At 40.3% G+C, this 140,211-nt stretch overlaps 15 protein-coding genes and 2 long non-coding RNA genes across 28 annotated transcripts in view; 6 read left to right on the top strand and 11 right to left on the bottom strand.

The window, feature by feature from the left end:
- The window catches only part of LOC128678926 (uncharacterized), a gene marked incomplete at its 3' end in the record, with an annotated part of 987 nt that extends 506 nt beyond the window's left edge, over positions 1-481 (bottom strand). Inside the window, exon 1 of the mRNA XM_064436628.1 lies at positions 56-481. Within this exon, the coding sequence (XP_064292698.1) occupies positions 56-481 (426 nt within the window). The remainder of the gene's footprint in view (positions 1-55) is intronic.
- A 4,844-nt stretch (positions 482-5,325) lies between these two features.
- On the top strand, positions 5,326-10,812 carry LOC128678717 (uncharacterized). Its single transcript, XM_053760464.1, has 3 exons — positions 5,326-5,486; positions 9,842-10,048; positions 10,133-10,812. Exons 2-3 carry the CDS (start codon positions 9,865-9,867, stop codon positions 10,789-10,791), a joined length of 843 nt encoding a protein of 280 aa, XP_053616439.1. The 5' UTR covers positions 5,326-5,486; positions 9,842-9,864; the 3' UTR covers positions 10,792-10,812.
- Positions 10,813-11,376: 564 nt separating this feature from the next.
- LOC128678720 (uncharacterized) lies at positions 11,377-15,545 on the bottom strand. Its single transcript, XR_008405675.2, has 3 exons — positions 14,110-15,545; positions 12,826-13,046; positions 11,377-11,859 (listed from the first exon to the last, which is right to left on the bottom strand). It is a non-coding gene; the product is annotated as an uncharacterized LOC128678720 (long non-coding RNA).
- Positions 15,546-15,559: 14 nt separating this feature from the next.
- On the bottom strand, positions 15,560-19,202 carry LOC128678716 (neuromedin-U receptor 2-like). The gene is made up of 4 exons (XM_053760463.2): positions 17,689-19,202; positions 17,048-17,148; positions 16,086-16,193; positions 15,560-15,784 (listed from the first exon to the last, which is right to left on the bottom strand). The coding sequence occupies exons 1-4, from the start codon at positions 18,425-18,427 to the stop codon at positions 15,725-15,727; spliced, it is 1,008 nt and encodes a 335-aa protein (XP_053616438.1). The 5' UTR covers positions 18,428-19,202; the 3' UTR covers positions 15,560-15,724.
- A 2,135-nt stretch (positions 19,203-21,337) lies between these two features.
- On the bottom strand, positions 21,338-30,855 carry Tsc1. The gene is made up of 11 exons (XM_053760477.2): positions 30,587-30,855; positions 28,164-28,443; positions 27,244-27,762; positions 27,003-27,149; positions 26,514-26,678; positions 25,788-25,976; positions 25,320-25,610; positions 24,693-24,893; positions 24,230-24,445; positions 23,518-23,794; positions 21,338-23,189 (listed from the first exon to the last, which is right to left on the bottom strand). The coding sequence occupies exons 2-11, from the start codon at positions 28,431-28,433 to the stop codon at positions 22,921-22,923; spliced, it is 2,544 nt and encodes an 847-aa protein (XP_053616452.1). The 5' UTR covers positions 28,434-28,443; positions 30,587-30,855; the 3' UTR covers positions 21,338-22,920.
- A 308-nt stretch (positions 30,856-31,163) lies between these two features.
- LOC128678731 (apoptosis-inducing factor 1, mitochondrial-like) lies at positions 31,164-42,559 on the top strand. 3 transcript variants are annotated; one of them, XM_053760482.1, is made up of 12 exons: positions 31,164-31,432; positions 32,103-32,140; positions 32,381-32,410; positions 32,717-32,878; positions 33,760-33,808; positions 34,104-34,249; positions 36,105-36,413; positions 37,878-38,079; positions 38,503-38,735; positions 40,942-41,047; positions 41,712-41,884; positions 42,209-42,559. In XM_053760482.1, the coding sequence occupies exons 1-12, from the start codon at positions 31,345-31,347 to the stop codon at positions 42,530-42,532; spliced, it is 1,860 nt and encodes a 619-aa protein (XP_053616457.1). In that variant the 5' UTR covers positions 31,164-31,344; the 3' UTR covers positions 42,533-42,559. The 3 variants fall into 3 exon arrangements, with proteins under 3 accessions (XP_053616457.1, XP_053616456.1, XP_053616458.1); XM_053760481.1 differs by having other exon boundaries at positions 34,101-34,249; XM_053760483.1 differs by lacking the exon at positions 32,381-32,410 and having other exon boundaries at positions 34,101-34,249.
- Positions 42,560-43,768: 1,209 nt separating this feature from the next.
- Graf (GTPase regulator associated with FAK) lies at positions 43,769-67,507 on the bottom strand. 2 transcript variants are annotated; one of them, XM_053760479.2, is made up of 15 exons: positions 67,101-67,506; positions 62,482-62,639; positions 59,374-59,445; positions 56,965-57,066; positions 55,977-56,192; positions 55,166-55,237; positions 54,587-54,751; positions 54,308-54,388; positions 53,369-53,581; positions 52,823-53,133; positions 52,152-52,328; positions 45,872-45,914; positions 45,232-45,406; positions 44,705-44,873; positions 43,769-44,297 (listed from the first exon to the last, which is right to left on the bottom strand). In XM_053760479.2, the coding sequence occupies exons 1-15, from the start codon at positions 67,258-67,260 to the stop codon at positions 44,126-44,128; spliced, it is 2,286 nt and encodes a 761-aa protein (XP_053616454.1). In that variant the 5' UTR covers positions 67,261-67,506; the 3' UTR covers positions 43,769-44,125. The 2 variants fall into 2 exon arrangements, with proteins under 2 accessions (XP_053616454.1, XP_053616455.1); XM_053760480.2 differs by lacking the exon at positions 55,166-55,237 and having other exon boundaries at positions 67,101-67,507.
- A 679-nt stretch (positions 67,508-68,186) lies between these two features.
- On the bottom strand, positions 68,187-71,950 carry Noa36. 4 transcript variants are annotated; one of them, XM_053760496.1, is made up of 9 exons: positions 71,928-71,950; positions 71,814-71,854; positions 71,513-71,710; positions 71,026-71,176; positions 70,645-70,756; positions 70,341-70,460; positions 69,688-69,855; positions 69,305-69,391; positions 68,187-68,907 (listed from the first exon to the last, which is right to left on the bottom strand). In XM_053760496.1, the coding sequence occupies exons 3-9, from the start codon at positions 71,650-71,652 to the stop codon at positions 68,783-68,785; spliced, it is 903 nt and encodes a 300-aa protein (XP_053616471.1). In that variant the 5' UTR covers positions 71,653-71,710; positions 71,814-71,854; positions 71,928-71,950; the 3' UTR covers positions 68,187-68,782. The 4 variants fall into 4 exon arrangements, with proteins under 4 accessions (XP_053616471.1, XP_053616469.1, XP_053616470.1 ...); XM_053760494.2 differs by having other exon boundaries at positions 71,814-71,878; positions 71,915-71,931; XM_053760495.1 differs by having other exon boundaries at positions 71,814-71,945.
- A 3,819-nt stretch (positions 71,951-75,769) lies between these two features.
- On the bottom strand, positions 75,770-77,168 carry LOC135309929 (uncharacterized). The gene is made up of 2 exons (XR_010370193.1): positions 76,713-77,168; positions 75,770-75,986 (listed from the first exon to the last, which is right to left on the bottom strand). It is a non-coding gene; the product is annotated as an uncharacterized LOC135309929 (long non-coding RNA).
- A 986-nt stretch (positions 77,169-78,154) lies between these two features.
- Positions 78,155-83,344, top strand: LOC128678742 (uncharacterized protein). 2 transcript variants are annotated; one of them, XM_053760505.2, is made up of 5 exons: positions 78,155-78,524; positions 79,566-79,738; positions 79,859-80,109; positions 80,478-80,647; positions 81,631-83,344. In XM_053760505.2, the coding sequence occupies exons 1-5, from the start codon at positions 78,504-78,506 to the stop codon at positions 81,709-81,711; spliced, it is 696 nt and encodes a 231-aa protein (XP_053616480.1). In that variant the 5' UTR covers positions 78,155-78,503; the 3' UTR covers positions 81,712-83,344. The 2 variants fall into 2 exon arrangements, with proteins under 2 accessions (XP_053616480.1, XP_053616481.1); XM_053760506.2 differs by having other exon boundaries at positions 78,157-78,524; positions 79,862-80,109.
- Positions 83,345-83,904: 560 nt separating this feature from the next.
- Vps2 (Vacuolar protein sorting 2) lies at positions 83,905-88,653 on the bottom strand. 3 transcript variants are annotated; one of them, XM_053760509.2, is made up of 6 exons: positions 88,342-88,653; positions 87,430-87,607; positions 86,920-87,132; positions 86,562-86,659; positions 85,745-85,854; positions 83,905-85,210 (listed from the first exon to the last, which is right to left on the bottom strand). In XM_053760509.2, the coding sequence occupies exons 2-6, from the start codon at positions 87,595-87,597 to the stop codon at positions 85,116-85,118; spliced, it is 684 nt and encodes a 227-aa protein (XP_053616484.1). In that variant the 5' UTR covers positions 87,598-87,607; positions 88,342-88,653; the 3' UTR covers positions 83,905-85,115. The 3 variants fall into 3 exon arrangements, with proteins under 3 accessions (XP_053616484.1, XP_053616483.1, XP_053616485.1); XM_053760508.2 differs by having other exon boundaries at positions 88,374-88,653; XM_053760510.2 differs by having other exon boundaries at positions 85,757-85,854; positions 88,374-88,652.
- Positions 88,654-88,799: 146 nt separating this feature from the next.
- On the top strand, positions 88,800-91,150 carry RfC4 (Replication factor C subunit 4). Its single transcript, XM_053760488.2, has 3 exons — positions 88,800-89,551; positions 89,793-90,029; positions 90,626-91,150. The coding sequence occupies exons 1-3, from the start codon at positions 88,958-88,960 to the stop codon at positions 90,863-90,865; spliced, it is 1,071 nt and encodes a 356-aa protein (XP_053616463.1). The 5' UTR covers positions 88,800-88,957; the 3' UTR covers positions 90,866-91,150.
- On the bottom strand, positions 91,140-95,076 carry Oscillin (oscillin). 2 transcript variants are annotated; one of them, XM_053760503.2, is made up of 5 exons: positions 94,915-95,076; positions 93,324-93,562; positions 92,765-93,132; positions 92,455-92,628; positions 91,140-91,879 (listed from the first exon to the last, which is right to left on the bottom strand). In XM_053760503.2, the coding sequence occupies exons 2-5, from the start codon at positions 93,547-93,549 to the stop codon at positions 91,811-91,813; spliced, it is 837 nt and encodes a 278-aa protein (XP_053616478.1). In that variant the 5' UTR covers positions 93,550-93,562; positions 94,915-95,076; the 3' UTR covers positions 91,140-91,810. The 2 variants fall into 2 exon arrangements, with proteins under 2 accessions (XP_053616478.1, XP_053616479.1); XM_053760504.2 differs by having other exon boundaries at positions 91,140-91,277.
- A 396-nt stretch (positions 95,077-95,472) lies between these two features.
- bon (bonus) lies at positions 95,473-113,897 on the bottom strand. The gene is made up of 19 exons (XM_053760475.2): positions 113,405-113,897; positions 111,557-111,791; positions 111,009-111,125; positions 110,655-110,769; positions 110,012-110,129; positions 109,738-109,848; positions 109,203-109,351; positions 108,910-109,074; positions 108,493-108,635; positions 107,942-108,111; positions 106,513-106,636; positions 104,181-104,330; positions 103,511-103,672; positions 101,169-101,311; positions 100,725-100,916; positions 100,319-100,413; positions 99,888-100,083; positions 99,362-99,493; positions 95,473-98,902 (listed from the first exon to the last, which is right to left on the bottom strand). Exons 1-19 carry the CDS (start codon positions 113,552-113,554, stop codon positions 98,771-98,773), a joined length of 2,799 nt encoding a protein of 932 aa, XP_053616450.1. The 5' UTR covers positions 113,555-113,897; the 3' UTR covers positions 95,473-98,770.
- A 198-nt stretch (positions 113,898-114,095) lies between these two features.
- LOC128678735 (uncharacterized protein) lies at positions 114,096-117,568 on the top strand. The gene is made up of 7 exons (XM_053760487.2): positions 114,096-114,628; positions 114,941-114,978; positions 115,138-115,328; positions 115,734-115,928; positions 116,225-116,452; positions 116,692-116,813; positions 117,211-117,568. The coding sequence occupies exons 1-7, from the start codon at positions 114,476-114,478 to the stop codon at positions 117,511-117,513; spliced, it is 1,230 nt and encodes a 409-aa protein (XP_053616462.1). The 5' UTR covers positions 114,096-114,475; the 3' UTR covers positions 117,514-117,568.
- Positions 117,569-117,769: 201 nt separating this feature from the next.
- ArfGAP3 (ADP-ribosylation factor GTPase activating protein 3) lies at positions 117,770-130,622 on the bottom strand. 2 transcript variants are annotated; one of them, XM_053760485.1, is made up of 13 exons: positions 130,478-130,622; positions 130,213-130,404; positions 130,012-130,143; positions 129,421-129,540; positions 126,936-127,055; positions 126,591-126,689; positions 125,308-125,450; positions 124,759-124,869; positions 124,264-124,379; positions 123,760-123,830; positions 123,220-123,345; positions 120,832-120,927; positions 117,770-120,359 (listed from the first exon to the last, which is right to left on the bottom strand). In XM_053760485.1, exons 1-13 carry the CDS (start codon positions 130,550-130,552, stop codon positions 120,258-120,260), a joined length of 1,503 nt encoding a protein of 500 aa, XP_053616460.1. In that variant the 5' UTR covers positions 130,553-130,622; the 3' UTR covers positions 117,770-120,257. The 2 variants fall into 2 exon arrangements, with proteins under 2 accessions (XP_053616460.1, XP_053616461.1); XM_053760486.1 differs by having other exon boundaries at positions 129,490-129,540.
- Positions 130,623-132,007: 1,385 nt separating this feature from the next.
- Positions 132,008-139,341, top strand: sud1 (sudestada1). The gene is made up of 10 exons (XM_053760484.2): positions 132,008-132,381; positions 132,544-132,716; positions 133,099-133,386; positions 133,654-133,845; positions 134,249-134,404; positions 134,640-134,774; positions 134,946-135,099; positions 135,445-135,668; positions 136,171-136,293; positions 136,815-139,341. The coding sequence occupies exons 1-10, from the start codon at positions 132,147-132,149 to the stop codon at positions 136,974-136,976; spliced, it is 1,842 nt and encodes a 613-aa protein (XP_053616459.1). The 5' UTR covers positions 132,008-132,146; the 3' UTR covers positions 136,977-139,341.
- The last annotated feature ends 870 nt before the right edge of the window (positions 139,342-140,211 follow it).

Raw genomic sequence — 140,211 nt, 5'->3', positions numbered from 1 at the left:
GGGCTGTCCCCCTGTTTAGGAGAGACAGCCTCGCGGCCAGCGCCCACTCTTCCACCTTTCGCCCCTTGGGCTCCGTGGCCGGGTTCCCCCACGCCGTTGATTTGGCGTTGAAGTCACCGGCCACGAAGACCTTTAGGGGCGCTAACCGCCTTATTTCCGGCCCCAGGGCATCCAAGAACCGCTCCAGGGCCGGCAAATCCCGGTTCGGGGAGAAGTAAACACCAATTATGGCGTACTCTCCCCGAACCGCCACCACAAAGCCGTTCCCTCTCTTCTTAATCGCGAGGGGAGGGGCGGCACCAGGCCTAGCCACGATGGCCACGAGGCCATCCAGATCCCCCGCCCAGTGAGGCAGGGAGGGAACCGCGTACGGCTCCGCGACCACCGCGACATCCAAATCCCACTCCGCCATGGATTGCAGGAGGAGATCCTGCGCCCTAGCGGAGTGGTTGAGGTTGGCCTGGAGGAAGGTGACCCCCATCACTCCTCCATTTGGCCGACTGGCGCCTCCCCTTGCCTTCCCTCGCGCGGAGGAGGGGACGGCCCTTTCCCTCGGATCGGGGGTGGGTTGCAGGCCCTACCCCCCATCACGTGGCCCGCCGGCTTGCCGGCGTCGCGGCATACCGCGCAGCGGGGCTCCGCTGTGCAGGAGGCGGACAAATGCCCTGCCTCCCCGCACCTATAGCAGAGCCGGCTGCGGTCCGTCTGCGAGGGGCACAGCGATGCGGTGTGCCCCTTCCCCATGCACTTGTAGCAGTGCATGGGGCGCGCCTCCAGGTGCCGGAGCTGCACTCGACTCCAGCCTACCGTGAGGCTGCCCGCCTCGATCAGCTTTTTAGCCGTCGTGACCGGGCAGCGCATCAGGGCAGAGCCAGAGCCCCGCCAGTCTGAGCGGATTTCACCCACCCAGACCTGGTCCTCCGTGCAGCTCCCGGCTTGCGCGACCGCAGCCTTTATCCGCTGCGCCGTTGCCGCATCATTCAGGCCCGTCACGCGGAAGTCCGCGGTTTTGACGGGCCTGGAAACGTCCGCGACGCCGGAAAGGGCCGCCTTCAAGGCCGATGCAAGCGCATCTGCCTTGTCTGAGTTGGAGGGGCCAGAGACCTCGATTAGCCTCGCTCCGGTCGCACTCGGGCGAATCCGAAGCGAGCCGATTCCTAGCCCCTCCAGGCTCACCGCCTGCTCGGCCTTGAGGAGGGCGGAGCTGTATGTGGCCCCTTTTTGCGCTGCCTCTGGCTGTAACTTGAGAATTACAGCCGAGGAGCTAGGGGCCGACAGCTTGGCCGCCCTCGCTGGCGCCGCCCTGGGGGGTGCCTTGGGCGCCGTTGCAGTGGCCTTTGTTGGGGCCGCCGCCGGTCGCTCCGCAGGTTTGGGCTGGGACTTCTTTCCCACGCCCTTCCCCTTCCCCCTCCTCCCCCGGACTTCGACCCAGGGGAGCTCCGGGCATTCGTCGACCACAGCTGTTGAGGTCGACGGCCCGAAGGGCCCCCACTCTGTCGCTCCCCCAGCACCTACCCCCTTACAACCCCGCCTCTCAGAGGCCGGGCGTGCAGGGGCCCGAACCTCCAACTCCACCGGCTGCTCAAGCCGCGGCGCCGGACCCAGGCCGGAGGCCTCCTCAATGGCCGTCCTTGCAGCCCTCGCCACCTCGGAGTTGTCACCCGCCAGAGGTGGACGAGTGGCACTCCGAGGACATCCAGCCAGTCCTAGCGCTGCCAGACGGCCATCAATTAATCTGGCCATCCTCTGCTCCAGCTCATCCTCCACTGGAGCTGCCTGCCGCTGTACCGTCCGCGCAGCCTGAGCAGCCTCACGGCGGGCCTCCTCGAACCCCCGGCGGAGCGCAGCGACCTCAGCCTTCATAATGGCCACCTCCCTTTGGAGGCGACCATTATCGGCCTTAAGGCGTCGAACTTCGTCCGACTCGCTGCGCGCCACCAGGGTGTCCACGATATCCCTGATATCCGAGGAGGCCCGCATAATTTTGGAGTTGAAGCCCCCCTTGAGGGCGGCAGTCTTCCCGACGAGGCTGGTTATAATACCCAGCCTCTCCACCGCAGTGGCCATGAGTCCATCAGCACCCATGGCCCCAAAGTCCCGCGCATCAATGGGGGCCACCACCACATCATCGTCCCCACCATTCAGGGGTCCTCCCCTCCGGAAGGCCCGAGCCCCTAGAGAGGCCGAGAAGGAAGCCTCGGCATCCTCCTCTTGACTCCTCCTCGCTTCAGCCCGGGCCCTCGTCAGGTGCGAGGCACCCCGAGCCTTGCCCCTCTTCGCCACTGATTGTGCCCGTGGCACACCGACCTCAGTGTCGGTGCCGGAACCAGTCGCCACCTCAGAATAGAGGCGCTTGTTGCCCAGCACCGACTCCGACAACGAGGTGATGGAGCCCGCACTTCCCAACAGGCTCCCCATCCTCTCTTGGCCCACAGCGAGGCCACTCCCGTCAGTTTCCTCCCCAGCGGAATGTTCAGACCCTGAACATTCCATTTCCCCCCTTCCCTTTGTTTGGCCCTGAGAAGGGCCTTTTGGGTGGCCCTGAGAAGGGCCTTTTGGGTGGCCCTGAGAAGGGCCTTTTGGGTGGCCCTGAGAAGGGCCTTTTGGGTGGCCCTGAGAAGGGCCTTTTTTCAGGAAACGCCCGCGGGCGTCCCTCATTATTTGGTCATTAGACGACATTCTTCACAGTTCGCAAATTGCTCCTTCTGCACAGTGCACTTTAGCCGTCGGCCTAACCACTCCGTTACGGTGGTTAGGACGCGACGTTGCCCGGGGTTAGGACGCGACGTTGCCCGGGGAACGCGACGTGGACGCAAGCACTGTGGGGTGGTTCCCCAACCTAACCTAACCTAACCTAACCTAACCTAACCTAACCTAACCTAACCAACCAACCAACCAACCAACCAACCAACCAACCAACCAACCAACCAACCAACCAACCAACCAACCAACCAACCAACCAACCAACCAACCAACCAACCAACCAACCAACCAACCAACCAACCAACCAACCAACCAACCAACCAACCAACCAACCAACCAACCAACCAACCAACCAACCAACCAACCAACCAACCAACCAACCAACCAACCAACCAACCAACCAACCAACCAACCAACCAACCAACCAACCAACCAACCAACCAACCAACCAACCAACCAACCAACCAACCAACCAACCAACCAACCAACCAACCAACCAACCAACCAACCAACCAACCAACCAACCAACCAACCAACCAACCAACCAACCAACCAACCAACCAACCAACCAACCAACCAACCAACCAACCAACCAACCAACCAACCAACCAACCAACCAACCAACCAACCAACCAACCAACCAACCAACCAACCAACCAACCAACCAACCAACCAACCAACCAACCAACCAACCAACCAACCAACCAACCAACCAACCAACCAACCAACCAACCAACCAACCAACCAACCAACCAACCAACCAACCAACCAACCAACCAACCAACCAACCAACCAACCAACCAACCAACCAACCAACCAACCAACCAACCAACCAACCAACCAACCAACCAACCAACCAACCAACCAACCAACCAACCAACCAACCAACCAACCAACCAACCAACCAACCAACCAACCAACCAACCAACCAACCAACCAACCAACCAACCAACCAACCAACCAACCAACCAACCAACCAACCAACCAACCAACCAACCAACCAACCAACCAACCAACCAACCAACCAACCAACCAACCAACCAACCAACCAACCAACCAACCAACCAACCAACCAACCAACCAACCAACCAACCAACCAACCAACCAACCAACCAACCAACCAACCAACCAACCAACCAACCAACCAACCAACCAACCAACCAACCAACCAACCAACCAACCAACCAACCAACCAACCAACCAACCAACCAACCAACCAACCAACCAACCAACCAACCAACCAACCAACCAACCAACCAACCAACCAACCAACCAACCAACCAACCAACCAACCAACCAACCAACCAACCAACCAACCAACCAACCAACCAACCAACCAACCAACCAACCAACCAACCAACCAACCAACCAACCAACCAACCAACCAACCAACCAACCAACCAACCAACCAACCAACCAACCAACCAACCAACCAACCAACCAACCAACCAACCAACCAACCAACCAACCAACCAACCAACCAACCAACCAACCAACCAACCAACCAACCAACCAACCAACCAACCAACCAACCAACCAACCAACCAACCAACCAACCAACCAACCAACCAACCAACCAACCAACCAACCAACCAACCAACCAACCAACCAACCAACCAACCAACCAACCAACCAACCAACCAACCAACCAACCAACCAACCAACCAACCAACCAACCAACCAACCAACCAACCAACCAACCAACCAACCAACCAACCATGTTTTTTCTTTTTCATTTCAAAATCACAACAATTTTTTTTTTTTCTCCATTTACTAGGTTGTGCAGTGTCGTTTCTCAGTATGACGGCAGTACGTTAAAACAAGAAAAATATTTTATCCACATTGGATATGCAGGTGTGCTTGCTCTCCATATTTTAAATTGTTCTAATTTAATGTTTGCGGACGTACAACTATTAACGTAGGGCTACGGTTCTCAAACATTGTTCTGCAAAAGCATCTAGTGGAGGTCTATCATCATCAAAGCTCTACGAAGATTACCTAATTATAGTTCCCACCAAATACACTACAAACAAACATGAAAAAGGAGAAAACTTGAAAGAAGATCATTAATAAGAATAAATTATTCTTGCAAAGTCATTTCCAACTATAAAATATGAGCTGTACAAAGTATATAGAAGAAAAGGGTCACCTGTGTCTTCATTACCAGTACATGCGACAAATCTTTATATAAGGCTCCGCAAAATGATTAGGTTTCAGGGTTCCTCTTAATCAATCGGAAAAGATTGAGAAACGTCCTCGTGGGGGATTCCCCGTTTTATATTTTATTCAACAAACTGCTAGCAATAACATGCGACCATGTTATCTGTTCTTTAGATGGCGACGCTAGCTCAGTATTTCTTAAAATATAAACTCATTTTATTTAGAAGTAAGAAATCGAAATTATCTCTCAAAAGTCGCACACTAAAGATGCTACTTAGTTATTTTACTTTTAAAGAGAAACTATATGTATTTTATTCAGCTCAATGTCTTAAATAAATTAGTTTTGTATTTGATTTCATTTTTCTCCGCCGGCACAGTTTGGCGGTATTTACACCGCCAACATTAAATTTAACGTAAACATCACGGCTAAAAATAGAACGAAGTGATTGTGAATCATACCTACGTATTTATATATTTATATGGCATCGCCGCACGCGCAACACGCTCATTCCTACGATATCTCTTATTAGAAGCGCATCGAGGCTCTATTTGGGTTCTTTTAAATTGTCTATATATAATCCTAATTCCTCAAGTACTCAGCCGCGGCATTACTTCTAAGACGTGTAAGTACCTAAAAACACATTTTTCGTTGTAAACATTGCCTTTATTCGGTTTTGAACTTAATTTCAGTGTGAACCGTGTTGTCGACTTGTAGATAGTTATTCTATTTGTACCTATAGTAAAAAAAATGTTGACCTATCTAGGATATAAATAGCTACCGTGTTTTATCCCTTTGAAAGTAGATATTACTGATTTGATGTTGAGACTTTTCTCAATATCTTATTATTACAAATATCTACAAATATATTCACTGAATTATTATTATTATTAATTATTACTTGTATTTTAAAGATTTATGCGCTTTTATTATTTATTTACAATTATTAAATACGGAGCTTTCAATTTGACAATTAGGCTCCATTGTTGCTAGCCGCCAAAAAAAAAAGCTTCGGAACAACAAGTTTCGGAACGAGACACGTACCTAGCTGTAATTGTAGCGGGAAACGGGTAGCTGGACTAAGATGACAAACAGTACGAATTTGAATCATAGTAATAATACTAGTCTTAAAATACACGATAAAATAATAACTACAATTTCACTTCGATTCCTTTTAAGAACTGAAATTCACGCGTGCGAAGCAAAAGCTAGTTAAATTATAACCATATAACCAACCAATAATACATTTTTCTTAACACAAATAAAATTATTTATGAATTCACAATGTTTATTTAGTACGTAGTCCTAAAAGAACTCATTATTCCGTTAGTCAATCAGTTTCAATACTACGTATCAATGTGTGGGAAAGTAAAAAAAATATACTTAGACTAAACCATTCAACTCATATTTCAATAAAGTTTATATTCCTTATTTTTTATACTGTATCTGGATTATACACACATACCTTCTTTATAGTGTAAGTCTTCGGATTTTTTTAAATAAAGAGGCATATTTTAATATCCGTATACAATATTCGATACTTTTCGTATTGAATTGGTATTTCAGTATTTGGCAAGAAATGTTCAGTCATATATGAATATGCATATTCAATAATATTCGTATACCTATACATATTTCTTGCCAAATACTGAAATACCATAATACAAAACCTTTGGCCCAGTTAGTCAGTAGTGTACAGCCGGTATCAGTGGCGTAGCGTGCCTCGGAGGGGTATCCCCTGTATCAAAATTAATTGGGGGGGCCCAAATCAAGGGTACAAATTCTCTTTGACTATAAAAATAAAATAGAACGCGTAAACATTACTCTTCGTGATTTGTCATTTTACATCCGTTTGCGGGAAGTTAGATTTTGAAAATTGCTTCTCTAGGGGAATGATCTACAGATTGAAAAGTATACGAAACTTCATTGTTTTTTTAGATAGAGATATGTTTGATTTACGTTTGTGGTTGATAAATGGGACGTAACACGTCGCGGAAATAGGACGGCTCGCGTTGCGGGAAGCGGAAGTGGGAGACGTAGCGGGAAATGGAACGGAGACACGTAGTGGGAAACGGGCACATTGCGCAAAACGTGTGGGACGATATGCAGGCATTTCGCCCTGCGCTCGCGCTTCGCCCGCGTAATTTTTTTACGGGAACAGTTATTTTTCCGGGATGAAAATGCCAAATGTCCTTCTCCACACTATGAACTACGTCTATTGAAAATTTCAAGAAGATTGGTTGAGTAGATAGAGCGTGAAGAGGTAAGGTATCTAACAGACAAATTACTTTCGCATTTATAATTTTAAGTTCGCACAAGATTTAGCTAACTAGTAGTTTGGAAATAAATTATCCTTACAAATAAAACTTATAAATTAAAAATATCGAAGAATGGCCCCCTGGGTAAGGTGGCCATCACGCAGACAGCAATGCAATAGAAATTCGCTCTGCGCGGAAACTACTTTTATTTCCCCTAGATCCTGCTCCAACGGAGGCAATCCTGTTGTTCTAAAATAGTAAAAGTACGGAATGTACTTTGGGTTTAATGTATAAAATCTCAGTTATGCCGCAAAAGCATTAACATAGCAACCATCACTTGCGGAAATGCATAGTTTTCGTGTGTCTCATTCAATGACCAAAGAAAAATAGCTTTCTCTTCTCTAAGGTCTAATTTGGTTGAGGGTTGACAATTTTTACCTTTCAACGAAACCGAAAGATGCCGCGGCTTCTCCTGTCTAGATAACATCGCCTAGTATTTCACCATTAATTTTTGCTATTTACTTCATGTAGGCGATTACGTACCGCGACTGCCTACGACGCACGCAAAAGATAGTCTAAAACAACTACCTATATGTGGTGTTCCAAGCGTTTACGTACTACTTGGTTGGTGTTGTGTTCAGGCTGTATTCAGATAGTTCAATAGTTGGTTGATCATATGGAATAAAAATACCTACAATTAACTTTATTCACATTTATTACAAAAAAAAAATCCAAAGTTTAGTTAGACTTACAAAAATCAAATTGTTGGGAAACAGACATTGAAAGTTTAAACTGTAATAGCTAGAGTTCTAGTTACTAAACATACCTACAATTGCTATTTTCTCACGTTGTGTACATGATTTAGGGACGTTTGTTGTATGAAAACGTGGCCCTTTGCATGTTGCATTAAAGTCAAATAATATCTATCGCAAAATGCCAACTTTTGCTTGGAACTTCATGTTCATATAACAGACAGAATATAAGAATGTAAAGTCAGAAAAATAATTACTTAGGTAGGTAGGTAAGTACCTACTTTAAAAACATCATCTTTATCTATATAATGTTGAATATAGAGATACAGTTATTAGCTATTGAGTTATACCTACGTCAAAACTCGTAGAACAAACGTTGTTTTTAATGCTGTCAGCTTTTTGCTCTATTGATGTTTTACAAGTAACCAACCCTGTACGATTACCAACTATCTCACATGTGTATCATGCTGTTGAATGGTAGGTATTTTTGATTAAAACAAATGGCAAACAATCGCGGAGAAATGAAAACATAAAATTTTATCTATTATTGAACACAAAATAGATTTTTATAATTTGTAGCATACTATAAAAATGTACATTAATTGGGAATTAAATATCGGAAACGAATTTTAGCCTACTAATAATACAGTTTATTTTTTATTTTTCAGTAACTACAACCCACAAAAAATGTGCAGCCACAACGAGAATTCAGAAACGAGCGATTATACAATTAGAAACATATCGACAGATGAACATCAGACAGTTATTGCATTCAAATCCAACAGCTCATGCGATGAGGACCAAATCCATTCAAATTATAAGAAAATAGTCGGCAGTATACTTCGTGGACGTGATGTGATCGTAGTTACTAAACAAGATCGATTGATAGACCTCATTTCTGACGCTGTTAATACATCTGATCAAAGTTATGTATCAAACAATGCGACTGAAGTGGTGTCGTTCACTCCTCATCCGGAATCAAGCGTAAAACACCATGCTACGTTATTGAAGGAAATGCCACTAGGTGTGGCCGAAGATCTCGCCACTAGCATAGAGTTCGTCTATGGAAATCTATGGTTTCTAATATCTCCCAATGAAATGGACACTAACCGGAGCAAAGAAGACGTGATCGATGATGTTCGTAAACTGACTCCGTCTTCGTTCCGGGAAGTACCAGCCTTACGACACGAGTCCGTCGCGTCGCCAGCTATGTACGACGGGAACCAAATCGTGTGGTTCAAGGCTAACGAAATCATACTTTCTGACCAGTTTGCGTATACATTGTGACTCATATTACTACCTATTAATAGTTTTCTATAATTTTCCACTAAGCTTAAAAATAAAAGTGTGATTACGAGTAAATTTTGGTCTTCTATGAATTTCATTATTTTGTAGTGGAATTTTGTAAGAAACAGATTAAATTATGTTTTATTTCTGTATTAGGTAAGTATCTAAGGAAGCACAAAATAGGTATAATATGTACTTATGCATGTGTAGCAAAAATATATCTTTATGCTTTGGTTTATCATGTTTTATATGTAGGTATACAGCTGGTAGTATGTTCAGAGATGTATACAATAAATTATATATTAAAACACTAAAGGTATCTTTATTTATTGCAATAATAACTACATATAATTTATAAACAATATCCGTCTCTTTATAGTCTTATATAATGAAAGCACGCACTTCCAATTCCGTGTGATTTAGCATTAACATCGACCACACGGTTTACTGCACTCCGAAAACTAAGGTTGGAAATGTCAGCAATAACCATTAAACTTTTGGTCATTTTATCAATCAACAATCAATTTAAAATCAATGAATTGCTGTATCTAATGAACTGTTTTGTAAATAATTAAGTATGTGTGATTATAGATTAATATTTTTTTTATTAAAAATAACATTAAACAGATAAATATTATTTTCATAAAATATGTATACTTACTATATTTCAAATTATATTACAGAACTGGAGCTATAAAATATCAAAATGTCCAAAATCCCTGAAAAAGACGATGATACAGATACGGCCGGGAGAGTTTTTGGCGGAGCTCGTGCCGGGGAATACATGCAAACCAGATTTACAAGAATCCCCAACGCGCATTTGAACAAAGAAACTGTAGCCGGTATTCGAGACATGAATTTGGGCAGAATGAAAAATGGAAAACCTACTGGTAGGTGATGAAATTGGTATTTTAACTGCAAAAAGATAATTATTGACAATTACGTGTATTAATTTCGTAATTAAACGTTTCCAGGTGCTCCAACAATACGTTTCGACACTGGACATAATTCGGGAGCTAATCCCCATATCAATATTGACCCTAAAGGACATCCCAAATCTACTAATCCTCACATTGAAGTTCCTGCAGAAGTTATCCAATATGCCAAAGTCATCAATAAGACTATTAAATATGCAGGCATTACTTTAACAGTAGCCGCCGTAGCGATCGACACTTGGCGCATCGGGTCTGCTGTTAAAGATGATCTCTACGTTAGGGAGCACGCAGACGAGATAATTGAAGAGTTAGAGAGTTCTATTCGTAAATTGAGAAAATCACTTGAAACTGAAACTAAGTCAACAAAAAGAAGTGAAATCAGAACCACGATAGAACATCTTGAGAATGTTTTAAGAGATGTGAAGCGTACGAAGATAGTTTTAGTTAAAACTATCAAGACGGTTTCATCGGTCGGTGGCAGTTGGGGCGGCGGAGCGGCAGGAGGAGCTGCCGGGGCATGGGGCGGGGCGAAGGCGGGGGCTCTGGTCGGCTCAGCGTTCGGGCCTGTGGGCACGGTCGTCGGCGCTCCGGTGGGCGCGATCATTGGCGCCATCGGAGGTGGCGTTCTTGCTGGTATAGGTGGAAGTGCTGTTGGTGAAATGATTGCTGACGAAGCTTTAAAACTTGCAGATGATTAAATAACTTTTTTTGTTGTATTCTTTTACTAGTTTTTACCCTTTGCTTCGCCCGCGCAAATTTCCCACGGAAACATTTTTCCAGAAATGAGTAGTCTAGGTACTATTTTCAAGAAGATTGATTATTACATAAAGCGTGTAGAGCTAACAAACAAACTCACTTTAGCATTTATACATTAATAGCAGCTAGCCCGGCTTTATTCGGCTAAAACCATAAAAAAGTAGCCTATGTTACTACTGAACGTTTGGTCTATTTCTGTGCCATAATTCATCGCATTCGACTTGGGGCAAAAACATATCTTTTGTGTGTATGTATGTAACGCGATAACTTTCGAACCTCTGGTCTGATTTTGATGAAATTTAAAAGGTATGTAGAATTGTAGAATCGGTCAATATAATTTTTAAGTTCGTGGGGCATCAAAATCAGTTCAGTCGTTTTAGAAATATTCACAATTTTGTGAGTGTTCGCGAGGTCTGAGTTCGCGGCCAACAACCAGTTTAAAAAATAGAGAAACAAAGAAGTGTGCAAGCAACAAACAAGTCTTTTAAATGCTTTAAATAAAACCAATATTTTGTTAAAAGGTAATATTCGTTTATTTGATAGTAATATATTTCATAGACCGAGCGAGCGAGGCCTACAAATCAACTTGGTGCAAAAATACATTTTTTGTATGTATGTATGTTTGTTTGTAACTCTATAACTTTCGAACCATTGGTCTGATTTTGATGAAATTTAAAAGATAGGTATGTAGGATCTGTCAATAGAATTTTTAAATTCGTGGGGCAACAAAATCGGTTAAGTCGTTTTTGATGAATCGCGGCGAACAACTAGTATAATTACAGTTCCTGTCGCTACCTCCTATACGGCCCCGGGGGCGTCGTCTTCGCAGGCGGGGGATTTGGTACTAGTCTGCCCTGGAGCCAATTAGAAAATCTGAGAATTTGTTTATAAAAATAGTTATATATATTTGTTATGAAACGCGAAAGATCATTCCCAATATCTCGCTTGTGTCGACTTCGGGACTCTGTGCACCTGAGTGGTGATGGGAAGAAGAGCAAAGCGAGCAACACCTGAAACAATAACCTGAATAAATTTTACATAAATTTAAAAAACACGACTACCGTGTCGTCCTTTTATAGTTTGCCTAGTTTTATTTAATGAATTTTCATTCAGATGTATTGTTAAATTCAAATTCAAATCATTCAGAAATTAGACTTTCACAGGCACTTTTTCAAGTCAATTTTTATATTAAATAGTTATCACAAACTACAAACTACTGGCATTTCAGTCATTAAAGAGTCTTTCTAAACCCGTCATTTTGATTCCCCACTGACTTTATAATCAGTAATATTTATCTTATAAGTAATGAGGTAACATAACCTACGAACATAAAAATAATGCATGTAGGTGATTTGATTATATCAGCCGCCTATCTACGGCTAGCCGAAGTATAGCCGATTAGATCAATCGTCTCATGTCGTGTCATAACCATTCTGAATAAGTTTTAAATGAAGTATATCTCTAAAAGCTTGGCTGACGGTTTCTCACCAGGTACTCCTCCGTGTTTCTAGTATGTATAAAAATACATCAAATTTTAGTTTCTTACATGTAATAGATGGAAGAGGCTCATCACACTGAATAACTTTTGTTAAGGCCACATTTCTCCCATAGTTTAGCCGAGCTCTCATTCCAACTATCTACTTACCAAGCGAGATTAGCAAAATACGCGTGTTGGATCGTGGTAGGTATCACGTACATACTCGCGACACTCTCATCTCAGGGACTCGGTACAGACAGACGGGATAAGGTACTTTTATGATATGTAAGGATGAAATGAAATTAATAGCATAAGTGCATTATATCTTAATAGCATAAGTGCATTATATCTTGATGCAACTTATAACGTTTCGGAAATTAGTAACTATATCTGATTATCTATATAGGGTGATTTCTGAGGAAGTTTTATGGTTTTACCCGAGCAAAGCCGGGATATTACAGTTTCTAGTCGTAAAAACTTAAGTATGTATAAAACGTACCAAGACAACGCACGATTTATATCTTGCCATGATCAGATAAATAGTGGTAAATATATAGATGCCTCCGCTGACTATATGCGCCGAGCCGCCGAAGACCACGGAGGCTATCTCACCAGGCACTTGGAGCACTCGCCCCGTCAGCGCTGCACACTGCAACCCACTGTCGACCGCTCTTCTTCGAGAGTACGTAACTCCTTTGCATTTATTCTTCTTGGTTTAACCTAGTTTAATAAAACAGTTGCAAACAAGGAGGTTCTTAGTCTTTTGTCAAGGGTCGTTCGGCGTCCTGTGTTCGCAGTTGGTTGAGGGGAATCGAGCAGAATCATTTCGGGTTTAACTTATAATTTGTACCATATGTATAGAAATGAAAATTCTCTTTGATCATAAGCCGAAAACGATTCTCTCAGCTGAATCGTAATGAAAACGTACCAGCCCTGCGACAGTGTCCACGCGGCAAAAGGGGGCTGTGGGGCAACGTGGCTCGTCAGCATACTCTCTCGTAACATTGAGTTAAGATTTTGCATACAAATGTTATATAGGTATGAACTTAAAAAATAAGTAAGATAAATTAATAATAAAAAATAAAAATCAAATCATTTATTCAGAAATTAGCCCTTCATTAAAATTATATTTACCAAAGCTACAAACTACTAGCATTTCGGAACGACCACTGCTGAGAAGAAATGTCGAAAGAAACTCGTTCAAACAGTGTTGGTCCCTATCATGCCAGAAGGGCTTACCATATTTTAAATATAAATTTATATATCATTTCTTCACCGAGCGAGCGAAGCGAGAACGAGGTCTACAAGTCAACTTGGGGCAAAAAATTTTTTTTTGTATGTATGTATACCTAAATTTTTTGTATGTTTACCGTAGACTTCGCTCGCTTCGCTCGCTCGGTCAATAATAACATTGCATACGATATGAATATCGTACGCACTCAAGCAATGTTATTTGAACTTAACTTACCTTTTGTTATTTGAACTTAACTTACCCTTAATCCTTAACATTTGTTTATACCCATAATTTAGAACTACGTAGATTCCACTGAATAATTAAATGAGCAAAATAATATATACATACTTATTGATGTATTTTTATTTAATGTTGCTGACGTTTCAATGAGTGCGGAGGCCGTGGTCGCAGCCACGATGGAGTACAGTGTGGTCGTTGTGAATCTGCATTCTCGACAACCACACTACACTCACAATATCCGGACATAACTAACATGATAATTATGTAAATTAAATAAATAAGTCATAAATGATATTTCCATATACTTACCTATATGTAAGAAGGCTCTTCGTAAGTCGCGGGTATTCGGGCAGTAGAAATAGTGGACACGCAGACAGTCTGTTCGTTTGTTATCAGCGAGCTCGCTGACACGACCTCTGGGATCGGTTCAACATTACATATGTATCCTTAATCGTTCTTAGACGAGTTTAAAGAAAGAAGCGATTACTTAAACAAAAACATTTCAAAATGTATATTATTATATCGATTAAATAGCTTGTAGTAGATGCATATTTAAAAAACTTGTTATGAGACTAGGCTAGTTATTTGGAATTAAACAATCATCCCGTACACACGTTCGTTTTCTTTAAAGTGCTATACAAACTTCCGTCGCCCGTGTAGACAAACCACAATATCCTTTATTACTATATATTACTATACAGGGTTACTGGTATCAAATCAAAATCAAAATCAAATCATTTATTCAGAAATTAGGCCTTCACAGGCACTTTTTCACGTCATAATCTAAATTAAATGATGTTTACCAAAGCTACAAACTACTAGCATTTCGGAACGACCACTGCTGAGAAGAAATGCCGAAAGAAACTCATTCAAACAGTGTTGGTCCCTATTATGCCAGAAGGGCTTACCATTTTTTAAATATAAATGTATCTAACGCATAACCTTCCAAAGGCGCATAAGGTACATTACTAACATATAGTAAACCTCCGTACATCTCGGCAGTCAGCCATTAACCGGCAAGCTATTCACATCTTCCGCGTACCTACACTGTTGTGCCCCGATCCGGGCGCTCCCATATCTATCGCGACTTTTATAAATTTAAGGGATTTTTCCGAACCCTTTTGTATTTTGTAACCTCCTGTGTGTGTGACAGACAATACACTTTATATGAGACTACCTCGTTTTCTTACACTCCTGAAACCCTTCTCATAAACATCTTTTGTTCTACGACTTTTGTCTAAATGTAATAAATACAAAAAAAAATCCTTTTTTTAGTTTTAATGTCGTTTCTATAAAACGTTAACTCTATGTTCGATTCCGCTATATACCTTGTGTTGCTTGGCTATTACATAGTTAAGATTTGTAGAATCTGTATTATTTTTAAATGAAAAAGAAACTACGAATCACGAAAAGTTTAGAATAAAAGTTGCATGTTTTGATGTACCTATTAAGTAGTCTTTAGGAGGTTTTGTTACCAGTAACATTGTATATGTATATCAGATATAGCTGATTTCTGAGGAAGCTTTAAGTGTATAATTTATTATAGTTTAACCCGAGCGAAGCTGGACCGAATCGCTAGTTCATACAAAAAATTAACTCGATGGTACATACGAATTTGCGACGCAGATCAGTTCAGAGTGCTTAGTGCGGGTTTGCATTTCACTTCTCACCATCGAATTGATTCGAAATGAGACGCAGCGAACCGTTTATATTACGCCATTGTGACGCAACAACAACCCACTACAATGTGAGTGGCTCAGGAAGTAACAGGGACAACGCTCGTAGTTAACACACTATCATTAACTTGTAGCAGCGAGGCACCAGAAGAGTGATCGTTGACGCGAGTGCCCGCGCTGAGGGTAACATAATTATTATACCTATACCGGTATAGATTCACACTTGTCTGTTCTTGTCCGTCCACGAACTAAACTAATACAGGAACATGGTCTTTATTCCGCCTTAGTAGCGTAGCGTACCACAGAGTCTGAAAATAAATTGAAAAATAACATAAAAGGCGGCACAACGATTATATGGTTCAATAGGTATACCGCATACCGCAGAATATTGTAAGGAGGTATCATTATTTAAAAAGAAATCCAACATACAGAAGTAGACGTGGTCCCTTGACTACACTGTAGAAACACAGTGTCCACAAAACCATATCCAGGTTTCAAAACGTGTCTTCCGGGAGCTAAATATATTTTTTTGCCACCGACACAGACCATTTAGCCTTTAAATGGTCTGTGTTTGCCACTGCGATAAGAAAACACGAATTAGGTGTGTACCTTGAGCGCCCTCTGGAATTTGGTGGACATGAGGCTGAAGATGAGCGGGTTGAGCACGGAGCTGAACCACGCGCTCACAGTGACCACCTCGTAGTACAGCTCCCAGTACTGTGGCCAAACAAACAATACTTTTCACTTCCACTCATCTGTATACAGCAGCTAATGTTCGAACATATTATACAGCACAGATATTGATCTCGATCCATTGCTGTGGTGTTACTTGTAAAACAACCAATGTAACGCCAAATATAGAAACACTAGCTGGCGTTGTGTGTATTTTTAGGTAACACTAAATGCTAATAACAAAACTTTGCAATAAAAATACTATATGGATTTTAAACGATATTTTAATTCAACTATCCAATGCCATTTTAATACGAAGAAAAAAAAAACCGAGGGAATTTAATCGGGTGAAGCCGCGGGTAAATAGCTAGTAGGTATACCTTTGAACAAAAGGCTCCGGTGAAGTTTGTTGCGCTGTTACTTCTTCACGAGCGCTTTGGAAGTCGGCAATAGATTTGTTTCAAACAAATGTTTAATGACAATAAGTGATGTATATAATCATAAGTTGAATAAAAAATTTAAAAACAGACGTACGCATGTGGCATGGGATCCACTTCATATCCTCCCGTGAATGACGAACGAGGCGACTAAGGGATACATAAACTTTGAAATAGCGAACCATCAAAATTTTTATTTTAATTACCGCCGGGCTTCACGTCGTCATAGCCCCGAATGCAATTCAATAGACATACCAGTGTAAGGGCAGGAAAAATCAAATCAACTAAACAGAATCAAATCAAACAAACGACAATAATCAAATCAAGTAAACAGGAAGAAAAAAAAATATTATTTCCATTGTATTGTAATTGATGGTGGAACAGAAAATTCATAGAACAAACGTCACCTACTATTTATGATTTTATTTACTTTCTATACAGTCCTGCGCTTAGATGTGTTACCTGGGCCCAGACGAGCAGCAGCGGCGGGCCGCCGAAGGCCACCAGCAGTCGCAGCGAGAAGTACGGCAGCCAGCACACGAGGAACGACAGTGTCAGCACAACTGAAAATGTAACTTTCTGTACTCTCTCTCCCATCTGACCGTGTTCCCGGTTACGATCTGGGCTATCACGTCTCACAGTCAATGTGGTTTTACGACCGGCCAGATGCCTGACGTCAATCCTCTTTGGAAATATTGTTGTTGCCTTTTCGCTACTAAAGCTTTTTATACCTTATTAGCCTCAAACGACATCCACAGGAGGATATATAGTGGTCATATCCTACTCGGATAGCCGCCAAAGAAAAGGGCAATTTATGACATTTACTATTTATTTTTATAACAATATATGTGTTTATGTGTGTACCAAAAATTTTTTTCATTAAGGCAAAATCATCAGAAAGTCTAGGGCTATTTAGAAACCCTATAATGCTACAAAAGCCAAATCATAGTGGTCTTATAGGAGCGGCAGGCCCGCGTTAGCGTCCAGGCGAGTGCTGCGGTTGGGACTCGACAAGTAGAGCCATTCATTGAAACAGGGTTTGACTAGAGAAGCTGTTGGCTATGTTTTAAAGCTGATTCAACAAAAAAGGATATAATACTCACAAATAAGCTTATTAACTTTCTTGCTATTATTTCTATTATTATTGAACGTGTTATTCCCGTAAGAGTCCTTCTGGCGGGCGTGGACGGTGACAGCGATGGCGATGTAGACGTACATCATGACGGCGAGCGGCAGCAGGAAGGTGACGACGGCCGCCACGGCGTTGACGACGCGCGAGTACTGCGACAGCGTGACAGAGCACACCAGCGCGCGCCGCGTGCGCAGCAGCTTCATGGTGAACACGTCGGGGAGCGTCTCCAGCACCGCAACGCTCCACACCGCCGCCATCACACGCGCCACGCGTCGCTTCACGCACCGCCCCTGCACCGCCAGCGGGTGCACGATCGCAGCGTACCGCTCCACCGCCACCGCAGTCATTATCAAGATCCCATTATTCCACAGCGCGACTACCACGAATCCGTGCACTTTACACATCACATCTCCCCAGGGGTCAGGATAAGGGAAAACGCCGAAATAGAACGTCAACTCTACTAACATGGCCAACAAGACGACTAGGTCAGACACTGCGAGGTTGAACAGGTAGTAGTTGGTGACGGTGTGCATGCTGCGGTCGCGGTAGATCACCCAACACGTCAGCATATTGCCGACCATGCCCGCGCAGAAGATCACGGTCATCGATACAGCGTACACGACGTGGAATGTGTCGCTCTGCTCCACAGTCTGGATATAATGTAACCAATGAGTCTCGTCGAAGTGCTCGAGCAGTTGGCTAGCGTTCATCGTGATACTAAGTGCGATGGCGTCCTCCTAGTGTCGGGTGTGATGCGCGTGTTGGCCGTAATTACAAGGCGACGTTTTCCCGGTGAATAGGACTAGTTAGAGTAATTACGGGCGCGCATGAGGACACAGCGGGAGGCGGGCGGCTGCTGAATGTTCAGTTTGTTTACTTTCTCCGCGTGCTACGAGTGTGCCAGATAATTGGTGATGTAAAGTTTTTTTATAACTGAATACATCAATTTGTTATTTTTTTATAATTTGCATTCAATATTTGAAAAAAAAAAAGAAACTTGAATAAAGCAAGCTAAACCAAATACCTTACATGCCACTTAACTCCGACTTGTGTTTCCTCAATCAAATGTTGTTTAATAATAGTATAGATTTATAAACTTGCTACGATAACGGAGGCTTGTCAACATAAATTAGGTATCTACCTACTCAGTAACTTATTATTTCTTATAAATAAAAACGTAACCTACCCACTTGCTAATGTCCACTTTGCTAATGTTTAATTGGTAAATATACTCTGAAGATTAACGAGCTCGACGAGTACTACATAATATGCCCAATCTTGTAGTGGAGTGTAGCGTCACAAGGAGCGACGTAACGCAATACACACACGCCGTGTAGACACAACGTTACGGATGAATAGTCGAAACAACACGACTTTAATTTACAGTCTCCTAAATAAAACAGCCCTACTAACCGGCCCGTTAACTGTGAAAGCGCGAAAATGGTATCGTTGTACATTAATTGATTGCACATCCAATTTAATAAACTTTATAACTATCTAAGTTAATTTCTTAAAAAGCATTCAGTAATCGAATTTAACTTTGCCATGTTTTGAGATTAAATATACTTAATTAGCAAAGTGAACACACATAGTATACAAGTTTGAAGTGCAACAGTAAAGTGTGAGGCGTGCCGCTCTACAGTATTCTCATCATACACTCTCTATTTTCTTAATATTATTGTCGTTCTTTGCCATGTAGGCCGCATACACTGCTTCATTTACATCGCAAGACGGCGGAATATTCAATAATCTCCTTTTCTGGAAGTCGGTTAAAATTAACCTATACCACCTTTCGGACGAAACCTTTCCTTAAACTTTTTAACATTTTCCCTAGACTTTGAAAATAAATATATTTTTTTAACTTGAAGATGAATTCGAGTGACCAGATGGAGCAGCACATTGAGAGCCAGTGGGTGGAGTACATGCTGACGGTGGAGCAGGTGGGCAGCCACCGCATGATCGGGAATGTGGTCACGTGTGCGGTGATCTACTGCGACCGCACTATGCATACAGACGAACTACTTTTTGATCGATTTAGCAGTGTCGTTTAGTTTTGTCCATGTCCGTAAAAATAATATACAATAGAGGAGAATTGACGTTGTTACGAAGCGATGTGGAAAGTGGGTGGAAGTTTTTCATGGTCGGTTCGTTGTGGAATAACGGGATATAATTGATATATTGATAATGACTGCGGTGGCGGAGGAGCGGCACGCTGCGGCAAACAGCAGTCGCCACTCGCCACAGAGTACATGAGCTCGCATGCAGTCAATAGGTACTAAAGATGGCATGCACTTGATGGCTTGTTTGTGATTGTGTAAAACAGCAATTCAATTTTTATGCTTCGCTTTCATCGTACGTACCGAGGTAACATTACTAAAGAGATGGCAATCAAATTAGCCAAATAATAGGCATGGCATGGCATGGCAAACAATAGACATGGCAATTATTATTTTGATGACTATATTCCAAGGTTCTTGTATTATTCCAAACCAAGGAATTAGTAGGTACTCCGTATAACGTACTTATTAAATCCATGTTCCAAACACCAATTAAAAAATTATGTGATAATAACAATACTTTTAAATATATGGATTTAGTAAATACTTTGAACGTAATATGACAAAAACAAAATCACACATTTTCATTCCTCCCAACGCTCCATACAAAAACGTGACGCACGAACAAGAGTATGAAAAAGCTTTCGTTTGTTCGACAGTTATTGCGTTTATGGTGCTGAATAGCTATTTCAAAATTTTAGTTTATTACTATAATAATAATAAGTGCTCCCAGGGGAGGCCCCTGTTCCTCACCTCCGATCTTCCTTTCCCAAGGTCGGAGTGGAAACCGAGAGGTAACAGAACAGCTACCTCTGGCTTGACCAGCCGGCCAGAATGGAGCCGCGAGAGCTATATGCTCGAAGGGTGGAAGTGTAAAATGTCATAACGCCGGGGGCGTCTGACTGGATCACCATGATTTCGCGCCCCGCAGACTCACCTCTCTACACCCTTAGTCGTCCACGTAAATGTTGCCCCTTTGTCGCCAATCACGGCGATTGACTGATTTGAGGGGCCCATTTTTTACAATAGCCCGTCTTCAATCCATCCAAATTTCATTCTATAGACCAAGACCAATACATCTATCTATAATTCTGCAATAGTTCACACTCCCGCCGAGACCTGCTCATGGGCATATCATTTCATTGGTATATCCGGGAGCGGGTCTTGGCGGGAGACCTACACAACATCAAAATTCTCCAAAGGGCCTCTACGTGTTGGATCCATATCCCCACGCAAGCCTCTCAAAGGACCGGACTATGTGCCGCGAATCCCAAAAGGAGATACCTACAAATAACAATAAAATTTCATTATTCAGACCATAACTCCATTATGATGGTTGAGTTTATTTTGATATATTTTTTAAATTTAAAAAAAAATTGCCAACTTTAAATCTTCATAAAATGATCCAGCAGCATTTATCAGGCTATGAACTATCACAATGATCAAAATATCTATTTTATCTACAGCATACATATTTTATTCCATTTTCTGACCTTGTCATCTACCCTAAATTACTGAGTGATTGATAATAACCAAGAGTAAATATGAAATAAAACGTAAGAGTCACAGTGTAACAAAGTTATTTATTACATATATTATGTACAGTACAGATTAAATTCAACTAAGAAACTGTGTCAATCACGTGATCACGGCGGCTGTCCAGTCCCAGCGCTGGGCAAGACCCTGTGTTACCTCTCCCCACTCGCCACCAGTGATTGACGAATGCAAATTACGCGCAGTTACATTCCATAACACGTACCATGTGTAGTCAAGTCGTTTATTTAACTAAATGCTGATTTTCCACCACAGATGTATGAGGTAGTCGAGAGCTGCGACGCGAGGAGGACAGCGACCAACACTACCCTGCCCACGCACACGAGTCCTGTTCGTCGTCCGCAGTGGAAACACAGCCCGCATTGGTCAGATAACACGAAAACAGTTTCGGAGGTGTCCTCGCATTAGAGCTATCATAGAACAATATATTGTGAGGCCCAGAGAAATAAAACACCTCGCCATGCTGCGTGCAATATCAAGCGTAGATTTAAAATAAGTGAAGCGACATCATGGCACGATATTTTATTTCTGTGGTTGGCACACAGGCATATCTCGTCTAAGTAGAAATCATGTGGTAATTGTGGTGATACCCGTCGTTTGAACTTAAATAAGCAAATGTGTTTTTAATAAACTCACTTTTCGGACAGACACGATAGCAGGCCTAAACAACCAAAACTAATTTTCAATCATTTAACCATTTATACAAACGATATAATACTAGATTATAATAAACACTTAGCTACATTATTTATTTATGAATAGTGCTTACCCTTACATAGTCGGTAATATATACATTTACAAATATCGTATTCGCAATAACACATAGGCGACGAGAAGCTCGCAAGTGAAACAAGCTCGGCCGGGCTCATCATTTGCTGGCTATTTTTTTCTGAACTTAAAACATTGCAAAAATATTAGTGAACTTCCTAATACAAACTAGAGCAACTTTTATGAGCCGCGCACGACGTGCTCGTGCTGTCTCATGCTTTATAACAATTACTTCTAGCGTATGATAATACTTTATGTACCTATATAGTTCTGAAATTGAAAAATATGAATTCAGCAAGTTTAAAGCTATTTTTGCAATGTGTACAGCCGTTCTATTTGTAACGAAGTTTACCAGCAAATGTTAAACCCGGCGTTATTCTATAATATAAAATATGATCAGTCATTAAAATCGTAGCGGTTTACTCTTAATAATAAATGAAAAAATATTTTTTCCTACTCGAAGCTTAAAGCATAATGTACAGCAGCCAGCATCAGTCAAATACAGCCTTTGCGCCGACCGCGGGGGACTCGCGTCTACAGACAACCGCTAAACCAACATCACTTGTAAAATGTCGTTTTACGAAAAAAAAACACATTTTCATGAATTATTTGTTTTAAAACTCTAAACGGCGGAAAAGGTCGAGAGTTAAGCTACATCGTCGAGAATTTGATTTACACCAAAAGGGTCATTTTATTTAAAAACTTAGCACAGAGAAAATGAAATAATTCTATCGGCGTAAATCAGAATCCCAGCGGCACAGGTCGAGGGGAGCGGAACCCAAAGCGTGCGCCGGTCACAAAGGGTCGCCGCCGCACGAAGTAGGTTAGCTCTCGGGCTCGGCCTCGGCGGGCGCGCACACGGGCCCCGCGCGCCGCCGCTCGGCGTCCGCGCGCTGCTGCAGCCGGTGCAGCTCCGCGCCGCGCAGCAGCGCGCGCGCGCCCGCGTACTTGTCGTGCAGCGCGCGCAGCTGCGCGTCGTGCTGGTCGGCCGCCAGCCGCGCGGCGCGCCGCAGCTCCGCCAGCGCCGCGTCGCGCGCGCCCGCCGCCGCCTCCAGCTCCGCCGCGCGCGCCGACGCCTGCTCCGCGCGCAGACCTGCACCGTATCCTAGTTATACCGACTGCTACTATACACTTCGCTATTGATATTTTGAAACGCGACGCAGCGTACCAACGATTACCCCGTAATGCGATTGTCTCGCTGCGTCACACGATATTGAACGCGGAGCCGCTCCACGGTACCCGGTATGGCAGAGCGTGATTTTCTTTTCTCGACAGTAATCGTTCAGAAACACTCGTAAATTCTAACTTCGGAAAAAATATTATCAAATTCAGATTCAGAACATGACCGATCCGTAAAGGTCTAATTCTCAAATACGGCTCGAAATCGAGCGATGTCCGACAGCAAGACGAGCAATACACACCGACAGCTTCGAGCTCGGCCTCGGCGCGGACGAGCGCGGCGCGCAGCTGCTGCGCGGCGGCGGGGTCGGCGGCGGGCCGGCGCGCGGCGCTCAGAGCCGCCGCCAGCCGCCGCTCGCGCTCGGCCAGCAGCAGCAGCTCGCGCCGCAGCCGCCGCGCCGCGTCCGCCCGCTGCTCAGCGCCCCGCGCGCCCCTCAGCAGCGCCCCCAGCTGTCGCGCCGCGTCCTGCTCCAGCGCCCGCGCGCGCTGCAGCTCCGCCGCGTCGCGTGCGCGCGCCGTCTGCGCACACAGACACACTCTGACCGTTACCGTTTCTGTTTCTCGGTTTCTCTTTTTCATTTCTTTTGATTATTACTGTGTTATTCAATTATCCATAATAATATTATTAAGAGTAAGTGTTTGTAAATTTGTGAATTAGTATGCGAGAAAGAATATTAGTTATGTAAAATGTTCCAGAATTTTTTTATTATAATGAATAAACTCAAAAACTTAGACATACGCGAGATAAATGACATAGGCTACTTTTTATTATGGTTTTACCCGAACGATGCCGGAACGAGTCGCTAGTTTTGTACATAAAAGGTTACTTTTTGGAAATAAACTACATAACGCATTCACTTAGCGACATTGAATTTCAACTCTGTACAATAAGCGGAAGTAAATTAAATTAAACTAGCAAAATTTGACCAAAGACGATGAAACTGAGTGTGCGACCTCGCTCTCGTGCAGCGCGGCCTCGGCGCGCATGCGCGCGGCGCGCTCGTCCGCCAGCTGCTGCTCCAGCTCGCGCTCGCGCGCGCCGGGGGACGAGGCGGGCGGGGGAGGGACGGACGGCGACACTGCACGTCGCGCCAGCGCGCTGTCGCGCTCGCGCACGGCCGCGCGCGCGCGCTCCTTCAGCGCGGCGTTCTGCAGCTCCAGGGCGCGCACCTGCAGCGAAACTCACTTGTGATCGCTCGACAAATCAAAATGTGCCCAGACATAACATAAAGAAATACGGCATTTTTTCCGTCCGACATTCTCCGGTTTCCTGCCCGCGTGTCGTCACACATGGTAATAGTTGGTAGTAAATAAAAACGTCATTATTCCGTCGATTGTCGAAAATCGAGAAACAATAGATAAACAATTGTTTGGGCATTAGCACCGGTTCGTAAGGAGCTATCGGGTGAGCACGCACCTGCCGCACTCGGCCGAGCAGCCGGCGGTTCCTCTCCGCGTGCGAGTCGCGGCGCCAGCGCTCGTACATGAGCGCCGCGTGCGCCAGCGACAGCTGCTCCCCCAGCTCCGCGCCCGACGCTCGCAGCCCCGCGTACAGCTGCGACAGGTACAGGTCCAGTCGCTCGCACGGGAACGACGACAACGATTCCTCACCGTTTATCTGGAGCGATCGAACGAACAAAATTACATCGATATGCAACGACTAGGAAATACAACGACAGAAATGGTCGAAAACTATTTTCCGGAACACAAATTAAAAAGAAATTACGCATGCGATTTACTGAGGCATTTAGAGCGATGGCTCTTATTGACTTTGACTGGTGACTAAGAGCTCAGCCGCGCAGTGGGAACAATGGAAATTTCGCCTGACGAAAGTTATTCAGTGTATCGGGCCTCTTCTATCGAGTACATCGAAGATCAGGGGAAGGGAAAAATCGTAAAGAGTCCAGCTAAGTTATTCGAGATATCGACATACTGCCTTCGAAAGTTCATTCCAAGCGGACATGACATGTAAAATACTGCTTTCTGAACACTACTATCTACTACGATATAATTATATATAACATGCATAGATAAAAAAACGCACGTGTGTCCTATAATCCCCGTGCAGGTTCCTGTAGAAGTCCGCGATGATGAACTCGTAGGGCTGCGGCCAGGTGTCGACGGTCTGCACGGCGACGGAGGTGGTGCGGAGCGGCGGCAGGCGGGCGACGCAGGAGGCGGCGCGGCGCGGGGGCGTCCGTGGGGCGCCGGGGGCGCTGGGGGCGCGGGGCGCCGGCTGCGCGCGCGCGCGCCGCGGGTCGCGCACGCGCGGCGGCGGCGCACTCTCCGCCCACGGGTGCTCCGCCACCGCCGCGCGCTCCGTCAGCTCGAACACCTGTGACATGGAACGCTCTCCTTGCACCGCTACATCGAACCAAAAACACATATGGTAAAATGGCTGCAAGATACTATACTATTCCATTTATGAGCTGTACATCGAATGCCATCTCTGAGAGATCGCGGCATGCGCATTTGAAATATAAATTGAATGAAGTTTATCAGGGGGGTATACCTCTTGGTCCTCGGTGGTGTCGAGGTGCGGGCGCTGGTGCTGGGGCTCCGGGCGCGGCGCGGAGGGCGGCGGGGCGCGGCCGAAGGCCACAGGGGAGTCGGCAGCGCGGCGGTCGCGGGCCACGCGCGCCAGCCGCGCCGACAGCGCCTCCGCGCCCGGCGGCGACTCCCGCCGCCCGATCGCGCGCACCTGCACGCGCACACATTTATCTAATTAAATTATACTTAATTTCTTAGCTCTCAAAGTACGTGATTGAGACAAAAATACGAACGGAATAAAAATTATACAAAAATAAATTGAAAAGGGAATAAATTATATCGATGCACTAGATCGAATGCCAAAATTTTGATTTACTTTATAAATATTAAATTATTACTGGTGGTTTTTCTTAAAAGAAATAAAAAAATAACCAACACTAACGCACTCTTGATTTCGCCACTAAAAGTGGTGAATTCAACTCACGTTGGCCCACATTGTATCTTAATGCTATATGAAATCGTATGCAAGTGTTGTAACGAGCATTATCCAGGGTTTCGTCGTCCAGAAGGTTGTACAATACAAATGTGTTTACCCTCGTTAGAATGTGTTATTTTCTTATTTCAACGTACAATATACTATAATATTAAAAAAAAAAACTTTTAATTCTAAAATTCCTATATGGGAGCAGAGAACTAATGTTTGATTAGTATAGAATGAGAGTGGAAATGAAAGGCTTATATTACTGACCGTGGTGGAGTCTGTGGGAAATCTGAAGGCGGCGCGGGCGTCACGTGCGGGCGTGTTCTCGGGCGTAGCCTCCACCGCCGCCTCGGGCTCCGGCTCGGGCTCGGCCGGCAGCGGCGTCGCCGGCGCCGACTCCGCGCCGCAGCGCTCGGCCAACATGAACCAGCCCTGCCAACCAAAAACATTCTATGACCGCAACACCCAGTTTTGTAACGCTTCATTTTAATAATGCGCAAAACTGACAACTGTTGATGTATAAACCTAATTATCACTACTACTGGGGCACTGGTCTTTCTTCTGGAAGGATAAGGAGAATGGGCAATGCGGATTCGTGAGCTTCAACGATTGCAAATACACCCAAAATAAATAAATGCTTGCCAATTAGTATTTAAAAAAGGCTGTTACAACGTCCACTCGATGACTATAAAGTCCTTTATTGCCCGAAATTCACCAGCCTAGTGTATCTATATGTAAATTGTACGCTATACATACCTCTCCTCCTGGTCTGAGCGAGTTGGCCGCTCGCGATTGGTACTCGGTGGATCCTTGCGAGGGCGCGGGGGTGCCGCTCGTGCTCAGCGTCGGCTCCGGCGTGGGGGTTGCCGGCGCCGGGCCCTCCTCCACGCCCGGGGAACATGTCTGTACGGGAAATAAATCACATGAAGCGATACTCAACAACGCTGAAAACACTTAGAAGAATAGAACGAAAGTAAAAATGATAGTATACACTCACATGCACCGAAAGTCTCCTGGCTTCAGCCAGGACGTCATGGGGCTCCACCCGGGCCCAGCGGCCGTGCTCCGCCTCCCGCAGCCGCGAGCCCGTGACGAGCCCCGGGTGCAGCCGCACCGACGACAGCAGCGGCGCCACGTCGCGCTCCCACGCTGCGCGCGCCAGCACCCCGCTCAGCTCGTGGCGCAGCGTCTCCACCAGCGTGCAGGGGTGCGTCGCGTACATGGCGTGGAACAGCGCCAGCTGCGCCAGCTGCAGGTGCGCGCGCGTGGCGCCGGGCGGCGGCGGCTCGAGGGCGCCCGGCCGCAGCAGCGCCTCGGTGATCTCGGGGCACAGCGGCGCCGCCAGGTTGGGCGCGGACGGCAGCAGCGCGGCCAGCGTCAGCAGCGCGTGCAACAGCGGCAGCGGCTCGCGCTCCGCGCGCGCCACGCGCAGCACCTCCTTCAGCACAGCGTGGTTGGTGAGCCGGTGCATCCACGGCGGACGACGCGCCACCAGCGGCGCCAGCAGAGCCAGGGCCTGATAGAAAACTTCTACTTTACAAAGATGCCTGAGATAAATTCATTATTAAATGTATATACCAAACAATAAACTAAGTTTGTTTTTTACCTCTTCATGCTCTATCTACTTAACCAATCTTCTAGAAATTTTGCATACATATAGTTTGATTGAAGCATGGAGAAGGACATAGGGTACCTTTCATCCCGGAAATAAACGCGGGCGAATCCGCGGCCAACGGCTAGTTCACAAATAAATATAGATTATTCTACTAGGGCTCTCTGGTACCATTTACCAATATCAACCAAGTATTAGTACCTCAGCGATGACACCCATATTGGTTACTCCCAGAAGGGCTAAATATTATGATATTTATTTTATTGGTGAAACACAAGAAAATAAGTACGATGAATATGTTTGACCTGGCTGATATTTTGGCGCGGATTGCGCTCAGCTTTGAACATATCATACAGCGCGTCCAACAAATACTTGACGTGCTGGTCGGGCGCTCGTGCTAGCAAGTCTACGACTCGCGCAGAGCCCGTCCGCGCGTGGTACAGGACCAGGGCCTTGGTGAGCCAGGGCTCTCGCACGGCGCCGTACAGCTGCACGAACGCCTCGAACGCGGCTCGCGCATGCGCCACGCCGCCCTCCAGCAGCGCGAACATTTCGCCCGCATCGCCCGCCACCATCTCCCGCCGCCTGACACACAATATTTCTCATGTGAAAATATAGCCTTTCAAATGCAAACCAATGTTTTTTGCAAATAATCTTTGTCTTTATCGAGTGTTCCAGAAGTGCCCTAGGATATAGAACCATTCCATAACTTCCATAGCTGATGGTTTTCTTAATTGTTTACTTTGTTCGTATATAAGCTCTTAAATAAATATTAATGTTCCGGAGTCTACATCTATCAGTCACACGTTGCAACAGAAAAATCCCAAAGTGGTTATTAAACAAATAACTAGTCAGTGTAGCATCTTCATTAGAGCTTAATTTAAGTTGACTTTCAAGTCTTATAGCCTCTTGCCTAATGGAATACTAGAGAATGAGAGGGAGTGTTTCTTAGTTACTAATTTTTACCATTGACTTCTTATCAAAAGCCAGACAAAAATCGACTTTTACACTAACAATTGGATGTGGCTGAGATTTAGTAACAAGCCCATTTATTTTAGAATATATTTACATTATATATGGTTATTTTCTAATATAAACAGATCTATCTTGAAATAAAATTAACATGAATTATTAAAATTGGGTGTAATGTTAGGGAACTTTGTTAGGCTTTGTAAAAAGTGCAAATGAAAATTTTTAAAAACTAAATGTTTGAATATTTATTACCTACCAAATCAATACAAAAATACTATGTACCATCATTACATACATCGTATCGTATCATACATCGTGAAGTGGTAGGTTCATGTCTATATATAAATATCAGCTAGAGACATGAACCTACCCCAGAATAAGCATCCCCATTCAAAATGGCAAAGCTGTAAGCTTTCTGCTACCTCAAGATATGAAAATGATAATGAACTGCAGGAGCTGTCATTTTTGTAAATATATATGTTTATCATTCTTCTTCCTTCTTAGTTGTATTCCTCATGGCTGAGGGTCGTGGTCATTACGTGGAATGAAACACCCACACAACAACTTTCTTGGCATTATTAATGGAGTGGTTTGCCATTGCCTTCTACATTTCACACACAAGTTAATAATAATCAACCAGTGTGCAGGTTTCCTCACGATGTTTTCCTTCACCGAAAGCAAGTGGTGGTCGATGAAAACTACTATATACGAGTCAGATTTGTATACAAACTCATGTGGCATGAGTACGATTCAAATCTGGGACCTTTCGATCCACAGACAGGCGTCCTAACCATTACACCACCACCCCTTCTTTCCTTATCATTCTTACCATTTCTTTAAATAGTTTGTAATTTTTAATTTGTTTAAATTTGTTGTAAACAAATTATTATACAAAATAAATAATGGAATGTGATTTCTGAGAAAGGGAAAAAATAATTTCTAATGGTTTTACCAAGTGAAGCCAAAGTAGGAAATATGGTGAAGTATTATAATAATAATGCCAAATTGGGAAAAAGAAAAATGTCAACCTGTTTTGTGTTTGACGACGTTGGTAGTGCAGTGGTAAAGTTCTTGCCAGTGAACCGAGAGGTCCTGGGTTTGATCCCCGGTTGGGTCATGATGGAAAGTGATATTTTTCTCATTGGCCCGGGTCTTGAATTTTTATCTATACTTATATGTATTGGTTATAAAATATAGTATCGTTGAGTTAGTATCCCATAACACAAGTCTCGAACTTACTTTGGGGCTAGCTCAATCTATGTGATTTGTCCTAATATATGTATTTATTTATATTTAACTCCTAGATAGATAAGGATAGCAAGGCAGTATCTTCGTAAAATACTTTTTGTTCCTAAGTATTGAGTATAATGCCTACCAAGTTTTTAGACAGAACTCAGCTGATATACGTGCACGTACTCGGTTTTTTTTCTTGTCATTGAAAATCTGTTCAGCTGCTTATGTATGAAAGCACAAAAGCCCTTATTTATAAAAAAAACAATCGGCGCGATTTTTTTTTTTCCTTTAGCAATCAGCTATAAGGCTGTAATCAAAATTAGATAAACTGTAGCAATGTTATTTCGAATATCAAAACTTACTAAGAAAAATTTGGACAGTATAGTGGCATTTTGTACTACACCGGCGGGTGTCGGGCGGCGCACGGCGTGAGACGCGACCGTCGTTCGACCTTGCGTCTTACTTCTACCCGCAAATAAAATATGGTTCATAGGAATGCATAGTACGAAACGTGAATACGAACCAATTATCTGTGCGGAGAGAGGATCCCTGTGTTGCTGAAGCCGGAGGTATTTTGACTTGGTTTCGGCACGCCGAGTGACGATTACAATTTAAAGCACAGATATTTTGAACACAAAATAGTTAGGAGAATGTTTTATTTATGTGGAAAATTCTATTAAATCATCTTCTACAATGAAATTAATTAGACAAAAAAGAAAATTTCACAAACAGCTGATATATTCCAGGCGACATTTCAGATTTTATGATTTTCATTCATTCATGTTGTACCTACGGTAGAAACATATCGTTCAATTATTCGATCATGTAATCCCAGCCGGACGTGGGATCAATCGGGCCAATTGGGAATAAAACAATCGATTGGCCCCACATCGTCGTCAGCCGGTTCGATTCGGGAATATAAAACTTCCCTTTTTATAGATTTTTTTTTGTTTTGTCACTTCTTTAGGGTATAGTTTATTTATTTTAAACTAATAGTAGGTACTTACTAACTATCCATGAAAACAAGTTCAAAAATAATAAAAATAGTGACAAATATATTTCGTTCGTAATGGCAACATTCATACTTTTTATTTCTTTGACACAAACGTCATTTCGTTCGGTACTGTATTCCTGTCAATTTAACGAAGAGACGAAAGTAACCTGAATTTTGAATTTATAAGATTTATTATTGTACAAAATGTATGGAAATGAAAGATTTTAATTTACTTATATACCTCAAAGTATTTTAGGCCTTCCTTTTTAAAAGATATATCATAAAATATGCTAAGAGCAGTGTCGTCCATTTATATAGAAAGCCAGGCGCTGGAGTTGTTCGCCACGACCAGGAGGGATGTTTTCAAGTTATTCCGTGAGTACCAGCCCTATTATCTTCTCGCGACGTCTTTACGTCGCACTACTCTACACCTGTGTTCAGGATACCAAGTTCGCCAGCTTATACATTGTAAGTTATGTTAATATAACTCGCTCATTAAGTAAGTAGTCATCTGCACCAATTGACAACATTTAGAATGATTATGATGAAATAACTTTTATAGCGGAATGATATGTTATATAAAATTGCTGATTGTGTATGTCATACCCCACTATAATCGGATGTGGTGTTGCATGAGGAAGTGTTCATGAAAGTCAACATCACTCAAACGAAGTCCTCTGCCGCCTTTGTTTGTCTTTCTGTTCGCAATAAACTCAAAAACTCCTTTTTGTAGTGTGGTTCCTGAGGAAGGTTTCGGTGTATAATTTATTATGTTTTTATCCAAGTGAAGCCGGGACGGGCTACTAGTATAAGATATTGTAACAAAATATGTCATTTGTTGAACTAACTAATGAACAGTCTATTTGGTATTATTTCCTACCACACAACCTGTATTCCCAACAGTGTGCCAATGTTTACCAGTTAAGTTCACATCAATAAGACAGACCATTTCTTGATGTTTTACCATAGAAGTAGTTTAGACCAGTCAGCCGTAGGATACTTTTGATAAAGGAAAATTTTAAATTATTCTCTAATTTATTTCCAGGCACAAGTTCCTACTCCACAGCTGCACAAACATCACAGGTACTGCATATATTTCACTTGTGATGTAAAAGATGTATATGCTTTTATATCCTATTAGAACTTTGTAATTTGTAAAAATATTCCATTTTAGATCGAAAAGAAATTAGATTAGGTTAGGTTACACAATGCATTTTATTTTCTGGTCTGAGTGGTATACCATTATAATATAGGTACAGATGATTTTGAGGGTCATTATTCTAAAAATCACTCATGTTATTATATTTTCTTTTCTTTTACAAGCCTGCCAGGAAGATAAGGAGATACAAAACGGTAATTTGAAATTTCAGATAGCAATGTAAATCTAGATTTCAACGTTTCTTAAATATGTTCTAGTATTTGACAGTGATTCCACTTTAGCCAAGTGATTTGTGTGCCTAAGAATTTGTCAGCTCAACATGAATAGGATTGTAAATTATTTAATCAATAAATCAGAAGCTGACCATAGTATTTATTATATTTTATCATGTTTATTACCATCTGTTGTACGGCAAGTCATGCTTGTTAATTATTATTTATCACCCCAACACTGATGATTTCCTTCTTCAAATACAATACATAAACTGGCAACATTTACAGACAGTTCTGAAGTCATCGGCCAGCAGTACCCCCGCGGGGCAAGCGCCCGCGCCCCCCGCGCGGCCTCCGGAGCCCCCGCGCGAGCCTCCGCCCCCACCCCCTCACCGCCGCGCATGGCCCTTAGGGGCAGCGGCACTCGCACTCACAGCTTCAATCGGAGGGGTAATCAATACATATAATAAAACAGTAGAAAAAAAATCCTGTACATTGAATAAATTTACATAAAAATAAACAAGGTAAGAATTTGAAAAAAAAATCTGTCTGTTTGTCTGTCTGTTTATACACGCTAATCTTTGGAACTACTGGACGGAAACTTTTTTGTTATATAGCTATTAAGCCTGGGCAATATATAGCATATAAATGATTTTGAAAACCGGAACATCTGATGGAGAACAATGATGGTGCAGCTAAACTATAGGAAATATTGAAATGACACCTTAACAAAAGTTATTCTGCCTGATGAGCATTTTCTGTTGAGATATAGAAATTGAAGATCTGGAACACCTGATGTAGACCTATGATGGTGCAGCTAAACTATAGGGAATATAGAAATGACGACTTAACAAAAATTGTTCAGTCTGATGAGCATTTTCTGTAGAGGTATAAAAATCGAAGATCTGGAACACCTGATGTAAACCTATGATGGTACGGCTAAACTATAGGAAAATAGAAATGACGCTATAATAAAGGTTGTTCAGTCTGATGAGCATTATATATCGTATAATAGCAAAACTGTAGAAAGTATACTTTTTCAGTCTGATTAGCATCTTCTGTATGTATAGGTATCGTTACATTTGTCTGTATAATTAAATTGCTCTAATAGTTTTGATTCCTTACCAAAAATTGTTCGGCCACGCAAACGAAGTCGCAGGCATCAGCTAGTTCTCTTAAGGTTTATCACACATTTTACGACATGTACACGGGAAATAATATTATAATGATTTTTTTTTATTATTTGTGGGTTTTATACAAATAAATACTTTCACTGATGATTAAATTTTAATAAAATTTAAATACAAAACAAGGTTAACTATTTCTTGCAGGTGTATTACTATCACAAGTATGGAGATGAGAAAACCAAAGTTATTGAAGGTGAGTTCAATACCATTTGGAATATGCACTAAATATGTATCTACTTGTAAAGTGTATATAGTTATGTCAGGTTCCTTCAAGGGAGTCGAATCATACCTCCTCAGTGTTAGAACACTCAGTGTAAGAAGTTATGGCTGTTTAGTATCGGCTTTCTCTCATCTCTGCATATTTTCGCTATGACGATTTTGGCGATTTTGGCTACAACGCCACGAAGACAAAATAACTTTAAAATGTTGAAGGTTTTGCTTTGATTTTACAACCGTCTGACGTTAACCTCCTCACCGTCCACCAGCAGACACGGAGCAGCCTCCCAAGCGCGCGTGGCGCTCGCCGCAGTCCGCGCACGCGCTGCCGGCGCACGCGCAGTTCCTGCTGGTGGGCGCGGGCACGGCCGCCTTCGCCGCCATGCGCGCCATCCGCAGTCTGCGGCCAGACTCGCAGGTCAGGATCATCAACTATTTTACATTGTTTTTTCCTGTAACTTAGCACGTACTTAATAATACAGGGTTACTGGTATCAAACGCAAAACCTCCTAAAGAGTACTTGGATACATCAAAACAAGAAACTTTTATTCTACGACTTTTCGTGATTCGTAGTTTTTTTTTTTTCTTATAAAGAAAAATACAATCTAATCTGCGATTCTACACATCTCTATACTAACTCTATGTAATAGCCAAGCATCACGAGACAGTACAGTAGCGGAATCGAATATAGAGTTCATGTTTTATAGAAACGACATTAAAACTAAAAAATTGAAAATTTTTGTAAGTATTACGTTTAGATAAAAGTCGTAGAACAAAATATGTTAGTCTCTATGTACCAAATGCGCCTTTGGAAGATTATGCGTTACATACCAGTAACCCTGTGTATTGCTATACTTTCACAATTCGTCCACAATAAATAACTAGAGAACACCGAGGACAAGAACGTGTGGAAGAAGTAGGGGGAGGCATTTGTCCAACAGTGGGACTTCAATAGATAGAATTTTAAAAATCTAAACATTAATAATACGATCATGACACCTGAGCGGCGGCCCGAAGTCTTCCTCGGCTGTGGACCGCCAGAGCTCGCAGGGTCTACTGTTTCTTCTTACCTTTTCTGTTTGAGTTGCTTAATGATTTAGTATGTCATTGTTATATCGTAGCGAGCGTCACAATCTGTGAAGTCATTAATGTTAGTTGACCGTCATTGGGCCACCAATTCACATATACCTTTGTATACTAAATTTCAACTCAATCGGTTCACTAGTTTTTCAAAAAATTGAGGTGTTAAAGTCCAACTAACAGACGCACGTAAATAACAATTCTTAGTGTGTCGTAACCATATACACAAACACATGCAGATTGATCTAAACTAGTGAACCGATTGAGTTGAAATGTAGTACACACTAGCGGCCCGTCCCGGCTTCGCTCCAGTAAAAACATATTAAATGATATCCCTAAACCTTCCTCAGGAATCACTCTATCTATTGGTGAAAACCGCATGAAGATTCGTGTAGTAGTTTTTGAGTTTATCACAAACAGACAGTCGCAGTAGAGGACTTTGTTGTATAACATGTAAGGATATATGAATCCGTGACCCAAAGACAGTCAAGTAACTTAAATGAATGAATTTTTATTTTGCGGGTTACTTTTGATGGGTTAAATAGATTTTTTTAAATTTTTTCCAAAAAATTGAACCGACGTCTATAACACTCAAAATTATGAAATAACAAAGTAACGCTTGTTGAATGGAAGTATCTGCCAAGTACAGTAACGGGGTATGTATTGATTAGGCACTTTATGTGAGGATGTAACTTGACACCACACACAGACTTCCTTTCAAGAAGCTTGTGAGAAATAAATATTTAATATAAAAATTGACCTGAAAAAGTGCCTGTGAAGGTCTAATTTCTGAATAAATGATTTAAATTTGAGTTTTTGAATTTGAAGTGAGTGGCACATGCCTTACTATTTCGTCACTTTTTAGTGTAAGTATCAAAATAACTATTTCATTCAACTACATGGTGGGTGGGTAGACGCGTCCGTGAACATTTTGGGATTCTCTAGAATTGAGAAAGGTCTTTTGAATCCAGAAATCATCATCATCCGAATAGAAATAACACTTATCCAATATAGTTCCAGCGAGTATCCCGCTAGAGAGTATTGTTGAACATACATAAAAAATATACACAACCGTAGATGTAACCTCTTCCTTATTTGGAAGTCGGTTAAAAAGGTTTAATGACTGTTTAGTCAGTTATTAAACCGTGGTAGTGGTGATAATTCCTTGTGTGACAAAGTGAGAATCGGTGCAGGTGTTGATGGTGGGCGAGGAGCCGGCGTTCCCATACATGCGGCCGCCGCTCAGCAAGGAGCTGTGGCGGGAGCCGGCGCTGGCGGACGCCGAGCTGCCGACGCTCAGCTTCCGGCAGTGGAACGGCCGCCGGCGCTCCGTGCTGTACGAGCCGCCCGCCTTCTACCGGCCCGTGGAGCAGCTGGCCGCGGCCGACGCAGGAGGCGCCAGCGTGGCGCGCGGCTGGCGCGTCAGCAAGCTGGACGTCGCCAAGCACGAGGCCACGCTGTGTGCTCCGGGGGAGCCGCCGGTCACCATCACCTACGATAAGGTACGTATATAAGATACTTCTCTCTCAAACTCTAATCATTGATTGCGTATCATGTGTTCGCATAGGTTGTATAATGATGTTAAAGGTACTTTAAGTTCAGGCATAATCTAGTAGTTTTAGACAAGTAAGTAGGATAGACTTGAATACCGTAGCTCCGATTACGTACAATAATAATATCATCCCTTTCTCTAATTCTGTTAAAAATCTTAGTGACCCAACACTTAGTTGGTCCACTCATATAGCTGAGTTAAGTCGCTCTATCACTGTCACTCTTCAACAACTCAACCGCCTAAGAAACTTCCTCCCTTTAAAAACCAAAATAATGTTAATTCAAACTTTAGTTTTACCGATACTTGATTATGCTGATGTGTGTTATCCGGATCTCAATCAGGACTTTCTCAACAAATTAGATCGTCTCATGAATAATTGTATTCGTTTTATTTTTTGTCTTCGGAAATATGATCATATTTCTGCGTATCGATCGGAGCTTAAATGGCTTCCTATCCGACAACGTAAACAGCTACGGCTGCTCTGCTCTCTATTCTCAGTTCTTTTGAACCCTCAAGCTCCTAATTATCTTAAATGCTGGTTCAAATATCTTTCTGACTCCCATGAACGGCAACTACGTTCTTCCAACTCGCCCCTCCTTTATATCCCCCTTTTCCGGACCTGTTTCATGGCCAATTCCTTCGCCCTCCAATCTTCACGACTCTGGAATGCTTTGCCCGCTGACATTACCATCTTAAACAACAAATTTTCTTTCAAGAAAAGAGTTCATGCTCATCTTTTGGACTCCTTTTCCTCCTGATTTTCTCTTTTTTGTTTAGCTTTTATCTGTATTTCTTGGACATAATTTTTATTATTTTGGTTTGTATGTATTCATATATTGATATATATGTAGTCTTATGTATATATGCTTTGCTATTTATATTTTATATATGTAGTTATTATTGTATTTTAGTATGTGGTAGTACTTATTTGTGTTTGATATTTTTGCGCCGCACAACTTTTCTCTGTTTCTCCTAATGGTTAGCTGGGAGAGAATGCTTATAGCATTAAGTTCGCCATTTGTTTATAAGTATGTTTTTACTTGGAACAATAAAGTCTTATAAATAAAAAAAAATAATTTCATACAATAACTTCATGCAATTAAGTTATAATGAATTAATTAACTCTTTCACCTGAGTTCCAGTAGTTTTTCAGCTGTTAAACGTTCGCATGGTCTACAATATTGTCAGTTGTCAGACACCAGATCTCCTTCTTCACATTTTTTAAGACATCGAGGCGGCACTTTTTATATTATACTTACTGCTCCTGCGTCAAAATGTTGATGAAGCAGGAAGTAAGTATAAAAAAGGAGGAGGAGGAAACCGATCATCCGTCTTGGAGGTGAGGGGAAGCGTTCGGCCAGCAGTGGGGTGTTGTGGACGAGTGCAAAGTTATAAACCAATTCGGGGGCGGCAGGTGCTGGTGGCGACGGGCGTGCGGGCGCGGCGCGTGGCGGCGCTGCGGCCGGCGGCGGCGGCGGGCCGCGCGCTGGCGCTGCGCGACATCCGCGATGCCCAGAAGCTGGCAGCCGCGCTCGACGACCCCGCCGTCTCCAGGATCGCGATCGTCGGCGGGGGCTTCCTCGCCACGGAGCTCAGCGCCGCGCTCGCGGATAGATGTGAGGCTATTATACGATAAATAACTGTACGATAATCAACAAAATAAAAGTTAAACCCCTTCCTCCTATAAAAGCAATAAATAATATTGAATAGACCTTCAAGTTAAAATAATTCTTAAGTATGAAGGAATATTGCTGTCGCATCAGGGGCCCGCAGTGTAGCGGGAAATACTTGATTGAAATCCCATTCGTCTGATTCCATTACTCTTTTTACAAATATCATTAATCCCGTCTCATGTCTGACCCAAAGGTTCCCATAACATTGCCTCTTTATATGGCCAAGGAAATACTTTGCATCAGATACGAGCCGTCATTAGACGGAGCTAGTTCATCGCACGTTTTGGGCCGAGAAATCCTTTGCTATTTTGGCGATAATCTTCAGACCATTATCGCATATGTACGATGTGTAAGTTGTCGTTCCAGTACAAGGCACCGGCAAGACAGTGACGCAAGTGTACCGCGAGGCGACGCCGCTAGCGGGCGTGTTGCCGGCGTACCTCGCGTGCGAGGCGGCGCGGCGGCTGCGAGGCGCGGGCGTGCGGCTCAGCAGCGGCGCCGTGCTGGCGGCCGCGGTCGAGGACGCCGGCGTGCGGCTGCGGCTGCAGGGCGGCGCTGAGCTGCTGGCCGACCTCGTCGTCGAGTGCGTCGGCGGAGAGGTGAGTGATCAACTGCCAAGTTTCTTTGTATGTCCTCTTACATCTAAACGCAGCATTGTATTGAAGTCATTTTTATCATGAAGATAGTTGAAGCTGAAGTTGGAGAGTGACATAGTGTAGCCTGCGTATTGCGGGCGGAGCCTCCGACAATTGCTTGAATTACTAAGTACGAGTATATTTTGCCAATTGGCGATGTTCCCCTTTGATTCACACACAAGCAAATGTTTAACTAACTTGTCATCAATGTCACTGTGCAGACCGCTCCATGAAAATAAAAATTCATTGAACATTACAATAAACTATAAAAAAACGACATTTTATTTTTAGTGAGTTTGTAAATGGCGGTCATTAAATTCATGTCAGATACCTTTAAGCGACTTGAATAAAATCTGATACAGTATTTTCTGATCAGTGTTAGCAATAACACACTCGATATGATGATAATTGAATTTGTATATTTGTTTTTAAACATATCGAAATTGGATTTGTTAATTCAGCTAAAACAATTTAAACTTAAATTCAATAGTAACAATTTAATTAAAAATACCATGCTGGAGTACTCGGCCCAAGGTTCCCATCACACTAGCCGCATTTTCCTTTTTAAATAGCCACGGATATCCTTGGAACCAGGTACCAACCGGAGCTAATGTCAAGGCCACGGCGCCCTATCTCACTCACCAACTTTTTTTCTCTTTCTTTTTTTATCGAAATTAGGCTATATTAAGTTTTATTGGTAATAATATGGTGCAAAAGTACAAAATATATTAAACGAACTTAGCGTAATGTACTAGCACATAATATACTAGCTGCCGCCGTTCCGCTCCCGTGAGAATTTTGGGTTAAAAGTACCCTGTGTTATTCCAGGTTATTTTCTACGCGTATACCAAATTTCATAACAATCGGTCTAGTAGATGATGCGTGAAGAGGTAACAAACAAACTTCGCATTTATAATATTAGTTGGAATGGGATAGTCGGTATATATTGTCTGAAAACATTGCAACCAAACTGCATGACCACAAATTTGCAATACCTGTTGGAGAAGGCTAAGCTATAAGTAGGTAACTGTATTTTGTAATTATTTTAAGGCCATCAATGTACACTAGTTGGCAAATAAATAAAGATGCATATGAACCATTTAAAAAAAGAATTGACAGATGTCAAGCTGAGTGCACCGCAGTGGCTTACGCCTTCTTTATTCTTCTTGGACTATAGCCACTTTTATTATACAAAAGACTTGGCTGTATGTGCTAGTACCATTTGCCTCCTCAATGAAACGAGGGAATAAACAAAAAAAAATGAGAGTACCGCCAATTTTCCGTTCAGTGGCGTTCAGTGAAAAAAAAGGTACCTACCTAGTATGTACATTTCTCGGTGCTTTTTTAAAATTAAATTCTTTAAAATTTTTTTTTAATTCCTTTCGTACATTACAATATTGGCGTGGATTAAAGATGTTGTAAAATAGTGTTACATACTCGTGCAGTGTTGTTGTGATAGGAATGACCAGTGCAACGAATATTTCAGAGTTAAAATTACGTCGGGAAGTTCTAGTTTTTTAGGTAATTGTGTCTTGTAATTTGAAATTGTTTATCAATCATTGTTTTAGAATGCCAAGAAATAAATAAATATATATTGACAACAGGATATCTATTAAAATAGGATTAGGATTTCTCCTATCTACTATTTTTCAATCCACACTATAAACATATTCAGCCATTGCAAAAAACAAGTTATTATTGTTATTTCCTCGCAATCCAACTGAAAAGCAGTGTAAATCGATATATGACCCTCGGCTAATTAAACCTATTGTCTGCTAATAAAAAAATATTTATTGCAGACACAAGCCTATTTGCATCCACATACAGATTCTCCGCTGTTTAGCGTAAAAAACATTAAATCTTGAAAGATAGGAGTGTGATTTTACCCCCATTCACTTGCTCGTCGACCCTCATTGAGAGTATCAGCTACCTAAGCTATGTGTGTATACTAGCGGCTCGTCCCGGCTTCGCTCGGATAAAACCATAATTAAGTATATACATGACATTATCTATTGATGAAAACCATACAAAAATCGTCCGGTAATAGTTTATGAGGTAGTTAAGAGTTTAACGCGTTCATACAGACAGACGCAACAGTGGGACTTCTTTTTATAAGGACATTTCGTTTTACGTTATGTTAGTGTAATATTAGTGTGCGTGTGGCCCGCAGGTGGACGAGTCCCTGGCGCGGGCGTCGGGGCTGGAGACACACCCGACACTGGGCGGGCTGCTGGTCAACGCGGAGCTGCAGGCGCGCTCCGACGTCTACGTGGCCGGTATGTTCACTTACCTCTTACTGTAATAACTACCGACCGACAACGTTGTTTATACTAGTTTCTTCCAACATTTTTTGTAGATTGTAGCTTTTGCGTTGTTTCTTGCAACAAAAGTAAAATTTGGAACATATGTTTGTACTTAACCTTCTTTTCCGCAACTGTGCACCTGTGCAAGCTGTGTGCGTGTATTGTACTACAAAAATAGGTATACAATCTTATACACAGCAATTTAAATATAGATATTTTGAGTCATTAGAAATAAGTTTTGTGATTAATCCATACTAATATTTTGCGAATGAATGTTATAAATGTGAAAGTCTGTCTGTCCCTTCCGCTTTCACGCTAAACCGCTGAACAGATTACAGTCCAAAAACCACGAAGGTTTGTCTGGAGAGCATATAAATCTATTTTCAATCTTAAATTACTTACTTCAATTACGTTATCACTTACTTATACTTAATCGTATAATAGGCGTGTTGCTAGCATTAAAATAACATAATACAATGTTTTGTCTAAAAAAAACAAGCGCTAACGGGTGCTTATACCGCAGCGCACACAGCTAGACCGGTTTAGACCACAGTCACCCCCAGGCTGTCCATAGTGTCCATGGCGGGTGATAGTTCGTTACGGTCCGGACGAGTAATGTCGTGTGTACATGCGGCAGGCGACGCCGCGTGTTTCTACGACTCGGCGCTGGGGCGGCGGCGCGTGGAGCACCACGACCACGCCGTGGTGTCGGGGCGGCTGGCGGGCGAGAACATGGCCGCCGCCGCCGCGCGCCCCTACGAGCACCAGAGCATGTTCTGGAGCGACCTCGGCCCGCATCTCGGATACGAGGTCCGTACTACCTAACCTATCCTGCCTGCCGATCCAACGCTGTTTTATTTAACCACTTTAAAACTTTGTATTGGCTGAGATTACTAGTCGCCGCTGTGTAGTGTAGCATCGTTAGGTGGCTCTTCAGACTAGATGTTTATATTGAGGAGTCACTTTTACATTAATGTTTTAATTTTCAAATTTCAAGATATGGGGTAATGACTTTCGACATGTACTAAAATTTCCATACGTACTTTTTTCTACAAGTGGGCACTAGTATTTAGGAGACAAGCAGAAGAGTCATGGAAACAAGGCTAACAGATAACCAAACCAGCGTATTTTCAGGCTATCGGCATAATCGACGCTGAGCTACCGACAGTGGGCGTGTTCTCAGCGGACGCGGTCGAGGACGCGGGCGCGCGCGCGGAGGTGGGGGCGGAGGCGGAGGCGGGGGCGGCGGCGGAGGCGGAGGCGGGCGGAGGGGACGAGGCCTGCAGCCGGCGCTACGCGCGCGGCGTGGTGTTCTACGTGCGCGGGCGCCGCGTGGTGGGCGTGCTCATGTGGAACTTGTTCAACCGCATGCACGTGGCGCGCCGCGTGCTGGCCGCCGGCGAGGTCGACGACCTTTTCGAGGTGGCCAAGCTCTTTGACCTGCATGAGGAAGACTAGTGTAGATAATAAAACGTTCGCACCTAATTGTGTTTCTGTGTGTGGAGGTGGAGAACGTGCATGGACAACGAAAGCTTTATAAACACGAACGCTTTAAACTGAAACATTTTTCTTAGTGCAAGCAAAAATGTGTAGAGAAATAATATTCTAGTTATTTTTGTTTATCTGCGTACACCTCGTCCTAAGTAATGAGACCCAATACCCCACTATTATATGTTTAGCCTCATTCCGGTTAGGCCTATATAACCATCAGAGACCCAATCCACCTAAATCTAGCCACAATTCAGTACTTTTTAATAATAATAATAAAATTGTGTAATATTGTTACGAAAAATAATACTGAAAAAAAAATTTTCAATGTCATAACACCGTGAACCCCAAATTCGGTGAAGGACAGATTATATTAAGAAATAATTTAGGGTGCCAAGCAATAGATACTAGATAATAAAGTCCGCCCGTTAAAACGTGATTTGTTACCTGCGCGATAACTCGTGACACTACAGCGATTTTCGCGATTTTTTAAGAGGTGGTGTACGCACGGAACACAGAAAACCATGGAAGTGCAATAATACAATGTTACTACAGTGCAGGTGTCGCCAAATGCACACATCAAACGGTAAAATAAAAATAGTAAAATAAATCCACTACAAGTAAACATTACATTTGATTGGTTGCACATCTTCAACAATCAATGTAATGTCTATGTAACCAAAATAGCCCAAATCAAACTTCTAAGCTACAATACGCTTTACCTTCACTCTGTACATAACTTTTGCTGTAGATAACCGAAATCGAGCATAAAACTACCTGTTTTTCTGGAAAGTACAGCTCCTCCACGCCAGATGGTGGTAGTAATAGGACAAAATACTTTTGCTAATTATGGTTTTTCAAATAACCTGTATTCTCGTTACTCTCCTGTGGTAAGAAACGTTTTATCGCTTCGCATTTAAAACTTACATTAACTTAAAATATAAAACGTGCTTTGTTAACTTGAATTACATTTTTTGTATGTATGTACGTAATATGGTTTGTAACGCGCTAATTTTCGAACAGTTGGTCTCATTTCGATTAAATTTATAAGGTATGTAGGATCTGTCAATAGAATTTTTAATGAAATATTCAATTTTGTAAAATTGTGTTCGCGAGGTCTAAGCTTGCAGCGAACAACTAATATGAATAACGGGGTTAATCCTTACCATAGCTTGTGCTTATATCTCACAATGAAAAACAAAAACATGTATTCGTTTTTATAATTACAAATCCTCTAATGGATCACAATACATTACAGTATATTTGGTAAAAAATTCACAACATAAGTATAATATAAATAGTAATATCAACAGACTCTTATTTACAATGTACAAAATATACAGATACAAAATAATCAACAACGTAATACTACAACGATATGATATTTGGTGTGGCTGCCTCTGCGGACCGTTGAGCGTGGTCGTTAGCTCGAGGCATCGGCCTGAATACATCAGCCTCTTTTAGTAACAGCAAGTTTCAAAATAGACTAATTAGTCTTTGCAAAAGCCGTTCACAATAGCGTGTTAAAATGACGTCCGAGCCAATTGCAAACACTCTATTGGCTCAGGGCAGCGGCTCCACGTAGTTCTCGGGCACGAGCCCCGCCTTGCCGTTGAGGGTGCCGCGCAGCCAGCCGGGCTCCGCCGACGGCGCCACGTTGGTGATGATCTGGTTGGGCTCGAACGACAGCTCGCCCTCCGACTCGCCTAAACACGCGTACAACGTGCGCACACGCCTGTCACACAAATAAACATTTCATTTTTTATTTTGGGGAACTTACAGCTTTATCGTAACTAAACTAAGTATACTAATGTTGTAAATGCGAAAGTCTATCTGTCTGTTCCGCTGGAACGATTTTGATGAAATTTCGTATGCATGTAGTTAAAGACCTCCGTTCAAACATACTTTTTTCAAAAATAAACCCGAAAATGACTAAAAGTGAAAGTTTGTGTGAGAATCATGTCTGTTCCGCTTTCGCAGAGAAAATCACGCGGGCGAAGCCGCGGGCAAAAGCTAGTAACGTATAAACTAGACATTCCACGAATAGCGATTTGGCCGAATACCAAATATTCGGCTATCCACCTGGCCGAATATTCGAATCTGCTGATAGATATACATAATCCGTATATTATGTAAACTCACGTGTGCCTGTGATGCGGGAGTGCGAGCGCTGTGAGTGAGCTGTGTGGCGAGTGTGCGGGGGGCGTGGGTCTGGCAGGGGCTGCGGCGGCGGGCGCGTGGGTGGGGGGAGGCGGCGACGCAGAGTGCGACGACACAGACTCCGCGGAGCTGCTGCTGGACCGGGTCGCGCCTGGGGCACATGCCATCACATGGTCAGAAAAAATAAAATTGATGTTTCGATTTATTTTTTTAAATATGTTAATGTTATTTTTGCCACTGCAATACCATTCACCACTCATCTATTGTTTACTTTTTATAGCGTAGACATAAAGCTACGACCCCGACATATAGCCGCTCGTACAAGAAAGAGATGGGCTGCTTATTAGAAATACAAGAGGCTAGAGACAGAGCGCTGACATCTTTTGTACTCTTAACATGTTTGGCTTGGCTGGGAAGTTGTATAGAAATCTCATTTGATTACATTTGTCCGTCATATATCTGTATCTATATATCTGTATTTATCTAACCGACAACTTTGTGTATCTCACCTGGTCTAAGCGCGGCGGCGGTAGCTGGCGAGAAGTGCTGCAGCAATGCGTGATGTGGCGCCGCGTACCTCACCCCCAGGGCCCCGGGAGCCCCACTTCCCCCTCCGGGAATACCGCCCGGCAGCTGCAGGCCACCGCCTAGACCGTCAGATACTGACAGCCGCTCACAATTTATCTGTAAAACAATTGTTAAATATAGAAATAGAAAGGGTGATAAAACTATAAGTTCCACGGCAACCATTAGGTTTTAGTAGAATTATATTCAAATGTCCCATGTGCAGAAACGTCACTCATTCGGCTGTCTTATCATTGTCAAATCTTTATGTCACATGCCGCAACTATTTAAACAGAATTTTACTATGAAACTTAAAATTAGTAAGTACTCCAGAAGTACTTACTAAATCCATGGTTTAAACTAAAATATGTTTTGTCTCATTCTAATAATGTCAATTATAGTGCAATAGTGGATCATATTTTAGCTTACTCTTATAAATAAGAGGGTTAAGTGTCAAATTATCAAAAATATTATTAATTTAATTTTTAAACAAACTTGTACAAGTTTTTTTTTATCGTGTGACACTTGCGTGTTTACATGTACTTAATGTCATATTAAATAACGATAGAGAGAGACATTGCTTACCATATCATTACGAGCTGACATCGGTATCGACGTCGGAGATGTTCTGCAATAAAAGAAAACTAATTAGCACTGGAATCCATCACTGCGCAGCCGCAGTAGCCGCCTCTGGCCGACGCAGCATATCAAACAATTATTTCGCAAATTTACTTTTCATTTTTTCACATACTGTTACTCTGAATAAAAAATTTTTGGTTTTCAAAATGCATTTTTTTAACTCCACAAATCATGTACACACAACTTGTATCACCAATAAAATCTATAACTCTATAATAAAACAATGAATTCGAGAAATCTAAATCCAATAAAAAATAGATACCCACCCAGCAATAACAAATCCAGACAAGCAGATAATCATTTTCACAAGAACAAACAAAACACAATCACCACACTGCTGTGCGTACAGTTCGCGATCTCTGACAGGACTGTGGTGCCGGCGTGCGCGCGCGCATATATACCGGCGAGGGCGGCAGATGCCACGTGCAGTGCACACCTGCCGCCACAACACCTGGCGAAGCCCTGCGCAGGTATCTGAGGGACTGGACAAGATGTACAGCCTACAGACTCCACTAACCACCCTATAAAACACTTTTCGGGAAAAAAAATAGTTTCAATCACGCACCAAAAAGCATTATGGGATTCCATCATATCGTGTACCATCAAGCACTAATGACAGTACTAGGGATAAAAGTATGATCCAAAACGGCATTGGAATCGAACAAGAATTTATCAACAAACATTGTAAATCTAGATACCGTGGCAAAGTACTACGGTGCAAAAGTAGACTTATAGAGCATAGATAGTGAACTCTATAATGCAATACGTCCTTGCTGTAGTCATTATCCAAATCCATAGGTGTAATGATTAAGGAAAAAGTCCATTCGCCCAGATTATTTAACTGCCACATTGCTATTAAATAAATATTCAACAAGATTTCATTCATTATAAACATTACAACACAATAAGCAGGGGTCGTAAACTGATAACTAATCACACAACCAACTGAACAAATAAAAGAAAAAAATGCAGCCTTGCTGAACAAAAGAGGCAGGTATAGAGATGGGGAGCCATGAATCGGGACCCGTGCCTAATTTTGTAAAACTTTTTGCATACACGTGAACGACTGAAACAAGTAGAAAAAATAACTACTTAGCTATGGTATCAAAACTATGGACAAGGATCTGTCGAAACAATACAGATCTAAAAGTAGGAGTCGAGACAAGAAACCGATAACATTGTCCACAAAACAAACAACTTTCGAAGATATTCAACGACAGAGTCTATTCTTCTAATAAAAGATTAACAAATAGTTGCATTTTTCCGTGAGTGATTTCAAAAAGTTAAATCACTTTCAAGTAAATTTTATTTTCTGTACTATTTGTTGCGCCGTTTCATTTCACCTGTGCTTTGGAAGCCGGCGGTAGACTTAATTAATTTTTTTGACATCAATATGATAATGAATAGTGATGAACATATATCATCCTACATTAAAGAAAGAATATTGAATTTGAATTTGTCCGAAATAATACATATTGCGATAAAATGATTATGATATCGACTGAATATTATTCTAGACATGGTATACATCTAATTCGATTCGAAGGCGAGATGGAATAATAAATTACACTGATTTAAATTTATTCAACGCAAGTAGGTATAGTAATTTTAGAATCAATCATATTCGAATGACGAATGACACAACAAAGTCCTTAACATATAAAAACTCCTTAATACATAACTTTAAGGGGCGGTTATTTTTAAAAATCCTTAGAAAAGGGAGAGATGCAGGAGACAGTGGGTTGCGGAGCCCGAGGCGACAGGTGTGCATTCTTGCGGGCAGCTGCCTCGCTATCTGCGAGGCTTCGCGCAGCTGCCGCGCCGGACCGGTATCTCGCTGTCTGCCGCAAGAGCACAAGATCATCCTAATGATCGTTATTGTACCGTTGCAAATTTGACACGGGCACGATTCGCAGAAAAAAATAAAATTAAATGGAGCGGTTTATAAGAAACCAGAGCAACTCAATGGAATGTATGTGTATCTAAAATCCTACAATGCAACTGAAGAATATTTAATTTAAGAAGCACATTAGATTAAATATGCCGGGATTTATTTAAAAGGATCCATTGTTTTTCCTATTACCCGATTTAATTCCAAATAAAATCCATATTTATGTGCAAAATCACTTGGGGTTACGATCGGGATTTCCTGTACGTAATCCTGAACACCTCGTAAGGGAAGGGGGACGTTACGACGATAAAGTGATGGGGTGACACGACACGCTGATAGCGGAGGCGGTGTACTTCTTATCACCCATTGATTGGGTTTGCGCCAGATATATTGGGAATAAACTGGGAAAATAACGTAAACTCATTTCTGCTTCCATCGTTGCATAACTTTATGCCTTACACATGGATAAACTGATAGCCTTGACCCCACAGAGCCTCAATAAGGTAAATGTCACATATTGACCGAGATCTTTCACTTGAAAGACTTACGCAAATGGGAAATGGGATAGACACGATGCTCTGTATAAATGCGGGAGGGAAAATATATGTTTATAAATTGTTGTATACCTATTGTACTTTTTATTTCAAAGTATGCGTTAATTTTTTATGTTTTTTTTTTATTTTTTATGCAAAACAATGTGACAATGTTATATTGCATTTTATATAAGTGGCATTTAATTCGTGTTTCACTATTCTTTTCAAAATTTTCAGCATTAGGTACTTCACTTTTTAAATTCGATTGAAGGCATCACTGTAACTGCAATTTCATAACATATGTTTATATTTGAATTGGCCAGTAAAAATAAACCCCAATATGGTCAATCGCGTAACAAGCCGAGTTTTATGCCGTCAAGGCGGTCGGTGGGTCGACTATAATGATGATTTCTATTTGTCCCGAGTCATCCTATATACCTTTACAATTAAAGCCTGCGCGAGCGCGGCAGGCGTCTATCTAGTTTTTGTGCAGGTTTTTGCCGCGACAGCTGTTCGTGCACCTCCTTCCCCTCCGCCCCCGCCCCCGCCCATCGCATGTTGGTGCTCTCTCCGACCCACAAACAATATAGCTCGCAGTGAATACTCCGATTCTATATGGACATTGTATCGGCCTCAGCGTGAGGAGGCGATACAGATGTGGAACCAAACAAATCCCAATCCCAACTAATACCTATTATAAATGCGAATGTAAGTTTGTTTGTTTGATAGTTACCTCTTCACGCGTTATCTACTCAATCAATTTTCTTGAAATTTCGCACATGTATAATTAAGAGTATGGAGAAGGACATAGGATATACCTTTCAACCAGGAAAAAATTATTGTTACCCGTGGGATTGGCGAAAACTCGATATGTATTCTATTGTAAGTGGCGCCAAATATAAAAAAGCTAGCTGTCGTTGTGTGTATTTTAAGGCGGCGCTAAATGCTAATCACAAAACTTTGCAATAAAAATACTATATAGCGCGGTGTGTATTCTAAATGCGCAATCGATGTTTTAATTCAACTATCACAATCTCATTTGAATACGAAGAAAAAACTGTTCCCAATGGAATTTAAGCGGGCGTGGCCGCGGGTAAACTGTGATATTGAAGTACCAACATTTATCTAAGAGATGTCGTGTTCCAATATTATGTAAACGTTGATAATTTGTTTTCTATCAAACAATTTTTAATTTGATGGCATCTAGTTCCGAATCTTCATCAATTGGACACTGGGAAGTGGGTCAAATTTAACTTGCAACATAAAGTCACAAAACTGAACGCCAAGTGTTATCACTAATTTAATGTTTCTTCTCGAATCATCGGCTAGTCTAGTCATTACACATAAATACATTTTTTATTGAATGCTTCTGTGTTTGTTAGGAGCCATTCAAGAAGCTCGGAGCACCCGCGAACCTTGCTCATTGTTCCGCATCCGTTACCAGATTCCCTTTCAACGGCTCCCTTTTGTGTGCCATAGAATTAAGAATAATATAAATCGAACAGAAGTATGACAGACGCGGATCTTTGTCATCGCATGACAAGAAAACAATTTATGATATTTCAACCTATGAGGATGTAATTTTCATTGGACTGTCTTAGCTCACTCATACATAAATACTAATAAAATATCTATATACCTCTATTAATAATAAAATAAGAGGACTACTATTTTGAAACTCAAGTACTATTGGGCTGATTTTGACGAAATTTGGCACAGATATCTCTGTGACAAATTTCATAGACCATCACAGTTAAAATAAAAACAAACAAAAGTCAACATATGACATTCCAAATGTCCTCATTATTCCAAATTCTGTGGCAACAGCCAAGGACGAGGCATTTCATGTCTTTTCATAGTTTTTGCTCCAGACGATGCGAGTATCGTGTGTCATTACGCAGCGAAGGGATGGCATATTGATGGATTTATTAAAATTATTACTGGAACCCAATATTGTAAAACGTTGAGCACAGGTAAACATTCCATATGAAATCAGCTAATACATTATAATACGTATTTACTCACGTAGCCATTTGGCTATGGTCGTTTGTAGTTTGTAGTACGTAATAATATATCTGCACATAACCTTTTACGAAAACAAAATACTCAAGAATGTGGATTCGGCGGATTCATAACGGTAAGACGAATAAACTTTAAGGAAACGTTATAACACTATAATAAAATTAGGGACACATCAATCTCGCATGTCACTTCTACATTGCAGCTCCCTGACCTGACTGACGTTTACACTTCACGAGCGGTGCTGCATCAGATTTCTCAGAAATTAGACTTATCTTGGTATGCTGTATTGGTGAAAACTGTACAACATAAAGTCCTACAGTGCAACCTTCAACGAAGCTTTATCGCTCAACAGGAATTTTACGTCTATTTCCGAAAACAAAACTTCGACGTCGCACTCATGGCGGAACCATACGTTGGTGCCTAAAGTAATCTTTTACAGACCATCCAATACGAAGAAACGACCAAGACCTTCCTGAAATGTATACACCACATGGTATCTAGTCTGAAGAAGATAAATGGAAGCTAATAGCTAATTTTCATGAAAGATGAAGTAGACGCATGCTGCTACTGTATACAGTAGCAGAAGAGGCAGCGTGTGTCTACAAAATTCTATAGTATTACATTCAAATCCGAATATGAGACAGTTTTGTGCCAATAAAAAAAAAAAATAAAAAAAAAAACTGTACAACAACAACTGGGCGACATTTTTTTATAATATGTCATAAGGAATGCACGCGTGTCTCATATATTTATCTGAGTTTTCAACACACTTGCTGTCGCTACCTATAATAAACCTTTCAATAAAACATTGGTGCAAACCTTGAGTGTGTTTAAAAGTTACCTGTTTATTAGCATTCCTTGTCAGCAGTGTCCGTTCCGAAGCGCTAGTGATGTTTAGCGTAGCGAAATGCATAATTATATTATAAATGCAAATGTCCGTCTGTCATGCTTTCACGTCTAAACCGCTGGGCCAATTTCGATGACATTTAGAATACATATTATAGTTTATGACCCCGTGCCTGTGAAGGTCTAATAAAGGCTTGGGCTATGGCTCCGTGGGCTCCGTCGATATAACACGTTGTCAGTCCATTATTATCCATAGATTTCGACATTCGTGTTCTTTTCGAGTGTGTTTTGTCGCTAATTGCTAACACTGGTGCGTTGTTTACATTTTATTTGAACTAACCCAACTTTTTGACATCGAAGTCCTATGAATCTACACACAATGCCTGCGTTGTTCATCGACGGCCGTCAAAACGACGGAGGACGCAGCCAACGCAGAATTTGTATGAAGCTTCGACTTACATCAAAGTAACGTCGATATAATAGCTATAAAAAATAATGCAGCACGACGGAGCTGCAACGTACTGCGTCGTTGCAACGGAGCACGACTGAGACGACAGACGCAAAAGCCTACTAAACGCACTGACATATACAATATACAAGCCACACAGAAGAATCACAACACTATGGACAGATGGCGCACTTGTCGACTCACGAGAAAAACTAGGGAGCCTAGAACAATCTCCGACATGACACGCAGTTTCCCTCGCCTGGCCCGAAGGTCTCTCCTTTGTGGCGGTCGAGCATGTCCCGCTCCCGCCGCTACAGATATCGATCGTCGAGTTTTCAAAGTGAGATGTGTCTCACTTTGAAAAAGCGAACCAATCACATTGCGGCATGTATACACCAATCGGTAAGCTGTGTCTCATTGCGCATCGTCTCGATAGTGAGATGTGAACAGTAAAGTCGTTGTTCACACAGCATCGTGCGTCATCACCTGTCGCCGTTGTGCTGCGGCTGCCAGTCGTCCAGCAGCGTCTCCACCAGCACGTTGTAGAACTTGAGCTCGAGGATGGAGGCCACAGTCTCCCGCTCGGCTCTGAGCAGAGTGGGCCCGAAGCACACGGCCAGGTTGGACGGCGTCATCAGGTTCTTGTCGCTGTTCGCCGCCACCCTGGCGCACAACACATCGGGTCAATTGGCTACTTCACTGGGTATAAAATACATACGTGTATTTGAATAACCAAATCCAATAGCTAAATGTCACTTTAATTGATCAGTTTTATTAATTACGAGATTTACTATTACTTATTTTTATATTTTGTTTCAGTAAACGATGATTTCATTAAATGGAAAGTATCCAATTCATTAATAAGTATGAATTTCAAAAATAAAATAAAATACTTAACAAAGAAAAACGCTGGGGAAAATATGGCCGTTTCTGTTTAGATAACATAATTATGTCTTCCATTTTGAATGAAAAATTGAATGACTCCATTCAAAACGGGATTTGACAAGATAAAGATATGATGATTAAAAAAAACATGGAAATTGCAATTACCACAGGTATATTCTTGGTATAAAGATTTCCTTGAGAGTATTGATGTTTCAAGAAAAATCCACAAAAATATTAGCACATGGCACAGGCCAGTACCAGTAGACACTCACTTCCTGAGATGCGCGAGCACGATGTGCAGCATGTCCTGGTTGCGCGACGGCAGCTGCAGCACCAGCGCGGCCACGGCCGCCAGCCGCTCCGACCGCCGCTCGCACTTGGCGGCGGCGATGAACTGTCGGTGCAGGCGGCGCGTGAGCAGCGGCTCCGGCAGCGCGCGCAGGTAGCCCTTGAGCGCCGACGTCAGCGTCTTGGTCTCCCACTGCAGCGGGTCCGCCAGCGCCGGCGGCAGCCGCCGCGGCTCGCGCGCCGCCGCCTCCAGCCGCGCCACCTTCGACGCCACGCCCGCCACGCGGTACAGACCCTGTCGCCGCACACACAAGGTCACATGATACAACGGACACATTCATATCATCTGTGAAGCAATGCAGATTCCTCGAGCGTTTAATAGTAGATCAGCATCAATTGCAGCCCGAGACATTTAGGCGCACGAGCGCAGCCAGACCTTCGAGGCAAGTACTTACTGCAGAGAATATTTTAAAGCTAAAATTTTGGTGAACACCTATTTTTGGGAAGACATGAGTGGAATCGTGGCTGACCTGTTCGTCCAGGCCGCGGCGCTCGATCTCTGCGACGAGCGCGGTCACGAAGTGGAAGCCGGCGTCGTCCAGCAGGCCGGGCTCGGCGGCGGGCGCGGCGCCGCGTGCGGGCGCAGGCGGAGCCGCCGCCAGCGCCCGCAGCCACGCGCTGCGGTCGCGCTCACTCAGCGCCTGCAGCGTCAGCGCCGCGCGCGCGCTCTCCGCCGGCACCGCCTGCGGACCACCGCGCGCCACTCTACAGCTTCTACTGGTGCAATGGAGGATTCCGAAACCGGGTATGTTCCAAAATGTATACAATTTACTAATCTGAGCGATATTTCCTTGTTGCCGACATGAATCTAGCCGCCATCTTGACTATCCTGGCCGTGTCGATTGGCGCGCTATTTTTGTTGATTCGTAATATGTCCCCAAAATAGTTCGTAATTTCCTCTATATGAAAAATATGACTCGACGAAAAAACCTAATAACATGTTTATGATTCTAACACAAATTAGTACACATGATTATATTTAAATTTCTAAAGTACTACAAGAAGGTCTATCTTCTAGTCGTTCTTTACAAATTCCTCTCGGAATTACCCAATGCACTATACTAGAATGCACTCGACGTATATAACATTCCACTCAGTGCAGCGCCAGACGAGCGAGTATTCACTCTCTGTCTTTGTCTAACCTATATACTACAATCATTTTATGATAAAAGATCGCAACAATCTGAGAAGCTCTTCCTTTTTTTGGAATCTGATCACAGGAAATTATGCTACATCATATTTTACTGTATTTTAATTAGATTATAGTTTTTTATTAATAATTAACGACAAAAATTTCGGTAACCACAATGTTTTTAATTGTAACAGCCGTAACGTGGAATACCCATCCTTACTACCTATTCTGGGCTCTATATTAGAGGCACAGAGTGCGAGCGGGCGCCCGGCCTCACCTCCCAGCAGAAGCGGCGGTCGACGCTGGCGTCGCCGCTGGGCCGCGCGCCGCACACGCACACGCTCTCCGCACACCCCGCCTGCACGCACACACACACACACGACATTATTTATTATACTCAGCCATCTTATTGTTTGGTAATTCTTTGTCTCCTTTTATGCAATAAAATTATATCAAACAAGCGACACAAATTTCAAACCTTTCCATCACTTGAACCTACACCGTCCGTGAGAGGGCTCTACCTCTGGGCGAGTGCGACAAAGAGAAGCAGACGTACCGCCTTGACGTTGATCTGGTTGTAGGGCACGAGCGTGAGCAGCCGCGAGTCGCGGCGGTAGACGCAGTAATGCTTGGCCCAGGCGGAGCCGAACGCCTTCCGCTCCAGCACGAATACGTAGCCCGCGCGCGACACGCCGCCCTCCTCGCTCTCCTCTTCTTTGTTCTGTTGTTCAAATTCTTCACTCTTTATCCAACTTAACATCACTCATGACATACATCACTTAATGACAAATCTGCCGTCGAATTCCAATGCGCAGCTGAATAAGAAGGGCGCAAATACAAACTGTACAAGATGGAAAAAATATGAGTAAGAGTTGCTAAAAAGTACGTAAGTAAAGTAAATTACCTAAATAATGACTATTCGTTATTGTCTCTTAGACCACGTTGTCCTGATCTTATGGTTCCGTTATTCATAAGGAAAAACGGAACACATATTAATTCGCTAATAACAAAATGTCAGAGAGTTCTTCCAGAGATTCCACTAACGATCTAGACACGACACGATGTCGCGTTCTCGCGTGATTACAAAAGTATGACAAAAATAAACATCATGAATTATTATGAAGTCAGTGAATACCTGTCTCGCCTCCATCATCTTCTTCATGAGCGACTCTGTCTGCTTGCTGGTCTCCTCGAAGTTGCTGCGCGTCTGCAACACACACACTCACACTCAACACACACAAAACTCATGCAGTTAAAGACAGTTTTTGTCTGGCTGATTTGGGGACATGGATTTTATTATTTATTAGTTAGTTAAAACCGCTAAAGTCGATGATCATTGCCTTTAGCGGCATTAACAATGAGCTTCTGCTGAGGATACAATCTATTACACAGTGAATTATTTGACACAAACAAAATACAAAACAGGAACTAAAACATGTTCACAAGTGATCTATAAAAATCTAGTTATTCCTAAAACACTCAAAAACAATACAAAATAATCATGGAATTAATATTGTGTAACACTTTGCAGGTCTGATCTGTCAAATTGATGGAATGTGTAGTTAAATTGTGTTACATACAAGCAAAAAAAAAAACAGATATTGTTTATGTATTTCTAAACTATTTTAACTTCATAACTGCAAACTCTGTCTATCACACAACTGCAAATTTTCATAATCAATGAATTGTTAGATGAATGTTTGGAAGCATGAAAAATCTGTGGGCAAAGCGAGGCTTTACCAGTCATCGTCCTCTTCTACTTTGAAACTCAGCACATTGGTCCAATTCTCAAGTCGAACTCGAATCGTAAACCTATATACACAAAAGTTTATGTCTTTTGGAAAATGAGACAATCGATACACGATTTAAAGAATACACGCAAGCATTCGAGGAAGACATGAATCACGATAAGTTTGGCTGAAAGCACTCGCCCTGTGTGGACTCACCCGCTGTATGCGCAGCTGCAGATCGCGCACACGCGGCTCCGCGTCCGCGTGCACGTCGTGCGCCGTGTGGTGGAAGGTCCACCAGCCGAACACGAAGCCCAGCAGCGTCTCCACCAGCTCGAACTTCTTGCGCTCCTGCACGGCCTGCAGCTGGAACACGTACTCCAGCGACGCGCGGCAGAAGTCGCGCTCCGCCATGTCCATCGCCGCGTCGGCCTGACACAATACCGACCGTAACGTTCGACATACTCCCGAATTACTCCTTTTGTTATACATTTAATTAAGTCACATACATACGCAATGCAATGAACAATAAATAAAATTATATACAGATTATACAGAGATGATGGGTTCCGTTTCAAATCTATTTTATGCAAACTATTTTGACACGAAAATTCGTGCAAAAATAAATAATTAGAAATTGAAGATTCAGTAGATTAGATTAGTCAAGGCATTTGCCTTTTCTGATTTCCAATTTACGCCGCCAAACTACGCCATACAAACAACAACATACAAATTAACAAACCTAGGGGTGAATTCATCATTCCATAATATTTTTTCAAATAATATTTTCCTTCTGCAAAATGCTATTTCTATCTACGCTGGTAATATAGAGTAAACAACAATGAACGACCTTCGCGACGTCACCATGACAACTAAAGTATATATGATGAAGTAAAGTATATATAGATGTTAAGAGTCCACATCGTGACTCACCGACATGTTGATGCAAATCACGCTGTTGCCGGCGCGATTGTCTCTCCATTCGCATAATATTTCTGTAGTCTCGACGTGACAATACTATTTTCTAGTATAGAAATGAACCGATGAGGTAGTCATTGAAAAATTGCTATAGGCACTAGGAACTCTCATCTTCTTTCTCACTAATATCAGATTTTATTAGTCTCATCTGACATGACGTGTGTGTTTGTGCGCATGCGCGCGGAACTTTCGCAAATTCACTAAGTTAAGCCACCGTTAGACCCACCTCCTGGAAGACGTTCTCCTGCTTCTTGGTGGAGAGCGAGAGCGTCCGCTCCTGGCTCTGGCAGAACTTGGCGGTCTTCTTGTCGAACTTCTTCTTGCCCTCCTGAAACAAACATTCACCAACATTAGAACACCAATAAATACCAGGTGCCCGTTGGAGTCACGACATCGCCAAGGTTGGAGGCTCGTTTTGGAGAAGATAGTGAAGCTTGGCGTGATTAGAGAAGGCTTATGAACTACAGTTGACGAAATTAACTACAGAAGAAGAATATTAAAATACATATGTTCAATATTATAAGATCCCGGTAATTATTTTTTATACAAAGCATTTATTCAAAAACTAGCTGCGCCCCGGAACTTCGCTCCCGTGGGAATTTCAGGATAAAAAGTACCCTATGTGTTATTCCAGGTTATTTTCCACTCGTGTACCAAATTTCATAACAATCAGTTCAGTACATAAGGCGTGAAGAGGTAACAAACAAACGTACTTTCGCATTTATAATATTAGTTGGGATTAGACACTTGTAATAAGACACTTATCTGTGTCGGTATTTGGTCATAAATAAATAAATAGAAACAACAAATCACACAGATTGAGCTAGCCCCGAAGTAAGTTCGAGACTTGTGTTATGGGATACTAACTCAACGATACTATATTTTATGACATTATATCATTTTCAGTTCTCTGTAGCCTAATGGCATGATGGCCATTCGACCAGCGGCCGAATAACTATGCATTGCAAAGAACTGTATGAGCACAACCCACTCGATACAATAGAAACGATAGGAACAGTCACCACCACTTGACTCGCCGTCTGCGGTCGTCGAGGCGGGCGACATTTCTATTGTTTCTCGAAATTAAGGCAGATGTGCTAAAAATCCGAAGACAATTATATATGTTCTATTCGTAAGTAAAAGTGCATTTGCAATAAGCCCGCTCGAAGCCTGGTGTTTCTTATTTCATTATTTAAATAGTTATTTGATCCTAATTTAATAATACGGAGCAATAATATTGTGTGTCTGATGTCCTAAGAGATAAGAACAGCCTTAGCCTAATAGCCAACAACAGGCCAGAAATTGGCCAGGATAAATGGATAGAAAAGTGACGACTGACATGGATGTCTGTCTGGTAATTAATCAATTGAAATTCTAACCACGGCCTAACCCTATTAGCATTCACACCGCGTTCCTGTTGCGTCATCTTATCAACAACACATTATACAATTCATTCAAATGACATAACTGCGCACACGCCGGTCAGCGTCCAAATCCAAACTGGTCGCAGAAAGCGAAAGCGGTCGCCGGTCCGACATGTCCTCTATTTTTTATATATGCATAATTAAATCATATCACTTAAAGAGTAGCTCGGTGGCGCAGTGTAGTGCAATGTTCGGTAACTAAGTGGATGGGTAACCAAAAATGTATTATCTCGAGCCCTTTCACGCAAATTAAATATGCAAATAAAATAAAAAAATCTGATCTTTTTTTTAATTACAAATTTAAGTGGGTTTGACCTCTATCTAGCTAGATTAGAAGCAGAGATAAAGTTTAAATAACTTACGCAAGTATAATTATATAAGTAAATATTTTTACTTAACCTGTGGCGTTACTATTGCAACCTACCAATCCCACCATCCACATACAAATCAAGTTTCACCCTCATTTTCATTTCACTCATAATCGATATCAATAATGGTGATTATCAGTGAAACTGTAGAGAAACTTGAAGACTTAGTAGATGTTTCAGATAGCGTTGATGGAACTATTAGTTTAGAAAACGCCGTTGGGCGTCAATCACGACGTCGTGATCAATCTTCGCCATTACTCTATTTGCGATTTACCTTAGATCAAACACCAAAATAATTTTAATAGGTATTCCGAAGAAGATTAAGTTACCTACTACTTACCTACTTTGTGGGGTAATAAGGGCGATTGAACCGTAGGGTGTACAGTCTTCTATCTATACGAAATGTCTTTCACCAGAAGACTTTTGCCGCAAGACGTGTTCAAAAATTGTATAAAGTCATGTGAACGCCAGAATCAACTTGCCAAGAATAATTTTGTTCTATTACTATGGGATCTATTATGGAGTGGAGACAGACTTTGCTCATTTGTTCAGGGATTTGAAAAATATATAATATAATATGTATTACTTGTAAGATACATTGTGTTTTCATGCGATGGCCAAGTCGATCTATTTATTTAAAACCTAAAAGATTTTTAATATTGATATGAGATTGAGATTTTTAATAAATAATTAACTTGCGTAATAACTTAAGACAGAAAGTCCCTTAAGTAGGGACTAAATAAATTAATCGACTTGGTATTACATGGATCTCACAACTTTTTACGGTAGAAAAACTGAGCTGCGAGACTTGGGATTTTTACAGCATGTTTTTGATGGCATTACCTTGACGGCCCCAATGTGCTCCTTCCGGAATTTCTCTAGAGGCTGGATGATCTGCTCGTGTGCACGCCCCAACTGTAAAAAAAAATAACATTATTAGTCTTGACTTATTTATTGTTTGTATTAGAGAAAACCCTAGAAATAGCCAGGGCACCTAAAGGCCCTAGCGGCACTGATTAATTGTACGCCAGCTTTCAAATGTAGTTATAGTGAAATAAAGTATTGAAAGTATAAACGAACAACATTTTGCTGCTTTAAAATGTCTACAATTGCGAACTGATCCAGAATACTTCACACATTAGTATCTGGGATACTAATGCAGCCCTACTAATATTATAGACGAAAGTTTATGAGAATGGAGCGACGTGTGTGATGTACTGTGTAGGCGCGAGGTGGGATCCACAATGGTGGAAAGATCAAGGCTGTTTCTCACACTAGTCATTTGTGAGATGCAAATGCAATAGACAATATAGTCACGTTTTACTGTCGTTAAATGATCTAATTTTATTACTTTAAGGTTTCCGACTAAGTTGAAATTTCTAAATCTATTGACATTACAATAATATTACGAAGTTTAATTTGTTGATGGAATTACTAATTATTCGTTTGTATGCTCACAGTTAAATATAAACCGAGGAAATAAATATAAAACGACGCAAACCTATCGATTTATATGTATATGTATTAAGAAAATGGAAATTTATCGCTATGACACAGATATTATAATATGTGTAAAGAAAAAGTTATTTATATTCAATACTAGCGGCCCGCCCCGGCTTCGCGCGGGTAAACCATAATAAAAAGTAGCCTATATCAATCCTGAAGGTTTCGTCTATCTCTGTGCCAAATTTCATAAAAATCGCCCTAGTAGTTTTATGTTACAAACAAAAATACAAATCTTTTTCTTTATAATATTATGTTCAATATTGGGTTCAAAACTATATTGTCTTACGAAACCGGCAGCCGCAATGCAGATTGTTAAATAAACACATTGACAGTTACAAAATATTCCGCTTGCACACAATGGCTGGTCTCGGTTCATTATTGATATGATAACGGCTGTGCTGTCGTCGGCTCCTTGCGCTCCGTGCAATCCATGCAACATACTTTAATAAAATAGTGTTCGCTCATATTCATAAAGGTCACAGAAGCTACAATGCTTGAATCTTAGTAAAAAAAAATAGGGGAATTTGGCATTTCCCTTTTTTACTCTTTTTATGTGACGTTGAAACTAGGTACTCTGTATTGAATGTATTTCAACGTGCTAAATATATTGAACTGGAGGCACAGTATTTGTTTCGTATCATGACAATAATAGACATAAGGCCTGGAGGAGGACTTAGGTTACATAGAACTAAGACCCAAGGCACAGCAGTCATTCGCGGTCACAATCGATATCCTATACGATACGTTGCCCAATTTGTTCATTATTTTTATTCACAAGTTTAATGTAGTTTGTGTTGTCGTTTTGCTTGCAATGACCGGACCTTTATAATCTATGCTAATGAATCCTGTTCATTGAATGTGATCCTTCCGCTCACGTGCGCCACGTGTGAACAGTAAAAGTGACGCAGACGCACGCACTTCGCGTATTGTACCAATCTAACACGAGAAAGTTTTTTCAAGGTCACAACCTGGGGTAATAGAGGCCTGACATTCTTTTATGCTTCAGAGGAAGCAAAACTTTTTACTTGTCTGAGATAGTAGAGTTCGGAGAACAATCTACCTACTATTGCTCTCATCTACGTTTGAATCAGAGCAAACCTTCACTCTAGAATCCGCATAACGACATGAAAATCCTTTTTCATTCTTTTCAACACAGCATTTAATACAAAAACCATAAATGCCATGCTATGCGTGATAAAGGCCACGGGTATATGGCATTTCTCAATAGAGATCGAGAGATCTAGGTACAGTCGGCTTGGCGTACATCAAAACAAGCGTATTTTGAGAGCGCGTGAGTGAGCTCCTTGCCTTATGCCCACTCCTCAGGGGCCTTTGGGAGTCGACGAAATGTTCCACATTTGTCTTTATTCGTAATTATGTGCCGTAACGGGTGTAACCCAACAATATATCGTTATGTTTCGATTACTATGAATCGCGTACCAATCAAGCCAGCAGCGCTACGCCGACCTTCCCGGCGTAACCTGATCGCTACCGTTGTCAACTCGCGCCATTACACATTTGTTCAATTGTTCGCTTCACGCTGACCGTTTTATCTGATAAACGATAGTACGAGGCGCTCTATTTAGTTTACTTGATAACGAAATCATGGCTGTACTTCATTCCAAGGGCAAATAATAAAATTATTACAAACATGTGAATAAATCATAAGTTTGACGAAAAATTCAATAATTTTTATTTGTAAAAGCTTATAAAAATTATGTAGCGTTATAAAAAGAAGAACATTCCACCACTAAATGCGTGATGGTATTAAAAGTCTAAGTTATTCTACTTATTTTAATAATGACCTTTAATTGCGAGCGAAGGAGCCAATTAAATAGAAAATGTCAGCAACTTGAAGTGGCCCAGGCTGCCCCGCCAGCCCAGCCACTGAGCCAATTATAAAGAAAATGAAGTGGTAAATACTAAATAGAAAACTTGGAGGGCATTTTTATAGGACCTCCGTCCGTGGCTTAATGGGGTGTAAACTTTGCAAATGTTTCAACGTAATATGTTTTATCTGGGTTCGAGACTACTCTGCATACTGTATAAGACAGATGCATAGCCATGACAAGCATAAGTAGGTACCCGCTTATTCTATTTTTTTAAATTTGGTATTAGTACATTATTTATTTAAACTACATTGAACTTTGCAAAAAATATGTACAAATGGTGGACTTAACGCCATATTATGGCATTCTCCAACAGTCAACCATAAAACCAAATGGACCAAATAGAGCTATAGCATTGTGGTGGGATAAAGAGCAACTAATTAGCTGGGGATAATGTGGGGCAAATCTTTACTAGAGAGAAATAAAAACATATAGTTAGCGCGAAGATCCGTAAAGAACAGTAGAAAAAAAAAGATTTTGAGTTAATTTTTCAGGATGACAATATGAGACACTGCAATCTATCTCCTTGTAACTTTTACAATTAGTAGATACTGACCATGCGCTCCCGCTCGTCCTCTATGCAGCGGATGAGGTGCGCGAAGTGATGCAGAGAGTGCGATATGACGCGCTCGTCCTCCGTCATGGACGCGCCGATGCACGCGAACTCGAACTGCTCCATGCTGGACGCCAGCGCCAGTTGCGCGGCTCCGAGACCTGAACAAATTGATCCATTAGACTGGGCTCATACCGTCCGGGCTCCAAGCTTGCCCGGATTCGTTTTGTTTCTGCTGGCTGTCCGGGAGAGTTATTCAAAACCGACGTTTTTTTGTTCTAACGAATGTATGGACGTAATAATTAAATGAGACAACATTTAACTTTCACCTAATCAATATTTCTGTCCACTAGCCCTATATCCATACGGAATGTACGGCGTCATGTCCTCGGTGTAATGCAATAAAGGTATGGTATCATCGCCGTGGCATTAGACAGTTGCATGCGATAACCTTGCATTCAAACTGCAGTTGCACATTGCATGGCGAACGTGCAGCTATTTCTTATGAATGCCCGCGAATTCCAGAATTATATTCAGCATTGAAATTAATTAATACAATGTCAATGTACAGGTACTCGTATCGGTTACCGATGAGTAATACGCAGATCTTTCGTCTGTATAGTTAACTAGCGGCCCGGTCCGGCTTCGCTCGGGTAAAAACATAATAAATTATATCCGCTAGTTCAAAATAAAACAAATACATACTTCCTACTAATATTATAAAAAAAAATTGTATTTGTAATGGATAAACCTAAAAACTACGGGACTGATTTTGATAAATTTTGGCACAGATATAGACGAAACGGTCAGGAGTTATTATTTCTTATATTTTTTTAATATAAATTATTTCTGACAGGCAAACCTTACGAGAGATTATTTAATGACCTACCTATCGGTATATAATCGAGTGCCCAGCGCAACAGTTTATGACTGAGGTTGAGTGGCACTAAATTCGTCCGATAATTGTTTTATGTTTATGAACGGAGCACAGTCGAAGGGGAAATTGATTTACTCTGCGTGGATCTTCATTTCTGTGGAATAGGCGGATGGATCTTGATCTAGATGCATTGGAGAGAGCTCTTCCTAGATACTCCTCATTCTTCTCAGACACGATCGTCGATTACGGGTCCTTTTGTGAAATTCCACGGAGTCCCAACTATGCTACAATGCTATTTTAATAGTCAACTAGTGCAATGCAACAATAAAGTAAGACAACCAATTTAGCGTGCGTGTGCGCATGACGCATAGCAGGCGACGCGACGTAAACAATGCGCCGGCGACGAGCGATAATGTGCTGGTCACTTCACACATCGCATACCTACACTAAACTACACAGTGTACACGAGAGACCAAGCTTCCGCTAACTACTTTGATAACAGAAGTGCGGTTTTATTTATAATCGCACATTAAGAGCTACGATCTTACAGATGAAGTTCCTGACCTATGGATAGCGACCAACTATTTGTGAACAAAGTTAGAAATAAAAGAATTATTATAAACTAGCTTTTGCCCGCGGCTTCGCACGCGTGAATTTCAGTTGTCAAAAGGAATCGAAGTAAAATTCCAGTTATTCTTTTATCGCGTATTCTAAGACTGGTATTACTATTATTCAAATTCGTATTTTTGTCATCTTTAGTTCCATTTCCCATTTCCCGCTACGATTTCCGCTACGTGTCTCGTTCCGAAACTTGTCCTGTCCCGTTTCCTAGAAATCGTCCCATGTCGTTGCCCGCAACGTGCCCCATCCCATTTCCCGCTACGTGTCCCACTCCCGCCTCCCGTAACGCGTGCCGAACATTTCATGGACCTTCTCTTCAAAAATAATAAATTTCCACCTCTACATCATTCCCCTAGAGATGCAATTTTCATAGAGATTCAATTTCAAAATATTACCAACTACAAAATAAAATAAAAAAATTTATGTGTCTCACTTCAAAAATGACAAAGTTTCATAAAAACTTGCAACCCCTATTTCACCCCTATAGGGATGTAATTTTCAAAATCTAATTAATGCATTATTATTCTTTACCAATCACAAATTTAAATAAAAAAATTCATGTGTGTTACTTCAGAAATGACGATGTTTCATACAAACTTGCAACCCCTATTTCACCCCCTTCAGGTTGGAATTTTGAAATTTCCTTTCTTAGCGGACATCTCCTAGTCACAATCTACCTTCCTGCCAAATTTCATCTTCATGGGCTCAGTAGTTTTCAAGATTTCGTGATGCGTGTTTGAGTGAATGAGTGTTTTTCGCTTTTTAATATATATAGATAAGTCCTTGCAGTCAGTCAGTCATGAAGCTTGTACTCTTGTGAGTTTCTGCTCTGTCCATGCAACACTACAATACACATGTAATAAGCTGCCTTTGCTGTGATTTGCAGAGCACTAATTAAAACAGCCATTGACACACATACCACCTCTGCTGAGCCGTGAAAAACTTTTACAATATTACATTTCTTGTCTCAAACACTAATTTAGAAAATATTTACAATATGTAGCATTCTTAGACATTCATACATCATTATTTAGACATTGCTAAATGTACAAGATTTATGTTTCTTTGAACATTAATTTATAAGAACTTGAACATTATCCGTTCATGTTTCACTTTAGCTGAAGTTGCCTCACATCTGTTACTTTTAACAACAATACACATATATGGGTGACCAGTGTATGCTTTAGTGGCTAAATTAATCCAAGTAAGGTCAAGCCTCCAAAGGTGGACCAGTGTGTTAACCAACCTCAGAGTTCATACTGTAGACAGTGGGACACAATAGCAAAAACAATAGATAAACAATCAACATGTGTCAACTCATCAAGAATGGAATTAGTGTTGATTTATCTATGGACTTATATTCATTATTGAATCAACAGACCCTTGTCCCTACTCATACACACATATTGTTATCATCAAGTGCTGGGTCTTAATTCTTTGGTTAAGTCATCATGTATCAATGGTGTTATTAGACATTAAACTGTGTAAAGATGCACCACTATTGAGATATGATTAACCTTAGCAAAACCAAACCCTGGGTATTGTTCTCTTGGCATTGGCAAACAGCTGCCATGACTTCATTGCACAACCACTGCTATCAGTTATTACAGATAACAAATCATATGTGCTCGTAACCACAGCACAAATTGAATGCTCTGACTCACTTTGTTATAAAATTATAGGTAATAATTTGATATGTTGTCACAAAATGATACGGAACATTATTTAGCAATGCTTGGATGGCATTACAATCATTGCACATTATGAAATTGCCAATTGAAGAGTGTGCAAACAGGTTTACTACATGTTAAATTATGTAAGAAGTGTGTTTGTTAAATCTTAATATTGTTCTGTCCCAGCTGATAATATTTTATACAGTTGTGATCACATGGAGTACATTGGTATCGTCTCATCAAGACAAATGTAATAAACACTTGCATAATAGGATCATTGTTTTGACATATAAGCTTATAAGTTTGTTTAAGTTTTGATTTTATGATAATAAATAACTTTTCCAGATATTTACTTATTAAAAATGATGATGATTTTATGTAGGCTCATTGATATTACTTCATCACATGTTATCTCTCGCAGTTAACTGTAAAGCTTTTGTCTTCATTCAGAATGAAACACTCACAAGATAAGCAATGGTGAGAAATTATCTGCAAAGATAAATTTAATCACTTATAAATGACTTAAATCATAAGCATTAGCTTACTAAAAACATTTTTTAAATGTCCATGTACTTTATTAGTTCATATATGAAATTAACTTACCTATACATAAAAGTTAATATTTTAAAAAAATTACATTATGCATGTCAGTCAAATAAACTGCCTTACTAAAACGACATTCTAAACTTTATATTCGTGATAATTTAAGTTTTGAAACAACAATAAATAGCACCTATATGGTCTGTAGACATATAAAGTGTACTGCTGCACATCCACCCACACTACACTAGGAATTAGAAAACAGGATTTTGAATTATGCAAATGTTGGCAGCGTCTGAGTCGCTCGTATCTCATTAGATAACAGTTATGGGTTGTTTGTTTACATTCTATATTGATATAGTTTCATAACTTTTACATTTTATGGTTATTATTAGCATGAACATGATTTTATTACATGCTATATCACTAAGTTTGAATCAAATTAAAAATAATTAAAATTAATATAAGTTTAGGGAGTTTCAATTTGCCTGAGTACCTATATGATATTGTTAAATTGTTATAAATAAAATATAAAAAAGTAATTACACAGTACTATTCAGTTGTCAAAACAATAACACTTGTCACACATAAAAAAGCATGCATATACTATACGTAATATGACAATATGCCATTTCTTGATAAATATCTCACTCATTTGCTATTGTCTAAAGAAGGAGGTCATTCATACTTGTGAGCTAAATGTAGGTGGAACCAATATTATTTATACTAATTAGTGTGCCATGCCATTGGTTTGTTTTCTAATATGGTTATTTGATGTGGGCAATTTAGGGCATCTATTAATATGCTTAAACAGATATAAACTAAAATGTTTCTTTTTGTCAGAAAAATCCTGGCATTAGTTAATGAGGAACATAGGTAAACAACTAATAACTATAGATAAGACGACTCACGTTTGGCAGCCTGCACGACATCCTTGACTTCCTTGATGAGCCGTTTGATCTGCTGGCTGGTGCGGTCGAGCTCCTTCTCGTGGCGCTGCAGGTTCTCGCGGAAGGCAGGGCTGTCCGCCAGGCACTCCGTGAACTCCAGCGGCTGCAAGCCCACGCCCATCCTCCTGGCAGCTGGATCACGGTCACAATCACTATACTTTCACTGCGCGCCCGCCCTCGGGGCCATGGCAACGCGACACTAAAACGTTCCACACGGACGGAATTAATTACACGTCGGGGACGAATTCAAGCCGACGATATGCTAAAATACCGATAAAATGGAATAAAAAAGCTAAATATCTTCGTTTCAGTCGAATTGATATGCAACCACTCACTGCGTAGCTGTCACTCTACTAGTGGAATTACCATAATCATAACATGGATATGGAGGTAGTAGGATTTTATAAACTTGGTGGTAGTAGTTTTCTGTTTTTTCACAACTCTTCATTTTCACAAACTACTTTATCGATTCGACTAAATCATAATTATTACACACTTATCAAAAATAGAATTATTGTAACTATAGAATAATATAATACATATAATATTTGATGGAAATATTCTAATTCTACTACGAACATACTTTTCATATATGGCAACATTAATTTTATTTATCTGCTGAATTATTTTTTTTGTTCTACTTGTAGCGCTTATGTTGGTATTATCTCAATGGATATTGCGAATGAAAATAAATATTAAACGTTTTTATTATTTTTCAAGTTTGCTGTGTATTGCCAGGTAGATGTGTCGCCATCATGGTTTATTATTCCGTGGTCGCCACCACAGATATACCTATATCCATGTACCTACATGGAATTAGTAGGAACTTACTAAATCCATGCAAATATATGAACATTATATCTGCGGACGCCACATTTGTCAGATCGTCATCACTTTTCGTGACGAATTTTCGTTTGGATGACTATGTGCTTGAAACTCGGACTGATGTGATACAACAGAAACTGATGTGTGTAACATTTATGTTCATGAACAGGGGTAGGCGACTGTAGACAGGGAGTGGCAGACAACTTGAATGAAAATACTAAATTATTCAACATTACAAATGTATAATATATGTTTCATATACACAGAAGAAACAATACTTTATAGCTTGCAACAAACAAAAATTAAACTACTACAATTGTTTTGGTTCACAGTTCTTTAATGTGGTAAAGAACTGGGTCTTGTGGTAAAGTTTGATTCTGTTAAAAACGAGTAGCAGTCTTATTTGCTATCTCGACATAATACGGACAGTAAATGGAATGTAGAACAGAATTTCCAGTAAGCGCAGTAGTAATAACATTTGTAATATTTCTATTTTTAACAAAAAAAAATCATCTACATAATCTGAAACTACTGAGCTCACAAACGCCACAAAACACTAAACCATCTTCCAGTAAAGGTACAGGCCGTCTACAAAGAGTAGAATAAAATACGGACACAGTGCTCTTGGCTGGCAACACTAGGAGCTTATCAAACAGACTTGACCATTCGATTTGTTATTGCAATGGTAAAAAATGGTCTTCTCTTTATAGACAGACTGTACATCGCTGAAATGTTTGAATTGTGGCCACTCTATTTTTAATAGATCCTCTAAGTGTTGTAACCACTGTGTATTCATAGATTCCTAGAGTTTTGCCTCATCACTCCTTGGTCTCCTTCCCGGTGGTGTGGGCCTCTTCCTCTTCGGAGTCCTCCTCGGAATCATCATCAGACTCATCATCAGACCCCGTGTCCTCGTACGAGGAGTCACCCGCGCCGTATGAACCTGAAACATACGTATTTCATTGCTGAAAATTTTTATTTTATTTATTTCCGCCTACATCAACCCATTGCTGGTTATAGGTCTCCTATTTCCCGCGCCAGTTCCTACGGGCCTGTGCTGTTTGCGTGACCCAACAATATGATCTGACCAGCGTGATCGTGGTACCTAGTCTCTGTCCCTATCATATGTTATTTATAGAAGTTCTTTACAAAACCGGAATACTGTATCAGATACAGATACAGTATCACGTCTTCATTCCTTACCGCGAAACTCGTTTAGCTTTATGGCGGGCTTATTGATGGAAATGAGATATTTTTTCAGGCTAGATAAATATATAGTAGTTAGCATAGGGCATAGTTGAATTGAACAGGAGTTGTACAAGTCAAGTTAGACGTCACACCTGACTGAGCGTAGTCCCCGTACTGCGGGTAGTCGTCATCCTCCTGCGGCTGCGCGGTGCCCTGCCGTCCGTAGCGATGCGACCGCGCTGCGATAGGACAATCATCATATTACCTCACTATAATTAAATAGGAGAGAAGTCTTCCAACTTAAATAATTTAAAGCCCGTGCATACTAAATTCCTGTCCAGCATTTTTTGTATAAGCGCGTGTACACGTTCGTTAGTTTTTAAACTTGTTGTGCACGTGCCGGTACGATTTCCAATGAGTAGCTCTAGAAGCGGAGTTTGGTTTCGACCGCCATCGTTTCAAAGGGGAATCCTTCGGAACGACTAATGAATAATATTTGAAGCCACGATATAACATGTTAGCAGCAACAACTCACTGGACATGCTGAGGTCGGCAGTGAGCTGCGTGGGATACTGGCAGCGCGGACAGGCCGGCGCCGCGCGCTGCGGCCCGCGCGCGGCCGCCCGCCGCCGCACGTGCTCAGAACAGAAGCACGTCTTGCAGCGCAGGCACGAGTACTGCCCCAGCCGGTTGCAGGACTGACCTGCGACACGATTATGTCGTCGACATTTGGAATTATAAAAACGTGCCTACTTACATTTGTAATTATAAAAAGTACAATTTTTCAAAAGCAAATTAATTTCTTTCATTTGTTCTTGTTAACAGTGGTAATCTCGAAACACTAGTAGTTTGTAGCTTTGAGAGTAAGGTTTAAGAAATTATTAGAAATGTGTTGTTTATGACATTATTAAGTTCAATATTTTATTTTACAATCTCAATCTATTGTTTATTTGATAAACCCAATATCAGTAACCAAAACACTTTCGCTGGTGTTCATTTGCCCAATCTGAGACATTAGTATAACAAGCATGTAATGATATTGAACATATATGAAGCTTAAAAAAACACACAATCACAACTTAGTACCTTCATACTGAGCCATCACACAATTGTTAAAAGAAGGAGGAACTAACTTGATAGAACCTGTACTATTTGCGAAAATAATTGTAGAGGGAAGTATATACTCACACTTGTAGTTCTCGGAGTCGAGCACCTGGCAGGAGGCCTGGTGCTCAAACTGGTCGTCCTCGCACAGGAAGCCGCTGCAGAAGCAGCAGCGGAACACGCGCCCGCCGTGCTCCCATACTCCTGCACTCAACATTACTTTACATGCATATCATTTTATTAGGGAGACTTGAATTTATAATGGCAATGTATATCAAATTTATTACATTATTAAAATTTTTACTGAAAAAATTGGAGACAAATGGAGCTAGTATTATACCAAATACAGGTAAGAGAGATTAAAGTGGAAAGTCTGACTACAATATACCTCTTTCACACTCTAGGCAGACAGCATCTTGCAGCGGGCAGGTGCAAGCGTGGCTTGTGAGGCACTTGCGGCCGTGGCAAACCCAAGCTTCACAGAAGTCACAAATAGCACCCTGGAATATTAAGCTTGTCAAACACTTTGTTGAAAACATAAAAATAAAAAAATCTAATTTCACACATAATAATATGGTTATTATTATCATGCAGTAGGGTCCATAGTGAAGCCATATTTCATCAATATTTTTAAAAACAGATTAGATAAAAATGAATAGTCGAACAGGTGTGTCTTGAAAAGAAATAAAATGTTGTTGCACTTCAAACTTGTGGCTTTTATGCGCTTGGCATAACATTGTGTGCTATCTACATAAATAAAAATACTAACCACCATGCCCAGTCCAGTGGTGAAGACTCCAGCGTGTCTCACCACACAGTCCCCAGTCTTGCTCATGCATTTCACCTTGCCACAGTGTGCGCATGTTGGCAACCTCTGCAATGCCTGACAGAAGTAGCAGAAGGCTCTGTTCTTCTGTTTCCTGTCAAATTGTAAATCATTGGTGTATTTAGTATCAACTGACTCAGGTCCTGGCCATCAGGGCAAATAGTGAATTCCTTTAGCTATAAGATAATAAAACAAATATTCAATATATATATTTTAGTAGCTGAAATATGTTTTGAAATATATTTCAGGATATCCCGTTGAGAACTTATAGACTTTAATTTTGTGATTGTCTTTAAGAAAATATGATCCCTGAGCTTCAGACAGCATACTCAAGTAGTTAGATATGAACACCACTTAACTATGATCAAACAACTCGTAGGAGACAGTTAAGAAATCTTGTTGATTTTCTATATAAAGCATATATACTAACTTCTGACATTTATCGCACTCCATGGGCACGTTACACGGATGCTGCGCCAAGTCGACGTTCTCACGTGCATTGCGGATTTCTTTCTGCCTCTGCCTCTGTTTCTCTGCTTTCTTTCTCTGGCCAGTCTTCTTCTTTGGCATTATAAGTTTCAAAATGTACTGCAGCTGACGTATAACACTTGTTGCCTCTCCTGTTGTTCTGTAAGTAATACAATTAAGGACCTATTTGCAATTCATAGATAAAGTCATGAACCACCTGGAACACCAACAATGAAATAGGAAAAAACAATAACATTACTTACATATAATTTACAATTTATTTCAGAATTCTAATACCTTGTAACTATAATAGGTACCTACTAGGTACCTACTTTCATTATAAATAGAAAGTACTCTGTGGTACCTACCTAACCTCAAAAAATTAGAAACGAAACGTCATACAATAATATGTCAGACTGACTTCTCATTTCAAATATGTTTGCTCTTTTTTTTTATTTGTACAGACGAAGACCAAGAAATCTATTTCTTTCTCTACGACTCAGCCAGTCGCCAAGTAAAACACTATTGATTGAGCTGAAATTTTGAACACACGTTTAGTTTGAATGACATTGCATTATTATGATAAGCATGACCTTATGGTGTACCCAGGAACGGCTCCAGACGTGGGAACTCGACAACTGTTGGAACAACATCCCTCCGTCCATTAGAAATTCGATCTCAAAAATTAGTGCAAATTAAAAGATAATTTTACGTGTTCAAGAGTCATTAATAGGGAGTATTACTGCACATTTATCCCGCCAAAGTACAGCACTGCATATTAGGTACACAAAAGCTTTGCCGCCTTTGCTATGTCGATTAAAATGTTCATTATAGAGTACTTTATTAATCTTTTCATTATGTAAGCATTCGTTTGTGAAAATATACAACAATATTCGGGGGATTTCCATAAAATAAAATACTTCCAAAACTATGGGATACGCCTCATGCTGTAAAATTTTCGAGCCAGTAAACGGTCGAAAAGAAGCTCGGAACACTTCACACGTGAAGACTTATTAAAATATGAACTTCATACAGGTTCTTCAGTCAAAATGGAAGTTTATATCAGTTTATGACCACAGTTGACCAAATAATGCAAAACATAACCTAAAATAGTGTTATTATTTTCAGGAAAATCCACTAAATCCTTCCTTTTTCCTTTAAACTCGCACCACAATTGCGTAGAAGGTTTTAAGTAATTGGCAATGTTTGTGTGCCTTAGTTGTACCAGTAGCGCCATCTGCGCTGAGCTTTGCGTTATATGCCCTATTTGCCATTATCAATCCTGTCTGTCATGTCACGATGTCAATTGATTTTTTGATTTTATCCGGGAAAAGCGCGGGAATTTGGAAGCTACGGCGGTCTTTTTTTCTGGGAAAATTTAAATTTGTGCAAAATCTGTATATATTTGTAAATCTTGTTGTAAATACCTTTCCTTTTGTATATAATTTCGTTATTTATATATTTTCTATAGTCTGTTTTGTATAAAGTGTTGCTGAGGTCGGGGTAAGTTTTTACCTTTCCAGCGATGGGCGGCAAGAAGAGGAAAAAGAAGGAGCAAGAATATGAAACCAATTCGGTAATCCAGAGCTCTGATAGTGACTCAGAATACTCTGACGCGTCAGAGTCGCCACTGGACAAATACAAACCATATAGGGTCGCCGATTATAGTCGTAGATATCCTGAAGATAGTCCAGGGCATGAGCACGTCGTGTTTATAGCTAGCTCGGATGAAAATGTCCCAATAGGTTCCAGAGATATGATGTATTTAAGTAATAGTTTCACTCGCTTTGTAAAAGGGATAAAATATTTAAAAAAAGTCAACAAATATAGAATGGGGGTTGTATTCGATAATCCTAACATGGCTAATTCATTCTTGGACAATGCTACTTTCCATAGAGAACATCGCATCACTGCTTCTATTCCGGCAGCGGTTACAGAAATAACTGGTGTTATAACTAATGTTCCATCAGACTTGTCAAACAAAACAATCTTTAAAGTTCTTTCTACTACAACAAAAAAAATTATTTGTGTTCGTAGAATAATGCGTAAAGTAAAAGAAGGCGAATCTTATAACTTACAACCCACTCAGACCGTGGCGATTACGTTTGCATCTTGTGCGTCTTTACCTGATTATGTTTATTTAAAAATGTGGCGTGTACCTGTTCTGCCATATATTCCACCGATTAAACAATGTTTCCGGTGCCTACGTTATGGCCATCTTGCCAAATTTTGTAAAAATGCAGAACGTTGTTCTATCTGCACTGAAGGCCATAGCTTCAAAAATTGTAATGTTTCTTTAGCGAATGCAGTTTGTATTCATTGCAAAGGCAATCATATAGCCATTTCAGGCACTTGTCCAGTAAAAAAACAAAAAATTATTGAAAATAAAAACAAGATTATTCCACAATCCTATTCTGAAACCTTGAAAAACAACGCCTTTCCATCACTTACTAATCCAAAAAATTCACAAGAATTCCAAAAACTTGTTCTCTCTGACACTAAAATGCTCAGCTTCATCACTGAAGCAATCATAAAGGTGATTACACACAATAAAATCAATAATAACACTATTGTAAATACTAAAACTATTGCAGACACTCTTAAGGATATACTTAAGACAAATTCAGTTTGTTCGGAAAATTCACAGGTATAATAAATATTTGTCAATGGAATGCACAAAGCTTATTAAGTAATAGACTTGACTTCCAGAAATTTTTATATGATCAAAATATACATGTTGCTATTATATCAGAAACGTGGTTAAGACCACACCACAAATTTAATATTAAAGGCTACTCTGTTGTAAGAAATGACTCTGGCAATGACCACAATGGGGTAGCTATTTTAATTCATAACTCTTTTCATTTCTCTAATTTTGCTATTGCATCTGATAACTCAATACAAACTGTGGCAATTTCTCTTCAATTAAATAGTAAATCTGTCACCATAGTTAGTGTTTATTGTCCTAGTATTAGCACCCCTAGATTCTGTAGTAATAAATTGAATAATTTAATTTCTTCTTTACCCAAACCCTTTATTTTTTCAGGAGATTTTAACGCTCATCACCCATATTGGGGTTGTCATTCTACTGATGCTCGTGGTAGGGACATTCTAGATATTATAGATAAAAATAATTTGGTTCTCTTAAACAGCAATGTGCCTACTACAATTGGTTCAAATATTGCTAGACCTAATGGTCTTGATCTCACCATGGTTTCATCGTGTTTAGTATTACAGTGTGATTGGCAGGTCTGTGACAACCCACTTGGAAGTTATCACTTACCTACATTAACAAGGTTGTGTCTAGGACCAAATTCTAATAATATGCTTCATAACTCTTCAAATTTGCTAAAACATGTTAATTTAAAATTGGTTGATTGGAAGACTTATGAAGCACAGGTCAATTTATTGTTGTCTAATTTCAATGTTAATCATGTGGATCCCATCAATTCTTATAATAGTTTTTGTTCTATAATTTCTAGTACTGTTGAAGCTTCAGCTCCCAAAGCTAAACATTCTGTTGCACCCAGCATCAATGCAAGTCGTAGATCTTTGCCATGGTGGAATCACATTTGTTCTCAAGCAGTTGAAAATGTTCATAAAGCTTATATTTTATTTAAAACTTGTCCGTCTACAGAAAATTTTATTAATTTGAAACGTGTTCAGGCTATTAAAAAAGTTATTTTAAGACGCGAAAGACAATTCAGTTGGTTGCAATACTGTTCCTCACTAAATCGTTTATCTTCTATGAGTGAAATTTGGAAGAAAATTAAAAAAATTAACAATTCATACTCTCCTTCCACAAATTTTGTTTCTGAATACAATTGGGTAACTGACTTTCTTCATAAATACACCCCAGATACAGTTGAAAATAATTTTACTGTTCCCTCTATTCACACAACCAATAATTCTTATTTGTTGAAGGACTTTTCTATGCAAGAATTACAATCAGCCCTTAACTCTAGAAAAAATACTTCAACAGGTCTAGATTATTTATCTTACAGAATGTTGAAATTGTTGAATGATTCTAATAAACAAACATTTTTAACAATTTTAAATTTGCTATGGCAGAACTCCTTAATTCCTTCACAATGGAAAATGGATTGTATTATTCCAATTCTAAAACCAGATAAAGCTCCTAATGATCCAGACTCTTATCGTCCTATTACTTTGACCTCATGTGTTGGCAAAATTTTTGAACAGTTATTAAAACAACGTCTTGAATTTTATGTAGAGAGTAACCATTTATTGCCTTATAATCAATTTGGATTTCGCCGTGGTCGATCAGCTCGAGAAAGTCTGTGTCACTTGAATTTGGACATTCAGGAGGCCTTATCAAACAATAAAATTCTGGCTTGTCTTCTTTGATGTAGTTGGTGCTTTTAATAATGTTAACTTGCATGTTCTTTCTGCCACTCTAATCAGCTTGGGACTTCCTGAAAAAATTGTAAATTGGATTTTTAATTTTCTTCATGAACGGAAATTATATGTGAAGTTTAATAATAATCTTATAGGACCAAGATATTCATATAAAGGTGTAAGTCAAGGAGGAATCTTGAGTCCTTTGCTGTTTGTGTTGTATATTCATCGCTTAAATATTAATCTAGGTTTGGATGTCAATAATTTACAGTTTGCTGATGACCTGGCTGTATATTGCAAAGGAGATAATATGTCAGACATAAACAGAAAGATGAATTCAGCCCTGGCTGGGTTGAACTCATATTTCACCTATCTCCAGCTGAGCATCAGCAAACAAAAAAGTAAAGTGGTTGTATTTTCAAAAAAATCTATTAAAGTTAGGGATATTTGTATAATGTATGAGGGTAATTTATTGCCTGCTGATTCGTCAATAAAATTTCTGGGAGTCATGTTTCAAAACAATAATAATTTTAATAAATATGTTGATATTATAGCCAACAGGAGTCTTCGAGCTCTTAATATTCTTAAAACATTATCTGCTACTTACTGGGGTTCAGACCCCAAAATTTTATTAATGTTGTATAAATCCCTAGTTAGAAGTCATTTCGAATATGCATATTTTTGTTATGCTAATCAGAAAAGTATAGATAAGCTGGAAAAAATTCAGAATAAAGGTCTTCGTATTATTTTGGGTGCTATGATGTCTACGCCAATTATCTCAATGCAAGTTGAATGTAACATACCTCCTTTAGCCATAAGATTCCGTTATCTTAACTATAAATTTCTGCTCAAAATTTGTTCTTCAACAGGTCACCCCTTAATGCCTAAGTTAGTAAATTCTTCTTCAAACTTAACAGAATGTCTTAAAGAAGCTGTCGAATTCAAACTTCAAAATAATCTTTATGAAAGTGTAATCCTGCCATGCTATTCAGGTTCTTACGAAAGCAAATTTTATCCTATTAAAATTGTTATAGATAAATCTCTTGAATTTAAAGAGGATGTTTACAACAAATTAGAATCATACAGAGGTTACAAGCAAATTTATACAGACGGTTCAAAGAATACGTCAACGTCAGCTGTCTCAATGGCTATTTATGATTTAGAAGCCAAAACGGGTCATGGGTGTAGACTCCCTAATAATGCTTCCATTTATACGGCAGAGTCAATTGGAATATTTTCAGCTCTCGAATACATTTCTCAACATTACTATGATAATTGGATTATTATTACTGATAATATGGGTATTTTAAGTTCGCTTAATAATCCAAAATTTGATTCTACCACCTCATTTATAACACATAAAATAAGAGAAAAGTACTATGATCTCTGTCAGAATCATCATAAGGATATAATATTACTATGGACTCCATCACACATAGGTGTGAAGGGTAACGAAAGTGTAGATTATTTCGCCAAAACTATAGTGCGTTATGGTAACTGCATTGAATTAAAATCTTGCTCACTACCAGCGGGAGATGTTCTATCTTTATTAAAACAAAATATATCACAGCTTTTTGACAAACAATGGAAGGAGACTTGGGAATTGAATTGCAAGGGTTTATGGTATGCGGGAATCAATAATAAATTAGGTCGACCTTGGTTTGTAAAAGGAAGAGATTTTGCTGGTAGAAAGTTCTATACTATAGTTTGTCGTCTTCGTCTTGGCCATGGTCGTTTTAATTCTCATCTGTTTCGTCTTAAACTTTTGTCTTCTCCTATATGCAATTATTGCAACATTGCAGATCAAACTTTACATCATTTGTTTTACGAATGTTCCAATTTCTGTTTACAAAGAATTGTGTTAGTCGACCGCCTAACACAAATTTATAATTATTCTGAAGCAATCCCGCGCTCGCTTCAGGAACTCTTATCCAATCCTGCATGCTTTAAACCTTTATATGAATTTGTAACAAATACTTTTATGGAAATTTGATTGGACTTAAAACAAAAATATTTATATTTTTGGTTATGTTTTATTTGGATTTATTACTAAAGACTAGGCCTTTTAGGCCTCAATTTTTGATGTACACTACAGACTTGGCTTATGCCTTCTTCTTCAGTGGATATTAGCCACTCTTATTTATATATAAATATTCAATACAAAAGACTTGGCTGTATGGGCTAGTACTCTTTGCCTCCTCAATAAAACGAGGGAATAAACCAAAAAAAAAAAAAATGTCAATTGATTTGATGAATGACAGCAAAACATTGTTCTGGGTTTGTGGGCAGTCTTGTTTTTGTTATTGAAACATTGTTTACATTACTCCCACGAAAGATTTCGTCATGTTACTTGAGAACAACGAAATCACTTTCACTTATGACTAAGTGAGAACTTTATCAGACAATGAAATCAAGATAATCAGCAAAATGTTTCCCTTGTGTATACCTGACTCGGGGGGCAGGGATGTTATTTGTTTGTTAGAAGCAGCTGTTTACGGCCGGCGCGCAGCCGAGTAGCTAAAGCGAAATGCGCAGTTAGTTCCAGGCAGTCAACAGAGCGCCTCGGTTCTCCGTTGGCGTCTTTAAACATAAACATGGTGTCTCTGACCGATCTAGTGAGTTTTCGAAGTGTATACGTTTTCCAGTGTGACATACGGGATATACTTCAACTTGGAATGCTATATTTAGATCTATAATAACACGCGCGGTGGCTCCCTGACTGTAGATACTTATAAGAGGATGTGAAGTTGCTATAGCACTCATTATTTATAGGCACATGTTTGCTAACTTATAGGTTCCGTGCTGCAGCAATAAATAGCATCCCAAGGCTTTGGTGTTGGATAATCAAATTATTCATGAAGCTGCTTTAATGTTCTTATGCAATAGTATGATGTTTAAACTGCAATATGTTAAAGTTTTGTAACTACCTATTAAACTTTTTACCTAAAATATATCTCACACTTACATTTTATAGTCATAAAAAGAATGTTCAACAAAGAAAACATTGTTATAAGTTATGACTCCTTTGTAATCTATACTATTATTATAAAGAGGTACCTAAGAGTTTGTGAGTTTGTATGTTTGAGGAGGGTAATCTCCGAAACTACTGAATCAATTTCAAAAATTCTCAACATTGGACAGGTACATTATCTAAGATTGCTATAAGTTATATTTTATCTCAAAATTCCTATGGGAGCGAAGCCCCGGGCAATATCTAGTGTAATATAATTTGTACCACAATATTTATTTGCATTTGAGGAAATACTTAATTTTTATACCATCATCATTACCTTTTAATCATGAAAATGATACTAGGAGCAAAATGTCAATACAAATATAAGTTAAACTGTTAAATAGTAGGTACCTTCATACATTAAAAAACAAATTTGACATGTCAAAGTTCATGGAGAGTACACTGGTAGTGGTGTATATTTTCATTTTTTAAAGATATTACAGTATGGTGTCGTCACCATTGTAACTTCATAATAACTATGTTGCTAAACCTTAAACAGTCACATATTTGATAATTCATGTATTGGTTCTTACATTACATAAAAAAAGCATTATAAGAGGATTACCCTAAAGATAAATCCAAATCTTGACCTGACCAGGACTTGACCACTGGTTCAGACGACAATAACCATCAATTTCCGCAGATGAAGCGCCTGGGCGTGGGCGGGCGACTGGTGCCGTTCTTCAAATGCGTTTGCGTGTATTTCGCGGCCGGCGGCGGCGCCCCCTCCGCCGCCGCCGTCGCGGCCAAGTGCGCGCCCGTGCTGTGCCTGCTGCTGCTGCTGGTTCTGCAGCACGCCGGCGCTGCTAACACCAGGTCAGTATTGGTAATTGGTCTCATCATCATCTCCATCCCTACGTGACCCCCTGCTAGGTAGGCCTGCGCGCATCCGAGTAGTTCGAGGACATGAATGATGAGGTTTTTAATGTTCATTAGCAGAGGTCGGTACGCGCGCCTGATATGCTGCGGGCTGGCGCTGTCGGCGCTGGGCGACGCGCTGCTGGTGTGGCCGCAGCACTTCGTGGCGGGCATGGCGGCGTTCGGCGCCGCGCACGCGAGCTACATCGCCGCGTTCGGCGTGCGCTGCGACGCACGCGGCGCCGCGCTCGTGCTGTACGCCGCCACGCTCGCCTTCCTCACGCTGCTGAAGCCGCCGGGCGCTCTCGCTGTCTTGGTGCCGCTATATGGTATTTGTTTTGGTTCCATACAAAACAGATCGCAAAACTAAATTGAGGAACTACTTCTAAAGCACAATTTTTGAATAAAAATAAGATAATTGACAGAATTCTATATCAAACTAGTAGCCTGTCCCGGCTTCGCACGTGTAAAACCATAATAAAACTTTCTCAGAAATCACCCTATATAGAAAATCAGATTTAATTACTAATTTCCATCAAGATATAATGCACTAATGCTAGTAATATGGTCCAATATTAATTTCGCTGTCTACTCATAACTTTAGTTGAAAAAATGTTGTTCTAACAATCTGTATCATTGCTTTCCGCCTGAAATGATACAGTGAAAAGTTTATCAACATAATCTCTGTGGGCACCAGGTATATTGCTAGCGACGATGGCGTGGCGCGGCGTGGCGCGGCTGCGGCGGCGCGGCGCGCGGGCGCCGGACGCCGCAGCCGCCGCGGCCGCCGCGGGCGCGCTGCTGTTCCTGCTCTCCGACGCCATCCTCGGCTACAGCCTGTTCGGGGGGCCCCTGCCGCACAAGCAGGTGAGATCAGATTACAGACACTAGACAGGGTAAACTACATTTTTAGTTAGTTTCGATCGTATAAGAGAAATGCGTCATCTTTTGTCCCTCACCGTGTAACTGGTTTTCAAGACCGAATCTGCCGCTTTGTATGAGATCGGCCGGGAACTGTATGAACAAATCTTTTATCACATTTGGGTATGCTAGCCCGTCGTCTTTAGTTTATTTGCTTATATTTACACGCATAGAATTGTATTCCGAAAGTCCCGCTTTTGAACGAGATCGAGTTTAATGAAAGAAAGGATGTCTTTTGCGATCAAATTCAAAGTGTAAAATTATTTGGTCTTCGATAAAGTAAAGTCATGAAAGAAAACCATTATCAAGCAAAGAGAGAATCAATTAAAAACTTCACTAGATTTTTCAGCGATAAGGAAAAAATAAACAAAGCATACCTTACAATGACTGTTATCTAACATCTTCATTGACCTTGTAACAACCCTCCACTGAAGGCGCAGTCTATCGGACAAACAGTTAAGCGCTTCAATTTGCTTGTTTGGAATATATCAGAAATATCTTTGTTATTAATCACAAAATTAATAACGATTGTATGAAAAGTAAAAATAACAACACATTTCAAATTCAATGTTTGATAATTTATTGTGAAATTAAAAAAATACTTGATAATTCATTCTAAGATAAATAATCTTTTTCAAAGCTACAAACTACTATCATTTCAAAACGAACGCTTTTGTGAGGGAAATCCGAAAGAAAATAATTTAATGGGCAACAACAGCATTTCCAAGGAAGGTTGACGCTAGGCTGGGCCGGTTGTAAAATCACAACCAGATCTTTACGTTCACTACGGGCTTCGCGATATCTGAGCCTCGGATACTACCGAACACTATCAGAGATACGAGAGATCCTACTTACATCATCATACTTTTTTTTTCAAAAACAACATAGTTGTATACTTACGTATATTGTCATTGTCATGTTCATGCTAGGTGTTGGTGATGTCAACCTACTACCTGGGACAGCTGGGCATAGCCCTGAGCGCGCTGGAGACCTCGCCCCAAACCCCTTGAACCCCCGCGACCAGGCGCCTACACTCTACATGTACCGCTGTACCATTTTGTAATCTTCCTGTACTAGAATAAGCTACAATCGTGTTGCCAGGAACTGGCTTTGTTAAGTGAATATTGTTATTTTTACAACTTTTTATAGAACGGTTTTGCACAACGTTCAGCGGAGTTGAATCAGACAGACTGTGATATGAAATCGGCTATCGTGTCTTCTCATTAGGTTTAATTGGTTTATGTGTTAGTCTAGAGGTAGAATAGCCGCGATAGAGGAATACACGCGGACTTAGATGGATTTACGCCGGGCCGAAAACGTTCAATGAGAAATGTAAAAGACATGTCAGATGCCTTTAGGCGACTTGAATGAAATCTGAGACCAGTGTTAGCAATAACACCCTCGATAACAAGGATAAAGTACAATGAAATTCATCCAGTTGTTCCACAGCCTAGCTACAGACGCAACAGCCGCTAGCGTTGACATTGCGGCCAGGTTTGTCACAATATATAACAGGAACTGTATCTGTATTAATAATGTTACTTTAGAAAAATAACAGCCTTTTAGCTAGATCCCAACTCGTCAGGAGGCGTTGGAAGCGGCGTTCCGAAACGCACTGAGATTATGGCGCCAACTCTGGCATATCGCTAACTTAACCGTGGTACGCGTTCACCCAGACGAAACATGACAACGTATTTGTTCCACACATTTTGCCGGAGTTTCCCGCCTGTGCCCCGAGCGTACGCCCATCTTATCACGCGAATGTTGAAAATGTAAAGTGACGAGAAAAAAGACGAACGTGCCAAAACAGTGCGAGCGATTTAAAAGACGTGCAATCTCCGACATCTTTTGAGAACTGTTTATGTAAACTACATAAGAATATGTTAAGGTATTAGCGAATATATTATAAGCATAAAATGTGTAATGTCTTCTAACAATAGAATCATAGGATTTGAACGCAGAGATGTGCTGCGCTGTACGCATTTATATTGTGAGGAATATTTGATGTAACTTGACCCGTAAAATCAACGCAATAGAGACTATCTCGAACCACCGCGCCCCGCCCGTGCCGGGCTAAGTGCGTCTCTGGTTATGGCTTGTGTTAAAGTTGTCATCTCTCTTGTTTAAAAATATCGTCGTATGAATAAATGTATACGTATACATAAATTGATATTTCACATGGATATCATACAACATAACGCTGTAACACTTCTAAATCGTTCTATGCTTGTGGTCAGCACATAAGCATTATACGTATTTGCTGACATAATGAATCTAAATTGAACAGCGTGATGTTTCGCAATCACGATTCGCCAAGTGCACACGAGTGACCGCGGGCCGCTACCACGATCGGCATATTGCTGGTTTCTCGCCGCTTTGTATGACATGGCCCGGGAAGGTGCGTTCGAATCTTCTATCTCATTTGGCTCGTTGTCTTTACTTTTCTTTGTCTTTGGAATCTCCACAAATAATGTATAAAATCATAGTCTTCGGTAGTATTATATATTATATCGAACATATCTGTAGTTGCCGTGGTACGGAGCCACACACACATTGACAGGCACCTAGTAGTAGGACTGTATGTGGTATTTTATTGATTGTTATTTACATGCTATTGTATAGGGAATAAATCATTTTAAAATCTGAATGGGTTTCATTCTGAATTGTAATACAACAGACAATATGTCTCCGGTATTATAATATATTATATTAATAAGTGCTTCGAGATTCAAATTTTCAAAATACGTTTTGCATGTCATTACATACTGATTATAAACACCGCGACACATGCTGAGCGGGCCCGTGTGATAATGAAGGTCTGGTGTATTTTTTATTTTATTTTAAGTTTACATTTTGATTTATGTTTGTAAAGTACTGAATAAACAATTTTTCTTTCTTTCATAAAATATAAGTCTTAATCGGATTTGATGTAATGAGTCATACATTTTTAACTAAAATGCGACTCCCGTGGGTCGATTCTGTTAATGTTAAGTCATAACCGTGACCTAAATGAGTTTGAATAGCAGTAGTTTCGTGACCTGCAGTTGTATTGCTAAGGAGATACACATCAATCTGAAATAATTATACAATACTTATTTGACATTTTTGTGTTCCAATGGAATTATCTTTTTGTATTTAATGTAAAAAGATTAATTCCACGTGAATAAATTCGCAGACAAAAGCGAGTGATAAATACGGCAACGTTATATAAAAAAATATTTATTAAAATATTCTTAAATAAACTTAATTACAATAACAATCGGGCGAACACAGCCGAGCGCTTCAGCGTTGTACAGACAACAGCAGATCAACAGACACAGTCATCACACATTCCCCCTCTGAAGCTAGAAATCCAAAATTAGTATCATATAAAATAACAGGGTAGCAGACAACTTTTTATCCAAAAGAAGCTCAGGAAGCGAGCAAGCTAGTTTTATTTTATTGTAAGATTGTCTACAACGCTGTTTTACAATCGTACGTTAGGTTGGTATACAATGTCTTTAAAGAGTAGAAAATGTCATTTTGGCTGGCAACACTGGGTGTTTATCAACCAATATTGACCATTCGGTTTGGTATTGCAATGACAAAAAATATAGCTTATAAAAATGCGTTTTCTACCCTTTATAAATAGACTGTAGATCTGTCTGTATGTGCGCAGTGTGCCGCCATAATATATCACGTATACATACAAGTTATGTACAAAAGCAAAAGAGTGAGAAGACTCCAAGCAAACAATTTTGCAGATTTAAAATATATTTCGGCCAGACCCACGAGGTTTGAACCTACTACAATTTTAATTTGAAACTACGAGTAGTGCGTAACAAATAGTAAAATGAAAAGTTTGACGAATTCAAGAATTTTTAATAAATTTCCAATTACAATATTCAAATCTCGAGCGTTACCTACTCCACGTACTCCTTACTAATAGTACATTACATTACACAGTGTCAGAGTCGAGCGGACACTAAAGCCTAACTTTAACCGACGCAATATTTCACTTTTAAATGCCAATGTTCATCGTCACTGGAGTCGTCGGGAGATATTGTTCATCGTCACTGGAGTCGTCGGGAGATATGAAGCCAAAACGAAATTAATGAATGCAATATAAAACTTTATCGAGAGTTCCATTCGACTTTGACTCTGGATTTGCCGCTGAGAAGACACGTACTCGCTGGTACGATGAACAAAACGAGCCACGAAATCAATGGCTTTTATCAGCAACGGAACTGCCGACAGTACAAAACCACCGGGAAGTGTCAGTCGATCACATATATTTGCAAGAATTGTACGCAAGAAGGTGAAACGTGGTTGAGTGGGGAATTTCTAGTTTCAGGAAGGATTAGGCTTCTTTGTGAATTTCTATACACATAACTTAGTACACATGTGAAATTAGAAAGCGGGCTGGTGCGGGCGGTCACTCGCGGCGCAAGTTGTCGAGCCGCGACTGCAGCTCGGCGTCGGCGTCGGGCGCGGCGGCGGCTGCCGGCACCGCGCCCGGGGCTGACTTCGCTGGGACGCCCACAACCAGACTGGTTATTCATTTTATAACGATGTGCTCGCATGCAAGAAGATTATGTCCCTGTCCCATTATTGGGCAAAGGCCTCTCTCTCTATAATACTGCTAAATATATATTTGGCATTTCTCTCTTCCTTCTCTGCCAGTCGACCATAAGATCAACAGATAGCGTTGTGGTGCGATAAAGTGCAACTAATAATTAAAAATATTTCATATCATTCTTGTTTGCCAATACCAGACAGAGTACCTACCTCATTTATAAACTAAACCGGTCAAGCGAGTCTGACTCGCGGTTCCGTAAAATTAGCTTTTTTGTTGTGTACTCATATATTGGTTTACGGATTTTTCCCCTACGTCTATATATTTTTGTACTTACCGTACAAATTCGCATTTTTGTCATTTTTTTATCCGAAACGTTAAATTTTTAAATTAGCCTACTTGATGTGTCCCACATGTGCTAGGAAAAGGCCTGTAAACATAGATACATACAAACCTAAAGCTCTGTGTATCCGTAAAAGACATTCTACCTGTATACTCACCGGCGACGGAGAGGGAGCCGGAGGCCTGCGGCAGCCCCGCCAGCTGGTCGCCGAGCTGCAGCCCCAGCTCGTCCAGGATCTGGGACACCACCGCGTCGCTGCGAGTGCACATCACAGTAGAAGTTACATCAGAATCCAACTAATATTATAGAGGCGAAAGTTTGTTGTTTTGAGAATGTTTGTGACTTCTTCACGGTCAATCGGCTGAGCAAAACTTGAGTAATTTCGTATTGAGTTAGCTGCTTACCCTCACCTAACTTAACTGTTATACTAACGTTACTTTTAATCAGTGCCGGTATTGTGCATAAGAACTTAATTTTTTTAAAATTAAAGTGAGATTTTTTTAAAATGAATAATGTTTCTACTGCTGAGATATACCTCGCAGTACTGATTAACATAATTTTTGTTTATAAACTCGCTCACCGTTCCAATTGACAGGATTCATATTGTACCTATTTATAACAGTATTATAAGAAAACTGTATAGTATAATATAAATTGCAATAAATTATTTGAATTGAATGCATTCATTTATACACAATTTGGATAATTATTGAGTAGTAAGATTACCCATACACAATAATTTATAAACAGTTTCTCTTTATAATATTAGTGCGTGCCGAGTCGATACACGATCGGCAGCAATAGTGTTCATAAGGAGGGTTGACGTGAGGTAGGCGCTTGTAAAATCACAGCCAAATCCTCCACATTTCAAGGTTTATTTTTTACGCTGATCCCGGGCTTTGCGGCTTCACAGACCCTGACTCAACTAGGAACACTTGAGAGAGAAATCGAGCAGAAGTTACCTCTCCTCCTCGTCGGCGTCCCCCTCCATGGCCTCGTCGATGGAGTCGTTCATCATCTCCTCCTTCATGTCCATGATCTCCGACTGCTTCTCGAACTCCTGCGAACACAAACTTTGTTAAAAACATAGAAGAGAACGGATGAACAGGAAAAATCATGTCTAAATACTTGATCAGACTTGGATTTATATATAGTCCTCTCCTCATCAATTTAGTCGGGAAAAAGAATGTTCGATACATGTTATTTTACCCTTTAGGCATTAGACAATTTTCATCAAAAGGTTTAGATTTATTTTTTACGGTCCCCCGGGCTTCGAGGCGTTAGAGCGCCGAATGCAACCGGGAACACACAAGTGTATACCTGCAGGATCTTCTGTATCTGCGGCATGTTGAGCTGGCGGTTCATGGTGGCCATGGCGCGCGTGACGCCGCGCATGGCCTGCGCCATGGTGCTCTGCGACTTCAGCGTCTGGATCTTGAGCGACACAGCCTGGATGTTGGCCTTCATCAGCATGAACTTGCGCACGTACCGCCGCGTGCGCACCAGATCCTTTGCCATTATTTTTACTGCATCCTGCAATTTTAGGTATTCTGTATTCATTTTGATTTATGTTCTTATTTTTCGTACAATAATGTCGTAAAAAGTTTTAAAAAATAAAATACTTTTTTTCTTCTCTCCAAAGATAAAAAAAGTTGGCATGTAAAATAACTCAGGACACAACAATTAAAATAATATGTCAAAGGGCAAGATAGCTTGTAGAAATTAATCCAGAATGTGGTATCACTACTACACTGATAAGGATATGAGGATAGTATGAGACTTACTGTCCATCACATTTTCTCACCAACTAATATAAAAACATGACTGTACCATCTGTCCCTCTTTGGCTAGCTTCTTGATGTCTGCGATGACCTTCTTCTCCTGCTGGTCCATCTTCATGCGCTCACGGTCCAGGTCCCGCATGGCCTTGTTGAGTGCGCGCTGATTCTTGCGCAGCATCTCGTCTGGAGTCATCCGGTGACCAAACAGCCACTCCATTATGGATGATCTGAAAAAAATTTATAAGAATTATTAATTTATTTTATTAATATAAAAAATGACATAAAATCTGACCAAGCCTAGCAACGGGGGGAGAACTGTTACAGTTCTCCGATGTCTGATTATAGAGATAAGCAGTGTTGCATGAGGAAGTGTTACTGATAATCAGCATCATTCAATTCGCTATCTGCACACTTCACGGTTTTCAAATTTATTTTAGTATATAATATATTGTAACTGAGTAAGTATATCAATCTGAATAAAAATGTAAAATTGTGATGGATGGCGGACTGTAGAATTAGGCTTGTTGAATAAAAATCCAGGAACTATGGAGAAATATAAAGTCGGATCCAGTTCAATGTTGCTGTATCCAAAAAATAAAAAAATGCTTTGTTTAGAGTCTGTCGACCATGACATTGTCAATGATGGTGTCTCGATTTTCTGCACCATAGATTTAGAAGGGTCCCGCGCACGGCCCCGTTCTGCACCATTTCACATACAATACAAACAACTTGAACTGCTGACGGAAATAAGAAAGTGGTAGTTCATTTAGAGTTCCATCCAGCTTAACACTCTCTTAAGCTTGACATAATCATTAACATCTGTTCGAAAATGAATTTTTCTTTATACATTTTACAGATCCTTTGAGCTATGATGTCATAAGTTGACACTTTTATTAAACTTTCGAGTATTTATGGTTTTAGTGCCAAAATAATCACAAAAATAAACATGGTAGGTACATACCTATACTTAATTAGACAATCTTCTTTACTTACTTGAATGTATTCCTAAAACAACAATCAAGTTCGTCTTGTTTCCATAAAGGCTCAGCCTTCGATGATGATTCACACTCGCACTTCTTCTATGCAATCCACCTCAAATACTCGGGTATTTTATGTTAAAACAGTAATAAAATGATTATACGTTTATTTTACAAAAGACTAAGTGACACTAGCTTGATAAAATAAAATAATTTGATGATTATTTTATTTTATTTCGTTGTTTACATTTCACATTAAAAAGACAAACCAAAGATATATAGACGGAGTGACATACAAGACAATGACAGATACTTTTTTTTAGCAAAGGGTTGGATAGAACTTTGGCAGCACATAAAGCAGACAGACTGCAAACTGCAATGTAAGTAATTTAGCGATTTTTTTGTTTTGTAATTGATGAACCTGACAGATATGACAGTGATAGCTGTCAAATTCCTTTCGAAAATAGAAGTTTTTTTTGCGCCAAAAAGCCCAACAAACCCAAAATATTTCGATTGTTTATAAATCGCCCGAAATTTTTAAAAATAATAAAAGATATTTATTTCTGTGGCCTTTAAACGTGATTGTATAAAAGTTACAGCATGTCTGACGAAGATATTACAATAATGGAGGTGGATGAAGCGGAGATTAAACCGACAAAGCCCAATAAACCTAGTACAACAAAAAGCACAGCTCATTTGCCCTGGATAGAGAAGTATCGGCCTCAAGTGTTCACTGACATTGTAGGCAACGAAGACACTGTATCACGGCTGGCCGTATTTGCACGCAGTGGAAATGCTCCAAACATCATAATAGCCGGTCCTCCCGGCGTTGGCAAAACTACTACTATCTTGTGCTTAGCGCGCGCGCTGCTAGGGTCAGCGTTCAAAGACGCTGTGCTAGAACTGAATGCATCTAATGACAGAGGCATAGATGTAGTTCGTAACAAAATTAAGATGTTTGCACAGCAAAAAGTGACCTTGCCGGCTGGTCGGCACAAGATTGTGATTTTGGATGAAGCCGACAGCATGACAGAGGGCGCTCAGCAAGCTTTGCGGCGCACTATGGAGCTGTATTCTAGCACAACAAGATTTGCTCTGGCTGCCAACAACAGTGAAAAGATTATTGAACCAATTCAATCCCGTTGTGCAGTGCTGAGGTACGGCAAGCTCACTGACGCACAAATACTGGCAAAGGTTTGTTACATACAATTCAATTTTACTTGCTGGCTCACTGTCCCATGAGGTTCTTTGCTTCCAAAACGCTTACACTCTTCTGCGCCACTTCTTGCTAGTAATTAATCATCATCAATTTCCTCAACTTTTCCCATTATTTAAGATCAGAGCAATAAATCTTATCCTTCTATGGACCTCTGTTTCTCGTCATATTTACATCCATTTTTATTATTCTCACTCAGTTCATCTCTTTAACTTTCAGATCCTAGAAGTGTGTAAAAAAGAGAACTTATCCTACACAGAAGAGGGAGTGAGCGCAGTTGTATTCACAGCTCAAGGCGACCTGCGCTCAGCTCTCAACAACTTACAGTCCACTGCTCAGGGCTTCGGTCACATCAGCCCAGACAATGTGTTCAAGGTGTGTGATGAGCCACATCCAATGCTGGTAAAAAATATGCTGGAATCGTGTCTAAAGCAGGATATACATGCAGCTTATAAGGTAAGAATCTAATTTTCAAAAGATGAAGACTTTATTTTTACAGTTTTATTACACAACAATGAAAACATCACATAGTTCAGTGTTTCCCAAACTATAGATTGTGATCTGCAATATTCCCACCTTGTTTTTAAATAATTCCTACAATTCATTGGAACTTAAAAACATATACCTATATGTATCTGAATGAACAGGTTTTCCAGTACCTGCATTTTATCAATGTAATGATTTCTCATGTTCACATGTTTCCGTATGCATTTGGATCTGTGACACTGTATACCAGGTTTAACAAAAATAAACCTTGAAATTTGGAAGATTTGGCTGTTATTTTACAATTGGCAGCTTGCCTGGATCCTCTTGGAGGCTGGAGGATATGGAGAGGCCCTATTCCAGGGGGCGGAACCAGGCACCACTACAATGTAATGCCGGCTCCACACAATCACCAGATTCCGCATACATTGCTGGTTTTTATCGCGGTAAACAAAAGCATATAAACTACGCAATATTTATGCATTCGCGTCGGCGTTCGGCATGAAGTAACTAGTTAGTAACCTGCGGTTGAACGATAGTTTGGAGCCTACATAATGATTTGTGCACAGGTAATCGCCAACCTGTGTAAATTGGGCTACGCGGCAGAAGACATAGTGAGCAACATATTCCGCGTGGTGAAGACCCTCGACGTGCCTGAAGAGATCCGCCTCTCGTGGGTCCGAGAGCTAGGGCTGACGCACATGCGAGTCGCAGACGGGCTCGGGGCGCCGCTTCAGCTGGCGGCTCTGCTCGCGAGGTTCTGTCGGGCCGCAGACCCCGCGACGAGTAAGGATGACCCGACATGGTGATATTGGACTTTATTCTGTGATGTGTCATGTGAAGCGACAGTGAAATCCAAGATTTTTACTTTATACAATTTCTATTCTAAATGAGAGCAGGTGATTCCCCTCGCCTGTTGATTTAAAAGAAGATACAATGTATAATGCAACTGCCTAACTTGCTATATACATAGACTATATACAGATTGGTTCTTTTGAGTAGCCCATGAGCCTTAAGTATACACCCACTAGGTATAGTCTTGAAGATTATCAATGTTAGAAATATAAATAAAACATTATGAAATTTGTATAAAATATGTATTTGATTTATTTATAAAACGTTAACGATTGCCTTACGTCTAGGTATAAAATAACAGCGGTCCCGTGTCGTCGGGGCTCACCGACGGATCACCAGCAGCTTGTTGTGCTCCTCCATGAGGCTCTGTCACAATTGTTACAATTCAGAATCCAGTCACTATATGATCACTGGCTGACCACAGGGACAAAATGTCCAAAAATATAATATTTTCAGCTTAGAGGTCACATAATACCAAATAAGTACAATAGATGTGTATATTTATAAACATTACTAAATCTGTGGCATTTAGCACCGTAGTTGGCTCGTGAATAAAATAGGCTTACAAAAAATATATAAAATATAAAAATATATATAGGCTTACAAATTATAACAGAAATATTATTGATTTTTAACCCTAATAAAAAATATGGTCTCTGCGATCTTGCAGGTAGGTTATATTAATACTTAATATACTATATATAACTTGCATAAAAGCATATTCGATTCTTTCTTTCGACAGTCCCATGGCATCTTAACCTTTTTTTTAGAAAATAATATTGTTATGTTGTAAATATGGTTTTGTACAACCTAGTCTAGGGACAAATACAAATGGAATGATATGGAATGTTCCAACACGGGTCGTTCGGGTCATCTTTGGCTGAGTTCGCGGCAGTCGCCTAGTGGATGACCCGCTGCTCCTCCACGGGAATGTCTCCGATGAGCTTCTGGTGCTCGCAGCTCAGCGCCTGACACCCACACACACATACACTGACCATACTCTTCCTCCACACATCGACCATGATCGCGGTTTTTTGACGTACATACATGCTCGTTTTATTGTTGCAATGCAATGTACATCGAAACACTGCGATGTTGGCGATAGACAACCCCGGACGCCCATGTTAGTAGGATGCGGTGATGGTGATGGGTTATACATGCGATTACAGGCAAATAGCGGAGACTTAAATGAGTTATGAATGAATTGAGCGGTGAAGATGAATGTGAATTAATATGTCTAAATTGGTTGTAGTTTTGAATATTTAATGTTAAACGATTTGCCGGGTCTCAATCCTAACCTAGTACCGGTACCGGGCTATTAAGACCGGGCCACCTTATGTTAAACATAATGCCTACCTACCTACATAAAAAAGAAAAAATGTTTGTAAAAAGCACGAGTAATATAAAACATAATTGCGTTTTAATGTTAGGTTTATAGAATAGAAATAGAAAATAGAGATGCATGCCACTTATTGTGATTTCTACAAGTCATCGATGTAGAATAGAAAGGGAATTAAAGACAAAAAATATACTATGAACATACCTTGAAATACTTGACAGTCTTGACCCTGAGCTCTAGCGTGGCGTCCTCGTCACAGATGAACAGCGCCTGCGCGTGCTGTTGGAACGCGGACACCGTCCACATGTGGTTTACGCCTTCCTCCACAGCCTTGGCCAACGCGAGCGCTTTGTGAGCGCCCGTGATTAGGATCATCACCTGGAACAATCATTTAATTACATTGTCCTTGTTTACCCGCTTAATGTGACCAACCACGAGCGTTGAAAAGATAAATCGAAAGTCATATTTTATTCACTAGGTAGATGACATCATAAATAGACAAACAAAATCTCACCTCTTTAGCATCCATAACTGTCCCGACACCAACAGTCAGCGCTTGCTTCGGCACTTTACTCAGATCATTTCCGAAAAACCTTTTATTCGCCTCGAGCGTATCGTACGCCAACGACTTAACCCTTGTGCGAGAAACTAGAGACGATCCTGGTTCATTGAAGGCTATATGTCCATCGGGGCCTATGCCGCCAATAAACAAATGGACGCCGCCAGCGGCCGCTATGAGATCTTCAAACCGTTGGCATTCAGCGACTAAATCGGAAGCATTGCCGTCGAGGACGTGAGCATTGGCAGGGTCGATGTCCACGTGTTTGAAAAACTCGTTCCACATGTAGTAGTGGTAGGACTCGGGGTGGTCGCGTGGGAGACCTGTAAGTGAGACTTGTCCTTTTTAACTATTCTTTATTTGCAATTAATCCGTAGAAGTCTAGGTTTCCGTACCGTACCGAAAATAAGCTGGAAACTTAGACTCTTTCTACTTCTCCTTATATGTATTCCTAATATGCTAGAAGACTAGCAGGCGCATCTAACCACTAATGATAGGAAAGTGAGATACTCACCAACATACTCATCCATATTGAAAGTAGTAACATATTTAAAGGAAATCCGGCCCTCCTTGTAGAAGTCAATCAGCCTCCGGTACATGCCCAGCGGAGTCCCGCCGGTGGGCAGCCCCAGCACGAAGTGGCGGCCGGGGCCGGGCGCGAACTGCGTCACGCGCTGGAGCACGAACCGCGCCGCCCAGTCCGCGACCTTGTCCGCGTCATCGAGGATTATCATACGCATTTTGATAGATTAGCTTAAAAAAGAAAAAAATACACGTATAAGCAAATTTTAACACTGTTTAAAGGGAACAGTGGGAACTCCGATGAAGAATATACACGATTTTAGGACTTGTATTGGGCAAAGGTCTCTCCTATTTCTTTCTAAGTTAATCAGTCCAACTCGAAATCCGTTAATAGGTAAAGCGAGCCGGGAATATGATCCGATATTTTATTCAAATAACCCGGTAGTTACCGGGTTGCGAAGGGGAAACACTACTGCTCTAATCTAGATGGATTCTTTTTTGTTGATCTACCTATGTATAAGCTTCAAGGTCTCGATAGATCACTATTGAATAATTTCTTATTCGGCGTCCAATTCTTTTAGTCCTACAGAGTTGAGTACATTATTATGATATTACGTTTTTTCTTTCTTTTTTTCAAGCATGAAAAAAGAAAGTAACCGGTCCTAGGTGCACCATCAGGGTGCACCTAGGATCGGTTACCAACAAAGAAACTCCTAAACGGTTTTCGACAATGCAACAAGATCTCTGATGTCCTTTTTGCAAATCATACGGTCCACGATAACGTATAAATAGATATAATTATTTGTGGTCAACTGTTAGTAGTTTTATTATTTACGTACCTATCTACATTATAGTATACCTAGTCAAGTGATTGATAACATGCAGTTTGTTCGATACAGTGACCACGGGCGACAATTACAAAACAAATACATGATTACGACGGGCGCATTGACCTGTTATCACGAGCTAAAAGTGGGCCGTTAACACGATAACATAACAGGAGAAGAGCAACGTCTTCGGCTGCTGAATTTAAACAAGAAAGCGGCCTTTAAAATCTAAACGCCTTTTAATTATCTATGAGATTCCACTCATTTTAGGACATATATTTATACCATGTAAAATGATTTGTTATACCTATTTTAGGAATACAAAATACTATATAATCAATTCAAGTTCAAATAATATTGACCATCATCTCAATCCACAGAAAATATAGGTATAATATCCAATATAATTTCATAGGTTTTTAACATTTTTACACTGGGTATTATGGAAAAAGTAAACCTGTGTGATTAGTTCGAAAAGGTCAATAAAAACCTGTTCTGTAAAATCTACAAAAACAAAACATAAACTGCACTGCTATAGTACCTACCATTTATAAGCCCTACAAATAAGTAATAAAAGCTAAGAAATACCTACTGGCATTACTTATAGATATAGTGTTTGACTTTGACCCAAATACGAGACTAGTCAATAGTAACTAAACTAAACATAGAATTAAGTTGATGTTGTTCGTACGACGAAACCAACAAAGGTAGGTATCGGATATATCGGGTCAATAACCTAATTCAGAGGTCACTCACCTTTCACGGCCAGAGGCGCGAGGTTCACAAAGGTCTGGCACTAAATTTAAATTGCTATAAGTTTCCAATATCTTGCTAACTTTTTCATATAATTACGTTCTTATAAGAAACGTCGACCGCGTTGACCAGCGACCCGCCGGCTCCTGTGCGCTGATGTGAATAAATTTGACAGCGTTGTCAAACAATCAACGCGATGTGTTGCCACACTGAGTTACTGCACTTTACACAGTAGGAATAAAATCTCAAGTGGTAAGATTATGAATCATGGTCTATTATCCATCCTACTTTTCCTGCTAGTATATACCTACTACTAAATAATACTTCTTAGGTAAGTACCTAACTATTTACTTATTTTAAGGTAGCCAGTTTGATCCAAATTATTTTTCAAATGTATTTCAAACTTATATCACGCTGTGCAAGGTCACCAACAGCGACCAGCCCTGCTTGATGTGGCTCTGCTGGGCCGCCGACTGTTCTCCTCTTTCTATATAGAGAATCTTAACTGACAAACACGACAAAGTACATCATTATTCTAAAGAAAAAATAACAAGACAAATCGCCAATAAATGAAATTTATTTCTAATATAATATGTGGAGATTATCTTAACAGTAGGTTTGCTTATAATAATAGCTTAGTACGACGATCAACATTAACAATATCTATAAGAGTTTTAATTAATTCAATACAAACCATCATAGAATATAATCAAATGTAAATCAAAATATAACGCCTAGCTATGCTCCGAGGTTTCGCTTCCTAATTTTGCAACATATATGACGTAATCATACATGTATGCATAGCTAGTTTAAATACAATTTGGTTGCCATTATTAAATGAAACTAAGCATCTAGCCGAGCAGTGGGAACTTCTCGGTAAAATGTAAAACGCTCCACGCTCCTTCGGGTGAAGTCAGCTAGGGACTTCACCTTCGTGAAGTTTACCCCCCTATGTCGTGCGGTCATTTACCTATCCATTTTTTGCTAATCAAATTGGTTCGGCAACGAAAACTTTTCTTAAAATACATAATTTAAGTGACCAACTTCTGGTTGGCCCAGGGAAAAAAATATTTTGTAAGATTTTAAATACATAAACATACACAACGTAAAGGCTTTGTTATATTCTATTAGGAGTAGAGATAACAGAGGATCAAATCAATATGAGTGTGCGCGGCGGCGCGTGTTTTGAGAAAGTACACATAAATTAATAATTTGTAAAACAGGATGTAAGGAAATTCATTTTAAAAGACTAATCAAAATTTTAACAACAATAAGTTTTGTCTTATAGTGAGTAAAAATATAAAATATCTTTTCAAAATAAGCAATCGAAGAGGCTTATCTGAATCACAAACATGGAAGTGCCAAGTGGCATGAAACAGACAAAGACCACTGTCTTATGCCTATTACCTTCATTTCAGGGCCCAAATTGTTAAAAATATATTTATCGAGAAGTTAGTTTAAATTACATACCTGGTTTCGAAAGATCTTTAAACTCTTTGAAATATACGAGTGGCACGCCGTCACACCCATGGAAACAATACAGTAATCACATACCAAATAAAAATATCTACTTATTCCTACAAATAAAATAAAAATACTTTGTGCGAAATCAGCTACAACTTACTCTACCAATACAAAATGTATGGACAACTAAGAATACCAAGATATAAAATAAAATAAATAGTTAATTGTGAATGGTGTAAAATATAGAGTAGATATCTACACAGATGAAGCTTCACACAATGAATCACACTGCATTATGTTAATAATTATGTCATAAAATGTGATGTGTGATACAAACATTAATAAAAAATAATGATATTTGAGAAATTAAATCAACAAGTTTGTTCTCTGTTATATATCTACTCTGTGGTTAAAGAAATAAGAGAAATTAGTAGTATAAAGCCAACAATATTGTTTTATCACAGTAAACAAGCAACCTAAGAAGTGGCGTCTTAACACAGTGAGGCTTTACTGTGAAGTTGCAACTTACGTATCCTATGTCACAGGGTGCCAAGACCCTAATAGACCTTTAGACCCTAAACGCTAAGATATAAAGCTCAATTTAAGTTGAAGCTTTTATTGTGGCTACACGTCTAAATTCAGTGTAATTATTGATTTGATACTACGCGAAAAAGCACGCCGTTTCAGAAAAATATTCGAAAATATTGTCATTTTCGTATTGTGTTGTGTCAACTAAACATAAGCTTTTAATATTGGCTTACTACTGTACATGCTGCGACTATTTGCCTGTCACCTATAGTCTGTATAGTTAAATTGTCAATTTAGTAGAATATCATTATACAATTTTTAGTTTGTGAAAAACTAGAAAGACATTATATACATAGGTCTCTCTAAGCTTTTAATAAAACAAAAAAGAAATTATAACATTTTACAAATGCAAAATTTTACAGAACATTAGATAAATAATCTGTCTATAACAATATGAAAATACTAGGCATCTTTTCTAAATCGAGTTTGAAAATACTTTGGGTCAACACTTACCACCATAGCTTTTTAGTAGCCAATATGTGGGGGCACTATAAAAGTACATTCTGAATACATTTTATGTAATGTAGTATTAATAATTCTAATTAAAACTTAATATATTTGCCTCGAGAGTCCAGTCTAAATAGCTGTATAGGCCATTACTTCAACATCTGGTTACCGCCACTAAGTCACTACTGCCTTTAGCAGATCACTTAACAATCACTATACATAATAATAATTTCTTAGCTACCAATAAGTAAAAAGTTTCTTTAAATTAACATCAACTCATAATACTTATGAATTATTATTCAAGACGAGTATGAGAGTCATACATCATTGTTTTTATTTTGAATAGTTCTGACATAGGACGTCTATGCTAATAGGATATTTAAATATTCTCAAGATGAACTTCATTTATCTTTCACAGACCAAAAGCAACCCACTCTTCATATGCAATGTTTTCATCATCAGTAATAGGTAAGTGCAGATTGTGTATGAGCTAATGTTAACACTGACTTTCTATTCTATATCTTAAAGTTCCACAATTGTCAACTTCAAACTGTATTCAGTTCAGTAAAAGTATTGTATAGTTTCGAATATTCACTTATGATGCACTGATTTTAATCTGTTATTACACTGAGTCCCATAAATCACCATTTTCTCACAGTGGTGACAATCTATCATCACCAGTAGTACAGATAAAACTTGTATCTTCTCTCTGTAGACAATATGATGTATCAATTGTGGACGTACTATAGATATGCAGGTGTGACTTGCCCGTCTATTTATTTATTTTATTTTATAACACACTAGCAGCTCATTAAGCTGACGCTTGCGTGTCTTGGAGTTTGGAGATTTTATCCAATCTGTTCTTAAAACTGTTGACTGAAGGTGCAGTGACAACATATTCAATGAGTTTGTTCCGGTCTCGAACCACACAATTGGATAGAAAATTACTCAAATTATTAATTAAGTTATTTAAAATTTTGGCAGCTTAGTTTATCAACACTTCACATATTTTGTTCGATTGGTATTTAATTTCTATAATAGTATTGGTCAGCTCATCTTTTATTAAGTTGATCATTATGAATGGCCAACATACTGTATTGTTACTCTTACTTCACTACATCTTGTCTCTAGCAATGTTGGTATAAGTTGATGGTGTGCTAGTGGATGTCACATTCAAATTGAATGTTTGTTGGTCACATTGTCTTGCAGAATTTTATCATATTTAAATGGAATAGTTTTGGTCGGTTACTGATGTTTGTGATTGCGAATGCACTGAACTATCACAACACTACACCTCGTCGCCAGCCGGCCACCATCCCCAGCAGTGGGAGTGGGAGTGGGAGTGGGAGAGGGGCGGCGGTCAATGGCGGGGCCGCTTGTTGGGCGGCTCACCCTCGCCGTTCCAGTACGCGTACTCCGGCAGCAGCTTCAGAAGCTGAGCGTCGAAGAACTCCTCTAGACGTTTGGCATCTTTGTAGATGGAGGAGTCCGGCTGTCAACAATAATAAAATGATTTCAGTTTTTGTTATGGCCCATTTCACTAAATGTCCAGCACAATATGTTCAATAGGTTTTCGTAAAGGTAAATGCAAAAATTCTTTGATGAGCTTTACAGTTCATATTGTGAAAAATCTCCCTCTACTCCTAGCGTGTTCCCGATCAGCAGGCTAGAAGCCTAGAAATCGCATTAAAATACACGTATCGAAAATTCGACTGATTTTATGACCAACTGTCTGCCTGATGTCTAGCCTCTTTGTGAATACTGTTGTTGCCTATCAGCCTTTGCCGAAGCTTCTTCTTTAACCACCTCGTCACATCGTCGACCTCTCTCTCATCATCGCGTGTTTTCAGTTTCATTCGTGACTTTGAAGTCCAGGTTTCACATAAAAAATGAGTTGGTTGTGAGACGTCAGACGTGAGGGGCAGCCAGCAGTCAGCTAGTGGAGACTGACCGGGTTGTACTGGTAGGCGTTGCTGAACAGCAGGCGGCAGTCGGCCACGAACTGCGCCAGGTTGGTGTAGCGCTGCGGCGCCTGCGGCTGCAGCTTCATGCGGATCATGTCCAGGCACATCGGACGGGAGATCTGGAACAACATCGTGTATTAATTTATGTTAATTGCACATCGTCACAGAGGTTACAAAGATTAATTTAAATATTAGGCGTTGTTTGCTAGTTCATACAGAACAGTAATACTTCTCGACAAAAACAAGTTATTCAGTCAGACATATTATTATTATATAAAATTGAATGAATTAATTTCAGACATCGGTGATTATACAATGATGAAAGATCACACAATGTAGGTAGACTCTGATTGGCTGTTTTGAATGTAAATACAACATTATAATTCTGTCACTTCTCAACTATCTGAGCGTTTTCCCGGTTGTTTCCTCAGTCTCCGCCTAGTCACACAAGGTGCACTGAAGCCTTGTCAAAAATGTAGAATAAAAAGAAACTAGATAGGCGAGATGTAGCACCTTGGAGTGGTAGTGCAGGTTGTCGGCGGGCACGGGCTCGCGGAACACGAGGCTGAGCTCGTACTGGCAGTACAGCTCCAGCGTGAGCCGCTCCGCCAGCTTCAGCTGCCGCGCCCACGGCGCCTCCGCGTCGCCGCCCGCGGCCGCCAGCTCCGCGAAGTTCACGCACAGCAGGCACTGCCACGTCTCCGACTCGCTGCGGTGCAGGGTTTCATTTATTTATTTAGGTCACATGCGCGATGCGAACAACGCAGATAGACCCCTGTCGTGGTAAGTAGGTTTGGCAGTGGACAATTTTCAAACCCCAACTTGCAAAGAAATAAACTAAAATTGCGAAAACAAATAAATTATGATGTGAAACATTTATGCAAAAAAATCGTCGAGTTCCTCAAGGAAGCCACCTCGAGCCACATCTATTTGAACAAACTCACTCGGGAAGCTTCTCGATGGTGGGGATGTGGCAGTACTGGTGGAACACCTTCGGGCACTTGTCGCAGCACATCAGCTCGCCGCCGTCCATACACACCTGCGAACCAAATACACATTGTGATATGATAATGCTAAAAGTTACGAAGTCATACAAAAAATAGTCGATAGTCGAAGAGCCTTCAGAACATTGACTAGACCGACTGTAACAATGTAGTGCCGACTATGACGCCCATACCGTTTGAGGCACGGTATAACAATGTAACATTTAAAATTTCCATTGCAGTATGAAATCTGGTATTTATAATTTTTTTTGCACATTTCGCATCGCTGGCATGAATAGCTAAAATGCAAATGCATTTTAGCTATTCATGCCAGCGATATAGGTAATATAAATAATAGTGTACTCACGGCGCACCAGTCCTCGTTGGGATCAGCCTGCGGCGCGCGACGCCGCGGCGGGTCGGTGGACGAGTGCACGGGCGGCGCAGGCGAGGCCGCCTCAGCCACCACCTGCACACCGTTGGAGTCCAGCTTGGCGATGGTCGCCATCAGGTCCTGCACCGACTCTGCGCACACCTTGTCCAGCTCCATGGCGCCGCCCTGCGAGTCATCGCTTGCTTTGGGAGTGAAACACATATACTCATGTCTAGGCAGGACTTTCGGCTCCGCCCGCATTACACTGTATTCGATCCCGGGGTCGTTGACTTCACCCGGCTACTTTCAAATTTACAATATTAGTATAGATTTCGGTTCGATCGGTCGCAAACGTCTGCTTGAAAATAGTAAAATTCCACCCGAGCGTTACCTTCATACACACACTTTGCGAGTCAAATAAAAGCTAACGAAACTCACATTGATGCTGGGGCTGGGGGTCTTGGGGTTGGTGGAGGTGACGACGGAGGGCGCGGGCGGCTGTCGCGGCTGTCGGAGCGTGATCTTGAAGTCGGCGCCGCCGCCCGCGCCCGGGACTCCGCTCACGCCGCTTTCCATACCGCCTGGAGTATTACACACATTGATTACAATCAATCTTTTACGAAAGTAATACAAGTAGAACGTAATACAGCAAGTCAACTTTGCTAATGTTTAGTAGAACTAGTAGTTCTATAAACTAATATTAATAATTCTAAACTTTAACCTAACATATTACAAATGCGAATTACATATTACAAGTTTTATTTGATTAACCATTTTCTTGAAGTTCTGCATACGTTCATATAGTTTGAAGTATGGAGAAGAACATAGAGTACCTTTCAATACGGAAAAAGAAATGTTACCATGGGTTCCGTGGCATACAATTTTTATTAGTTACCAAAACCTTTGCATGTGTGTGTTCGTAGCATCAAATAAACGCCTTTATCTATCTATCTAGCCTTGAACCTAAAATTACCAGAGACGATTTAATCAAAACTACTATGTATATACTAAACACACTATGTATGATTACATCTAGGTACGATAGGATAGGACTGCTGGTGCTCCCACACAAACAGATAACCGGGCAAGTGCGAGTCGGGCCACGCACATAGTAGGGTTCCGTAGTTTATTACTTGCAGAGATTCGTACCATGTCACCAGCTGTTCTAAGTTTTATAATAGAATACAGTTGATCATACTCGTAAACTTATTTGACCATTTTGTCGACGTGATGAATGTACCAAATTACAACATTCTAGTACTAATAGTATTTGAGCTAGACCGCGGATGGACAGACGGACATGGCGAAACTTATAACGGTTCCTTGTCTGTTGGACTACTGAACCCTAAAAAAAATTAGTTTTTACATTTGATTTTTTTAAAATACGTTTTTCCTGTTTACCCCATGTTTCACCCTAAACAGCATTTGTCACTGCTATAAGGGTTATGGGAGCACCTACCAAAACAATCTACGTATAAAGAGGATATTGTTAAGGAACAACGAAAGGAGAGACTTGCAGTGTGGCCCGACTTTCTTCAATGTAATAGTGATACCTCCGTGTGCGGGGGAGGGGGCCGGGGCCGGGGGACGCAGACTCGCGGACGGCACGATGCGGTACATGCGCACTTCGGGAGAGGATGGGAGTTAGGCTTGGAAAGGAGTTGGAAAATCATAACTAGATCACAAGCATTGGAGATATCTAAGTAATATACTCATTCGCGTCTCTCAAATTTGAATCGAATTATAGCCTCAAAATAAATTGAGAATCAAAAGCTACAGATCTCGACAAGTAAGATATCAAATGGCATTTCTGTTTGATTTATTATTCAATAATCTGCGGCAGTATCTTTACGTATACTAGAAAAAACCCAACTGTCATCATATTTAAACGACCGCCACAGTATAATATTAGATTTTTTTTTATTCTGATTAGTTTTCAAAATGACGGTCTGACTATTCTCTGCCCTGACAGAGACGAATGTACAATAAAACCATCCCCCAGCAGGGGAACACAATATCTGGAGGCTAATAAAAAAAGAGAATCAACAGCTTTTACACAAATTGATATCATGCACCATTTTTTCTCAGCAGAGTTCGTTCCGAAATTCCCGTGGTTTGAGGATTTAAGAATAAAAAAATAAAAAAGTTTCGAACCTTCTTATTCAAGTGTTCTGTCCTTCGTATTCAAGTGTAGTTAACTGATTTTTTTATCTCATAGGTTTAAGATAATAGATATAAGCAAGGTCATTGAGGTAGGTCATCCAAGATAATTTATTCGACATCAGATTCGGTCGGCCGCCACCGGGCCAACATAAGCAGAATGGGGATGTTTAAACAATTAATATTGCTGCTACAAACGCGCGGGTCACTATAATTCAAGTGATACAGATAAATTTGGCACTAGTAACACGCAGATGCTGATGCTGCATGCAGAGAAGCGGTGGTGGTGTAATGGTTAAGTCGCCCGCCTGTGGATCGAAAGGTCCCAGGTTCGAATCCCGCTCGTTCCACATGAGTTTGTATACCAATCTGACTCATGTATAATAGTTTTCATTGACCACCACTTGCTTCCGGTGCTTGCTTGCTTTCGGAAGGAAAACATCGTGAGGAAACCTGCATACTGGTTGATTATTATTAACTTGTGTGTGAAATGGAGGAGGCAATGGCAAACCACTCCATGAATAATGCCAAGAAAGTTATCGTGTGTGTTTAATACCATGTAATAACCACGACTTTCAGCCATGAGGAATACGACTATGAAGAACATGCAGATGTCTCACCGTTAACGGTATTCTGCTGCGGTATATGCCACTTGGCGGGCTGGTGGAACATGTGGTGCGCGGGCGAAGGCGCGGACGCGGGCGCGGGCGCGGGCGAGGGTGTCCGCGGATGCGCGCGCCGCGGCTGAGAGCCCGACATCGACGACGGGTACGCCCCCATCACTGTCGACGAACACGTACTGTCATGTGTCACTCATGCAGTAACTATTGTAATTAAAGCTCAACTTCATGAGCCAGAAATAATCTCTTTTGTACATTTCATTGAAACAGAAATAATCTGAAAAAGTTTAGGTTATACTTACGTCGATGGTGTTAAACACATAAAAATTTTCACAAGTATATACGAAAACGAAGCCAACATGGTCAAATTCTGCCCAAATATGTCACACAATTTATCTGTGTGGTCGTCGACCCAGTTTCAATACTTTAATTATCAATGTAAAATATGACTTAATTAATTTTTTATTTAATTTGTAAACATGTACATTTCACTTGTTATTATATCACTAGTAACTACGGCTCGGACAAGCATCAAACAAAAACTTGTAACTCAAAGAATAAATTATATAAACTTTAAGGATTGTGTGGCTTTGGTCATCTCGAATATAGTTTTCGACCATGCGTCCATGTCGTCTCAGTAGAACGTGATAGGTACGTTACAGCGACTCACTGTGCTGGTACGCGGCGTGCATGTTGTTGTTGTGCGTCAGCCGCGGCCGCGCGGCCGTCTGCTGCGCCTGCGCCTGCGCCTGCGCCACTGCCTGCGCCTGCGCCTGCGCCTGCGCGCCCAGCAAACCGCGGAGATTCATCTCGCTCATACCTAGGGAACGGAAACAGAGGGTTTAGTATGGCGTTGTTATAAACATTTCAAGTGACTTCGACGATAAGCACACCGTAATGTGATTGGTTGGCTGTCTCACTGCGAAAAGACTCGAGAGTGATATCGAGCCTTCAGTTGACTGACGACGTTAGACTACAAAATTAACGGACACTCCATTTGAGCGGTGGTAACCCAACGGTGGTAATTAAGACGTGAAATTTCCTCGGTTTCTCGGTTCGAATCCTACCTGTGACACATATCGACCACCACCTGCTTCAGGTGGAACAAAACATCGTGACGAAACCTTCATTTTAGTCAATTTATCTATGAGGAAGTGTGTCAAATGGCAATGGTGCCCCACTGCATTAAAATTGCTATCAACATCCATTTAGCTAAATGTTAATTTACTATAAAATTTAAGTGAAATGAAAATGGTTGTAAAATATATTGCTCCCAACTGCACTCTTAGCTGTGACGTCCGAAAACCCGGGGCGCACCCGGGGCGCGCTAGAATAAGTCACTGTGAAAATTCTGCTGCGAAAGCTGTGATTTTACGACCAGCGTCCACAAATATTATTGCTGAATAACGTCTCACTTTTGAAACAGATTAAAATATTATAAGATTGTCGAAATATATTGAAATCTTTTGAGTACGTATTGCATGTATTGAGTTGCGTCATTGCATTCGCCAACTAACCTCTATATCTTCGTTTCCGTCGATACGACTAAAAACATAATAATAATATACAATTGCACTATGTATGTACCAAACATAATATACATGAACATTTCAAATTACGTAAAATAAGTTAGGACAACGAAACGCGTAATAATTCAATGCAAATCAAAGGTTTACAAATAAAGAACAGTGTTCCATCATATTCAAATTAAACTTAATTTTTTTCTCACAGGCCAGTCGTATCTTTTCATCGAATTACATTTTTTTATAGGCGACTACTTTCTTCTTTTTGGGTTCAAGCCACTTTGGGCTTTAAATTTGAGAACATAAAACTTATTTTTAAAAAAGGGTGTCTATTCCTAGTTTGCTTACGTCTTCATTCTTCAAGCTACATTGTAAATCAATGAGCATAGAGGTTAATTTAGCGTCAATACGCTAACTTTACAATTAAAGTTCATATCAAAATCACTGGCTTTTAGCTGTCGAAACAGGGATAAGTACCTTCTTTTCTAGTTTGTTTTCAAGTAATATTGAGCCCTATGTAACCGATGTTAAACCTTGTCAAGCAATGTAGACAATGAGGTAATCTAACGCGGTGCGCGGCTGTGTCTTCTGAAGCGGATGGCTGCGACACTAGTTACTATGGTTTTGCGCGTTTCAACTGCAATCGCAAAGTAAACCTTGGCGGCCGATAAACAACAATAGCATTAACAAGGGTGGTTATCGGCAGGCAGGCGGCCGGTTAAAATCAAAGTCGAATATACAAAATATAACAGCACAACACCATAAATATAATCAAAATAGAAAAATAAAATTACGGGACAAACGACACATATCACTAATAACTATGTAAAAAACCAGACTTGTCACAAATACTCTGCTGTTTTCAATGGCTGTGTAATATAAATGGTTTCGTTGTACACGTCACACATGCTTTTTAACTAACTTCTGAAAATAATAATGAGATGAAACAATTCTGGAATCGAGCGGGAATCGAACTCACGCTTCCGTCTATCCACTATTACTGTTTCCTAGTTCAAATTCAAATCATTCATTCAGAAATTAGACCTTCACAGATCCCCGACCACTGCTGAGACGAAATGCCGAAAGAAACTCATTTGAACAGTGTTGGTCCCTATCATGCCAAATCGGCTTACCATTATTGTTTCTTACAATGTTTTTTTTTTCTTCTAATAATATATAAAAGTACATAATGTACATAGTCAATAGGTATATCAAAACAGGTTATGATTGTGATCAGAGTGCTGATTATAATATATATATATATCGATGTGAAACACAATTAACTTACATGAAAATATATGAGAAACGAGATGACCAGTTCTCTAATGAGAATACTGTACGTGGGTGTAAGACGTGTAGCGGTTAAGAGCACTGTCCCGGGTAGACAGGGGCGTGGGCTCGATTCAAGAATTATTTCATCTCATTACTACTTTCAAAAACGTAAATGGTAATATGCTGACTCCGGAGAGCTAGAGTTACCGTGCAAGTGGTGGGGATGCGTGGTGGAGGTGACGTGCGGGTGACGCAACGGCGTCAGCGCGCGCGAGTGGCGCAGCAGCGGGGACAGGTAGCCCGGCGACGGAGACATCGACTGCACGTATTGCTGCGGACATTGCCCAACGGATTAAATAGGTATATCCGAAACCTAACTAATATTTCAACGGTTATGTTATACGTGTCACACATGCTTTTTAACTTCCATTTGAAAATAATAATGAGATGAAAAAAGTTTTGAGCGGGAATATAATCTATACTCTTCTATATAAAATTCTATCCAGTACTGTCCCGGACAGTACCGGATGACTTCAATTCCACGCGATCCCTTTTTTCTATCTCATTATTACTAATATAAATACGAAAGTAAGTTTATTTGTTTGTTACGTTTGTCTTTCGTATTAATAATATTAGTGTATGGATATTTATTTTCACCATTCTGTACGTTAAGTTACGAAACGGTAACTACAAAACTATATAAAGATCCAGTCACAAGCAGACTTGGATTCTGCCCAGTTCGTGCCCGGGCGTAAACCCATCTTTGGTTATAAGCAAAAACTAAATAACCAAATAAGACATAAAATAAGAACATCTAAAGCAATCAATCTAATAAAATTAAACACAACGATCATTGCCACTATAGAGACCTGTACAGACCTAATGCGTATGCAGTGCTGCATACGCATTAGGTGTGCATCAACCTTAAACTGACCTGATACCGCGCCAATGTCTGGAGACATGGAACAACATATGGTTTTGACAGTTTTCACAGTTTAGAATATAAACGAATGGAGTCTAGAGATCATAGCATACTACACTTCTATAGCACCGCTCAAGGCAAGACTACGTCTATTGAAAAGTGAGCTTTAAAGCATCCTCTGTAGACATAATTTACATCGACAAAAAATTTGTAAAGTTACTCCATAGACATTTTTCTGGACCGGCGAAAACTGATTTCGCGTCGACAAGAATGGGCACTTCTTAACAAATCTCCTTTTATTTCTCTTTCCACACTACCTTATATTAATGCTTCTTGTAAAAAAATATTTAGTTTTTTTTATGTACACATATTTGATAATAAATAAATATAGTAATTTAGTTTTCTAATAAATAGAGCAGAAGACATTTTTTTTATTTTGGTGACTATTCGATACGGCCCTTATATTATTAGAAGCACCATGAAAATACTGGGTTAGTACTTTCAAAATCACACATCTATGTACTCGTCCAAAAACGTTCTATACTAAATGATATTAAAAGGTTACGTCATTATTGAGTAATATATTAGTGGAAAAAGCTATGTGTGTTCAGCAGCAAAGTTGTTACGAAATTTTAGTTTTTTACTCTGATCTCGTCATCATCAATAGGGTATCATAAGTCGTGAATGACATTTCGCGTCGCGAATATCCCTCACCTGGTGCATAGCGACGTGTTGCAGCGCCACCTGTGCGGAGTGCGGCGGTACGGCGGGCGGGGCGGAGGCGGGCGGGGGGGCGGAGACGGCGGCCGGCGGCTGGTAGGGCCCGCCCGCCCCCGCGCCGTCTACCTTGCCGTCCACCACGATCGCACCAATGCTCGACAGCACTGGAAACATTTATTACTTAGTCTCCAGAGATTTGAGATTTTCCAAACGCCGTCTTTTACCCGTCCCGATGATCGTCTGTCTCTAATCAAATCTTGCAAATTGAATTTCACCTATTTCCATTTGTCTTATAGTGAAATTTCCCACGCTTTAGTTTTCAGGACGATGCATTAGCATGATCTGATGGTGCACCCAGGATCGGCTCCCAATGAGGAAACTCCTTAACGGTTTACAGAACAGACGTAATTTTTTATCATGCGTTGAATGGAACAAGACCACTGACGAAAATAAAAGCTTGTAACAAAAATGATATTTTTGTAAACAATTTGTACTAAATTTAACATTCCAAATTAAAAAATCTACACACTAGTAATAAAACTCACCACGGATAAGATCCGGCAATTTATCCAGCTGCAAGCTGATCCGGACCGGTATCTCCGGGTTGGGTATATCCGCCCTCCTGGACTTGATCCTCTGCAAGTGTTGGCAGACGGATCTCTTGCAGTGCAGCAGCGCTGTGTCCGACCTGTAGGTGTCGAAGGTGCTACATTACACACTCTATATGAAGATAAATATAAGACAAACCCAAAAAGCGAGCCATCTTCCACCCAGCGTGCCAGATATTTCTGGCACAGATACAAATACAATTCCGTCGTATTACATCAAGATTTCATGACAGCAATGATTTTTTTTTAAAGAAGTATCCTACGTAAGTTTGTTTGTTACCCCTTCACACCCTATTCAACCATTACTCTCGAACATAGGGTACCTTTCATACCGGAAAAAATATATTTACAGACCCGTGTTCGAGCGCCGCGGACACGAAGTCGACGGTGTGGTCGGTGACGGCGGCGAGGTGCTGCAGCGCCTCCTTCTTCTCGCTGAGCGTGCGCTGCTTGCCGTCGCACACCTCGTTCAGCCGCAGCACCAGCTGCTTGCCGCGCGTGTTGATGGCGTTCGTCAGTCTACCCGCAAACAAATAAACGATAATGCTTTCTTACTTTTTTAGTATTTCTAGGTATTTTACAAAATCACACAAAGACGATGAAATTATAAGTCCCAAAATTAGTTCGGTAATAAAACCGGCGCTCACTTGACCACAGTCTGCGTGATGTCGTGCACGAGCGCCTTCTTCTTGTCCGCGATGAGCTGCTGGCGGTCGCGGATCACCTTCATGGCGGAGCCCAGCAGCACGCGCTTGTAGCTCACCTCCGACAGCAGCGCCGCTATGCTGGCGCGGGCCTGCGGCGGCGACAACACGTTACACAGTGGCGGTACACACTCCGAACTCATTTCAAATGCTTTCAATTAAAAATGTATTCATATTCACTTCAATAATGTCAAAAAATACATGTATCATATCTATTACTAACAATAGAACGAAAACTATGAATATTAACCAAAAATTATAATATCTGAGTGCCTGTAGCACTCAGATATCAGATTGTGAGTGATATCTGAACTAAGTAAATGCTTGCATCTCAGAACATCAGGCTCTCCCAATGTGCTTTACGTGACTTGAATAAAGTCTAACAGGCGTGTTAACTGCAACACACTCGATAAAACATATTACAATACAAGCATAGACTGAGAAAGCTATATACGGAAAACAAAAGAGACATTATAACCTGTGCTGCCATCTCTGTGCTGAACTGATACTTGTGGTCCCTGTGGTGCTGCAGCTGGCAGTCTCTGCAGGTCAGCCGGTCACATGTCTCGCAGAATAGAGTTAGACGTTCCTGCAATCAAAATTATGTTTCAATAGGTGACAATTTTCCTTTGAAATTCATTTTATTTGCTACTGTCATTCCAATGACTTTAAGCTAAGTCGTAGATAGATATGGTGAAATCTTCCTTGATTCCTTGTTTACTTGGAAACCCTAGAAATGATAGATAGATGACCTGCGTGTGCTCCCGGCAATACATATCGGCGGCAGAGCGGGGCCCGTTCTGAGCCAGCTGGAGCTCCGTCACCGCCTCTTCTTTAGACTTGATCGTGTGGTCCTTTGTTATCTTCAGCCTGTCAACAGTATGGCCTTTTTACATGACTGCACAAAAATAGAATGTTGTGTTTTCAGGGTTCATGTATGTGAGCATTATTTAATGTCTTATCATGTAATAATGTGTCGAGGTATTATTATATTCCATAAAAAATAGCCGAGGGACAACGTAATGTCATAATAAAATAAATATGGCGGATTATAAACTAGCTGAAAAATAAAATTTTGATTGAAATATAATCAGGTGGAGTATCGAAACAAAGTTTTTCGGAAGATGACCATGAAAATATTAACTTGTATGTTTGAACCATTCATTTATATAATTTAATAACTGTAGACAGTGAAAATTATAGACGTCATATATTTCGTTTCGCTCATACAAGAAAGAGCATAAGAATAAACGGGACAGAGCGCTAATATCTTTTGCTCCTCTTCGGTTTTACAAAGCCCAATCTGACGCTTTGTATGGGATGGACAGAGAAGTTATGGAAATGTCTATCTCGGCTACGCTAGCTCGCCGTCTTTACTATTGATAGCAGCCTTACCTCTGATGCGCGTGTACACAGTTGTCACAGATGAACTCCGCGCAGTCCACGCAGTAGCTCGTGGCCGGCTCCGTGTCCTCGCAGCTGTTGCATTGCTGCTCACCGCTCACTCCACCTGTCATCAGTACCTACTGTCAACACCACATCTCAAACTCCTTAGTCACCTCGTACGACATCACGGCAGGATATGGAGTGGTCCTATTCTAGAGTGGACCCACACGCCTCAGTCAACATATCAATAATTTAATAAATTAGTGCAGCATAATTTGTTATATTACTTCTAATAAATAAACGAAATTGATAAAGTGCGATAGTGGCGTGGAAGAGCTGGTTTGCGCCAGAATAGAATGTTACCAGTATTAGGGCTCTGGTCAGCGGCGAGCTTTTCAATGACGAAGCGCTGGTCGATCATGTTGGCGGGCTGGCACGGCAGCCGGCAAGCTGGGCACGTCACCGTCACCCGCTCGGCACCTGTACAGACAGTATGATGAGACATCATGTAAAGATTAAATTTGGCATGAAGGTTCTTTGAGGAATGTCTCTCTCTCATTTCTGTATGTTCAAGACTGTGACGCCACAAATCCCGGGGTCAGCGTAAAAAAATACCTTATAATATGAAAATTAGGTTGCTGTTAGCCGCCTGCCTAGCGTCAATGCTCCATGAGAATGCTGTTATTCTACTACTGTCTATGCTGCCAAGGCTATATGTCCTGTAGTCGCCTCGAACGATATGCACAGTTCCCAGGGAGATGTATGGGAGCAGTAAGAGATAAATTCCAGAAAATCGCGGAACGGAAGTCGTGAGCATGATATTAAAAAATCATTTCATTTAATTACAGTAATATAAGACATAAGAAGTCACAAATTTATCTCTAGAATGAAAGCAATAGATGAGAATTAACCAAGGAAGTCTCTATTGGTGGGCTGTCGGGCCTCCTCCAGCTTGGCTTGCAGACAGGGTTCACAGACGGAGTGCAGACACTCCATGAGCTTGGGCGTGCCGTCGGTCTGCGCCAGCGGCGCCTGGCACAGAGCGCAGCGCGCGGCCGACGGCGGAGCCCGCGTCGGGGACGCCAGCGAGTCCGCGCCTGCGCCCGACTCCGGCTCACCGCCCGCGCCAGCGCTCGAGGTCCCCGCCTGCAACGCAACTACTTTGTTGTACTGATAGATACATTCATTTTTATCAAGACACAACAAAGTGTTTTAAATAAAGGTAAAAAATTCAAAATAAAAGAACACAATGTACATAAACATAAAGTCAGGTGCACTACCTCAGGAAAATCCATTATTATATAGCAACCAAATGTGACATGCCTGTAGGAAGTGTATTAATTTATGTGAAATTTTTTATTTATTACAAACAAAAATACAAATTTCTCTTTATAATATTAGTATGGATCTAGAAGTATGGATATGCCCTAGTCTTCCTCAAAATCAAACTCAATCAAGGGAAAGAGCTATCAACCTGAGGATTCTGCTATTTAGATGTGTGTGAGTCACTACTGTGGGGTATACAACTTGGATGTAAATTATACCAGAAAGCACAGTGGATACTAAAGAGTACTTATTTTATGAAATGACGTTATAAATAGAAAAATCTGTGGCATTACCTTGGAATATCATGAACATGATTGTGGTAAGTAGACAAAATATTAGTGATAATTATAATTTATAATTCTATTTCCTTAAACCAATCACATTCAATTCAATAAGGGTCACCTGTGAACAGAATGTGTGAAATCTTCTTTCATACAAAGTTGTCTTTCAAACCACAACATTTACTAAAGCTAGTTGGAGTTCTTTATCCAAAGAAGCACAACATCAAAGACATTTCACATTTTTGACTTCTATAGTATTTAGGTCATGGAGTGACTTTTAAAAAATATTACATTACTGTGTGTTTGTTATGTAAACAAACAATGTAACATCTATGTCCAATCCATGTCTCAATCTTATCAAAATAGACATTTGCACATCCATTTGTTCAAATATCTATATCCATCCATGCTATAGTATAACATTAAAATAATTTTAAAAGTGAAAGTGTGTTTGTCCTCCTTTCACATCAAAATGGAGCATTAGATTGAGGTGATTTTCAGAATAAATATAGTCATGTTCCAGCATGAGCTGGATAATGACTATATTTATTTCAAAAGCCTTTATTGCTAAATCTTTACATACTATAAAACAAAGTTCACTGCCTGTCTGTCTGTTTGCGATAAATTCAAAAACTGATAACTGATGTAATTGAAAATGCCTACAAAGGATAGCCAATTAAGTCGTGAGACTCCATTAGCCATTGGGTACCACAATACCCAATGGCTAATGGAGTCTCACAACTTAAGCAAACATGCTCTTGTGTATGAATAGCCCTAAGGTAACAAATGTAGAATAGATGTAAGTAGCAAATAAATAAATAAAATTGGCATTTTTAAGAATAGATTATAAATTATAGAAATATATCCCTTTCCCCAGATGGATGCAGATTTGTCACTCCTGTCCAAGTATTTATTGAAATGCCATATTAAATGAAACATAAGCACTTTTGTTAGGTAGTTACTCTTAACCAGCATGTAACATTGCCTATCGTTATTTAAAGTGTTTCAAAAATTGTGCTAAACCAAGTTCGTAATCTAAACGAATGTCGCCTTTGAGGAAAGTGACAAATAGGGAAAGTAGAGAAATTGTGTTTCTTCCTTGTTGTTTATCAACTTTCTAACCTGGGTTTACGTTACAGTAGCGCTACTTACATTGGTTGCGGGGGCTGCACCGCCCGCCGTGTCGGCCGCAAGGTCCTCTGACACCTCCTCCTTAATGTTCACACCGAGCAAAGGCAGCCCTAAGTCCATGAGCGCCCGCTCGATTTCCTCTCCACTCGGCTGGTAGTTTAAGCTATCCATTCCGAACACTTAACGTCACTTCTATTAAAATCACAACAGTGTCTTCTTAAACATTTTAAGAATATGCCCTCGGACACTTTCACTCGCAAGGCTGCAGACTCGGGCACGTAGACATTATGCCTAATTGAGCACTTATCGGGGTTGAGATGCCGCAACGTCTTCTGAAGGGCAAAATACGAATTTCCACTCTCAATATTTACACATATTTCTCATCAAAAACCATCCATGACTATGTTATGTATCTAGAACATTTCGCTGAACATTATTTACTTTCCATACAATTTTTTTTTTTTGAAAAATAACATGCATGCGTCCCCTTCCGAGACAACCATCAAAAAAATATCATAGACAGCCAGACATGTTTTTTGTAGGTCCATGAGAAAATTAAGGCAATGACATCTAGTGCCCATACAGTCATATGTCATAAACCATACTTGGCCAGGATGTGTTGGGTTGGCCGGAACGTGATAGAACCTATTTAGTCCCGCATCGCGTGTTAAAATAATATTTTGTTCCAACTTATAACTTGGATTTAACTAACTTAAAAATTACGTTATAAGACTTTTATCATATATATATATGACACAGTTGCTAACAACCATGCATTATAATGTAATGTTTTTATATCTGTGATTGTATTATATCTTCGATCCCATCTGTTTACTCAGTATACTCGTCCGTCGTCTATTGCTTATGCAGTAAACTCACAAATGAGGGTGAGTGAAGTCCGTAATAAATTCATGGTAGGGATTGTAGGTAGATACAGTTACAGACTGTACAGACTCCGTGAGTACCTACCTACTTATTAAATCCATGAAGTGAAGCACGGAATTAGTAGGTACTACGAAGTAGAAATGAATTTAACAGGCACAGTGATTGACACATAAACATAACCTATTTTCATAACGTAAACAAACCGAAATGTTAGCTGATAGTAGTAAATTGAAAGCACTACCTCCACCTCAATGTCAATACTTCGTAGTCAGAAAGAAGCGGCTATGTCGTATGACCGTACGGCCTGGCCGGCAATACTGCGGCGAACACGAACCACAACCCAGAAGAGAAGACGGAGAGGTAGGTAGTAAGACATCACATTTTCTGATTACATTCTGTGACTTTACTGTATCGTATAATGTATATTTGATTATAAACCTTGAGCGATTCATATGATGAAGAGCAATGTATAAATGCTATTATCTTAAAAAGCATGGTATGTTAATTACGTGGCAGTTTATTCTTCTGAAGTTCTGAGCTATAAATTTAGAAACAAAGTAGAAGCTGGCAATTTTTAATTAGATTGATTGTTCAGCAGCTCGGTTTATATATCTTCTTTTTAAAGGCTATCATCTTGAATGGTATTTCAAAAACATAATTGCACCATTACAGAGAGACACCCGCATTCCATGTCCTAATGACCCAAAGCAGTAAGTATAACTTTTACTACCATTACACAGACTTTTTTATTATTGAAAATTTTGATCAGAGTATCGGAAAGGATGCACATATATATGCACACCATTTGTTCTCTATAAAGATCTGTCATATGGCCTAAACAATATTAGCCAAGATTACTTTCCCCTTAGCACCTGCTATGCCAGCAAACTAGAGAAGCACCTCACAATCTGCAATGCTCGGCCCACTGACCTGCCTGACTATATCATACCAAATGTGAACATCCCAGCTGCGACAGACACCTTCACCCGGACCACACTCAGCGAGGTCCCGAGGGATATACTGGCACAGGTTGTTGATAAAGTCAATTGTTTGTACGAAAGTGAGTATTTCATATTTTCTACTGTTAGTAAGAGTTTGAGGACATATTTCACTGCTTGCTGATAATGTATCTGATAGTTTTGTAAAATTACAGCTTATAAATCACAGTGAATCTTCAAAATTGTATGATTCTTTACTAACTGCACCCTCAGTGTTACCATATTATTTATGCACCATATAGTGCTTTCTCTAAATCTCTAATAGCACTTTCTCTATTTTATAAAGCACTATACATACTTTCGAGAAGTACCTTATGTCTTAATCCAAGGTATCAGCTACCTCAATACCAAATATTGGCCCTGCTGTTTGAGCAGAAGTAACATACTCACAAACTATCACATTTATAATATTTGTGTGACCCTGTGCTTCTGGCTACAGTAAGATAACATAAAGCATACTCTTGCAGAGTATGTAAAACATGAAATAAAATCACTGAAAGAGCAGCCAATCCACTGGACAGTTGTGGAGGAGTTCAGTGACCCGTCCCGCACGGAGAGCTCCCTCAGACACCTGAGACAGACCTCCAGCTTGCTGCACATGATGGAGACGGCTGGTCTGGTGCGAGACCACACCTGCTATGTGGAGCTTGGAGCGGGGAAAGGTGATACAGAGAACCAAGTTGTTCAGACTCCAATATCATCTAATTATTTAGAGACTCATGTTACGTATTGATTACCATTTTCATTTAAAATTATTTTATTTTTATTTATTTATTCACAATTATTATTTATTAATTAAATTGTTTACAACATTATTCATTAAGTTACGACTCCATATTCTCTCATTTTCGTTATAGACTCAATGTCGTTTGTCTTACTCCATTGTTTGGAGTCGTAAGGGCACTTGGGGTTTATCATCTGTGCCTCGAACACTCATGTGTTGCTTGGTGCATGTTAGGCTTGGTGTCCTACTACTTGTGGCAAGCTTGGTGCAGCGCGGGGTCGGACAGCACGGGGCTGCTGCTGGACCGCGCGGCGCTGCGTCACAAGCGCGACAACAAGCTGCCGGCGCGCGTCGTGCGCGTGCGCGCTGACCTCGCGCACGTCGCGCTCGAGCGCGTGCCCGCCGTGCGCGCGCGCCCGGGAGTGGTGGGCGTCGCCAAGCATCTCTGCGGGGCTGCTACAGGTGAGGTGATAAATCAATGCAAATTGATAAATCACATAAACTGAGTTCACTCGCCACCGACAATAGGATCCGGTTAAGTTTTGGTTCTAGCTCAATTGGCCCCATAATCTATATCCCAGATATAATCACATGTCAATTGTTGTCCAATTATTAATGTATGTGCTAACATAACTTACAATAAATAGGAAACACAAATGTTATTTATTTGTGTATAAATATTTTGTTATATCGTTTGTCAGACTTGGCACTGCATTGCATGACGTCCGCGGCGGTGCTCCACAAGACCCGGGGCCTCGCGATGGCCACTTGCTGCCACCACCGCTGCGATCCGCACGTCTATTTGGGCAGAGAACAGTTGCGGGTAATGTTCATTTACATGGGTTGGAGTATGTATTTTATATTATTTCGTCATGAAAAAACGAGACTATGGCGACATCTACCACACCACATGCGCAACGGTGCATGTGCCTGGGGAGCCCCAGGCGCAACACCTAGCCTGGCTGGAAGATCTTCCCTTTGTGGCGGTCGAGCATGATAACCTAGCTCCCGCTACAAGACTAAACGAAAAATACAAGTTTAATCAATTTGTTTTATGGAAAGATTTATCCAAGCTGGTGATTCGAAATTTGGCTCTATTTTTTTATTTTAACATTTTTGCACAATTTGCTAAACAATACTAAAAGTATCATCTAACATTCAATAACCATTGGGTCGCTACATATGATTAATTTACGTATTTTTATTGATATTTCTTTAAGGAACTGGGTGTAACAGATGAAGACTTCAACGTCATATTAGGAATAGTATCCTGGGCGACGTGCGGCGACGGCCGGCCCCGGGAGAAACGCGCCGAAACCGAAGAAGAAACAGATAGAGAACTTGTGGCGAATGATGCAGAGATGCGACGACAGAGGGCGCTGACCGGCAGGAAAGCTAAATCACTGCTTGACTGGGGTCGCGCGGCCGCGCTCAGGGGGAAAGGATTCAATGTTGATCTGGTGATATTTGTGCCCGACAGTGTGTCGCCCGAAAACCTAGCTATAGTTGCTGTGAAGCCGTGAGAGTGGATACAATGTGCAATTTATTTATAACGTAATAGGAAATATTTGAGAGCTCCTTCTGTTATTATTGACACATAACCAAATTTTGCCCAATTTAATTAAACCTTTGATTCTATATTCACTCAGCCCCATGCCTTAGCAGGAGTTCTATAGGACTACATAAGCTTAAGGCATACCACGAAACATACGTTTTACGTTAAAGACCTCAGACTTCGGAAAGAACACACAAGAAGGTTAGGGAAAATAAAATAAAAAGTGCAAATATAATTTGTATATTCATATAGTTAAATTATGGTCTAAGAATTATTCATATTTTTATACAAACTTGTTCCACGGAATTGTTCCGCGGTCGCCATTATTTTTAAATTATTTATTTTTCTAAGAAATAACGTAAAACACAAATAATATTCTGGCCAAAGGTCTTTGGAGCTCTATATTTTCTAAAAAATTAAAAAACATTTATTTTTCATAGCTGGTTTTGATGTTCTTGCCAAAACCATTGCTGGTTAAAATGACTATGGTTAAATATGAACAAATGCATTAAAAGTGTCCGTAAAGCGAAAGTACTATACTGTTTGTATGTGTGCAGACGAGCGCAAAAGAAAGGAAGTTTTATTTTGCACATTGCATAATAGGTATAATGAGGGGTATCCAAGAAATACAAATGCGGACATTTGGCCAACATATAGGTAATGATATAAAAATAACTATAAATAAAAGCGCGCAGAGAGCGGCACACTTCAATTACAACAGAACTACCAAAATATACCTAATTAAATTTTATTTAATTCTTTCTATAAACGCAACGTTCATTCCCTACTATAATATGTATGAAGGAAAAGAAGCCACCATACATACGAGTACATTAACTTTTGCACAGTATTACTTCACTGAGTGACGAAGTCGTCTCGCAAGAAACTTAAAAATTACAAAATAAAATCGGAAAACAAATGCTCTCAATAAAAATAAATTTATAGGAATGCGATAGAACAATAAAATAATTTCGTAAAAGAAATTTTCAAGAATACGAAAATTACCATATTGCTTCTTCTTATAGAATCTTATCGATTGCAGGAAGTCTTTCATAAGGGGGTAGAAGTCAATAACAAAATTGCACAAAAAATGATCATTGAGTCGTCATGGACGATCTCTAGAACCCCAATGGAAAGTTCCCATCTTTACTGTTTGGTCAGAAATAATAAAAATACAATGCAAATAGGTACTTATTAAGATATGTCGATTGGAACAATAACATGGGCCGATAATAAACTCTGGCGTGCAATTCTGTAGTGTTACAATTGCTATTTGCACACAATATACTTCATCTTTGTAATTACAAATGTAATTAAAATATAATTATATTCTAAAGTAATATTATCCATAACAAAAACACGGTCATAAACTAAGATTTTGCTGTTGTCCGAAAGATATCCAAATGAGAGTGATATTCAAAATCTTGTGATACGACCGCGTTTTACATGAAGCCCGGCAACTAAAATAAAACCTGGTAATCCTGGTATATATTATGATTTTTTCAGGAGCATCCAAAAGTGTTAGAAGTGAAGCTTCAGTTTATAAGTTACATGCACATGTGTGCTCATTAATTTATTCTTCTAAACCCTGCCGAATTAGGATCAAATCCTGACGTAGTAATTCAGTAATCAGTTTGTGTTTAATAATTCGTGTTTTTATAATCAGTTATTTCATTGTATTGAGGTTTTTATTTTCTTACTTTCTCGGGCTCCAAATACAGAAAATTTACTTAATTTTCAAACTACATTGCACTTCGAATGGATTACGATATTATTCGTTATATTACAACACATATTTACATGGCGTCCAGGTTGACGTATGAAGTGATGTCACTTTATGACATAATTTTCACGATATTAATAATCACTACGAGGCCAGGCCCCATTGCTACGTTGTGCTCCGTTATTTTTCTATAGGTTTTGGCATTAACTTGCGTCAACGTACGTTGAAACTCCAATTTATGTGTCGTTGCGCTTTGAACCATCGACGGACGTCAATGTAACGGAGAACGACTGAGCGCAACGTAGCAATGGGGCATGGCTCTAAGAAATATGCCTCGAAATAAGAAATTATCGCTTAGCACCTGTAGCAATTCCAGGTTAAAATATACCCCATGTAATATTCCAGGATCTATTCTACGTGTGTATCAAATTCCATTGAAATCCGTTCTGTAGAAATTGTGTTACCTATATTATAATTATCATCCTCACACGCTTACATCCAAAATTGTGCATATAATATAGTAAATTTCTTATATGGGTTAGAGCATTTAAGAGCTCTATTCAGCATGAAAAAAAGGTTCATTTACAATTAAACTATCATATAATAAAAACAATTTCGTCTGGAACTGGAAATTAACGTAATGGTTTATAATTATCCGTTCACTTACTGTGTTATAGTAAATAACCCTAACTGTGCTATTTAAATTACAGCGTCGATACATATAAAACCCATTTATTTACGGTAGTAGTTTACAACCTACACAGTTCTAAGTAGTTAAATTACAAACTGACGGTTATTGCACGCTACTGATAGCAGATGGGGAGTTGTGGTTTAATCCTTTTATATTCGGAACATAGAAACTATCAAGTCGGTCAGTTTACAATCTACCCACTTTGTTTAGTTAAATTACAAACTGTTGATTACTGTAAGAGTGTAGTTGTTCCAATTACATTCTCGGAAATACGAAACTACTACGGCTAGGAGCAGTATCAGTACCCGTAGCGCTCCTGGATGGAGGACACGACGCCGTTGGCCAGCGACGACAGCCGCCCGGCCACGCGCGTCACGCCCAGCCGCACCGACTCCCGCACCTGACCACGTATTGTCTTATTTACAATGTGATGTCTAAAGTAACTTCCGAGATCTTATTTTTATAAAATACTAGCGGCTCGCTCCGGCTTCGCTCGGGTAGAACCATAATAAAAAGTATGTCATGCCTATGTCACTCTAGAAGCTTTCGGCTATCTCTGTGTCAATATTAGTATGGATATATGAGTACATTTAGGATAAACATCCAAAACACCTGAAAAATATATTTTTCCTTGCTGAACTGACCATATCCAGGGTACGATAATAGTTATACCAAAATACTTAATTTACAAGTTCATGTAGGTACACAAAATATGACACAGGAATATTTGCGTATAGGAGCTGCATATTTCTAAACAAATCTCTTTCGGCAGACCCATAAATATTCAGGCCGTCGTCCTCACATAGGACAATTTTTTTTAAATAATAATCGTGTTGTGAATAAAAAATGATAGTATATATAAAAGTAGTCACCTCATCCAGGTCGGGCGCGGAGACAGTGAAGCCGGGCGGCGGCCGCTGCAGCGCGCTGTCGCCGAAGTAGTCCGCGGACGAGATGCTGGTGCTGCCCTGCAAGCGGCCGGGGTCAACGCGCTGCCAGTGCTCAGCCGCGTCGCGTTCACGTTTCGACTACGTCCTTTTTTATAGATTTTGACATAGACGTGCGTTGACGTAAGTCGAAACTTCGTTGTTCTGCGTTGATTCTTCGATGGACGTCAACGCGACAGAGCACGACTGAGCCATGGGACATGGTTATAACTTCGCATACGAACGAATACCTACAGTATCACGTTTTTATCCCTTACGGAGTAGACAGAGCCGGGAGTTCGAGAGAAATTTCATCCAAATAGGTTTAACAGTATAGCTGGGAGTCTCGTCTGGGCAGCCATTGCGAAAGCACGTCCCTTTAGCTTCGAACGCAGACAATAGACCGCGCAACCAGATGTTGAGTGTTTGCACATGTTGAAAGTGTTTGTGACCGTACCTATACTCATTTCCAATTTAACCAAATATTTAACAAATCTATTATTAGTCCAAGCGCGTTCGGGTTCACTTAAATTAATAAATATTTAATACAAAAGTGCTATTGGCGATTTTAGAGCGTGGTGAATTTGTTTGAGATTTTAGTGTTACCTAAACATATCATTTATAAAGATCTAAAGAAAACAGCTCCAATGCTGAAAATCTGCAGCCTGCCAACACTACACAAGCTGAAAAACACGGGTGAGAGCGTTCCATGTTATAAAATATCCCCCTTCAAAAATATATCTTCATGTAGAGCTATATACTTAACCCATAACGTAAACAAACCCTTAGCGTAACAAGTTCTCCAAGTAGCCAACAAAAAAGCAACTATACTTCAAAGAAATAATCTTGTCCCATCGCTTGAATCCTGCAAGGCAGTGCCAAAATACACATTAGTCTTTATTTATGTATAGAAGTACTGTTTTACTTGTTTCCTAGACTAAATAAAAAAGCAAATAATGGCATCCCGGATAAAATTTAAGATATCAAAAATATTTAAATCACAACACATAATATACTTCGATAACGAATATAAAACGAAGATAAAAGAGCCCCCCTCGTCACGCTTATAACCCATATGGCATCTCAGATATTCTGCCAACATTTGTCTTAAATAACCTAATATTACATATTATTAGAACATACTGATAATTCCAAACAACATTCCTAGGGGCATCCTGCCCTTGCAACAATAAAAAAAGGCCCAATATAAAAATAAAAGATAAGAAATTTGATAGACGCCATTGAAACCAGGAAACACAAAAAACACAATTTACTACAAACTAGCTAACACGTAGAACAAAAACAAATCCACAGCTGCAAGCCATAAATGAATAACATCGTCTGACTTGACGCAAACCATAAATTAAAACAAAGCAATTGATCCCTACAACAAAAAAAAAACATGAAGGTTACAATGTATTACCAAATAGAAAGCTAGCAAAAAAGATTCCCTATTACGCAAACGACTCTAAAGACAAAGGAACCCCGAGCATTATAAACCTTTATTACCTACATAACAAACTCACCAAGTTGGCATAACCCAGATATTTACATTCAACACTATAATATTGGCATTAGGTACCACAAACCAAACTCAATAGCATATTCAACTAAAACTAATAAATTTTCCTCCACAGCTGCTTTAGAAATTAAGCTCTTTTTACAGCATAGAAATATGGAGATATACGCAGACACCATAACAAAAATCCCAGGCGATGGTAACTGTCTATATAGAGCAATCGCATACCAAATCAACGATCTGTTTGGCATTACATTACAATTCGACGCGACTTAGTAAATACGTACGTTGAGACGCTACTAAGTACGTTGAGGATAATCAACATAAGGATAACATACACCAAGCTATTAGGAGTAATCTAAATGACACACTAACAGATCTACAGACTCAAATCAACAATTACCTACAGGCTCAATATAAAGAACATGGGGTGGGACTGACATACTGATAGCAGCAGCTGAATACTACAGCATCAACGTCAAAATCTTCCAAGGCTACCCGCTAAAAGAAACAATACAATTCAGCCCGAAAAATAATGAGGCAGCAGGTTGCATAGGCCTAATATTTAATGGAAATCATTACGACTGCTTCAAGAAACATTTGGGCGCTTTTTCATTAAACCCCACACAAAAGACAGAAAGCCCAAACGAATGCACCCCGGAAGAAATAACTGACGAAACCAATAGCTGTGAACGTGTGACAGACATATAGAATAGAATGGATGTTAAAAACTTGTAAAACAAGCGCCGAGTAACAGGTACACGTTCATTTCGTTCTTTATAGTCAAAAAAGCCCAAGGTTAGTCTAGCACTGACCTGGAACCTGGCAAGGCCGGCGTCGCGCGGGTGCGCGGGCTCAGCGGCCGCGGCGGCGCCGAAGAACTGCTCGGAGCTGATCGCCTTGGCCGCGCCGAACTTGCGCACCGCGGTTTCCTCGCTCACCTTCAGTGCGACATTTATTTATTCACGTCAATTTATTAGTAAAAACATAATAAAGTACAATCCCTAACTAAACCTACCTCAGGAATCACTCTATGTATCCGAGCGGTGAAAACCGCATGAAAATCCGTGTAGTAGTTTTTGAGTTTATCGCAAACAGACAAAAGTGGTACAGAAATTTGTTTTATAATGTGTAAGGAATAGCGGCGCGTCCCGATTCGCTTGGGTGAAACTATAACAAGTTACACACATACACCTTCCTCTGGAATCGCTCTATCTACAAAACAAAATTCGTACCGAATCAAAATCCGTTGCGTAGTTTTAAAGATCTATATAATAGGGACAAACAGAGAGCGGGAAGCGACTTCGTTTTATAAAATCCTAGAACGCTACATATGTAGTGATTGTTATTGTTACCTCCGGCTTGCGACCGCGCGGCCGCGAGGGCAGCGAGGGGGAGGCGGCCGCGCTGCTGGCGGGGGGCGGGTCTGGGGAGAAATCCTTGTGTCAGCATTTTATATTGTATGATCAACAAAAGCGAGGCATTTAAATGGATAATAGATAGTTACGCCGAGGCGGCGGTGAAGTGTCGATGTGTGATCAAAGTATTATATATATCTCTCTCTTACGTGAGCTTTTTTCCGGTTCTTCCTCAGCCGTTGGTTGAGTGTCAAAGCTCATGGTCCACTTTTCTACTTTTTCGTCTCCACTTTGCACGGTTGACGTCCTTAGCTGTCAGACCATTGGAATTCGAGCAGAATCGGAATTACGCTAGTATACTATACTCTATTGTTCACTTCGATGTGCGAAGCATTCTAATATTCGTCGATGTAGTTACGCGCCTGTTTATCTTGACCAATCAAAATACTGGCCACTTATAAAACAAAATGACATTTGATTAGTCAGCTGCAGCTCACTCACCAGCACTGAACATCGAGTGCACGCGACGCGCGGGCTCGGGTGCGATGTGGTCCCAGGAGGCGCTGCTGGGCTCCACCAGCGAGTCCAGGCCTCGTCCGCTGCTGTAAGGCTCGTTCCTACAGAAAGGCTAAATTGTAAGAATTTATCACACGAATTACAGAATAAGAAAAAGATATAATATCCTTCATACAAATTTACTATGTATAAAACGTCGGGATGCTCTGATCCTGGGAACACAATCAGGTCATGCTCAACACAATAATGCTTCAACATGCAAACAAAACGTACACATACACATGGTGATTATTACATCGGCATTTGTATCTACATGCTCGATCTAAATCTAATACACATAAATTGACAATTTATTTTGTGTAGAACACAAGATCAAATTGACTTTAGGAAAATTTATGGATCATTCATTCATCATTCATCATTTTTGGGTTACTCATATAAGTAGTTCATAATATCATGGAGTGAGCACGTATCCTATACCTGATCATAGTGAAGACCGAGTTGAAGTCGTCCAGATCCGTGACCGGCGCCGCGGCCGCGCCCTCCTGTTCGATCGCGGTCATGTCCGAGGCGGCGCTGTGCGACACGCCGCTGCAACCGACCGGACTTATTGTTACAAATACAGACGTAACTGGCTACTTGATACTGTATAATGATATAACACCTCAGGCCACAAAGTCGAAAACGTGCGTGTGACCACTTCCCATCAGATGAGCCGCGAGTCTGTTTGCTGTATGATAATATAATACCTAGTAAAAAAATAAGCGTCATTAACACGCCGGGTGTGTTTTAATTAAGCCAAGCGTGTTACATCGCTTCACAATATGGTGGCGTTGAGGCCTGAATACATGAAGATAACGAATTTGGACTGTATAAACAGGCGCTGAGTTATCGAAGTGACATTATTTTAAGTTAATTACGACAACCACGAGTATCCGTCGCGACACGTCCCACCGCTCTGTCCGGAAATCGGCTATTTCAATATTTGTATTTCTTTACGGCTACGCTAGTGTGTAATGTGCGACTCACGTGGTGTGCCGGGCGCTGCGGTTGGTGGCGGCGATGCCGAGGCGCTCGTCGCTGGCGTCCGCGGGCTGGCGGTACGCCAGTCTCAGCGACGCCACCTCCTTCTCCACCGTCTCCAGTGTGGCCGAACTTTCCGATGCTTTGGCCTGGACATAGGACGTTTGCTTTATGAACTAACAACTTTGCTAATAGTCAAAGTCAAGACAATTTTTCAGAAATTGGGCATTTACTTTATTTTATATTATACCAACGCCCCGTCCTAGCTTCGCTCGCTTCGACAGATAGACGCGGCGACTTTGTTTTATAATATGTAAGGGCAGTAATTTATTAAAAATCTACAACTGTTCGCATTTCGGTACGACTCCTGCTGAGAAGTAATGGCGAAAGAAACCAATTTAAACAAATGTTGGTCCCTATAATGCCAGAGGGGCTACATAACCACGAAGCTAAAGCATATTTTCACATCAAATTTTAAAATTTAAATAATTCTCACAGTTATCTCTACTAGCATTTCAAAGCGACCAGTGCTGAAAAGAAATGCTGAATAGACAGAATGAATATTCAAAGACATTAGAGTTGAGATTATTGCTGTAACAACATATGTATAAACATATTAAAAACAAATCCGTTCAGCTCCAGCGCGCAATAACCATCCAGAGAGCGCGATAAGCATTACAATTTGCTGAAATGTACCATAATTGAAAGTCATACATGATTAACCGCTAAATGAAGTAAGACATAGCAATTAAAGAATAAATTTACGATCATATTGCTTAGGAAACAGTATGTGCTTGCTTTTGAAATGATTTTTTCAGTTTGAAAGTTAGTATTCAAAATTGTAAGGTTTATTTTTAACGCTGTCCCCGGGCTTCGGCGTCACAATCGCGGATGAGAGTTTGAACGTTAGTCCACACTGATATTATAAATGCCTAACTACATATATATGAACGGGGACCTTTTTATAAAGCAACTAGCGGCCCGTTCCCTCTTCGCTCGCATAAATACACAATAAATTTTACACCTAAACCTTCCTCAGGAATCACATTATCTATTGGTGAAAACCGCATGAAAATCCGTGCAGTAGTTTTTGTGTTTATCGCAAACAGACAGACAGAGGACTTTGTTTTATAATATGTAAGGAAAAGGAAAGGATAAACACAGTTCCCGGCAAAAACAGAGAGTGTGTTTTTGGAGCGTTTTCCGTGTTGCTTCCTTAGTTATAAAGCGTAGGAAAACATATTTGGTGGAAAAGGCAGAGTACAGTAAATAATGCTGAATCTTATTACCTCCATTTTGAGTTTCTCCGCCATGATCGCTTCCCTCTCGATGTCGTCGAAGTTAGCAGCCACTTTGGTAGCGCCCAGGCCGCCTTTACGAGCGCCCAGCTGCAGGGAATTAAGCAATTTTAAAATAAAATAAAAAACAATCACGACGAATTGAGGCCCTACTTCTTCTTTTTGAAGTCCGTTAAAATTCGACTACCATCGACTGCCACAATCCAAAGTATTATATTACTATTTCTATGGGAATATTCACTTGTCAAATGTCTAATTCTCACTTTAAATTTTAATCAAGTTATCCAGTTAGTTTCAATTAATGAATATGGTTAAGATACAAATGGTATATGTTACCCCAGATCTCTTGGCCAGCGGCTTCCTGCCGATGTTGGTGGGCTTGGGCGCGTCGCCCCCCTCGCCCTTCTCCGCCGCGCCCCACAGCCGCGCCTCTGAACTCAGCGGCGCACGAGACACCTTCACACACAAACCTTTATTGCAATCATGACCGGAAGGTTTGAAATATATTATTGATGCCTGTTTCCCATGGAAGGGTAAGCAGAGACTACGGAATTCCGCTTGCCACGATCACAGACAAATCGCAATCGCTTCCTCTATAATCAATAGGTACATACTCTCTTCATGTTCTCACGAGTCGAAATCGAATATAAGTTCAAACATTCTAAAGTAAAACATTTATTAACCACGTAATTTCTGTAAAATGAAAAAACATTTTACTGAAATATATGTTGTTGGTTAGATTGTCTACATAATAAGACTTGTAAGAAAAAACGGAGTTGGAGTGCTTATCGAAATTATTTTTTTCTTTATATAAATTTTATATAATGAACCTACACTTTTGTAATATACATGTTAATTGTAACCGAGAATACTGTCAGCTAGGAATTCAATAATTAAAATGTTTGAAAACACAAGTTGAGCAATATTAATGGCATGGTTTGCCCTTGCATCACCAACCAGAGTGCAGGCTTCCTCACGGTTATTTTCTGTTAGAATAATGCATCAAAATAAAAAACAAAAATAAATTGTGTGACCGGCATCTGCGTTTCTATTATTTTCTTCACTGGGATCAGGTGGTGGTATACAAATACAGATTGGTATATAAAGTGGCACGAGTAGGATTCGAACCTAACACCTGCCCATTCACAGACAGCCTTAACCCCTGGACCAACATCACATGTAAATTGTATTGACTTAAAATAAATCTCTAGTCATTATGTGCACATTTAAACATAAAAAGATATTTAAAATGCAAGTAGTTTTTTAAACATTTAAAGCAAGAGTGCAAGTGAACATTGCATGTATGTATAATATTTACACTGTTCTTATTCAGCAGTGCATTGATTTAATTTTCAATTCGCCGAAACGCATGACATTGCCAAACAATTTTGTATAATATTGTTGAAAACGTAAAAATCATGGTATAATTAGGTAATACAATTTATTGCTTACATAAGACGATAAACTAATTCTTTTGAAAATCCCATAGAAAACAAAACTTTCTGTAAGAAAATCTATTATCTAATGAATGATATTTACTTGAAATGTTAAATTGTTACTGTTAAAGTATGAATCAAATGTAAAAAATGTGAAGTAATTTGTCTCGCTAATAGAAATAAACAGAAAACATTAAAAAACCACACTCACACTAAACGAGTTATATTTTTTTTAAGTAAAAAAAAAAATTGTACTATACAAAAGCAGAAGATAATAATTGATTCTCAAAATTGATGCACACATTTGTCAATGGGGGGAAAAGCTTGTAATAAACGCAATGTCCTTGCTGTGTTTAGTGCTGTTGTTGCAACTGCTCTGGAATACATCTAAAGCAATATGAAGATAATGCTGCCGGTCGTACAGCAATCCAACTGTCTCTTGTACAATTACCTCACAGTAGTTGGCTAAGCCATATAGACAATAATGAATTACCTATGATTACTTCTTTTAAAATAAACATAAGCATTTGTTGTTTTATACTGCCCTGTCAGAGAGACAGAGATTTTATACTGTTATTTAAAAAAAGTTATCAAAATATATGTCAACAAGCTTCGACACATTTGAGAAGAAGTTCAAATGTTAGTGCAATCAAAAGTTGTGCCGCTTACAAATTTCAACATCTGGTACTTTTGGCAATAAATACAGGCACTGAGCTAGATAGAAAGGTAGTACAGGTCAATGATTGCTGTTGACAAACCAACTGGCCGCTACAATACAACCACTACCTACAACATTTGATGTGAGCGTGGACAATGAGCTATGCCATGTTTATGTTTCAACTCTGTAGCTGTGCCTGCCACTTTATTAAACAAACACCAAAACAATATTCAAAACTTCATTTTATTATGATTTTGTAATTTTGAATTAGTTATGAAAGGTCATCAAAATAGGTGTACTGTATATGTACAACACCCATCTATCTACACATGGCTCAGTCATGGTTGAGTCTGGGTTTTTAACTTCAACATTTTCTCTGTCATCCACCTGTCGCATTTGTATCCATTACATCTTGCATTCAGGGCTATGAAGGCACAGAGCCCACAGTTGAAAAGAATCCTAAGCTTTTGAAGATTCGGGTTTGAAGAAGAAGCTTTTGGAATTGTCATTGTTGTCTATTAGCTGCCAAAGCAATGTGATCCTTAGTCGCCTGCTACGACATCCACATGGAAGTATATAGGTTGTCCTATTCTAGACCAGGAGCACACTCCCAATAACCTAAGAGTTAAGAATTTAACAATATAGTTAGTTATAGTTATATAGTTTAGGATATTGTTGTCGAAATATATTTTGATGACCTTTTGGCTAGCACAGCTGTGTGTGTTACCTGTGTGGTGACTGCAAGCTCGTTAGTGTTAGTGTCAGATGAGTCTCCGTGCACCGCAAACCAGTCTACCTCTGGTTCCTTGGTCTCCTTCGGCTCTGCTGGCGCTGGGTCCAAGTGCAACTGTAAATATAAATGTGAAAGTACATTTGTTTGTTACCTCTGCACGCTTAACCAATCTTTTTGAAATTTTGTAAACATGTAATTTGAGATACAGCAGATGACATCCTGAAAAAAATATTGTACCCATGGGAAATTCACATGGGCAAAGCTGTGTTTAAAATAAATATTGACTGAATAATATTATCAATGAGAATCTAGGATAGGAGGGGATAAGAAGGTGTACAAGGTGGCAAGGCGGCTGTCATGTGTGATCACTGCAGACATATTCAGTAGCAAATCACAAGCCTTCATAATCAAAATTTGTGTGTTACACCCTCAATTAACTAGTACTATGAGAAACCACTTTCAAACCAATTTTCAAGTATCTTTTCTTCCTGTGCTCAAACTAGGCGTAATAAATTGCAAGATTGTATCATTTGAAGAAGTGATAATAATAAAGTTGTTAATAATGATGATTCTTATATGGCTTACCTTAGTGCCATAAGTCTTCATAGCCTGTTCAGACATGGCACTCAATTTGTCTCTGTACAACTGGGCTACGCGCGAGCTGTACTTCTGCCGGGAGTCATCCGTCACCAAGCCGTGCGTGCGGAAGAACTGCGTCTGAAAAAAGGCTAAAATTTAGTATAAAACTTGAAAAAGAGAACAGAAAGCGCAAATCATGACACGTACTGCGTTCACATTGCCGCCCAACTGCATGTTCCTCAGTTGCTTCCATGTCCAGTTGGTGTCGAGCTGCGTGGAGCGCACAAACGTCAGGTGCACACCCAGGCTCCTGTGTACCGCGGAGCAGTCTAGGCAGATGAATACACCGTACGTCACAGACGACCACGTAGGGTTCTTCGCGTTGCAGTCGAAACATACCTGAGGAAGGTGGGGCTTTAAAATAATAACTGATAACATCTCACATACACAGGATTGCGGAAAAATAACGCACTTTGTTAGCTGGAATTGATCGTAATCTGTGAAAAACCGCTTCAATATCGCTTTTACTTGGCCCAGAGTCAGCCATTTTCGACGTGTTGTCAAAAATGTACTCTGTGGTGTTGTCACTCAAATGTCATCTGTTCTATCCTGTCATTTCAGTAGACAGAAAGTATTTAAATTAAAAAGTGAATACCTTGGCCGACGGCGCCGGCTAATCTATTTAACCCAGGCTTTGCTGGCGCAGGCGGCGGCGATTGTGATGGCGAGATTACGGCGGCAATTGTGATGATGGCTTAGAGATTTTTTTAAAGATATTAATATTTTAACTTTACCCTCTCAATACATATTTGACAACATTATGCATGTCCGGAAAAATTTAAACTTATTTAAAAAAGTTGGTGATTACACTGATAGAGCCTTACGTAATAAAGATAAATTGTCTGTCCCCGGGCATCGGTTGGCAAAAGTTAGAACGTCTTTTGTTGGGAACTGTATCCGTTTTTATATTTGCCGGACAAAAAATTTAGAAATTATATAAAAGAAGTACTTTGTAAAAAGGCATATTACAAGACAATAACGTTTGGCCCAAGCATGGTACAGTATCCTCATAACATATGTAATTGGTTTATGATATTATTACGTACGTCTTGTACATTCAGCTTTATATATATATATATATATATTTCAATATTTTTATTGGAAATTCAACTTTTATTTTATTTATTCATTCAAATTTTGACATTTTTAATAATGATGTAAATTCGTCCTCCTAATTTTTATATATGTATAAGACCTATATTTGTTAATTGACGTCTTTGGAGAAAAGGCTGCGGTGAAGTTTGTTGCGCCGCTTCTTCTTCACCTGCTCTTTGGAAGCCGGCAGTAGACTTAGTTTAAGTAATTTTTGACGTCAATAAGTGATGTATATCATCCCAAATTGAATAAAGAATTTTGAATTTGAATTTGAATTTGGCGGCTGGCGCCAGTATATAAGAAAATATGTTTATTTTGACAAACAAACAACTAACAGTTCCACATTATGAATGAATAAAAAAGTTTATTAATAATTTGTAATGGTAATGGCAAACTACAATACCTATATAATGTGAGCAATCATCAACGATTATTGCATTCAGTGCTGGCGACAGAGGTCCATTAGTATGAAAATCCAAAACTCCATTCTAAGCAATTCCGGACAATTTTCTTAGAAATGAGCCCTATAAATTTACCTACAAATTTTTAATTAGACTTTGCTACTCAACACCGACTTGCCCTTAAACATTTGTTTGGACTAGGACCGTCCTGGAATAGGAGTTCTATATATTCATTTATATGGATGTCGCATGCACGAAGCGACAAAGGGATGAAACATTTCTGATCTTCATTGATGATATTATTTATTTAATTCATGATATTATTATTTTTTAATGCAGATCTCGGGTCGGACATTCTGGGAATCACGGAATAATAAACTTTTTTCCGTACTGGGAACAGAGAATTTCCTGCCAGCAGCCATCACTAGTCTTCGGTTGTTTTCTGCTACGGAGCTGCTATGCTATCCGCGCTATGGCAAATGGCAATATTGAATTTTTGAACGTCAACAAATTTTGAGGTTAGGCGTCGCATCATTTTAGTTTACTTTAGTTATTTTACGTATTATGTAGAGTTTTAGTGTTAAAATGAGTTCTCCGAGTCGTGATAACGAAGAGCCGTCTTCCACAAGTGCTGTGGCGGAAGCTGACACCGGTGGCGTCACCGTTGACAAAAGTGCATTAGAGAAGCCTCGGCCGCCCGCCAAGCGGCGCCTCTCCAACACTGTCATCGAGATTTCAGACACCGACAGCGATGATTCGGACGTCTGTGCCGTTAATTCCTACCAGGCTTCAGCTGATGAGGTCAAGAGGATCCGTGGCGGTGAGTCTCGATACTTTAATTTTCTTTTGCGGTTTTTGCTTGTATGGGGTTGCCTAGCGCGGGAAACTGCGACTGTTTGAGCTTTTTTACGTTTCGTAAATATTATTTTTTGTATAATTTAGCCTATAGACTATAAAATGAAAGTGTAAATTATTGTCGTAGATGAGTACTCATCATCGTCGTCGTCGTCGGACTATAGTTCTGACTCGGAGTCCCCGTGGGAGGACGACTCTGTGCTGCTGGAGGAGGAGAAGCTGGAGGGCAAGCTGGTGCGGGCGCACCTGAACCCTAGAGCTAACAGAATGGATGATCCAAAGCTTAACCCTAATTTTAAGGTAACACAATATTACTATTTTCTTATTAGATGCATTTAAGCTGGATATAGACAAATCAGCTGCAAATTAGTTACTTGTGCATATGAACTTTATTTTATTTTAAATCTTAATTTAGCTCTATTGTATAACTTCCATTTAAGTAACATGAATAAAGACATTATATTTTTTTATTATTAACTCCCTTTCTCTTATATTTTTTGAGCTTTGTCCATTAATAAGTGTGGTACTGTTAATGCTACAAATAACACATTGCCGAGAAAAAGATGAGGTATCATAAACTCATTCCTTTATGCTTGGGTTTTAAACTTCTATTAGTTATGATCACAAATGAACACAAAAAGAACGAAAATGTTTTTTTCCTTAAATACATACATTTTTGTAGGCTGAAGAATTCTTAGAAAGACTATCATTAAACTGGAAAGACTGCAAAGACCACAAGAGTGAAGATGTGACATTAACAGCGGAGCCGTTTCGCTTGTGTCGTCTCCACAACCTGCTGGCCAACCCGGAGATCATCAACAATATAGTAGACGACATGAACACACTGGACTGGTCCAGAAAGAAGATGGACCTGTATGAGTTCCACCAGACGGCTGATCTCGCGAGTCTCACGTGGCAGCGCAGCATCCGAGGCATCTATGAACTCTTGAAGACTGAAGTTATGAGCTTAGTGAGTTTTCAATTAATTTAGGTATCACTTACTTTTTCTGTTACCTTGACCTTGTCCAGGCAAAAGGTGATGTATGTCAATCTTCACCCCTTCAATAAACTCAAAAAACAATCGTTTGTGTTGTGCCCACATTTGTGTTTGTGTCAATTGGACCTGTAATACAAGCTTTCATGTATGGGTCGTCGTGTGTCGTCCATTTGTTTATTTATTTGACTTAAAACTTATTATTGTGATTGTAACTTTATGGGCAAAATGATTGAAACCCAGGTGTCGAAGGTGACGGGCCTGGAGCTGCGGTCGGTGTCGGCGTCGTGTTCGCTGTACGGGCCCGGCGACCACCTGCTGGTGCACGACGACCTGCTGGCCGACCGCCGCGTCGCCTTCATCCTGTACCTGGCGCCCTGGAGACGCGTGCTCCGCGCCGTGGAGAACGGCGGCGGCGCCAACCATGCCGATAACGTATGGAACTATTGGCTATACAATATTTTATGTATATTACATATTTTTTACAATACTCTGACCTTGTCGAGTACCCTATTGTTATTATAGTATTATTTTTAATGCTCCACACAGTTGTAACTTTCGATGTGAGTTGATGAGAGTATCTCAGCGCAACAATATATAAATACCTCGATCAAAATACATTTGATTTACGATTTTGATGTGTAATGTACATTTTACCTATCTCCCTAATAACTCCATTTTTGAGGTATGAATAAGTTATAAATAGGTTATTTATACATTTATAATTTATTGGACTCGAAAATACATTTGATACTGGCGGTGGGGACCACCTACCACAAGGTGGGCCGCACGCCTGTTTGGCTGCTTAGTAGTAGGTATCACTGAAGTGATTTACCAGGAGGAGTGCGACGAGACCTGGCGGCCGGAGATGGGCGGCGCGCTGGAGCTGCTGGCGTGCGACGAGGACGGGCGGCCGCGCGCTGTGCAGCGCAGGGTCTATCCCAGCAACAACACGCTCGCTTTCTTCAAAGTCGGCACCGACTCCTTCCATCAGGTGTGACGGCTGGCCAAAATATATTTTACAGTTTTCACTCTTTGATAAGGAGAGTCGATTTGACCTATTTTCGTAGTTATTAATATTTATAGTTTTTTAAATATTTTCTTATGTAACTGATAAAAAACAATTTTAATAAGTAACATAAAGATGGATTTGGAAAAAAAAATTGTTGAAGGAAACTAAATGTCGACCCGGCCAGTGCGGTGCGAGTGAATAAATAATAAATATACAGGTGGGCGAAGTCCTTTCGATGGAGCTGCCCCGGCTGTCCATCAACGGCTGGTTCCACGGCCCCGCGGCCGCCGCCCCCGCGCCTCCGCCCGCCTCGCCCATCCTTGACCCGCCCTCCAAGCCCCACAACGAAGTGGTAAGCTTTATTACTATATATTCTATTACAATTGTTTTATAATTTATTATTATTATTAATTCTCAAATTAATTGTTCTGTAAAGTCAAAATTGTTTACATAAATAAATGTTAATACTTTTATAGACTAATACAGGTAAATCTGTAGTAATATTTCCACTGCCTTGTCACAGGTGCTGCTGAACGAGTGGGTGGAGCCGACGTACATGTCCCCGCGCAACCGAGCGCAGATCCAGGCGCAGATGGAGCGCGACAGTGAGGCCAGCCTGCGCGACTTCCTGCAGCCGGCCAAGTACCAGGAGCTGTGTGCCGCGCTCAAGGACGAAGGTGTGTGCATTATAATATGTGTGTTTTTTTGTTTTATATATATTTTTTATTGTTTTCAGCCTTTTCAGCGAAGTTGGTAATGGAAAACATAAGTGACACTTTCATCCAGCAACAGGTCTTATAAAAAGGCTATTCAAAAATATTCTTTTCCAGGGGAGGTTTTAAAACAGCCTTACATTTAATATATGAATAACAAAAAAATATTGCATGGATCTATCTATATTCTATCGAACATCTAGAAAGAAATGTTTTTGACGTAAACTACTATTAAACTAAACATAATGGCGTTTAAGTAATAAATAATAACAAATATGGTCAGTTTGCTTAAACGTTATAATTTTCCAGAGGTGGAATGGGAGCTGGCGGGCCCCGCGCACCAGCGCCGGCACCACCGCGTCCGGGCGTCGTGGCTGGCGGCCGCCGGCGCGCGGCAGCACGCGGTGGTGCCGGCGCTGGAGCGTCTGCTGCGCTCCGCCGCCTTCGTGCGGCTGCTGGCCGACTGCACCGACCTCGCTCTGCACACGGTCGACGCCACATCCATACAGCGGTGGCAGCCGGGGGATTTCACTGTGAGATACATGTTTTTTATTTGTGAACAGGTTTTTTATTGCAAAACAAAAATTTTGTAACGAAAAAGTAAATGATATTTGTTAGTATTTTATATTATATTAATATTACTTCAAATCATGTAATATTATAAAAGATGAGACATTTCGGGAAATTCTCGGTTGCGTTCGAGACTGTGGTGCTGTGAACTCCGGGGTCAACATAAAAAATAACCTTAGGATTTACTTTATACCCTGACTGAGGAATCAACGCTGGCGGCTGTTTCGCCTTCAGCAAGGTCGTCGAACAACTGTACGTGCCTCAATAAAATGTAGTACAATCATTCAAATTCAATAGTCTGTTTGCAGCGACTATACATGATAGCTAGTCAATAATGAAATTTGTTTAAAACTAACGTGAGAAATAAAAATTCCGATCACTCGCTTCAGTGACGGGTGTCACTCTCGAAAAGTGCATTACTAGACCGAGCCTATAGTGGAGTATTCCGTGGATGTTGTTTGTCAGCTGGTGCCGCCGCGCGCGCACTACCAGCGCGCGCGGCTGGAGCTGCTGCTGTACCTGGCCGCGCCCGCGCGCGCGCTCAGCGGCGGCTGCACCACATATCTGGCGCCCGAGGACGACGCCGGGGTGAGTCCACCTTCTGGCTTCTCGCATATGTGTCACGTTTCAAAACTAAACAACTGAAACTATTTTGATGAGTTTTAGTATACATATAAAATCTGAGTTCAAATATATTTATTTTTCAAATCTCTACCCCCCAAGGGACCCGAAATGTAAGATTTGTATGACAAAAACATCCGCTGCTACATTTTGCCGGGCTCGAAGCTGCGGAAAGCAACTAGTATAAATTAATTCCATACTATACATACATTCCATATAGCTACGTCTAATTAGCTAATAAGGAGCCAGTAACTTAGTTCGGCCCCGACATACAGACGATTTTCAATTTTCACGCATTTGAAGTGAAAAGTACAGTATAAACCGCAATCGTAAACATACGTCACCCCCCGCGTAACTATAATCGCCTCGATCAAAATGCTTCAATTTACAATGTTGATATAATCAGTTGCAATTAGAACGGTCGACTCGACGAAGAAGAAGAAGGTATATAATCTGCTAATATATTTGAACGTGTAATATTCCGTCAGGCGCCGTCGGACGGGGCGCTGGTGACGGTGCCGCCGGTGAGCAACGCGCTCAGCCTCGTGTACTGCGACAAGGGCGCCGCCTCCTTCACCAAGTACCTCGCCCGCCTCGCCGCCCCCCCTCACACCACCTTCTACATCGTCAGCGCCGTGTACAGCGAATGATGGCGACTAGTGCACGATTGACACGGCTATCGCTGTGGCTACTGGTCTAAATATAATTTGTCTGCTGTATCGACTCGATTCTACGTAATCGACAAAGTCCAGAGCGAATGATGCTGTCGAGTGGACAATCTCATCGATCGTGTTTTTGCTGGTGTTAGATTTTATTCTCTGATTTGAGTGTTCTCCCGGTTACTGCTGGTGTCAAGCGTCAGAGCTCGTACATCCTGTAGATTTCCACATCATGTTTTACTTCATCGTTAGCAAATAGTCTATGATAACTTTACACGGGTCACTATTACACTAACACACTCGGCTTTGCTGGCTCGTCATCTTGATGAAGCGTGACTTCAAAACATGTGAAAATAATGGTCAGTGATCTTTGACATCTTCACGATAAATCTTATGCTATGTCGGTGGGATCAGCACGAGTTATTGCGGGAAACGAATCATAAACGTATCACAAAAGTCAAAATTTACATATATAAATTTAACTCCTTTTAAGCGCGATAGAGACGCTGTTCATTTTCTATATAAATTTTGTCGATTGCCTTCAAAAATTCATGTTAATCTCACAGTGCATCTCTATATATACATAATTTTACTTACTATTATGTATAGGTATTTTTTCAAAATGCAGATAAATTTATTTGGTGCAAGCGGAGTGTCAAAGATCACAGATTTTTATAGTTTCACTGGACATAGAATTAAGACTGCGGTGTTGCACCACAAACTGTGTAAATAATAATATTTACAGTATTTTTGCATCACAACTGTTTGTCTCCGAGAATGGTTTGAATTTAAGAATATACTTTATGTATTATATTGTATTGAATCCTGGTGGACGGATAGTGTAGTAGTCGAGTCACGCAGTTTAGAATGCTAGCAGATATATTAATAGCTTCGATAAAGCATCACTTTGTGAGTATCATCAATATTAATTTTACACCGTTAGAAAACGAAGCAACAAAAATAATGCTTCATTTGAATGAATTATGATATTATTTTCCATGCAAGCGAATGGAGAATATTTTTAATGAGTATCACCCGAATTAGGGTGGTATAGGCGAGAAATTTGTTAAAAGTATTTAGTCAAGTAAATAATTCTATATTTTTGGCACCACTCAGAGCAAAAGTGTCCAAAGAATTTTTACTTTTTTTTTATTGTACAGGGTGAAGTTTTATACATTGGCATCCTTTTGTCTACACGTTCCGATTGTTGCAACCACGACAAAAGATTAGCTGTTCCATACAAAATCAAATACCTAACTTGAGGAAAATGTATGGAACAGCTGAATTTTTATTCGCCATGTCGGGTTATTCCCATACGAAAAGTTGTTCAGTATCACCGACTGAGTGAGAATGTAGGTACATAAAAATGCCAATGTATAAAAAATCTCTTTGTACATAATTGACACTTTTCTCAATCGCGCAATACGTATTAAAACAATATGAGTGAAAAACAAATCATTTCGGTGTTCATAAAAGTCACTTTCACGGACATTGGCTGTAACGACAATGATAAAATTTTATTTAGTTTTTGTCAAGTGTCGATCTGTTGACTATCAAACTAGTATGGACTCTATCTTGACGTTAATAGAGCCGAATTTGCAATGAATTTTTGTAGCTTGATTTGCTGCTGACTGTTCAATAATGTAAATAAGTTAATTAAGTTAAAGATATGATGCTTGCAACTTCAGTTTCTACTCTGTTAAATTATGTTTAAATAGATTTCGGAGCTAAATCAATGTATGAGCTAGTGATAATCGTGTATTATTAAAAAACAGACATGAGAGAAAAATCGATATTGGAAGTTGTCTAAAATAACATTTCACTGTAAATGACATGAAACTTTATTGTACATTGATTGTTTTTATTAATTAAACTCATTTGATGCTTCTTCTTTGGAATATATTTAACTTTTGAAAAAAAAAGTTTAAAATTTGATGCTAGAAATACATTACCGGCGAACTCGGACGGACTCAGACACGAATCAACGTACTTTGCGTAGTGTTTGTGAGCTTTTTATTAAGCAAAGAAAAACCAGCAATGTACATTGCCATGGGCGGTCGCTGTGTATTTCTAGCATTAAGCAGTTAAGGTTAGTTGACAATGGACACAATACATGCTGAGCTCAAAAATATATTTTAAAATAAAAAAAAAATAAGAACTAAAATTAAATTCCGCATTTGTTCTAATTTTATGTATGACAACGTCATAATTGTGTGGCAGTTAGCTCCTAGGTCCGTGTAAACGCGGCAAGCTGAGGCTCAGTCGAGGGCCGACATAATTTTAATGATAATTTATAGACTAATATCTATATTTTGTACATATTGTGATAGATTTATTAATTAAATGCTAAGAAATGGTTTGTGTCTTATTTATAACTACTTCAAATTACCCTGTGACTCTGTTCGCTTGATTTTATAAGCTTTCATACCCAATGGTAATTATACCAGTATATATATACACCTTAGAGCTAGAGCAGTATATATATACACCATAGGCTACTTTTCCTTCGAAAATTAAAATCTAAAAAAGTTTCCTATATATGTATATATGAAAAACACTTTTCACAAAACCAATATAGGAAACTTTAGATTTTATGAATTTTTCACAAAGTTAATTTAACGGGCAAAGTCACGGGAAACGCCTAGTTGGGCCGATGCCCAACTAGGTATTTGCCAAGAGTGATGAAGCGTATATCGAAATATGTGTTAGCAATAGCAATCGTGCTATTGCTAACACATATTTCGATATACGCTTCATCACTCTTGGCAAATATAAGGTTATTATTGCTTCGACATTGATCATCGCATTCAGACGCTGAATCAGCGCTATTCGCAATATGGTTTAACTAATTAGTAATGACTCCTACACACTATCGCCGAACGCGGATGCCAGAACATTTATAGTTTGTATGAGAGCATTTTAGTTATCGCAATAAAAAACTGAAGATGATGAGAAGAGAATGAAATATATGTGCAGTATGAGTGAACCCTTTCATATTACAAAAAGTCGGGGCTGTGTCTGAATGAACCTCCTCTAGATAAATGTCTGTGGTATGAACGTGTTATTATACTTGAAGTACCTATTATTGAACTCAAAAACTACCGCACGGATTTTTGTACACAATAAATGTGTGATTTCTGAGGAAGGTTTCGGAGTATAATTTATTATGATATTATCCGAGCCAAGCCGGGACGGGAGGCTAGTAAATAATAATTTAAAAAACCAT

The sequence above is a fragment of the Plodia interpunctella genome, chromosome 20 (genome assembly GCF_027563975.2).
Source record: "Plodia interpunctella isolate USDA-ARS_2022_Savannah chromosome 20, ilPloInte3.2, whole genome shotgun sequence".
NCBI classification, from domain to species: Eukaryota; Metazoa; Arthropoda; class Insecta; order Lepidoptera; family Pyralidae; genus Plodia; species Plodia interpunctella.
The sequence above is the reverse complement of the archived record's forward strand: the minus strand, read 5'-3'. Positions and strand labels throughout refer to the sequence as shown.

Coding starts and splice junctions, on each gene's coding strand:
- LOC128678717 (XM_053760464.1), top strand. CDS start 9,865: ATGTCCAAAATCCCTGAAAAAGACGATGATACAGATACGGCCGGGAGA. Junction 10,049..10,132: donor GAAAAATGGAAAACCTACTG/GTAGGTGATGAA, acceptor AAACGTTTCCAG/GTGCTCCAACAATACGTTTC.
- LOC128678716 (XM_053760463.2), bottom strand. CDS start 18,427: ATGAACGCTAGCCAACTGCTCGAGCACTTCGACGAGACTCATTGGTTA. Junction 17,149..17,688: donor GAAAGTTAATAAGCTTATTT/GTGAGTATTATA, acceptor TTACATTTTCAG/TTGTGCTGACACTGTCGTTC. Junction 15,785..16,085: donor AATTCCAGAGGGCGCTCAAG/GTACACACCTAA, acceptor ATTTATTTTCAG/ACTCTGTGGTACGCTACGCT.
- Tsc1 (XM_053760477.2), bottom strand. CDS start 28,433: ATGGTGGCGGGCGATGCGGGCGAAATGTTCGCGCTGCTGGAGGGCGGC. Junction 23,795..24,229: donor CCGCGCTGCACGAGAGCGAG/GTCGCACACTCA, acceptor CTGTGTGCGCAG/ACGGCGCGCGCACGCGACGC. Junction 23,190..23,517: donor GGCCGAGCTCGAAGCTGTCG/GTGTGTATTGCT, acceptor GATACGGTGCAG/GTCTGCGCGCGGAGCAGGCG.
- LOC128678731 (XM_053760481.1), top strand. CDS start 31,345: ATGCTAAGAGCAGTGTCGTCCATTTATATAGAAAGCCAGGCGCTGGAG. Junction 31,433..32,102: donor GGATGTTTTCAAGTTATTCC/GTGAGTACCAGC, acceptor ATTTATTTCCAG/GCACAAGTTCCTACTCCACA. Junction 32,141..32,380: donor CAGCTGCACAAACATCACAG/GTACTGCATATA, acceptor TTCTTTTACAAG/CCTGCCAGGAAGATAAGGAG.
- Graf (XM_053760479.2), bottom strand. CDS start 67,260: ATGGGCGTGGGCTTGCAGCCGCTGGAGTTCACGGAGTGCCTGGCGGAC. Junction 57,067..59,373: donor AGCACATTGGGGCCGTCAAG/GTAATGCCATCA, acceptor TGTTTGTTTCAG/GAGGGCAAGAAGAAGTTCGA. Junction 53,134..53,368: donor GCCGCGGCCTGGACGAACAG/GTCAGCCACGAT, acceptor GTGCGGCGACAG/GGTCTGTACCGCGTGGCGGG.
- Noa36 (XM_053760496.1), bottom strand. CDS start 71,652: ATGCCAAAGAAGAAGACTGGCCAGAGAAAGAAAGCAGAGAAACAGAGG. Junction 71,177..71,512: donor GAGTGCGATAAATGTCAGAA/GTTAGTATATAT, acceptor ACAATTTGACAG/GAAACAGAAGAACAGAGCCT. Junction 70,461..70,644: donor CTGCCTAGAGTGTGAAAGAG/GTATATTGTAGT, acceptor TGTTGAGTGCAG/GAGTATGGGAGCACGGCGGG.
- LOC128678742 (XM_053760505.2), top strand. CDS start 78,504: ATGGTGTCTCTGACCGATCTA. Junction 78,525..79,565: donor TGGTGTCTCTGACCGATCTA/GTGAGTTTTCGA, acceptor CAATTTCCGCAG/ATGAAGCGCCTGGGCGTGGG. Junction 80,648..81,630: donor GGCCCCTGCCGCACAAGCAG/GTGAGATCAGAT, acceptor TGTTCATGCTAG/GTGTTGGTGATGTCAACCTA.
- Vps2 (XM_053760509.2), bottom strand. CDS start 87,597: ATGGAGTGGCTGTTTGGTCACCGGATGACTCCAGACGAGATGCTGCGC. Junction 86,660..86,919: donor AGATACAGAAGATCCTGCAG/GTATACACTTGT, acceptor TTGTGTTCGCAG/GAGTTCGAGAAGCAGTCGGA. Junction 85,855..86,561: donor GACGCCGACGAGGAGGAGAG/GTAACTTCTGCT, acceptor GTGCACTCGCAG/CGACGCGGTGGTGTCCCAGA.
- RfC4 (XM_053760488.2), top strand. CDS start 88,958: ATGTCTGACGAAGATATTACAATAATGGAGGTGGATGAAGCGGAGATT. Junction 89,552..89,792: donor ACGCACAAATACTGGCAAAG/GTTTGTTACATA, acceptor TTTAACTTTCAG/ATCCTAGAAGTGTGTAAAAA. Junction 90,030..90,625: donor ATATACATGCAGCTTATAAG/GTAAGAATCTAA, acceptor ATTTGTGCACAG/GTAATCGCCAACCTGTGTAA.
- Oscillin (XM_053760503.2), bottom strand. CDS start 93,549: ATGCGTATGATAATCCTCGATGACGCGGACAAGGTCGCGGACTGGGCG. Junction 92,629..92,764: donor CAGTTATGGATGCTAAAGAG/GTGAGATTTTGT, acceptor TGATTGTTCCAG/GTGATGATCCTAATCACGGG. Junction 91,880..92,454: donor AGACTGTCAAGTATTTCAAG/GTATGTTCATAG, acceptor TGTGGGTGTCAG/GCGCTGAGCTGCGAGCACCA.
- bon (XM_053760475.2), bottom strand. CDS start 113,554: ATGGATAGCTTAAACTACCAGCCGAGTGGAGAGGAAATCGAGCGGGCG. Junction 104,331..106,512: donor GCATCCCCACCACTTGCACG/GTAACTCTAGCT, acceptor TCCGTTCCCTAG/GTATGAGCGAGATGAATCTC. Junction 101,312..103,510: donor GCAGCAGAATACCGTTAACG/GTGAGACATCTG, acceptor GTAATACTCCAG/GCGGTATGGAAAGCGGCGTG.
- LOC128678735 (XM_053760487.2), top strand. CDS start 114,476: ATGTTAGCTGATAGTAGTAAATTGAAAGCACTACCTCCACCTCAATGT. Junction 115,329..115,733: donor AGTCAATTGTTTGTACGAAA/GTGAGTATTTCA, acceptor ATACTCTTGCAG/AGTATGTAAAACATGAAATA. Junction 116,814..117,210: donor TGGGCAGAGAACAGTTGCGG/GTAATGTTCATT, acceptor TATTTCTTTAAG/GAACTGGGTGTAACAGATGA.
- ArfGAP3 (XM_053760485.1), bottom strand. CDS start 130,552: ATGGCTGACTCTGGGCCAAGTAAAAGCGATATTGAAGCGGTTTTTCAC. Junction 130,144..130,212: donor TGGGCGGCAATGTGAACGCA/GTACGTGTCATG, acceptor GCCTTTTTTCAG/ACGCAGTTCTTCCGCACGCA. Junction 126,690..126,935: donor CGCTGGCCAAGAGATCTGGG/GTAACATATACC, acceptor AATTCCCTGCAG/CTGGGCGCTCGTAAAGGCGG.
- sud1 (XM_053760484.2), top strand. CDS start 132,147: ATGAGTTCTCCGAGTCGTGATAACGAAGAGCCGTCTTCCACAAGTGCT. Junction 133,846..134,248: donor GCGCCAACCATGCCGATAAC/GTATGGAACTAT, acceptor GTGATTTACCAG/GAGGAGTGCGACGAGACCTG. Junction 135,669..136,170: donor GGCAGCCGGGGGATTTCACT/GTGAGATACATG, acceptor GTTGTTTGTCAG/CTGGTGCCGCCGCGCGCGCA.